Source organism: Cyprinus carpio, chromosome B6, assembly GCF_018340385.1.
Source record: "Cyprinus carpio isolate SPL01 chromosome B6, ASM1834038v1, whole genome shotgun sequence".
Taxonomy (NCBI): Eukaryota; Metazoa; Chordata; class Actinopteri; order Cypriniformes; family Cyprinidae; genus Cyprinus; species Cyprinus carpio.
The window spans coordinates 11,031,991-11,176,169 of NC_056602.1; the positions used below are offsets into that span (position 1 = coordinate 11,031,991).

At 37.2% G+C, this 144,179-nt stretch overlaps 8 protein-coding genes across 19 annotated transcripts in view; 3 read left to right on the top strand and 5 right to left on the bottom strand.

Moving 5' to 3' along the window:
- Positions 1 to 20,691: 20,691 nt before the first annotated feature.
- On the bottom strand, positions 20,692 to 26,466 carry LOC109092013 (U3 small nucleolar RNA-associated protein 6 homolog). Its single transcript, XM_042725696.1, is given in 18 exon segments — positions 20,692 to 20,942; positions 21,042 to 21,114; positions 21,221 to 21,290; positions 21,470 to 21,576; positions 21,852 to 21,932; positions 23,045 to 23,224; positions 23,350 to 23,476; positions 23,962 to 24,120; positions 24,358 to 24,439; positions 24,523 to 24,604; positions 24,688 to 24,765; positions 24,887 to 25,033; positions 25,152 to 25,214; positions 25,332 to 25,379; positions 25,471 to 25,566; positions 25,681 to 25,722; positions 25,896 to 25,965; positions 26,059 to 26,466. Coding segments are annotated over 18 exon segments (1,752 nt in total). The 5' UTR covers positions 26,151 to 26,466; the 3' UTR covers positions 20,692 to 20,787.
- A 158-nt stretch (positions 26,467 to 26,624) lies between these two features.
- LOC109092321 (polycomb protein suz12-B) lies at positions 26,625 to 39,149 on the top strand. 2 transcript variants are annotated; one of them, XM_019106079.2, is made up of 16 exons: positions 26,625 to 27,404; positions 27,822 to 27,868; positions 27,975 to 28,039; positions 28,491 to 28,559; positions 29,208 to 29,257; positions 29,359 to 29,444; positions 29,626 to 29,857; positions 30,465 to 30,573; positions 30,679 to 30,784; positions 31,004 to 31,178; positions 31,346 to 31,434; positions 35,708 to 35,851; positions 36,196 to 36,353; positions 37,200 to 37,398; positions 37,546 to 37,625; positions 37,749 to 39,149. In XM_019106079.2, the coding sequence occupies exons 1-16, from the start codon at positions 27,257 to 27,259 to the stop codon at positions 38,047 to 38,049; spliced, it is 2,058 nt and encodes a 685-aa protein (XP_018961624.1). In that variant the 5' UTR covers positions 26,625 to 27,256; the 3' UTR covers positions 38,050 to 39,149. The 2 variants fall into 2 exon arrangements, with proteins under 2 accessions (XP_018961624.1, XP_042581629.1); XM_042725695.1 differs by lacking the exon at positions 35,708 to 35,851.
- A 424-nt stretch (positions 39,150 to 39,573) lies between these two features.
- On the top strand, positions 39,574 to 49,799 carry atad5b (ATPase family AAA domain containing 5b). Of its 2 annotated transcripts, none has more exons than XM_042725693.1 (14): positions 39,574 to 40,451; positions 41,100 to 41,250; positions 41,668 to 42,061; positions 43,175 to 43,263; positions 43,369 to 43,514; positions 43,632 to 43,785; positions 43,971 to 44,135; positions 44,344 to 44,495; positions 45,325 to 45,418; positions 45,490 to 45,554; positions 45,751 to 45,936; positions 47,415 to 48,208; positions 48,311 to 48,463; positions 48,574 to 49,799. In XM_042725693.1, the coding sequence occupies exons 1-14, from the start codon at positions 39,678 to 39,680 to the stop codon at positions 48,644 to 48,646; spliced, it is 3,390 nt and encodes a 1,129-aa protein (XP_042581627.1). In that variant the 5' UTR covers positions 39,574 to 39,677; the 3' UTR covers positions 48,647 to 49,799. The 2 variants fall into 2 exon arrangements, with proteins under 2 accessions (XP_042581627.1, XP_018961620.1); XM_019106075.2 differs by having other exon boundaries at positions 41,671 to 42,061.
- An 883-nt stretch (positions 49,800 to 50,682) lies between these two features.
- Positions 50,683 to 53,139, bottom strand: LOC109092309 (transcription elongation factor, mitochondrial-like). The gene is made up of 4 exons (XM_042725700.1): positions 52,728 to 53,139; positions 51,883 to 52,352; positions 51,640 to 51,789; positions 50,683 to 51,204 (listed from the first exon to the last, which is right to left on the bottom strand). Exons 1-4 carry the CDS (start codon positions 52,768 to 52,770, stop codon positions 50,779 to 50,781), a joined length of 1,089 nt encoding a protein of 362 aa, XP_042581634.1. The 5' UTR covers positions 52,771 to 53,139; the 3' UTR covers positions 50,683 to 50,778.
- Positions 53,140 to 57,056: 3,917 nt separating this feature from the next.
- rhot1b (ras homolog family member T1) lies at positions 57,057 to 76,843 on the top strand. Of its 3 annotated transcripts, XM_042725699.1 has the most exons (20): positions 57,057 to 57,388; positions 58,230 to 58,288; positions 58,405 to 58,486; positions 58,683 to 58,726; positions 58,828 to 58,881; positions 59,059 to 59,111; positions 61,794 to 61,902; positions 65,766 to 65,867; positions 65,976 to 66,074; positions 68,809 to 68,917; positions 69,314 to 69,434; positions 69,897 to 69,981; positions 70,206 to 70,351; positions 70,480 to 70,580; positions 71,051 to 71,181; positions 72,702 to 72,785; positions 73,029 to 73,151; positions 73,402 to 73,604; positions 74,251 to 74,373; positions 76,112 to 76,843. In XM_042725699.1, the coding sequence occupies exons 1-20, from the start codon at positions 57,352 to 57,354 to the stop codon at positions 76,227 to 76,229; spliced, it is 1,983 nt and encodes a 660-aa protein (XP_042581633.1). In that variant the 5' UTR covers positions 57,057 to 57,351; the 3' UTR covers positions 76,230 to 76,843. The 3 variants fall into 3 exon arrangements, with proteins under 3 accessions (XP_042581633.1, XP_042581631.1, XP_042581632.1); XM_042725697.1 differs by lacking the exon at positions 76,112 to 76,843 and having other exon boundaries at positions 57,058 to 57,388; positions 74,251 to 75,809; XM_042725698.1 differs by lacking the exon at positions 76,112 to 76,843 and having other exon boundaries at positions 57,059 to 57,388; positions 74,309 to 74,386.
- LOC122137657 lies at positions 76,465 to 80,206 on the bottom strand. The gene is made up of 4 exons (XM_042725701.1): positions 80,033 to 80,206; positions 79,390 to 79,743; positions 77,697 to 77,797; positions 76,465 to 77,338 (listed from the first exon to the last, which is right to left on the bottom strand). Exons 1-4 carry the CDS (start codon positions 80,091 to 80,093, stop codon positions 77,162 to 77,164), a joined length of 693 nt encoding a protein of 230 aa, XP_042581635.1. The 5' UTR covers positions 80,094 to 80,206; the 3' UTR covers positions 76,465 to 77,161.
- Positions 80,207 to 83,271: 3,065 nt separating this feature from the next.
- On the bottom strand, positions 83,272 to 89,812 carry LOC109092310 (BUB3-interacting and GLEBS motif-containing protein ZNF207-like). Of its 3 annotated transcripts, XM_042725704.1 has the most exons (12): positions 89,600 to 89,807; positions 89,048 to 89,174; positions 88,825 to 88,963; positions 88,545 to 88,730; positions 88,377 to 88,452; positions 88,240 to 88,292; positions 87,678 to 87,820; positions 87,122 to 87,214; positions 85,543 to 85,755; positions 85,183 to 85,348; positions 84,775 to 84,957; positions 83,272 to 84,552 (listed from the first exon to the last, which is right to left on the bottom strand). In XM_042725704.1, exons 1-11 carry the CDS (start codon positions 89,638 to 89,640, stop codon positions 84,797 to 84,799), a joined length of 1,398 nt encoding a protein of 465 aa, XP_042581638.1. In that variant the 5' UTR covers positions 89,641 to 89,807; the 3' UTR covers positions 83,272 to 84,552; positions 84,775 to 84,796. The 3 variants fall into 3 exon arrangements, with proteins under 3 accessions (XP_042581638.1, XP_042581637.1, XP_042581639.1); XM_042725703.1 differs by having other exon boundaries at positions 83,272 to 84,957; positions 89,600 to 89,812; XM_042725705.1 differs by lacking the exon at positions 87,122 to 87,214 and having other exon boundaries at positions 83,272 to 84,957; positions 89,600 to 89,805.
- Positions 89,813 to 99,245: 9,433 nt separating this feature from the next.
- rhbdl3 (rhomboid, veinlet-like 3 (Drosophila)) overlaps positions 99,246 to 144,179 on the bottom strand; it is a 74,208-nt gene continuing 29,274 nt past the window's right edge. For 4 of the 6 annotated variants that reach the window (XM_042725706.1, XM_042725711.1, XM_042725710.1 and 1 more), the window contains 7 exons: positions 131,103 to 131,285; positions 127,648 to 127,872; positions 125,275 to 125,423; positions 118,806 to 118,918; positions 104,197 to 104,297; positions 102,118 to 102,178; positions 99,246 to 101,179 (listed from right to left, as the gene is read on the bottom strand). In XM_042725706.1, the coding sequence (XP_042581640.1) occupies positions 100,908 to 101,179; positions 102,118 to 102,178; positions 104,197 to 104,297; positions 118,806 to 118,918; positions 125,275 to 125,423; positions 127,648 to 127,872; positions 131,103 to 131,285 (1,104 nt within the window). In that variant the 3' untranslated portion in view covers positions 99,246 to 100,907. Of the gene's footprint in view, positions 101,180 to 102,117; positions 102,179 to 104,196; positions 104,298 to 118,805; positions 118,919 to 125,274; positions 125,424 to 127,647; positions 127,873 to 131,102; positions 131,286 to 133,576; positions 133,706 to 144,179 lie in introns of those variants that run through there. The other 2 variants (XM_042725712.1, XM_042725709.1) reach the window with 2 other exon arrangements.

Below are 144,179 nucleotides of genomic sequence, written 5' to 3' on the forward strand. Positions count from 1 at the left end.
GAGTGGTCCAGGCTTGAGTTTCTGTATCATTTGTCCAGGTGGAGAAAATAGAACCTGTTCCTCCTCTAAATCTGTCTCCTCTGGCTCAGAGCCATGAGAGAGGGGGAGTGAAGGACAGATAAAGAGAGACAGAGAGGCAGCAACATACAAGAGGAAAGAGAGGACTTAAAGACCTAACATGTATACAAACTGATATTCCATAACTATGCCACAAAACTAGATTCAAGACATGTGATGTGTACTGAGAGATGACTTACTGCATAGTCACTTGTAGTTAGTAACTTCTCATTCTACCCTGCCCATCTTGATGGTTGAGTGGCAAACATATTGCTAAAGAAGGAATCATGTGTTCATGTAAAACATTGTTAAAAGTCCAATCATACCAAGCTTTTGCTTAAGAAGGATTATGGGTAAACAGATGTCTCTTACCTTCTCCTGACCCCTGAAAATTTCACCAGTTTGTCTCCTGGTTTAACTAAAAGGGTCTTGGGCAAGAACATTTTGACAGGGCTTTAAAGTATAGTGGTCACTTGAGACTTGAGTGGGGAACGACAGATATGCGCTCCCTCTTTCACCCACATTTCTTAGACATCATTCACAAGACAGACTGTTGCATTGTGCTGGAAATGACACTGTCGAATGAACCTTTGCCTGGGTGAATGTATCAACCAGCTGACATTGGTAGCAGATTCAATACCTTACAATAATAAACCAATTTTAGCCGATATTGAAATGGGAAGTTAAAATGACCTTGATATGAATTTAATATGTAAATACTATAATATGGTTATGCTCAAAATATGGTTATGTTGTTGAATAAGGCATTACTAGTTACTGTATATACATGCTAATAGTCAATAGTGAGAATCTGTCCCTAAACTAAACTTATCTTACCAAATTTACATTTACCATAAATTCTATCCTATTCTATTACTATATTTTTATATATAAATATATTTAATTAGTCCTTGTAAATTTATATCTAATGTAAATATTTTTAATGTATTTAAATACTAAAACTTAACTGGGTATAATATATACTACTTAAAACTACTTAAAATAATACTTAAAACTAAATTATAGCTGTTGTTAATGTTGTTAATGGCACTGTAAGGGTGGGATATTCAGCACTTTATTCATGCTTGTTATTTCACCCCTAAGATTAATTAAACTGAATAAAAAAAATGACTGGTAGGTATTTCCTTCTCCACTTTCTGAAAAGTGACGTACTGTATCAATGTACAATTGTTCCTGTGTGGTTTGAAGTGCCTTTCAGACTAAATATACCTACATTTGCATTTTATGTTTTTATCCAAAGTGAAGAAACGAGGAACATCACAAGCAATTTGTGAAAAATCAGTAAATAAATGGACAATGTTTGAGTATTAAATTTGATAATTATTTGAGAAACTCAGAATGATGCTGAAGAGATGAAATTGCAGTTGTAGAGAAAATCAATTGAGAGCAATGTAATAACTTGAATGCAGTGTGTAACAAACAGAATATTATTAAAGGTTTAAGCAAACAGACCTGATGATATTCTCAGTGTTTGTACTGCTGATGGCAGTATTGTATCAAGTCACAACAACATTTAACCTATACAGAGTGATATGTTAAAATGATTAAGGTTTTTAAGGTGTAACTACATCTGCATTACACAGCTTCTCTCTCATGGGTGCTGGTAGTTTAACGGTTAAGGATTTGGGTATATATGTTGATGTAAAACATAGGTTGTATTTCAATGCCAGGGAGCGTGACTTCTAAAACCAAGAGAACTTTCTCTTGTCTCAAATGTTCATTTGTAAAATTTTTCCCTATAGCAAAATTGTATTATTTTGGATTAAAATATAATGAAATAATATTAACAGGTCAATGTGTGTTTAACTGTTTGGAATAGAGTATCCTAAGCACTGGAAAACAAGACACTGGCAACAGAAAATAGCAGGGAAACCATAGTATAACCCTGCCAACCACTGCCACCATTTTTCCAATAATTCTGCAAAAGTTTCGAGTGTATTTTTAAAGTTTTGGCCACCACTGAATAATGAATAGATAATGTGTTTGTCAATTTCAGACAGTTCTTCAGTCTCAGTTTCATCCATAAGTTTAGTCAGGTCTTAAAATTTAGACTAGCAAATGAGGTCTTTTTAGAAAACTGCCAAACTATTGGCTGCCTCTCCATATCATTGCCAAGTTTATAGGTGTGTTGAGGTAGATCCCATCCTTGCCTGTAGGATCCCGCCACTATGACAAGTTTGAACCGCCGCCTGTGTTTGATGTTGGAGTCTTGTTGGAAGATGATGAGTCATCAAAGCTTGTCTTTGCTCATATCTATTTGCATGCAGACTCCTCTTCTCAAGTTTATATTACTGCTTGAATCCGAGCATGCATTAGTGTAGTTTTATCATTTGTTGAATGCTAAATAACTATTGTAAATAACTTATTCTCAATTTGGTAACACTTTATTTCAAGGTGTCCTTGTTACACGTTGCATGTGCTTACTATTATAATAACAATAAAGTATGCATATTTACATGCAAGTAACCCTAATTCTAACCCTAACCATAGTAAGTACATGTAGTTAATACTTAAATGTATAATTACTTTGTAACAAGGACACCGTAAAGTAAAGAGTACCCATCAATTCACTAAAAACTTCAAATTGAGCTAAAAAAAATTTCTTTTTCTGTTTTTTTTTTTTCACATTGATATTTGTCAGGCCTAGAGCATGTATGCTTTAGATTGTTGTGACTCATAGAATATGCAGTTACCTGTTCACATAGTCCTGTGTGATTTAATGCAAATACCTGCACCCTGCAATTACTGACAAATATATTAAGACATTTTTTTCATTGCAGCTTTACAATTCATCCGCTCAGTGAGGATTTCAAAGAATTTTAGACAGATATTATGTTATGTAAAGCTACTTTAAAACAATGTACAGTGTTAAAAATGGTATACAAAACAATAAATCAGTACATACATAAATAAATATCAACTAACAAAAATGTAAGGTTATGTTACATAGTTTGGATCTGCATCTACATTTCTGCAAATTTCTACTAATTGCCTCTGATCAGTTAAATTTTCTACACACAATATATATATATAGTTTTTCTTCAAACTTTTTTTTTTGGAAATCTGCTTTGCAGATGAGAAACTTGAAAACCACATTATAAAAAAAAAAAAAAAAAAAAAAAAGCAAATTATCTTGAGCACAGCATGGATTACACAAAGAAAAGGCGCTAAAATGAAAACAATTCTTCAATATTGTAACAGTCTGGTACATTTGTGAATGATTTGGAATCTGGAATGCAGTGAGATGTTAGTATGATGTATTTGTTGTTATAGGTGGACAGTTGGCTTACTGTAACTCCACTGGGAGTTCTAGATGTGGGAGTCCTGCGTGGGGAAGAGAATCCAATCGACCAACTCTTTATCTGTAATAGTTTTGGTATGTTTTCCTGACAAGCCTGTGATTCGTTGACCCACTGACGGCTCTGTGATGTGGTGGAGGTCTGGTCTTAATAGGCAGTCTTCTGTTTTTTGTGGTTTTTAAACCCCAGCCAGCATGGCAAGAGACCCCTGCATTGACTCAGATTTGGTTCAGTGCTGGTAAGCGTGATTCGTTTCACGTGAGAGTTAATTTGATCTGCTTTGTGTCACTGTTGAAAGAACTGATCCTAGATCAGTTTTATTTTTCTTTTGTTCTTTTGTTCTTTGATGACTCATGGGGGAGCTGATGTGGTTAAATCATTAGGAATCTGCACACTGTTAAACCTGCCCCAGTTATTTTGGTTTACCCAAGTATGCATTCAACATGGAGGAAACATTTGACTTAGTCATTTGCAGAGTCAGCAGGCTATGTTAGTCTGTAACTTCTCTTATCCAAATGTGACTCCTCATTAGAGCTTGTTATATTATTAGGTCTTAAGAGCTCTTTGTCTCATCTAAGAGTAAGGCACAGGTGTTTTCCGATGTTTGAATAGTCAAGCACTTCTCTGTCAAGCACTCTTTCCCTTTCACTAATAATACATGACCGCACACACAACCCCTGCTCTCTTCTTTCTTCTTTGGCTGCCTCGTTCTCTCTCTCTGTCTCTCTCTCCAAGCAGTCTTCCTCAACCTTCTCTCCTGAATGTTGATTGTCTGACGAGTGTTAAAGAGTTAGTTCACCCAAATTTGAAAATTCTGTCATTAATTACTTACCCTCATGTCGTTTCAAACTCGTAAGACCTTTGTTCATCTTCGGAACACAAATTATGATTTTTTTTCGATGGAATCTGGAGCTGTCTGACCCTGTATAGACAGCAATGCAACTGAAATGTTCCCACGTCCAGAAACGTAGCAAGGAGATCTGAGAATTAATCCATGTGACATCAGTGGTTCATCCGCAATTATAGGAAGCTACAAGAATACTTTTTGTGCGCAAAAGAAAAAAACAAAATAAACAACTTTATTCAACAATTTGTCTCGTCCACATCACCATGGGGCTATTTTGGAGTCACGCTGGAACTGTTTTCTAAGTTGTTATGATTTGGTCTGAACGGAAACAGCGTTTCGGCATGACGCAGTCCCCAGATTCCATCGAAAAAAATCTTAATTTGTGTTCCGAAGATGAACAAAGGTCTTACAGGTTTGAAACGGCATGAGGGTGAGTAATTAATGAATTTTCCTATTTGGGTGAACTAACCCTTTAATGTGTAGGCCCCCAGCAGTGCTGGACTGGTAATCTGGCATTTTTTACGCACTTTTGGGACAGTACAACTTATTTATTTATTTTTTCCCACCAAGGACCAGCCCCTCACAAAGCATTATATAGACAGAGTGATAAGGGATCTTGCTGCCATATGTAAATTACACTTCACCTCTCTTCCACCTTCCTCTCAGTCTCTCAAAATGGACAGACCAAGGTGAAACGGTGGTACTGAAAAGCTCAGGGAAAAGTAGCTTAAAAATCTGTTGGCGGATGCCGCAAAATGTGCCTTGTCGTCGGGAGTTCTGAAATGTACACTGCAGCGTTATCAAAAACAGGCTTGCTCTGCTGTGAGTGATGCAGGCCAAAGCGACAGGCAGGAGGAGGAGAGGAGTTTAATCAGTAAGGAGCTTGATAACAGGGGCTCGCATGAAGGGGAAACGGAGGAATCTAACCTGTCCTAATGCGTGTGCACGCCATTAGGGTAGAAAATAAAGCAATAAGCCCCAAGAAGCCGTGGTTTACAGTGAATTTATAACAGCTAAGGGGCATTGTTCGGCATAATGCGAAGTGGAAAACAACTGAGCAAATAAAGTGTAATGATATAAACAAAAACAGTATTCTTCCACCAAACAATGTAGTTGCTCAAAAACAGTTGTGGTTCCAACAAAGTGTTTGCCGAGCAACACACAGAAGTACACAAAGGTGTATGTTTACAGTGTAATTGGCAACAGCTTCGAACGCGGCTCAACCAATCAGAATCAAGGACCGGAACTAATCAAGGACCGTGGGCCAATTTGAATAAATCTAGATTTAAAAATGACCTGACATTTTATTCTTATCCAAAACAATGAGCTGGGATATTCACACACCATTTTTTATTTTGTGAGTATAACAAAAAATAACAGGGCCAATTTTATTTATCCCAGTCCAGCCCTGGACCCCAGGCATTTGTCATGTATTTCAAAACCATCTGACTGTTGTGCACTGTCTAGCTATTATTAGAGACTGGCAAAAATGGCTGCTCCATGCTTAGCGGAAAAAGTGTGTATCTAACTGGTAGAGAGGAGCTGAATGATCCTCAAGACCCAGACTAGAGTCTTCAGGGAGGATCGTTGCTGAACAGCACAGCAATAGTGGCAATTTCATGGTCTTATGAAACAGATTTTTGTAAGAGTTGTTTTGCAAAGTAGTTCATGACATGCTCTTTGTGTGCATTTCCAGAGTCTGGTCATTTGATAAAAGGGAATCTCATATGAGATTCTTGGTAGCCCTAATGCTTAGTCCTATGCATGGAAATACTCCTTCAAACACCCACAGCCTTGATTTTGTGCTTGTACTAACTTGTTTCATAAACAGCTTATTAAAGCCGGAATATAATTTTCACATAACATTCTGAATGTGTGTGTCCATGTCAGACATGGGAAAATTTATCATATAAAGTTTAATGATATGATGCTCATTTTACTTTGACCTGGGTAAATTAATTTATTACAAAATACATAAAAATACAAATTATGCATATGATGACTTGCACACACCTCTTCTATGATATGATTGTTTTTCATTTCTAAATGAAAATAAATGTTAATATTTAGTTATGCAAAAATGACATGAAGAAAATGTTTTTTTAAATACTTTTGCAAAACAAATATTGTGTGACCAACAAAAAAACAGGAAATTATAATGTAGACCCCGTGTGTGTCAAAGTCAAGAAGTCTCTATAGATAATGTGATGGCAAAGGCTAGGTTAGTTGTAAAATGTTTCTTTAATTTACTTTTTAGTGTAAATAATAATAATATAAAATAATTAAACCATTATAATATAAAAAGTACATTAGACATTATCCCTTTGACCATAACAATAAACCACATTTTTTGCACCCATACGAGAATTGGTGAATTCTGGTAAACAAGTATTAATTATGTTTTAATGTCCCTTGTTTGGGAAAATTAGACTGCAGTATGGCTTTTTGTTTTAAACATTGAGGATGGATAAACTTGGTTGCATGTTTAAACTATGAGGAATTTGAATGATCTTTGTTCATTTTCTTGATTAAGAAAACAGCAGGGAATCCCTCCTCCACACAGAAGTGCTGAGAATGCACCTCTGATGGGTGTGAAATATATTATACAGTATCTAAGTGAAACTGAGGAACCCACAGACATTAACCTGAAGAGGATCATGAGTGGGCTGACTATAGAATGTAGCCTGCTGCAGTTGTTTGACAAGCTCCCTCCCTTCTAATTTATTAGAGTAAACACTTTCATTCTTTTTATTGTGTAAACCATTTATCATTTTTAATTTCCTTTGCAAAAAAGCTTAAGTATACCATTACACAGCTAAAAACAACCTGATCCAGTCTGAATCAAAACAATTCCGGCAGCATTTCGGTAGTCCTGAAATATGTTTTCATGAATCTCAAATAATAAGAAAAAAATTAGCCATAGCAGAACACAAACCACTGTTGGATGTAATTATTTCTATTAGTTTTTTATTGACTGACAACCCAAGTTTGAATATTAGTAGTAGATCTGATCACTGTATTTTTTGAATATTAAAATAACATTTTATATGTATGTTTTTGCTTATAGTGTTTCTATCTGTTCTCTCAAATAAACAGTGAGCACAGTTAGTGCTGTCTGTATTGTCTCACTGTACTCAGTGAAGCACACATACACATAATCATGTGAGTCTGCCGCTGTCAGCCTAGACAGAGAGAATCCGGCAGTCTTCTACTCTTCCCTGTTACTGAAGCAGACTGAGTTCGGGTGGCCCTCCACCTTCTAAAAATATATTAACTTCATTCTTTACAGATTAATCTGAGAGCCCTAAACACACACACATACACACACAGACAGGACTATGGCGTTTTCACAGCCATTAGAATTCATCATCATCTTTGTCTGCTGTGGGGGGAGGGGGGGACTACATTTTTAAGTTCTGAGAACTCAGCACTGTCTCCACTGATTAAACACAGGAGCTGTAAAGATGAAATTGTGTGTCCCATGTCATAACTTAATTCCTTTGTGGTTGAATTAACATTTAAATGCAGCAAGTTCCTGCTCAGCTTTATTGTTGTGTGCAGTTATAGATCAAATATGAGGATGGAAACTACATGAGGAATGAGGATGAGGATGGGAAACTTCTACCTTTACTCAATCACATTCCAAGTCAAAATATCTTTCTACATTCTAGAAAAACATTGGGTTCCTTGTTATCTGGAAGTAAAGAAGTAAATAACATTAAACATTGAAAAACTGAATTTTTCACATAGCTTTGAAATCTCATTTCGCACTTCTGAATATTCAAACATGCTAAGACTCGATCAATCATGAAATAAAACAGCCAGTGGCATTGAGAATCACTGACATCAAACTTGGTGCAATGCATCTTCACGTGGCATATTTGTAATTAATAAAACTGAATTTTGAGAGCATTAGCCCAGGGAAATATTCTCAGCGAATCAAGATGTTTCAGTCTGTTCATTACACAAAGCTATATTATATGCCTCCAGAAGATTTGGAATATAGTGCGTCAACATTTATGGTGCTTTTTTGTCTTTTTAGAATAGTTAAATGCTGCTATACAATAATACAATATCTTTCTTAAAATAGTATTCTTAATGTTACAAATTTAATGCTCGGCCCTAAGGGAGTGTTTTTTTCAAGAATATATATTACTTTTACACTGATATTATCATGCATACACACAAATGCACAAATGCCTGTAAATAGAAACTCATATACAAAATTATTCACACTTCTTTGTGTATAGAAATACATGCACAGATGCACACATACTCAAAGGAAATATGAAATACACTTCAACTTACAACTGTTTTGTAAAACTTCAAACTCATTGTATTATACTTATATTCACAAAAACACGGGGACTCTCCATAGGTGTAATGGTTTTGACACTGTACATTTGACACTGTGTATTTTCTATCCACTTACCCTAACCTTTTTTTTTTTGTTTTGTTTTTTTACATTTTTAAATTTTAGAGCAAAAAAAAATAAAAAAAAATACAAGGTATTACTATACTTGTGGGGACATTACTATACTTACCCATACCATGGACTTTTTTTTAAATAGCCAATTATAAAATACTATAGACTAATCCACAACCTAACCCTAAGAATTTTTTTTTTTTCATTTTAAAAATACAAACAACTAATATTTCATCTTTTCATTAATTAAAAATATTTGCAAATCATGTGTATTTAATGTCTGCATCCACTGAAATACTGGTCACTGTAATGAATTAATTAACTATTATTCTGATTAGTCATAACTCATAACATTGTCAGGCTGAGCTCTAACCTCATAAAAGCTCTGATCTGTGTATAAATAGGCAAATAGAGCATAATGGAAAAAAAAACCTAATAACTCATTAATTCTACTGTTTATTCTAATTGCAAAATTGCATATCAAGTGGATAGTTTACAGAGTGCTTGTACTTTTACAGGAGAAATATTTATCAGGATATGAGTTTAAGTTGTTTTCATTTGAGTTGATTTGTTTACTTGGTCTATACTAATGCTTACACACACTGAAAAGAGAATTACAACTGGGTCAAGCACATGTTGTTATTAAGAAATTATGTTATTTTAGAATATCAGTATTGCTGGTTTAGAATGATTTTGGGAATTTTTACTTCCCTTTTATATGATGGCCAGTGATTTCATGTGAATTTTATGCAACCATTATTTTTTATTATTTTCTGACATGATCAAGTATACATTTTGTATTGTTTTTATGACATGGTTAATTTCTACAGACAGCAAGCATTTTACAGTAAAACTTCAATAACGTAGGAAAAAAATGTTGAAGATATTTAAAGCTGCAATTTATGCTGCTATCCATCAAAGAAAGTAGTGTGCCCAAGTATTTTAAACTGTACAAAAGGCAATAAACACCATTTTATTTTATCTCTGCATTCTCAATAGAAAGGCTTGATTATAAAGGTTTAGTTTGGCAGTTTGTCAGGTACCTGAGGCAATTTCTGAGAATTTAAGGATCTTGTGATATCAAGTGACGTCATTACATCTTCAATTAAATTTTACATTGTTTCACAGAATTTAGTCATAGAACAGTCAGTCATCATAAATAGATCTGACATTGATACTGTTTTTATTAACTTTAACTTTTTTAACTTTATTTACATACAGTGTAAACTGAGTATCTCATTATTATATAAAAGGCCAGAACCACTGGAATATTGTTAATATTAGTCTGAATGAACAGTCCATTCATCCTTGTTTCACTTATCTGATAAGAGATTTAGCCTCAGGCTTCATGTCATGTGTATGTCCTCTTTGGGACAGAAGATGTGTGTAGAACAAACACACGCACAGTGTGTGAGATTGTTAGCTAGTTGAAAGCAATGCTAACAACTGAGTAAACAAATTCAAATTCATATGCAGCCACCATCACACAAGAAAATGTAAAGATGTGAAAATAGTTTCCTTTTGATCGACTCGCGTCACAGACTAAGAATATATTGTAACCTCTGGTTTAATGCTTATGTTCATAGACTGCTCTTGAAACCAGGCCCTAGTTTGTTCATTACTCTTTTTTTTTCAAAGTTACTCCTTTGGGTGTCGTAGTCTTTGGCGCACATATGGGTGTGCTGGAGGAGAGAGTGGGAGAGGCATTACATGTATTTTTTTAAATAAAATTCCTTTGAATTAATGTGTGCCTATGTATGAATATGTGTGCAACTGGTCTAAATAAGTGGGTGAAGGGGTTATGGGTCAAGGATTCTTAGCTTTCAGGAAAACTTCCACTTACCCCACAGGAACAATCAATCCTCACCCACGCTAATCTCAACAAACCTTTATGGTCTTGACTGTGAATTTAAAACAAAGCATAACAGGCCTACTAAAGACCTGCATATAGCAAAAAAATTTGTCTGCAGGTTTGAATAACTGTTTGTATTGCAAATGGTCGTGTTTGACTGGTTCATTTACATCAGTTTCCCCAAGAAATCGCAAAACAGTTTAGTGGAGGTTCGCCTCGGTGGCCATAATTCAGTTCTGTTGACTTTCTGTAGGTTCACTGCATGGGCTTGCCATGGTAAACTCAGTCTTTGCTTCTCAAGTTGGTGATTCTGGCACAGAACACTCACACCTTAGATGGGGGCCCCATCTGTTCTGCACACAGACAGCATATCAAAATATAACGGTTACAGAACGCAGATAACACATACAATGTCAGACAGGTCCCTCCAGAAATTGAATTAGTTCTTCCATGAGTGCTCTCATTTCATATGTCATTTAAATTGTGTGCTTATGTGATAAGATATTATGGTTTTTATGTAAAACCTACTGTATTCAGATCTGTATGATTCTTTGGTATGCAATGTGTCTAATAATGGAATATATATATATATTTTTTTAATATCAGAAATATCAGAAAGTTTAGAGCCTTGTTGATGTTTGGAAATGAGGTACTACAGTGGAATAGTGTTTCATAAATAGACTACTGTTTTAAGTATAAATGTCTCCCTCTAATTGAATTCATGGTATTTTAGAATTAAAAGTAATTTATTCAAACATTTTAAAAAAGTAATGTTAAATAATCTTTCAATATTTTTCTAAAAGCCTGCAATCTTCACTGCTGATTCAATGTTGCCTCTTTCTCTTACAGAACACAAGGCTTATGCAAAGATAGAATTATCATGTATAATTAGTACAAACATTTCCACTTCCATAAATAATTAAATACATGCTATAATATAATTAATTGTTCACAAAAAAAACTTCAATGAGCTAATAAATTACTGCTGTTACTGTATTACAGAGATGCCATGTGGCAACAGTCATATGGTCAACTATTAAATAGCTGTTTATCAAAAATACATCACAAAATCTAAAAGTAGAATAAATATATTTAATAACGCAATTTGAGGAGTGCTTCAGTGTGTGTATTTCCTCTATGGGTAGCGTAGTACGCTTTTTTTAAAACCTTTTGAGGCACTTTTTCTCAGAATAAGGAGAAATCAGAAAAGAAAAATCACATTGTTATACAATATCATTTTAATATTATACAATAACATTATACATATTATTAAAAGACATAAATGTATGAATTGTCTGGATCCAGCTGTCCATTAGGAACATTCATTCTAGCAGCCTCTCCAGGGTACCACTGCAAGCTTCCTGATGAAACCCCTGCCTCCATCAAGTAATTCCTCCACATATCAGCGATATTAAACATAAGTGAATTGCTCTCCTGTGGAATAAGCTTTTCAGGATACAGGTTAAGCCTGATTTCATAATGCAGAAAGCCGTGGCAATTAACCACGAATCACTGTGCATAAACAGCCAAAAACTCTCAAAACCACTCAAGAGGGAAGAAAACAGAACCTGACTTTGTCTTTAAAGTCTTTAACAGCATTTAATGGATAACAGCAATCTAAAAATAAAAAGATGGAAAACATTTGAGCTTTTCATTTGAGTTTTTGTTATGCATATACTCTATACTATAACCCTCATGCTGAACATGAATCATAAATATATAATCATGCCAATTAGAAAAAAATTGTATTTGCCAAGAGCCAAGACTGGGATTTCAGTGAGTTGTTTATTTAACCTTTCCTCCTCCCTTTCATTCAGTCATATTGAGAAACGCTAAGACCTGTCGGTTGCACACATTCATATTAGTTCTTAATGTCCTAAATTGTTTCATGCTGTTTAAATAGAGCTTACTGTTGCATAAATACCAGTGACACTAAATCATGTTTAAAATGAAAGAGAATGCACATATTATTTATATATACAATACCTTCCCACCCTTTCCAAGGATACAACTAGCATTGACCTCTTATTTGCTCTGGAGCTTGTTCAACTATGCATTTTCCAACTTTTATATTGGACGGTGGCTGCAGAAATCAGGTCGGGTAAGTTTAGCCTGGAGGGGACCAAAGGAGTGTTGGGGGAGGGGTGGTTGCTGCTGCCTTTCTACATTTTGTTTGCACATTGCCTCTCGGTTGTTGTATGTGGACCAGCTTTTTTTGGATCCCACACCCACATGACTGTGGAACCCAAGGAGATGTTTGGAGTTGACACTTGTTAATAGGGTGTGTCCTGTTCCAGTGGTGACTCATCAACCTCCCTGAGATTCACCTGTATGCTGAATGTGTGCTTTTACCTTTACAAATGTGAGAACAGAAACGTTTTTTTTTTTTTTTAATCAGGGCTACTTGCATTTTTGCTTGGCAGGTGAGTGCATATTATAAATGTACACTACCAGTAATCACTAAGTTTTTAAACAGTTTTTGAAGGAAGTCTCTTATGCTCAACAAGACTGCATTTATGTGATCAAATATTATTATATATAATATGTGTTTCTGTATGACCATGTGACTCTGAATACTGGAGAAATGGTTTCTGAAAATTCAGGTTTTACATCATATAAATTTAATTTTAAAATAGAAAAAAACTTCTTTTTAAATTGTAGTAATATTTTAAGTATTTTTGGGTCAAATAAATGCAGACTTGGTGAGCATAAGGCACTTCTTTCAAAAATATGAAAAATAAAGACTTATTCCAAACTTTTGACTGGTAGTGCATATATATCTATATATATACACACAATAGACCCTAAACATGTAGAAATGTCTTTGCATTTTGCAACAAAATACAGATCAACCATACTTTTCCGCGTGCAGCATATGGAGGAAACAAGGCTTGTCCAAATCCAATGATTGGGTCACATCCTTCACTAATATCCCACTATCCTGGGCACATTTGTGACAGTTCGGCTAAAATAAATAAATAAATAAAATGGTGTCTGAAAGCTGCGGTATTTGTTAATGCATGTTTCTGACTTTTTCAACTTTTGATTTCATTTGTAGCAAGAAATTAATATTGTGGTAGTCAAGTATTGGCTTACTTCTCACCAAAGCTCTCTCTGTTTTGTTGTAGATCATTGGACCATTATGCTGCATCAGTAGACTGTCCACAATCAGTTTCATTACGCACCTTCACACACAAACACCGCCTATAACGTCATTGCCTGATAGGGCAGAGAGGCAACAAGTCCAGATTTTGGATGCAGCCAATAATAACTCTGACACCAGTTGCTTAATAGTCATGGCAAAAACAGTTTAAATGGTTCAAAAAAAGATTATTAAATTATTAAAAGTAATTTTGTCAATTCACTAATGGCCAAATCATTTTTAGGACCACTGTATGTGTGTTTAGGGGGCCTTGCTCTGGAGTTTATAAAAACATATGCAGTTCTACAATATGTTCTTATCCGAAGATGTTCAAAAGTTTTTTTCCAGCAGCTCTCGAGGATCATTTTGCACTGCAATTTGCTGTCCCTGTGGACGCAGGTTGTTGCTGGAGACAGACAGAGTGGGCAGTCTTCACTTACCTCAGACAGAGTCATGAACAGGCAGGCAGCAGCGAGGAGGAAGAGAAAACCTCGATCCTGTGATAGCCATATGAGATTCCACATGCTCTGATGAGTCATTTCTCCCTCCCTCCCTTCCTCCCTCCCTCCCTCCCTCCCTACATATGAAGCGTATGAGCCTGAGTCATCAGCTAGCTTTCTTTCTCTTGCTTCAACCATGCTGCCTTGTCTCTTTTCTTTCTTACCCACCCTTTACTTCTTTCACTATTTCTGTTTCGGTTATGCTGCCACCACTACCTGTCATTCACATTCTCTCTCTGCCTGTGTGAAACTAATAGCAGGAGAACAATCGGACAGAAATGAAGCAACGGCATTGGTATTCCCCCATTCACATAAAAATTTCCCTAACTGCTTTCCTGGGAGACAACAGATGGCCCTATGCTAAGATGTCAAAATGTGCAGTGAATGCGAGAAGCAGATACATTTGACATAAGAGTTACTGATTTAAATGCGCAACAGCTCTCAAGCACTGGGATCTGGATTTTACTGCATAAGAACATTTTTAGTACCTGAAACATAACCAAATGTAGTAACAAACCTCAGATTCTATAAACACTCTTCACTAAAGGATGATGTCCATAAGGAAAGCCCATTTTGGGGCTAATCACTATATTACAGATCCTGTGGGAGCGGTTGTGTTAGGACTGATTTAAGAGCTGTTAATAGCTGAGCACTGCAAGAGCAATAAGGATTTTTAGGGGCATTATGACTGGGTCAGTATAACACAGCTGCCCCTAAAAGTCCCTCACTTTTCTTGCTGACTTATTCACAGTTTCTTTGTCCGGCATCTGCCTACTGTTCAAGAAATGTTTAAGGTTTATACCATGGCTCTAAAGACTCAAACTAAAGCCCAAAGTAAAGGTCAGTCTTGACTATAATATCCCTCCTCTCCCTGAACAAGGGCCAAGCATAATGTCAGACCCTTATTATTAGAATGCATTAAACTATTTCAAATGACAAACTGTGTTTTTTTAACTAAACACAAAGCAGTTTTCAGTGGTTTACAGCAACTGTCATTTACAAATTACAACACCTCTTGATCATTCAGGCAGATTTTTTACAGTACATAATTTTGTGTGCCCTGCTTGTTACAATCAAATTATGCAAATAAAATATTAATTATAATATTAATAGAAGTCAAAGCAGGTGCTTAATGCAAATTCCTGAGAAACGGTCTGGTAAAACGATAAAACGACTTGCTAATCATGAAAATAAGTAAATATGAAATTAAAAGATTAAGTTTTTGTGAGATTATTGAGTATGGGTATTTTTAAAAGCATGCTTTTAATTCCTATATTAGGTGCTAAGGTAAAATAGCAAATTAGATATTTTATGGTATCTGAATAGGAACGAATCTTGTAACACCTAATGAAATAACTTTTAAATATACAATTCATTATAATTCCATGCTTTGCATGTGCTGCATTGGAACAGGTTAGTTTACAATGATTACAGGCTTTTGCATATGTCAAGATGTGTGACTGCACCAGAACAATATACAAATCCTTTCTGAAACTATTGGCAGGCAGCTTTGAGAACTGCTTAATATGACAAACTGTCTCAGACATGCTTGGTAACTATCCCAGAATTTATACACACACTGACAAAGCTGTCTGTAACCTGCCTCTGCCACTCCCTATACAGTAAAATCTTTAATGAGAACTGAAATACTTTTAATTTCACAGAAACTAATGAAGTTTATATTTTTGCTTCTTGACATCTTTTTGATATCTCGTTGTCCTTGAACTCAGAATCTTACATGCAGGCACTCAAAAACAGACTTTTATTTTGTGTACGAGTCTATAAAAAGAAGTCTTTGTGTTACTCTTTGTGTTACAAAAAGGTGCTGTTCTTGTAAGTTATTTTTAATAAACAAAAAGGCCAATTTGTTTGTATTTTTATATGTTCTATGTTTTGATTGTAAGTATATATCTGACATACCACTTCAATATTCACAAATAGTTCTACTTTAAAAAATAAAAATAACAAAAGTAAAAATATTACATAATACGACATCTAAGTTTTACAATGAAAAAAAAACTACTCATAACTAAATTCTTAACAAAAGTGTATCATATATGTAATTTGAACATTCATAATACATAACGCAAGTTCACAAAATAATTGGCTGATACAAGCCTAAACCAGTAATAATCTTTTGTAACAAATAATCTTTTGTATCAATCATTTTTCTTTTTTCTTTCTTTCTTTCTTTCTTTCTTTCTTTCTTTCTTTTAACTACATAGAACTTTTGGTTAAAGTTAACAGATACTGTAAATACATATGATGACTAAAGATAATTTCAGATTTTTCAGCCTATATGTATTTAATAATATTAGTTTAATTTGGCTATATGTCGTATTATGTAGTACTTAAGAATACATAGCCTACATTACATTTTTTTTTTCATATATCAAATATTTTAAGTTCATAAATAATTCTGCATTTAAATCCTAAATAAAAAGTAAAGGTTTAAGAAAGGTTTTTTTAAGCGTGAAGAACGGAAATTAAACATTTTTATGTTATCAATGATCCCATTATCAAAGAATAGAACAGAATCTTTTAACTATTCTATTCTGTTGTGTTCTGTTTCAGTACTTTATTAATAACAATACTAGAGATAAACTCCACTACACACACACACACACACACACATATTCAGCACAGTCAATTGACAGAGATGGTCACATGGGCCGAAAACTGGGACTTTGTAGGCCAGTTGAATAAAAGGAAAACTCACCTTGCCCGCAAAGACCCAGCCTCTGACACACTCTCAATTGTTGCTGAATTTTGCCTCAGGTTGCGTGATCGTGTGTTAAAAGTGTGTTAGTCTGCGTTAATCTATAACATTTGCAATAGACCATCGGCATATCTCGGAAACGCGATCATCCCAGCGCCTATGACATGAGAAATAAATACACGACGCGTCCAGTGAAGAGCGCTCGAGCCTATCCAAACACCAGGGTCTCACTTTTTACCTGTCATTTTCACCATGTCCACCACCAGCCTTCCTCCTCGGAGCTTCTTTAGAAAGAATGGGCATATCGCCTGAAGAAGAACGGAAAATGTTGCCGTGTAGTGAGAAGTTGCTGCCACTCTTCACACATTATCATCACCCGCCCCCTTATTTGCGCTCAACTCCTCATGAAGACACAGTATATCCACAGGGACCGCTTACAACATTCTCCCTTTGCGCAAAAGTGGACGAAGGGAAAAAGTCAATAATACGCGGTGGAACAGTGAGCCTCTTTAATGCGCAAGCCTTTTGAAATCCTCCATGTATGCTGTTTTAGTCAGAGCGACCCCATGTGCTCGTTATTAATGAATTATCCATCTGGCTGCTGTAGACATATCATATTTGTACATGTTGCGCTGAAGCGCCACCGACTGGTTCCTTTGGCCACATGCGGAATAAATTGTGTCTGGGACCAGAATCAGAAAATCTTACTATGGCGAAGGTTTAGCTTATGAATATTAATTAAGCCAGGCTGACGTTGCTCAGTAACCCTCCAAGAGTGTCCATTCACGAAATAATTTTTAATCTTTGGTTACTCTTCAGTTAAACCGGTTGCTGGTTTGACCTACTGGGTAGACGTCACTCAAACTAATTAATATTCATAAGCCAGTACTTTATCGTAGTAGGATGTGTGCATCCGCGCCCGGGACCTCCCTAAATTCGTCGTCGTTGAGGTGAGGTGAGGTGACTGCATAGCCTGGCTATTTCAAGATCCTCTTTAGAACCGATGATAAATGCACTGAACCTGTCCTTTATGTGCTATCAAAACACATACTGATTTAGTGGCATTTTATAAAAAATAAAGAAATTAATTAAATATATATTATCACTTTTTTGTGCATTTACTTAATATATAATTAGAAAAACCCATCACTATTACATGTCGCCTTTAAAGTCTGTTAAGTGTTTAAATTTAATGTCTGTGTAACACCATTTAAAAATTGTGTTACATTTATTTCTGGTTTTTATAGGCCTCTTTTGAAATCATCCTATCATTAGGCAACAGACTGTAAATGTATGCTTTTTTCTTCAATTATTTGGGATTCCCATTTTAAAAGCTCTCATTGCAGTGTGGAGCGGCCCCCTGTGGTTACACATTAATATATAGCCTACCATTCGTAAACACTGGTATTATTCTACTTTTTCCACGACTGTAGTTGTATAGGTAAATATTACGGGCCTATATAGAACAAGTGAAATAAAAAGAACATAAAATCATTTATACAAAAGCATTTTAAAAGCAAATTTAAATACCAATACTGTATTTGTAAAGATTTTTTTTTCGTGTTCTCTGTTGTTTATGTTTTTCCCAGATTATATTTTAAGAGATTTGTCGTTTTGTTTACAAGATTTAATCAATTGAAATTGCTTCTCAATGGAAGACACGCCCTTTACAATGTCGTCATCGTCGTCATCACGGCAGCCGCTTTGGGCTCGCGGCGGAGGGCAGAGGATTTCTGTCATACGGCCCGGTATATTTACACAAAATACTCAACTGTACGAATGACCATCCACAATTGCATTCGTTATTCAGTTTACATCGGCGATCCTCTGGTGAGTCTCCATCGTTGTTCATCACGCAGGGATGTCAGCTGATGATTGTTTTCATATCTCTGACGCTTCTCTCTCGTCATTCTCTAAATGCTGTTATCTTACTTCTTTCGGAAACTGTCTGGTACTAGCCCGCACATAGTGCATTTTAATCAGCACAGATGATGCTTTTAGCCATAGGGAGATATATGATGGGCCTAGTGAACTGAGCAGTAATGGCCTGTAATTCGGTGCAAAGTTGTTGTACAGCTCCTCATGGCCTTTAAAATTGATGATTGAGTCGGAAGTGGTACAAGCTTTTGAATTGTGATCTGATGTCGCACTGTTGCTGTTGTTGTGTCATGCCATGCTTGTATTACACATGTAAACATGAGGGCTGTGAGTTGTATCTGGGCTCGTCCAGTAAGGTGGGCAGACTTGACTGGTCAATGCAGTAACAAAACACCTAACTAAATACGTTATAATATAAAACAGCATCTCTTTTAGTTTGTATGAAAGCCCTCAAGTTTCCTGTGAGCAATTCTTCATACAAACGCTTGCATTGTTTTGATTATTTTCCATTGTGAATAATAAAGGTATTACTGTAGGCATCACAGGATAGAACCGCACACTTGTTCTGTGTGTTGTGTTCCATAATAGAAACTACATATTGCGTAATTATGCAAATCTGTCATTGTTCCACACCTGTATGACTATTCTCTGTCCCATAGTGGGGGTGGGGTGAGTGAGGGCTCCTGTGAGGAGCAGCCACACACTGAATGGTGTCTCCCACAATGAAGGCGTTGGTGGATGCAGTCTGGGCGGTGTGGAGCATCGGGGCCTCCATCTATGACTACATCCACACCAGTGCCATGGAAGAGCGCATTCACTCATTGGAGAGTGCTATAACCATCCACCAGTGTGTCATTGGCCTGCTCTCTGCTGGACTTGTGGCCCTCTTCACCTACATTGTGCTAAGAAATCACTGACCCAGGATTTCAGCTTTTTTTTTTTTTGTAGGGAAGACTACATCGGTAACATCAGAGGGAATTCTGGAACCTTGTTGATGCCAAGCTTTGTTCAGTTCATTTTAAAGGGATTTTAACATGTCTGACTTTTACCTAATTGATTATTTACTAAACTTTATTAGTTTCTAATTCTGTTAAAACTTCACTACTGTATTATCTGGGTTGATGTGATTCAGAGTAATCTGGTAAACCAAAATAAGTTTATCTCTAAATTAAAAGTAGTTTTATAATGGACTTTTAAGGTCATTGATGGCTACCACAGAGGAAAGATTCAGAGATGCTACCGGTCCACGGTTCTTTACACAAAGCTTGGTGACAGCTGAACAAACACAAAACAACTACTGGATCAGCAGGCTTTTCAGCCTGTTTGCTGCTATCGTCAGTGGAGTCAGCTTGTGTGTCTTGGTTACTTTTAACAAAACATTCAACTTGCCAGTGACTAAGCATAATTTAATTTATTTATTATGTCAACCTATGACAGCACATTATGGTTAATGAGAGGCATCAATGACTTGATTAAATTCTTGATTTTACAAATTGATAGAGAACTTAAAAGTGTCCTTAATCACTAAAGGTATCTGCTGTAGTCAACTTGACAATGTTATCAGTGTATTAACTACTACATGTAAGTGTCAAACTTTTAAGGTGGGTTTTTACTTTGATTTCATGTTAAAGTTCATTAGTTAATGCACCATTGTGTTTTATAGGTTATTTTTTGGTTTTTTTTTGTTTTTTCTATGTTTTTTTTTAATCATTTTCTAATGGGGAAAAAAAAACTATTAAAAATGTTACACCTGTTCTGTCATAACAAAATGAATGTCTAGCTTTAATAATGCAAAAGAAAAGTCAGAGTATTTTGACTTTGAATTTATGCTAGCTACTAAAGCATTTCTCTATTGTACTACGTTTGACTTGAACTTTTGTTTTATTTGGTGTGTTAGTCTAAGTGAGGGTCTCTTAAAATTCAATGTAAAGCATTTTCTTAAAGACAATGTCATAATAAAATGTTTATTACTGAAACAGCAGAAAAGCCGTTTTTTTGGTCCAAATATGAACAATACAGAAAGCACATTAAAGATTCATGCTGGTTTTACATGTGCCCAGTCTGCAGAAGTGCGTACTTCGTGGTAAAGCGCTCAACACTTTCACCCTCCAGCATCTGAACAGCCCTCCAGTGGAGCTTCCCGCAGTTCTCTGGGTTTCCATGCCTTCCCAGCTCTTCCTTGATGCACTCCATCCAGAGATCTAAGACATCAAATTATTGCCAAAATCACTGAAATACACTACTCCAAGTATGAAAGAGAGTTGCCTCTTTAAAGGCTAAAAGCACTGAATCACACTCACCTTCAACTGAGGAACCGAATTCACGAAGTGCTCGCTCATAGTAGTCTCTCAGGTTACTCATCTTTGGTGTCTCCTGAGAGAATAATACAAATCAGTAACACACTGTACGTGTTTATATACATGTCTGCTGCTTACTAAATATTTTAGATACCGGTCACCAGGTGCTACATCACTTTTACCTGCTCTTTTTCAATCTCAATCATCTTCATGAAGAATGTCCTAGTGAAGGGTCTGTGTTCATGTAAGCTGAAACCCAAGAGAAGAGGTTGTTTTTAAATTGCTTGTGCCTTATTTGTAGATATACAGTGGTGCTCAAAAAGTTAAAAACAAACTGAAAATAATGTTTCAGTATGTGTAAAACAATTATTTTAAATAAGAACAGCCTTTCAGGCCCCACAATAGAGCACAGCTTTATTTGATGTGTACCTGTGAATGTTTTTCTAGCCCTTTTGTAACCACCAGTTTTATATGACCATTCAAGGTATTTTTCCTTCATGGTAGATGACACTGCAGGTACTGGAGACAGAAGCCCTTTCTGTAAGTACAGGATCAGAAGCAATTTACATACATTTACATACATCAACAACATTAGAATTCAAATGAAACATTACGTAATCAGGACTATATATATATATATATATATATATATATATATATATATATATATATATATATATATATTATATATATATATATATATATATATATATAAATAAAGGTCAGAAAGATCTGATTGCCTTTATATCAACCATAATCAATTGGTCTTGGATGAGTTTTAGTACAAAATTTTTTTCATAATTCATGTCTCACCTGAAATAAGGTTTCCGTGTCCTCTGGTATCTGTGAGGTCATGCTCCAATCTGCCTGCAGCTGCCATAATGGCAGACTTTCCTGTAGAACATTTTATAGACTGATTATTAAATATATCTTTGGGTTCAAACTCCCTATACCACAGTAAAAATATATTTAGGTTTCAATGAAAAGTGAAAAAAAAATGTATATGTGTATATTTAGATTTTTTTTTTTTTTATTTTCCAAAATCATGTTTTTTCATTGTGCATTCCAATTAATCTCAATCAAACTGCACTTGGGTTATTTTGAGTAGTTAAAAAACAAACAAACAAACCTAGCTAAAAAAATAAATGAATGATTTTTGAAGTTTTTGAAAATAATGTTTTTTTAGTTTTTGCAAATAATCTTCATATACAGAAGCAAATTTGTGACATTTGACTCTTGGAATTCATTTGTTCAATTCAAGTCAATTTCCTTTCAGTGAAGTACAAAAGATGTTCTTTGGGACTTTCTCAAATTGGATCTTCTGGTTTTGCACAACATTTGAACATTTATGCTTTACACTGTGTCAAAGAATTCCTGAAATCCATTTACAATTGTCATGCTGATTCATGAAAATAAGAGCATTTGCACTACTGCTACAAGGATTTGGACCTCATCATATTATATTACATTTCAAATGTAAATGAGTTCCTTCACATTTCTCCCTTAATATCTCTTAATTCCACAAGAAACTGACAGAACCATATTGTTTGGACAAAACAAACACAAAGGTATTAAGGACCGAGAAATGAAACAGGACAATTATGCATATCGGATATATAGCATCATGTTCCCATGTGGTTGGATAACGGCCTCTTTGCCGGGTTATATAACTACAGGTTTCATAATCCTGCACACATGACTATTTCACACTAGCTGGTTTACAAAGAGCATTGAGGATAGAACTGAGCAGAAGCTTAACTATAGTTATATGTAGGAATTCTTGTAGCTCAAGCAGTAGAGCATGGTGCTAGCAACACCAAGGTCAGGAGTTCAATTCCTAGGGAATGCATTAACTGATAAAACTGTATGTCTTTAAAGCAATGCAAGTCCAAATATGTTTTAAAGAAAAGCCTTCAGAAGACATTCATTTTTTCAAGTGGACAAATTAGGGCAAATCTGCTGTTAGAAGATGTCCCACTTAGAGGCAGCTGTGACACAACTGCTACCTTGGGATTCATGTGTTTCAGGGCTTCCTGGAATAGATGTCCCGCCTCTGTGCTCTCCAGATGGACTAATGTCTGGAGGCTGAAGATCCACATCTCCAATGATTGGCTGAAGCGCTGGGTGGCTGTGATGGCGATCTGGGTAGCAGATACTGTATCCCCTGACGACAACAGGACCTGTAGCTGTTTTTTGAGGTGATAGAAAGTGGCCTATATTACTACAGCAGCACCATTTAAATCAAGTGCTGCATAAGGTGTGTAAGGAGGAGATTCTGCAATGAGATTGCAATGTTAACAGTGAACATTACCCAGTTCTTGTAGAATGTCTCTTGCAAAAGCTTGGCATCATGAGCACTCTGTAAGACTCGAAGTAATCGCTCCTTTCTCTGAAAAAGTGAACAGTCAACAGTCAAACAATACATGTCAATCTGACTCAGATTAAAATCACCCAGAAACCAATAAATCAACAAATACCAAAAACACTTTTGTATAAGAAAGCAAAAAGGTTAGTATAAGTATCCGCAGACAGATAATATAACTACTAAGGAAAAAAAACAACAACTGTTTTTTGATTGATAACCTGTCATTTGAACAATAAAATAAAACTATATAAAATAAAACTAATTTAAGATGAGACACAGATTTCAATGGTAACAGGTGAGATCTTTTAGCATTGGCTATTTAGGCTGATGATGTAACCAGTTGTTAAAAACAAGTAATGCTCCATATGCCTTAAATTCGTAGGGGGAATGTCTTTTTTTATTCAGGTTATAAAAGTTGCCACCTTTTTTTTGTAAATATGGTTTAATATAAGAAATCAAACTTCCTAAATACAGTAAGTCCTGCTATGCTTTTCTGATCAAGATTATCACAAACGCTGCAACACCCTCCCACCCCCCAAAAAACAAAAACAGGTTTATCACCTTTTCCTTGAGTTCAATGACGTTTGTTCTTCTCTGCGATCTGTATCTGAAGCTCTTCCTTTCGCAGACTGGGGCTCTGGAGCCCCAGCAGCATCCAGCTCACTCTTAGCCATGAAATCCCACATCATGCAGTCATCCACATACCGACTCTGCAGACTGAACACAAACATGTGTTTCGTGACTTCCTGTAAAAGCATTTCCCCCAATACTGGTTTCAGTGTTAATCTGTTGATTTATAATACAGCATTTTTATTACTGATTATTCAACAAAAATGACAAATCAGTCAATTATGGTGATCATCTAAAAACTAAGAAAAAACCATAAGAAATGTGTCTGCTTAAATTGTCCGATCTCAGAAATGATAAGCAAAAGAGAAAAAAAAAACTCTGTACTCTTGCAGGATGGTGTCCTGTAGCTCCTTTGTGAAGTCAAAGATGGCAGCAATCTGTATCAATGACAAGATGAATTCAGCCCCTGATAAGAAACAACAGATAAATATACAGCACTCAGCAAATACAACCTGTTGAGTTGAATAGTTCTGTGGAAATTTAGCTGACCTTTAATTTTTTGTGCAGCATCTCTGTACAACAGCTCAGCAAGTTTTCCACTCAAGATTTCCGGAGAAAAAGTATATTCCCCCTAAACTGAGAAAACATGTTTTGTTACTTGCTTTTTAATAAGCAAAAATGAGAAAGGACTCAGATCTACACCTTTAACCCTACCACATCTATTTTAGCTTGTTCCAACTCCTGCTGCTGCTTCCTCAGTTTCTCAGAATGCATGAGCTCCATCCGGAAATACTGTGCATGCACACAAATTAATAATAAAACGATTATTACAAACATCAGTGTGGACTGTTTATAATTTAATGTTTCATTAGTTGTTTCAGGCCAACTCAAAGAGATGCCAGCATCTTCTCACCTCCTGAAAGACTTTCTTCTTCTCAGGATGAAAGCGCAAGGCACGGAGGAAGAGATGCCGGGTGCTCTCTGAAGAGTTCCTGTCCTCCATCTCACACTTAGCAGCCATTATCCACAAAGCTGTAAGCATTATGCAATTAATTCATTTCTGGCCATCTGCTTTGAAATGTCTTACACCTTCTAAAGTAAATGAATATGAATGCTATATAGAACAGTAAATCCCTTGGGACAAACCAACTAAAACTAAAATTTCAATAAAAGCTTACCAATTTGTCAGGATGGATAGCTAACATAGATGACAAAATCTTGCTGAGCTGAGACTTTGTGACCTAATTGAAAGATAATAAGAACCGAATTAAATAACTGACAATCATAATAAGACAGCACAGACACTTTACCACAGATCTGCTTGTTTTTAATTAATGTTTAAAAACAAAAACACATACCCATTCCTTATTAAAGGCAACCTGTGAAAGCCAGAGCTGCACATCTTCCTACAGAAAAAGCATTGATTTGAATCAAGTAAAAAACTGAACATCAAATTACAACATCTAAACTAAGATTGTTATTTTTTTCCATGTTGACCAACCTGCCATTTTTTGTAGCCCTTCTGAAAACATGATGTATGCGATGAATGATGGGATACTCAATTTCCTCCCGCTTAAAATCGTAACCAATTCTCTGTACACACAACAGTACAGTTCAGGTTGCATATAGCCTATGTACTTTGACCATAACACAATGCCACGATTTCCTAATATAGCCTACAAATGAATGAACCAAAGCTCTACTCACCGCTCTCCTCTTCTTGATAAGCTCTAGGACGTTTATTTCATACTGATGAAAATCAGAAACAAAAACATCCAATTAAATGTCACATATCAAGTTATTTGGACCTTGCAGCTGATTAGAAAGCTCAATCCCAACCTATCATGTTCCATGTAACCAATATATATACTGATGATTTTTGTGCAAGACAAAAATATAAACAGCTTTTTGTCAATGCAGACCTGTATGTATGTAATGAAATCTGTTCGGTGCAGCTTGTATTCAAGAGCAGTAGATCTTTTCAACATAGACCTGAAACCAAGTCTTAATTGAGGAATCTGTTTGTTTCAGAGTAGAACCACTTGTTTCTATTTGTTGTGTTTGTGTGTGCACTGTGACACTCACTTGACTTCTTTATTGGTAAACAAACCGTCTCTTTCCAACTGTTCAAGCGCTGGTATTCTGTCCTCTATTCGTTGTTGCACAATGTCAGCCATTTCTAAGGGTTGTGAGGTAAATCTTCAGATAAATGTGTAACATACTCATAGTTTTAGTAGAATAACAAAACCTGAGTTGCTTCACATCCCTACACACGGGTGGTGTGGTCGGGAAGTTGTCATGTGCTCTACATCCGGTTGCTCATCAGAAAATATCTCCGATGGGAATTCTGCACTCGATTGATGGATCCTTGATATTTATTGCTATAGTTTAAACCTGTTTGTTTTAGCGAAATATCATAATTTAGAGCATTAACAATTAGACAAGCTTTCCTGAATTGCGAAACTTTGTGGAGTGGCTAGGGGTAACGGTTTTAAACAGTTTTCACTCTATCGTTCGTTTGAAATGTAGACCACACAAATGTAATTTCGGGTACATTTTTTTCATTAGTATTTTTATTTGAAATTATGATTTACAATAGATAAGTGAATAAACGGAGCTCGCAATGTGTGCTATTATTCCCCGCGTTCTCTCTTTTCCCAGAACCAAAACATTCTTGGCGGCAATTTGTCTCCTCTACCAATCTTAATCTCGCGTCTATCAAGGTGAGTCAAGCCAATAGAAAACCTCGACGTCAACAGACGACGTCTCCGATTGGCTGCCACATTGTCATGGGCGGGTTCTCACTGCACTTTCCTCAAGGGCTCGGGCGATACAGTACTACCGATATCCATCACTTGGTAGGATTTTCCCATCCAAAGTAAATGCAATTTCGGTCGCAAATAACAGATATTTAATAAACCAAGACGTTTATTTAATCCGGTACGTGAACGGCTGCCTGTATGGATGGATAACCCGGTGCCGTCTAACTGTGTTTTTGTCGCTGTGAAGGACCGCAAACTAACGTGCTAATTTTCATCTGTTGAGGATCAGTGACCAGACTGAGTACAGACATCAAGAACCTATTCACAACTCATATGATTTATTCATATGAGTCATATTAAAACATGTACTAGTCACAGAGACTGGTGACCACCAATATCTGATGTTTAGGTGATGGTAGAGGGCTGGTTAAAGGAGCGAGGGCAGCTGTCTGTCATTAATGTGCAGATATTTATTTCGCCTGGTGTTGTTTTGGTGTAAAGTTTTGGGTAGTTGTTAGTTTATGATGGCTCCTCAGAAATACTCTGCTCAGGTGATGAACTGTAAAGCCAACGGTGCTGTATACCCCTCCTCTGGCGTGAGCTCCATAAAGAAGCCCAAGATGGAGCAGCTGCAGGCCGACCATGAGCTCTTCCTGCAGGCCTTTGAAAGTGAGTATATCTGACTTAATTTAGCACACCTTAGTAAAACTATTATCTGTATCCTTTGGCCTTTGGGAAAATATATTAACACACTCACATCTGTCACAATTCTTTGTCATGACAAAGTTCTCTGGTCTGCTATTACTGCAGTTAGTTATGTGCAGTTAGTCCTTGGATTTAACTTTGTAATATCTTGTAACGTAGCTGTTTTTTTTTTTTTAACATGATGCTGTTTTTCATTACTATCACTAAATGATAACTCATTTTGCAGACAGTTACTTAAAACTGTCTAGTTTTTTGTACATGAAGGGGTTTAAAAGCAACAGACAAAAGTTGTTTTCACTTTGAAACTTTAAAATAGTATGTTTTTGTTTTGATCGTTTTCTTTTGTTTTGTTAATTTGTTACTTCTGCATTTTCTCTTCAGAGCCTACTCAAATATACAGATTCCTAAGAACAAGGAACCTAATAGCTGTATGTATACCTTTTATAGATGAATGAATAGGCTTAACGCTGAATTTATATTAACGTCAGGTCTGTTTGTACTTGGTTTTAGTTTTTTTTTCTTGCTCTTTCACAGCCAATATTACTTCATAGGACCCTCAACTTTATGTCTCATAGAAACTCACGAACAAATGCCAAAAGGTAGGTCTCCTCTATGTTCTAATAATTATCTTAAAATCTGCTTTTTAGGGCTGTAAAATGATTGATCACATTCAAAGTAAAAGGTTGTTTACATACTATATGTGTGTGTACTGTGTATATTTATTATGTATATACAAATAAATACACGTGTGTGTGTGTGTATATATTAAGGAAAAATGTGATAGATTAATATATAAACATTTTATTTTTATATATAATATAAATTATATACAAGTATAAATTATATACAAGTATAAATATATATACATACAAATATTTTTTTTAATATATACATATGTGTATTTATATATACATAATAAATATACACAGTACACACACATATAGTATGTAAACATAAACTTTTATTTTGAATGTGATTAATTGTTTTGCAGCCCTACTGCTTTGCTTTGCTTACAGCATTTTTATTGAATAAACTGACCTTTTCCTTCAGGAAAACATTTAAAGTTGATGATTTGCTGTCTAATGTGGAGAGAATGAAAGGGGAGCCCGAGTCTCAAAGGTACTGGTCTTCTACAGATGTTTTTCATGCTGTGTTCTTACACAGCTATGAGCCTAAAGGTTGGAATACACTACACAACTGTTAACATCTTAACAATAGGCATCATAGGCTTGCTGACTTTGTGAAAACTGGGCTTTATACATTAAACATACTGAGGATCATGCACAAACAGACTTTCAAGTTGTCCCCGAGTCCTGACACAACAAACTGATGCAGAAACGTGCACCTTGTTGCTAGGAGAGACACAACGAATAAAAGCAATACTGTCATAAAATCGGCTCAAAATATCAACATGTCTGAGATCCTCTGACTGATTCAAGTCATAGTCTAAAGCTCAAAAATCTGTGTCCATTATATATTATGCAACTTTCTGTGCAATCTGTCAACTCCAACTGCCCAAAATTTGCAGAGTGGTTCTGATTTTTGACAACTAGTGTTGACTCTTCCAGTCAGCAGAGTGGGGTAAAAATCTGGCCAAAAGTTGTGTAATCTATTGAATCGCTAGATAGAGATGGTATTGGTCTGCTGTTTTCAGATAGACTGTGTTTCAGAGTGACTGAGTGGTTTTCGTTGGTGTTACAGGAGAATGTGATAGGATCATTTGGTTCCAAATGGTGATTTTTAGTTATGTTTTATTTGTGATTTCAGTTTGACTTCACATCTGCAACTGACATTCACTGGATTTTTTCACAAAAATGGTGAGTCTAAATTTGCCTTAAGTGTACCAATCTGTATGAATTATCATATTAATGTACAACCATCATTTTCGGGTTCTGATATAATTTTGTTCTTTAACCAGATAAGCCATGCCAAAACTCAGAAAATGATCAAAACTCAGTTTCACTCGAGGTGCTACTTGTCAAAGTCTGTCACAAAAAGCGTAAGGTGAGTTTCTCTTTCATGTTATTTTATATGAATGATTTTGGGTTTGGAGGGACTTGTGGGTAAGTAAATGTCCATGTTTGGGTGAGCTATCCCATAAAACATATAAGTGAATAAAATAATTAAAATATGCTGCTGTAAAGATCTCATTCTTTTTGTTATGATGGTCATTTTGCTCCCTTAGGATGTCAGCTGCCCTATAAAGCAAGTGCCTACGGGGAAAAAGCAGGTGCCTTTGAACCCGGATCTCAGCCAAACCAAGTCTGGTGCCTTCCCTTCCCTGCTGGTGTCCAGCAATGAGTTTGAGCCAAGTAACAGTCACATGGTCAAATCCTATTCTCTTCTCTTCAGGGTGTCTCATACAGGCAAAAGAGACCCCAACGGTTTCATCAACTGTGAGACAGATGAGAATATTGGTGAGTGCACAGTGTGTGTGACATCTGTAAAAAACAAAGTGTTGAATGCTGTGTAAAGGCTCTGCAGACTTCTTCCGCATTTGTTTCAAGGCTTTCGTGTGTTAGGTTAAAGAGAGTTCACTCAGAAATGAAAATGGTGTTTTTCAAAACCTGTGTGACTTTCTTCTGTGGAACAGAAAAGAAGATATTTTGGTCCATACAATGAAAGTCAGTGGGGTCCCACTGACTTTGATTTATGAGCACAAAAACGGTTCTTTAAAATATTGTGTTCCACAGAATAAAGAACGTCCTGCAGGTTGGAACAACGTGGGTGATAAAGTGAAGACAGCATTTTAATTTGGGGGTGAACTAGCCCTTTAATATCTATATATCAAGGAGAAAGATGACAGTATCATGTTTTTTCAGAAAATCTGATGGTCAGTGACTGACTGAAATCGAACCTTTTCTGTCGTCTGTCCATGATGATGTGAAGAGCAATTAAAGTCAGCACCCTACATTTTCAAATATAGTCAATACAGTTAATTGAGCACTGCCTTCTGCAGTTATTGTAGCCTCAGCCTCACAGATGCTAGATGGAACAAAACAGTCCTGATGCTTTTATTTGTAGATGTAAAAGAGGAACTCCCATCCAGAAAGAAGAGAAACTCATCCCACAGAGGTGACGGAGAGATCCCAGAAACATTTGTTGCTCAGATGACTGTTTTTGATAAAAATAGGTTAGTACTAGCGTTTTCAAAAGGCTTCATTTTACTTAGAACTGCTAGAAAATTCCCAGTATTTTCTAAACTGCCCAGTAAAGCTGTATAATGATTGTCCTTCAGACGGCTGCAGCTGCTGGATGGAGAGTATGAGGTTTCCATGCAACAGATTGAAGACTGTCCAGTCAGCAAGAAGAGGGCCACATGGGAGACCATACTGGATGGAAAGGTTGGTTTTGTCTGGAGGAATTAAGCTGCTAGTTTTCCCGTTGAGCATTTAAAGTTCTAAACAAAACCAGTTGGGTGTTGCTTGGCAGTCAAATATAGTAATTTTTTTATGAAAAATATCTAGCTTTCAAAAATAAAGCTTTATTTCCCAAATTGTAGTAGTTGTATGATTTCTTTCAGTCACAGTTGTAGATTGCAACTGTTGATTCTTGTATTTTGAAGGTTGCCCCCGTTTGAGACCTTCTCTCAGGGACCCACTTTGCAGTTCACCCTTCGCTGGACAGGTGACTCCAGTGACCCTCCAATGGCCCCTGTGGCCAAACCTCTCTCCACCCGCAGTTCTGACACCAGCACCACAGAGAGCAGACCCAGCACTCTCCGAACTGCACTTGTTGGTAAGGAAGCAAACTAGCATCTGATCTTGTTTAAGTTTGTTATCAGTCATGGCCTGCTTTGTCTGTTTAGTTTTTAAAAGGTTTCTTGTTCAATAATATCTGATCAAAGCTTTTTTGTGATGGACCTGTAAAGGTGAATATAGGTGTTTAACATTTTATTCTCTCAGTGGCGAAGGATTCAGTAAGTACCAGCATGCAGACCAGGAGAGAGCAGTCCCCCTGTGAACCCAGACAAAAACTACGCATCTTTTATCAGGTAGAAATTATGAACTCTTTATTGTAGTACATTTATGTATATTGCACTGTTCAAAGTAGGGTTGGTTTTTTTTTGATTTTTGTCTTTTAGATGATGGGTAGGTTTTGAAATTGATTTGTTTGAGTATTTGGGAGGGGTGTGGCATGTTGGTTATGGAGATGAATGAAAATATCTGAAGATTATTATAAAAAAAATATATATAATGTTATCGTTTTCTTTGCTCGCGTCTACACTGCGTCGCGTCTACACTGGATGCAGCAGCTGTACAGAGATACCCATTTTTAAATGAATTTAGTGGCAGAGCTACTGCAAACGATTTTTCAGTGCTGGAAATCCATTTATCCTTTGTTGAAACTTTTGGGTCATCGTGGAGAGTGCAGGTCATGGTGCTTAGCAATGGCAGACGCCACGAAAGCGCAAGCTCCCGAATGCTTTTGAAAGAAGAAGAAAGCATTTTTTAGCCGCGACATGTGAATGGCCCCAAAAGTCTTTCTACACTGTATGCGACAAAGCGACCTTTGCAAATCTTTTGAACTAGTGTTGCAGCGGATCATAGATGCTCCGTGATCTGTAAGGATCAGACTGCACTGTGCAAAATAACGAATGTGATTTGCGGATTAACCATTAATTTTAACCATCATAGAGTTTAAGTTTATCATTTGCACAAGTTTTGTCTTGGCAGTTTACACACAAACATTTTCTGTGCGCTCAGCCGCTGCCACACACACCGACGCGTGCACTCAGAGAGAGACACCGCGTGAACAGCAAATTGATTCCTTTTTCACATACACACAAAAAGTTATGTTAAAATACCTGTTTTGGCAAGTATTCTAGTAAACACAGTTGGTTATGTCTTAAGTGAACGTAAACAGCTGAGGAGAAAAACTGGATGTGTGTCAGTATTAGGTCCGTGCATTTGGTCTTAAAGAGACAGCAGCAGATAACTAGCTGAAATAAGTTTCTGTCTGCTAATCAAATAACACCACAGCTTTAACAAAGATTAATCTGTATTATTTTACACTTAATTATTAAATTTCTGCACCTGAATGCTACTGTTACTGACTTTAATTTGTAACTGTGTTTTCTTGTATTCATCTATGCTTGAAATTTTGTAATTTTATTAGTTAAGCTAGTAGCTTTTGCTGTGGTATAGAAGTACTTAAAGTAAGCTTTTTCTAATTTAATTTCTTTTGCTGATCAGAGAAATGATCCGATCCGTGACTCAAAATCCATAATATGAACCAAACTGTGAGTTTTGTGATCCGTTGCACCACTAATTTGAACTTTGTGTCAGTATGTCATAAGTAGAACGAGACATCAGTTTACTGTCGGGATGTAGACACGGAGAGAGCCATGCAGATGCACATGAACACCGAATTCTGATGTTTTTTTGTTTTCAAATAGAGCTATTCAAGTCATCTGGTGTTTTCTTTTTTTTTATTTTCATATCACAATATATATAGCAGAAAAACAAAATATCGCAATATGAGTCCTAGCTTCCACCGTGATGTGCTTTCATAACAGCGCACTGAAACATGGGCAAGGAAAATTTACTATAGGCTAGATTTCTATAAAGTTCTCGTTATAATGCTCTTTATGGCAAATTTGTGCTATATTTTCATTTACATTATCAAGCCATATGAGGTAGGCTATGAAAACAATTTAATTTAAGTATGCCCACTGTTGAACAAATATGATGAAAAAAGCACTGCTGCATTATTATAACAAAAAAAATAAACATCTAAAAGCAATATGACCGTCTCAAATATCTCTGTTATTATTTGGCATTGCATTTGAATACATATAAAATATTGGTCACTTTCTAAACAATAAAAGTATAGTGCATCCACTAGTAATTATATATAATTAAATTGGTTTTTACCTATGAAAATATGTTAGAAACGATACATCGTGATACAAACGCCAACTTATATCCGATGCACACTTTTTAAACCGATGCATTGCATTAACTTTTTATACCGATGCACCGAGCTAATCTGTGAATCTTCCCATCCCTAATTTGGACTAGGGCTGTGTATCACCAGCAAAGCCACGATACGATGCGTATCCCGATACAGAGGCCACAATACGAAACGTATCACGATACAGAACTGCACTGAATTTCACCTCAGCAGGATTTAGTAAAACAACACTGCATACTATAGGCTCATGGCTAGCTATAGGCAGAATAGGCAGTTGACCTGCATTATAAAGGGCCTCCATAACTGTACCACAGTACAATATAGATAATGGCATATGTTTAATGTAACATTGGATACTCCTCACTAGGTATAATATTCTGATTGTTTGCATCTTGTTTTTAAGCCCATAAATAATAATGTACTTGTTCTAATAAATTCATATTGTAATGTACTCCTATAAATATGTTGCTGGTAGGTTATCATTGCAGAAATTAAATGCACACTCTACATTTAAAAGACAAAAATTAGCAGAGTTCTAAACTAATGCGCTGTCTTCACTGAATCTCATGCACATATGTCAGTAACTCAAACCGATCACGCTGCGCGCACACATTCAGCAACACAAACTTTTTAGTGTTGCCCTGCAATCTTATAAATAAAATAGCTTAATCGCTCAAGAGCTACATTATCTTTCTTAACAAGGAGCTGGTAATATCATTGTTTCTAAAGCAATTAAAGCCACAGCTTCACTGTTAATAGAAAAACGCACCAAAACGGTGGTAATTCATACATACACAGCCTCTCTCTCTCTCTCTCTCTCTCTCTCTCTCTCTCTCTCTCTCTCTCTCTCTCTCTCTCATAAATGAACACTTGATGAATTACACTTTTCTGAGAATTGAATATCGAAGTGGAGATCGCTGAACTGGAAGTTTACCAGTATTTTCAGAAAGCAAGCACATTTATCCACAGTGTAGAGAGCGCACGCACACGTGGTTGCCAGGTTGACAAAGATAAATAGCACTCGGCTCGGCACAGCTCAGTATGGTACGGCATGGCTCGGCACGGTTTGCATTTCCACTGCAGTTTAGTATCGCTTTAGAGTGGGCGGGATTATTTCACATGTCATTATAGTTGCGCTGCCTCTACTGCCACGACTCCTAAAAAACTTTTTCATTCAGCATCGCCCCATCAAGCTCTCTCTGGTTCCGCTCCTCTGCTATCACCGAGCAGAACGTCTGAACTTCCGCAATAGACAACAAAACTTTTTGGTTGTTAAAAAAAGGTGCGCTCGTTCAAAACAGTTGCGTTTGATCCTTTGCTGGCTGTGCTGATTTAAATCTAGCGGTTCTGTTGTGTTTGTGTCACAAGTTCAGTGACGCAGGTAGTGATGATTCTCTCCGGCCAATCCGTCATCAGCAGAGTTTACATGTCACATTTTGGTAACGGTACGGTTCACTTGGAACCTCAACCGAGGTGGTACTAAGTGAACCGTGCCGTACCATGCAGTCGAAAAGGGCCATTAGTAGATGTTTCCGTTTTGCACAAGTGGGAAGCTCTGTTTCAAGGATTACGTCTCTTTATATCAGACATCCAAGTTGTGTTCCTCCAGATTAACAAGGCCAGATTAAACCTTTGTTGTTGCCTATATATTATGCTCCATTCATTGTTTTGTAGAAACCTCACACTTTTCTACTACATTCTAAAAGGTGTTCTTGTATTCAAATTAAAGGGTTAGTTCACCCAAAAATTTAAATTAGCCCATAAATTACTCACCCTCAAGTCATCCTAGGTGTATATGTCTTTCTTCTTTCAGACGAATCCAGTCGGAGTTATATTAAAAATTGTCTTTGATTTTTCCAGCTGTTTAATGCCACTTAGCGGGTGTTGCAGTACATCAGTCCAAAAGAAGTTAAATAAAAAGCACCCATCCATAAAAAAAAAAAAGTGTCTCGCACATCTCTGGGGGGTGAACTGATTCCATGTACAACAGTGAGCACAAGCTATATTAAATTGATTATTACGTTTTAAATATGGATATTTTTCTTCTTGTTGGGTGAACTAACACTTTAAGCGTGCTCCACTGCTGCACACGTGCCACAATATCAATACAAAGTGCTGCTATAACCAACCAGGAAAAAAAGTTATTTTCCACGATTATTGTTTTTTTCATGATTGATCATCGCTGTCACAGCAGAGTACTTAATCGCTATTGCACATCCCTAGTTCAAAGTGCCTTGTAGAATACTTCATAGAAAACACAATTTACTCTGTAAGTTTACTGGCTAACCGTCTGCAATGTAAAAAAAAATTCAAGAACTTTATGCAACATGCTGGTATTTCTGTTTGTCCAGTTTCTGTACAACAATAATACTCGTCAGCAGACAGAGGCCAGAGACGACTTGCACTGTCCCTGGTGCACGCTCAACTGCCGTAAACTCTACAGCCTGCTGAAACACCTCAAACTCTCCCACAGTAGATTCATCTTTAACTACGTGGTGAGCACAGTAGCACACGTTCATAAATCTCTGCCTGTTTAATTTCAACAGTTGAATAGAATCAATTTATTAGATTAAAAATTCCTTATACAAAGGGCTGGGTGGTATGATGATATATATCATGGCAATGATATAGAGTGTTTATAGATAGATATTTTAATATATCTTGATATGTAAATATATCCAAATGCAGAATTATAATTTATTGATGCATTAGAGTGAAGCAAGATGCATGAATGAGAAAATAAAGCATAAGAAGTGCAGTAAGCTGTGAACAAATAAGAAAGAATTACAAGTGAGTTTGTTATCCTATAACTTATTGTTCTTGAATGCTGTTTTTCCAGCCTCATCCTAAAGGTGCTCGGATAGACGTGTCCATAAATGAGTGCTATGATGGCTCATATGTTGGCAATCCACAGGACATCCATAGCCAGCCTGGCTTTGCCTTTAGCCGCAACGGCCCTGTTAAGAGGACAGCTGTCACCCACATACTTGTTTGTCGGTATGAAACAGGTCTCAGTGTGTTTTGGGAAAAATGCTATTATTGTTGACTACAGTGTAATTTTTATATTTTTGTTTTATGTTTGAACCCAGCATTAAATATAAATTCCCAATTATTAATTTTGCCATTTTTATTATAAATGATATATCCATGCAAAAAAGCATTGTCACAATTTTTATTTATTTTTAATTTAAACCTGTTACAGGCAATAGTGTGTTGTCATCACTGACAACTATTTAAAATCAGCTCAACTGTTTTTTAAATTGAGATTTCCCCAGTTTTGATGTCAAAATATATACAGGGATGTGCATATTGAATAAGCTGCCAGAATTCCCGTAAAGGTTTAAATGTAGAAAAAGTCTGGGTATTGTGCCGAAGTCTGCAAATTGGGTTTTGGGCTGGTTTCACAGACTGGGCTTAGACTAAGCCAGGATTATGCAATAGTTAAAAAAGGACATTTAAGTAATTTTTATAAATGTTCCTTAGGAAAAAACACATTACTGTTGTGCATGTTGAGACAAAACAAAGGCGCTGATATATATTAAGATCAGTCAGTGCAAGTTTCTTTAGGTTGAAACAGCCCAGACTTATATTTTAGTCTAAAACTAGGCTTAAGCCTTGTCTGTGAAACCTGGGGTATGACTTTTACTTGATAAAAAAAAAACACTGCTTATTGTTGGCATATTAAGCATAATCAGTGTATTATTTTGCATCAGTCTCTCAGTGTTCTTTTTACTGACAAAATCATATGTGTGCTGCATGATAAATGCATAATTCTCCTGTTTATATATTGTTGTGATGCAAGAAATGTTAATTGATGTTTCCTAATCCTTCTCTTTATTTCAGGCCAAAGCGATTCAAGCCAAGTCTGTCTGAGTTTTTAGAGTCAGAGGACGGTGAGCCAGAGCAGCAGCGGACTTATGTGAGCGGACATAATCGTCTGTATTTCCACAGTGACAGCTGCATGCCCCTCCGTCCACAGGAGATGGAGGTGGACAGTGAGGATGAGCGGGATCCAGAGTGGCTCAGAGAAAAGACCACCACGGTTAGTCGACTAGTCAAACAAGTACTGTTTTAAACAAGATGATAATTGATATTTACATTTGAATTTAACAGTTTCCACTCTCTTATGTATTATAAGTCTGACTGAAACTATTCAGTTCATGCTTCATGATTAGTATGTTTCATTTAACAAATTGAAGAATTCACAGATGTGAATGAAGGAGAAAAGGAAGTAATGAAGTTGTGGAATCTTCACGTTATGAAGAATGGGTAAAAATGCATTCATATCTTTCTTTTCCTTATGTTAACTGTATTTTTAGAACCTTGATCATAGACTTACAAAAACATCCAGCATTGGTGCTGTTCTTAACTTGCTAACTGTCCTTTCTCCAGATTCATTTCTGACAATCAGATGACTCAGGCGAGCATGCTGTTTGTGGAGAACTGCGGGCCATACATCATCCGCAGGAATCTGTGTCGGAACTTCCTGCTTCACCTGGTCAATCTTCATGACTTCAATCTGGTCACAACAGCAACCATTGACCGGGCCATGGTCCGTATGAAGGAGATAGAGGAGTCACTTCCTGAACTAGAGGAGGGGCAGGACTCCTCCGATGCCACTTGCAATGGTCACGCTGTGTCCTCGGGTGTTTCACTACATGGCAAACGCACCAAAAGTGGAGTGTCAGACTGACAACAGTCGGTTTTACAAGACAAATTATGAACATAATGAACGAGATCTAGTTTAAACTCAAATTTTCCATACTTATCCCATGGAATCATCAATCTCAATCATCAATATCTGTGGCTTAGAACAACTGTTCTATTTCAGATCTGCCCGTATACCCATTTATTATTAAGGAGCCCATTTGAGACTTGAGTGAGTTAGCTGCTGGTATTGCAGACTGACGCAAGTGCTGTTGACTGAATTGATGCAATTTATCAACATTTCCAGAGTAGTTTGTCATACTTATGAACCAGTATCATTTCAGCAGTCATGTTTAGTATAATCTTTAGTTTTTTTGTTTTGTTTTGTTTTTCTGAAAACCCATTATGCGATGAAGTGAGTTACTGTAGAATTGGGTATACGGTTAGTTGACATTTTCTGTATACATTTTATGATTTTGTTTAACCACTGTGCGTTCAGTGATTATTTAGCACGTGGTAGCACTTGTGTTACTACTTATGCAGTGGCTGTAGACTCAGAATTGTTGACATGGACACTAAGTTGATATTCAGGTTTCACAAGTTGGATTTGAAAGCTAAGCAACTTTACATTTACATTTACTTTTTTTTTTTTTTTTTGTAATTACATACAGATACTCTTTTTACCTGTTTTAGATTGGACCAGTCAGCTCCTTTTTTCACATGCGGAGTGTGAAGATCCTTCCATCTTAGAATGGCATCTTCTCTGTGTATATTTTTAATACCAGTTCTCTTGTTAATTAGCAATATATATATATATATACACTCATGAAAGGAGAACTGCCAATGTTTGAGCCACTAGAAGTCCTGGTTTCAAAAATCTTTGTAAACTCACCTAATTATGCCATTTAAAGTGGGGATCCAGAAATGTTTTCAATCCAATGTAGGTGATATCAAACTTTTGTTAATACTGGGTATGTGGTTATATAATAGTTTGTTGCTATTACAAGGTTCAAATGTTGTATATGCCAAAGTATATCAGATACAGCTTCCTTTCTCCTTCGATTTGTTTCCTTTGCAAAATGCACAAGTTTGGTGTACACAAGAAGACTATTTACAAATTAAAGATGTGTAAATGCTTGGTTTAAATGGATTTGAATGAATTGTGTTAAAAATGCCATGGGGGTACATTTTCGAATTTACGTTTCATGAGTAATTGTGATTTCACATGAATTACAAAATATTTTTAGAAAACAACTGTTTACAATGCTAGAGAAACGATTTATTTAATAGCAAATGCTAGGTTTTCTTTATCATCTGTGCATTAAACTTTAAGTGGTTTTCTACCAGTGATCTAAATAAATGTTCTTCTATAAAATATAATAGATCATGGGTTTCTACGGGCGTAACGCGAGAAGCCACGCCCTCGCAACAATCAACGTCATACGTCAGAAGGAATCGGATTGGATGATGTAACTCACGAGCAAGCGCCCGTCTGCTAGGCGCGAGATTTAAACATCTTTATAAATTCAGTGAATTAAAAAGTGCTATAAAGCACAAAACGTGTTCTGTATTCTTCGTCAAAAGCCAGAAAATGCAACCGGGAACAATGGTATTTCAAGATAGCACTGCTGACCGCTATTTGCTGCAGTGTTTATTTTAGAAATGGATTAACTTATGTCTGTCAAAATGGAGACACGATTCTTTCTACCTGAGCACACTAGAATCAAGGACTCTTCCGGAAGTGTCTCCGACAGGACCTTTTATGCGGAGAACCTACTCGAGACGGACAGCAGAAAAACCCAGGTGCATCCAAAACACAACAGACTAAAACGAGCGAAAGCACAAAAAAGATCGGAGAATTTCACTGGCTGCGGAAACAATCCCACCCATGTAACTGAGACCACCGAGTCCAGCTCATTTTGTGATGATATTCTAAATAACCGTGATGGAAAACTACTTCCAGATGCTGCAATACCTAACGTTACTGGCGATAAAGACAATTCAGCTCTTCCTCCTACATCACCAGATCTTCCCACAGAAAGCGTAAGAAAGGAAGGACACCATTCTCAAACAACGCTGCAAAAAGTTTCTCGAATGCAAAACGAGGGATATATGAAACGCAGTAAACTGACATTAAAGATGATGAGGAGCGATGTGAGTTTGCAGTTCGTCCCCATTCCTGCAGAGAGAGAACGTGACTTAAGTGACAAAAGCTTAAAAGGCATTGATCATTTTAGAGCTGATAAAGAGGTGTTGCCCAGCTGTTTACGAATAAACACCAGTGACAATGACCTACTGGATCTGCCAGAGGTTAACATTAACATTGTACAAATCCCGGAGAGCACAAAACATGATACTGGCCAAGCCCTGCCTCTCATCACTCATCCGGCTAACGTTACTCAGCGCATCTGTACAGAACCAGCCAATATCAAACCCCTCAGAGAAATGGTGGGTTTGCTTAAATCTGCTTTGCTGATATTAGAGGCAAGAGTCAACTACTGTATATATATAATTTTCAGTGTAGCTTTTATTATCAGAAAAAGTTTTTAATTTTGAAATCGTTTTAAAAGCAGTTTTAAAGTGACTTTTAAGTGAATGACTTTCATTAAATGTCAGTCACCCATGTTTATCAGATAGATTACATTATTTTGTGTTAGGTCAGCAGTTCTCAACCAGGGCCATCTTACTTCCAAGGGGCTGCAGGATGACTTTAAATCTAACTATTAAATTATTAATGTATTAAAATTCTAAAAACAAACGCTTAATGAAATGTAAAAGGAGATCAAATCATGTTTATTTTTGTTTTCCCTTAATATATATTGTTTTGTTGAGGAAATACCTGTAGAATAGATTAATTGTGGTTAATTAATTTAATATATTAAATCTGAATATTGTGTGGGACAACTGTGGCTTAACATAATTCAGTCATAATTGTTGAGGACCACTGGGGTAGGTGGTAAGGCTCACCTTCTTGACATTTATTTCAAAATAATTAGTGTATGCAAAACAACATAAATATATGATGCATTTATATCGTGGATTATTTTGTGGAGTGCTCATTTGTTTGCTCAGTCTTTTGTCTTGTTCCCCCTTTAGAAATCTGGATGGAGAAATGAATTTGGCAATGAAATGAGCAGTGAGTTGCTGGAAGAGATTCAGATACTCAATATGCAGTTTCCTGTCCACAGGTTCTTCACTCTTCTCATGAGGAAGAGAACTGCACCTAAGGAGGATATTTCTGCTTTGGGTAGGAAAATAAACGTGTTTTTTCAAGAACAAACAACTGTTCTCAGCTTAACCTCTCAATATTTAAAAGAGTAGGTAACAGACATAGCTCTTTATGTTGTATTTAACCTGGGTATAAAAAATCCAAGCCAATAAAATGTGACCAAGTGATGCTAAAAAATCCTATTGAAATAGCTGATTGTTATTCAGGTTAATCAGAATTACTTAAATAATTACTTTTCAGTAAGAGTTGGAGTTCAAACAAAAGGCTGTGCATATAGGTAATTTTTAGGATTTTTGTCTATGTTTGTTACATGCATTTTCCAATATAACATTAAAGGTATAAAAAGATCTGACAAGATTTTACTATAATATACTTAATATATTTTGTGAAAGTATTTTTTCCCATGTTGGACTTCTTAGTCTGCCATTAATTTTCAGGCAGATGAAACTGATGATTCCAAGCATCTTTCAGCTTCTGCCCAGAGAAAGAGAAAACAAGAGTTAGAGGAGCAGACCTGTGACAGGACATACAAACGTCACAGGACAAATAAAGACTGTGTTTCTGCTGATAAGTTGGACTTTGAACAATTTTCAAATGGTTTGGTCCCCTCTCATGCGAAGTACAGAAACAGACTGAGCCGAACAAAACGCAGGCAGCAACAACCTGCATTCTGTGCTGTAGTCACTGAACCAGTGCAGAATGAATCTGTTCATCAGGACCCATGGCCTGGTCATCTACGAAGAGAGGATGTTCTCTGGACAGATAAATATCAGCCTCAACAGTCTAGCGAAGTCATTGGCAACTCTGCATCAGTAGGGCATCTACACAGGTGAAATGTGTCACTGCATTAATGCCAGATGGTTGTTGTATAGCCTGGTAATCGAGGGGATAGTTAACCCATAAACATGTTTATTCTAGACCAGCGGTTCTTGATCCTGGTCCTCGCGACCTCTGCATATTTTGCATGTCTCTCTTGTTTAACACACCTGATTTAGATAACCAGCTCGTTAGAAGAGAGCACCATGAATGAACTGTGTTCCAATTGACATGTTCCCTACATAGTGTTCACTGTTCTCTACTCCCTGCACACGGGAAATCGGCTGAAGTTTACTTCACTTAAAAACACAGATTTGTGCTGCAGCATCTCCACACAGAGACAAAACATACTCCAGAAGTGTGAAGGGTTATTTAACCGTAATCATGAGATTTGCATAGAAGTCACATCTCGCACACTTTAATACCCTTTGAATGGAACATATGTGCTTCTTTTGAACTGGAATCATGGCAGAATATCCCGTGATGTCCACTGTGCAGGGCACTTACAGTCAAATGGAACAAACCCCTGAAGCGGTAAGAGAAACATACAAAATGTGCTGAGAGGGGGGTCGCGAGGACCAGGACTAAGAACCGCTGTTCTAGACATTCTAACATATTCTAAACAGCGGTTCTCAGCAGGGGCCGGGGGGAATTTTATTAAGAACCACTGTTCTAGTAATTATTTATTATTATAATTTGTGTTTTTTAGGTGGTGATCCTTAATCATTACTATGTAAATGCCTTGAAGATTCATGTAAATTCACTTGTTAAAAATAATGTAATTTATTAAGAACATTCAGCTCTCAAAACTTACGGAATTCTTACATTTTGTTCAAATTTCTGCTTTGACACAATCTGTATTGTATAAAGCGCTATATAAAAAAAGGTGACTAGTTACTCATTTTATATGAACACACACACACAAAAAAATATTGTAGACAATAGGGGCCTTAAAGTCAAAAAGCTTGAGAACCACTGTTCTAGAAAAACTTTCTAGAATTATGTCACTTAATAAAATAATCTGTTAAGTATTTTTTACACACAATAATAATGGCCAATTATTAATATACTAGACAATATTGACATACAGAAGTGTATCTCATTTTGTTAATTTCTCCAATGGCAGCTGGTTGAAAGAATGGAAAATAAGAGCAGACACTGAGGAGAGGAGAAGAAGACAAGAAGAAAGGAGGATGAAGATAGAAAACAGTCATGGTAATGAAATTGTCAATATAGAACACGTGCAGTTATTGTAATAATGCAGTATGTCAATCAATTTTTTTCTTTAATTTCTAAAATTCCAAATCTCTTTACCTGTAGAGTCATGGGACTGTGGTGATTTTGAGGGTGATACTGTATCCATAGACCATGAACAGGAGCTGTGTAACACAGTGCTCATGATTGGTCCATCAGGAGTGGGCAAAACGGCTGCTGTGTATGCCTGTGCACAAGAGCTGGGATTCAAGGTCTCAGTCCAATATGTTCTCTTTATATCAATGCTATTACAAATATTACAATAAGCAAAATCCTGACTGTCTGTTAAACCAGCCGTAATTGTGTCTTCCTCTGTTTTTTGGTCTCAGGTGTTTGAGGTGAATAGCTCAATCCTGCGCTGTGGTCGTCTCATACTCTCCCAGCTGACAGAAGCAACTCAGTCTCATCAGGTCGACATTCAGAAAATGAAAACCCTCAAATCTGAAATCATTAATCAAAGCAAAATCAAACTTGATCCACCTTGTGAGTGAACATCTTGGATTATACAATAGGAATTCTTATTTAATTAGTTGCAGTGTTTCGCACAAAATCTCATGGATTCTCATATGCATTAAACATCAGTAAAAATGGATAAAACTATAATTTATTTTGTGTATTGAATCTGAATAATTTTGAAAACATTTACTGTATCTTCTTTTTTTCCATAGCCAAGAAAGGCCATATGAATCACCATCTAAAGAAAACTTTAACTTCTCCTAGCATTTCCCGTCTAAGCACTAAACCACAGCCAGTAAAACTCACTCACTTTTTCAAGTTGAGTAGCAAAAAGTCTGTAGGTAAAACATCTGATGGTCCTGAACATTATATACATGGTAAGTGTACTAGAACTAGTTTTATAAGAACTTCAAAAATGTACTTGAATTAACAATGGGCCTGGTTCACTACAGCATTTAATAGATGTCTCTGCTTTGTCTGGGTATAACGTCTGAAAAAATAATAATTGAGCATGTACTGGATAGTATAAATACGAACAATTGTGATTATTATTTTGATTATTTATAACAAATGTAATTACAACAGCTGGCAAATTGAAACCAGATGGGCTTCAGAGATCAGTGTCTGGTTTTAAAGACAATAGACAACGTGATCAAGAATCAACATGTCCTTCTAAAGATCCTACTTCACTTGGACAGAGCCGAACAGTCCCAATGTCACTTATACTATTTGAGGAGGTAAGAGTGATAATAGGGAAGCTGAACGGATTACATAACACTTCATTATTTGTATATTTGCTGTGTTAAAAGAAAAAGCATAACATTGCATGTTATAAAAGCATCAGAATTAATGAATAAATTAATTGTCTATTAGTATAAATAACTGGTTTTGCTGATTTAAACTCCTTTTTACTTGTTGACACAAGTTTTTAAATGTGCTGCTAATGTTAAAGGGAAAGTTCACCCAAAAATGAAAATTCTGTCATTAATTACTCACCCTCATGTCGTTTTAAACCTGTAAGACCTTTGTTTATCTTCGGAACACAAATTAAGATATTTCTGATGGAATCTGAGAGCTCTCTGACCCTCCTATATACAGCAAGGATATATCCACGATCAAGGTCCAGAAACATAGCAAGGACATTGGTAAAATAATCCATGTGACATCAGGGGTTCAGCTGTAATTTTACGAAGCTACGAGAATACTTTTTGTGCTCAAAAGAAAAAAACAACTTTATTTAACAATTCGTCTCCTCTTCATCACTCTTATGCAATTTTGGAGAATATCCACTGAACGCAAACAGCGTATGCTGTTCTGTGTCAGCTGCGGCAGTTGTGTCATATGGATTATTTTTCCGATCTCCTTGCTACATTTCTGGACCTTAATCGTGGTAGTACCTTTGCTGTCTATGGGAGGGTCAGAGAGCTCTCGGATGCATCACAAATATCTTCATTTGTGTTCTGAAGATGAACGGAGGTCTTACGGGTTTGGAACGACATTAGGGTGAGTAATTAATGACAGTGTTTTCATTTTTGTGTGAACTAACCCTTTAAATGTGTCCCCCAGGTTGATGTCATTTTCCCTGAAGATGTTGGATTTCTTGCAGCTATTAAGACTTTCATGAGCACAACCAAAAGACCAATAATTCTGACAACCAATGGTGAGCAATGCTTTACTGCATAAAATGCACTCAGGCATTTATTTGTTTGTTAAAATGTTTCTTCTTCATAGACCCATCATTTAGTAGAAGACTTAAGGGGCATTTTGATGAAATCCATTTACAAACTCCTTCACTGGTGAGAAAAAACAATATTTGAAAGCAGATATTATTGTACACCTTTTTATGCCACATACATGGAAAACTACTGTGCACCTTTTTATGCCACTATTGGTATGCATTTGTTTAAATTAGCTGTAATCTGTTGGCATTGTTATATCAGATAATTGCATAATTATTTGAAGTAATAATATTATGTATCATTTTAAACTTAGGAAACCATCAGGAGCTATCTGCAGTGTTTGTGTGTGGTGGAAAACATGAGGACAAATCCAGAGGACGTGGCTTTTTTGCTGTGTCAGAATAAGGGGGATATCAGACAGAGTATTCTCCAGCTTCAGCTCTGGGTCTGTAGTGGTGGAGGGAGCACAGAACTGCAAATCCTCAAGAACATACTCAAAGTGAGCCAGACTAATATTTATTTACTACTTTAGGTTTTCTGCACATGAAATTATAGAGATGCAAACAGTTGTCAGTCTCCAGAAGTTTTTCGTTTTGCATAATCGTGTGTTAGATCAATGTTGCGTAGTTACTGTACGTGTTGCTGCTCTCTTAAATCTTATTAGCAATATAGAATATTTGATTAAAACATCTTGTGCCCATATGTATCCTCAAAGTTTAGTTTTTTTTTTGCTAGTACAGTAACACTGCACTGTAATACAGTATATGTACTATGATACACTGAAATGTAAGTCTTGGTGTATTATTATTGCATTATCAGTTTTTAAAAATATTTACCTACAAATTAAACTGTGGTTGGTCACTTCACCTGTCCTCTATCTCAGACGTGTGACTTTCTTTCACAAAGATTTTTAGAAATATAATCCATCTCTGTAATGTCACACTGTAGTGTCACATCTCGCATGAGCTTTACAATGCGGTTACATTTACATCAAGCAAATTTGACCCTCTAATAAAAGCATATAGACCAATTGGCTGGAAGCAATGGTTTATAGTAATATATATATATATATATATATATATATATATATATATATACACAAGAAATTTTATATTTACTTGTATTATTTTTCTAAAAATCTGGTTGTGTTTATTTGAAGAAAGAAAGTCATATGTGGGATGAAATGAGGGTGAGTAAATTGAGAAAACGGACACTACGTCCATGTTTTTATACAGTCTATGGTGTCATTACGGGACCTTTACGGGTTGTGTGTGAACCATAGACTGTATAAAAACATGGACGTAGTGTCTGTGACGTCACCCATAGATTCCTAAAGAGCGTTTTTGAAGTGCAAAATGGGCGGAGCCGGCTGTCACCATCTTGGCAGTGAGTCACCATTTGTCACTCCCGGATAATTGAAAATGGGCAAAAATGTGGGAGCTGGTTGCTGAAGCCACGCCCACCAAGCTCGACAGCAGTGTCAGCAGCGGCAATCCACCTGTCACTCAAGTGGCCACACCCTTATTTATGCAGAACTTTAAAGCTTAATATAATTTAAACGGATTAGTTATTAAAAAAATTCACCCCCCTCACAGTTGTCACGAAGGGCAAAATTAGCTATATAGACCAAAATAATTTTTTTTTCTGTAAATTTGAGCATTTTAACATGGGGGGTCTATGGGATTGACTCCCTTTTGGAGCCAGCCTCCAGTGGCCAGTCGATGAATTGTAGTTTTAGTCACTTCCGTGTTGGTTTCAAGAGAGGGAGCGGGAGGTTGCCGCTTGGTGTGAACGCACGCACATATTCCAGGAAATCACTGGCAGTGTGAAAGGGGCAAAATCTAGTGACCCGGGAACAATTGCCAAGACGCATTACGCGTGTATTTGCCGGAATCGCAGTGTGAAAAGGGCTAGTAAACCACTTGCACTGATTCATAAACTGAAATTGATGCATGTAATCTGTTTAAAATTACACAGTGTGAATCCTGGACTGAGCTGGAAAACAGCAGGTGTCTGGAGATCCTGGCAGAGAAAATGGGAGCAGGTCTACTGTACTCTAACATCGAAAGTCTCTTTTCTCCACATTTCTCATCTCAATCTTCATATCAGCAACAATCAATAAATCTCAAGACGAAAGGAGAAAAGCCAATAAAAGGCTTGATGTTACAGACCTCCACAAATGTACACGAGGTTAGACCAGACAGGCTCTCTACATGCAGAAGAAAAAAACATTTGTCATCTTGTGAGCCAAAAACTTTTTCTTACCCACATCTCAAACTTTTCTCTTTGGATGCATCTTATAATTCTTCAGCCCCTTCAAAACAAACAAAATATTTGACTTCCGAAACAGATGTCCATGGACAAGATGAATCACTTGTGCTGGTTTTTCAGCACATGGTGTGCATTTCAAAGTTTTTTGAAAACATGTCTTTTCTGGATGCTTATTTACAAAGACCATCTCTCAGAGGAACTGGACTTTGTAAGTCGGAACCTCTTAGTTGGATGGGTGCCTCATTGAAGGACGGCTTATTGGACTTACCAAGAGAGGAGCAGATCGGACAATGTTTTGAGAATTCATCCCAGATATTGGCCATTGTGGAAGGTTTGAGTTTCCATCAGTGTCGGACTGAACTTTCTAGGATCTGGACGGAAACCACAAGACTGAGGAAGGAGCTGTCTTCAGAGAAATGGGAACAAATGATTTGTGCCCTGTCTCTGCCATCTGACAAAAAACCCCTCAGAATGTGTCACTGCAAATTCTGTGAACCTAGGTGTGTATTTTAAATTAAAATATTAATTAAGCTTTAACTTCATCAGTGTGTATATTATGCGTACTCTAATTTTTTGTTGTATCTGATTCTGACTTTTTATAGTGGTGTCCAGAAGCGCAATGAGATTGTATCCAATCTGATCTCCAGCAAAAAGTTCTATTGTCATAGTAATAAACATGTTCTTTTCATGGACTACCTGCCCACTATGCGCTCAATCTGCAGAGCTGAGAAAGTTAAAGAACAGTGCTCCTTAAGGTATTTTAAAAGGAAACTTCTAATGCTTAATATAAAATGTATATACAGTAATTCTTTAATTTGATATTTGTTCAATTTATGTTTTTTTTTTTTTCATCTCTCACATTCAGACATTCCCACTACCTCTCAAGCCTTCACCTGCCCAGAAGCTTGCTGGAATTCATGGCCTTGGATTTCCCTTGATGTGTGATTGACATACTGCTATAGAAAATCCTCCATGACTTCTAAACTGTTCACTGTATTGTGACATGAGTGTGACTTGTGTGTGTAGATTGTAGAGTCACAGAAATATATTTGTATAATAGATCATTTATTCTTGGAAAATAAAGAAATATATTTTTCTAATTAACTAGGAATTACCTCAAACGGGCATAATGATGTTCTCGTTGAGCATTTCAGTACCACTCATACTATCTATATACAGGGGGCACCAAAAAGACACTTAAGTTTCATTTAAAAATGTCTGAACTTCACTGTATTAGATACAAAATGTCAATCTAAGTGTCATCTGTGAAAAAATAAGGAGCTTTTCTTAGAATTTAATTTAGTTTCCTTAAACCACATATTCAATTGTTTTTAACCAACTGTAAGTTCTCCTTAATGGGATAGTTCACCCAAGTGATACTTGCAAAATGTATACTACACTTATATACAGCTTAGAGAATATAAACAATGAAAAGATAACCTACACAAATAATATTTACCCCTATAATAATCGGTGTTCACATTATTTTGTCCTAACAGTACACATTTTGGATGTGTGTCATCTGACACAACCATTTCAGGTCTTGAAGTCTCTACTAACAAGTTGATGCGTTGAATCAGGAGTGTTTTATTAGGGAGACATACAACATGTGCAGAGTTGGGGGTATCCAGGTCCAGGAAAAACTAATTAGTTGATAAGAGAAGTGCAGCAAGGACCAAGAGTTAAATATTGTATGAAGTTCAAAAAGTAGTTACGGGAGGAACCTAATCATCCAGTCCCGGCGATCATCATTACAAGCTTATATAAGCAGCACTCACTGCACCTTCCCAGCGTCTGTTCTTCCAGCATCCCGCCAACACCCCATCTCCTCTATTTCTGTTATTCTCCCTCTAGTTAGTACCGCAATGGGGGGATTTGAACTCTGAGCTCAAGCCGAGCCTCCATTGAGGACAGCAAGCCAAGTTTGTTTACCGCTAACCATCAGGACTGGATGGGCAGGCGAACTCGTGAAATAAAATTGAGTGTGGCAGGGATAGTTCCCCCAAAAGAAAGTTGTCATCATTTAATGACCCTTAAATGGTTACTCCACCCCAAAATGAAAATTCTGTCATTAATCACTTACCCCCGTGTCGTTTCTGTCATTCAAAAGCTTCGTTCATCTTCAGAACATAATTTAAGATATTTTGGATGAAAACCGGGAGGCTTGAGACTGTCCCATAGACTGCCAAATAAAATACACCATCAAGGTCCAGAAAAGTATGAAAAGCATAGTCAGAATAGTCCATCTGCCATCAGTGATTCAACTGTAACGTTATGAAGTGAAGAGAATACTTTTTGTACACAAAGAAAACTGTATCAGCCGTGCTACAAGGATACATTTTTTACGTGTATCTGGTTTGAAAGAAAACAGTGAATCAGCACAGTGTGGCTGACACAGATTTGCCAAATTGGCGCTACGCTGATTTGGAGAGACACATATTTTTCATCCAAAATATCTTAAATTGTGTTCCAAACACGAACAAAGCTTTTACGGGTTTGGAATGACATGGGGGTAAGTGATTAATGACAAAAATTTCATTTTGGGGTGGAGTATCCCTTTAAGTGGTTTTGGAATGTTATGGGTTTATTTCTTCTGTTGCAAAAATTTTTTTTTGGGGTGTGGTATCCATTCAGTTGCCGGTAGCCACTGATTTCCAGGGTATGGAGGCTACCAGCAACTATTTGCTTACCCATATTCCTCAAGATAATATTCTTTTGTGTTCAACAGAACAAAGAACGAAGCTCATACAGAAACAATATAAGGGTGAGTAAATGACGACAGAATTTTCATTTTGGGGTTAACTGTCCCTCTTTAACATTGCCGTAATACAGTCTTACTGTAGATTTTATTTAACCTTTACATTTTTAAAGTTTCTCCTCAACACAGACTAGGTTCTAGTTTAACACGTCTGTCAAGGTCCAGAAAAGTATGAATTTTTACACAGTGTGTAAAAATAAGAGAAATAAAAAAGTTTTTGTTTTGTGTAAAGCACTGCACAAAATTCTACTCAGTGGAAGGGAGAAGGAGCTCCAATGTCCAACAAATGAGAAATAGCCATTCAGTAGCGATTCACTCCCGCAGGAGTTCGAAAAACGCTATAGCTTGCAGGAGAGCGTCGCATAGCTCTTCCCCTCTGTTCCTACTGCTCATCTGAAAGGAGTTTCTGTGCTTTAACACCAAATCATGAGGAAAAAGAACACGTGGATCTTGCTTTATCACAGACTCCGTCATCATCTTCTTCACTGTCTCAGCTCCACTTGTCCGACAATCTCCCACTATTAAGTTGAAATGGCGGCCGACAGCTGTGCGCATCATGTTAAGGACCTTTGGGGGGCTTCCTGGTTCCCTCGCTGGAGTGAGTAAAGCAAATAGCATGGCCTCTACTGTTCGGAGATGGACCAAGACTGGATAAAGAGAAGTATTCTGGGGAGAGATGCCTGGCTTCTCCACCAAAAAAAAGTCAGCAGGAGGAAAGCTTGAAATAACCGCGGAGATCTAGGGTTGACAAAGAATATACATTATAAATATCATTACTGGTTACTCCAGTGCAAATTCACTATCAAATAAGATGCTCTATACAGAAGGTAAACAAGTCTTCAAAATATCTTCTATTGTGTTCTGCAGAATAAAGAAATGGATACAGATTTTACAGTGAACAATTCATCTATGCATGCGTTTAATTTTTAAACAGTTTTGGCCAGTTTTTCTTTACAATAATCCTTTTGACTCAGATCTATGTCACAGTAGTAAAGGAAAGGATCTGTCGCTACTTCTGTTACATTGCTCTTTAAGTTCTTCAAACCACAAGGGTTGCTGGTTTGCTTTCTTAAAAGGATATACAAATATTGTAATATGAATATAAACCTCAATACTGCTAAGTCTCAAAAAAATAAAAAAAAGTATGTCAAAAGGCACAATTTATTAACTCACATCTTCCAAATAATCGGATGCCATGTATGTTCCTTTCATAAAACTCTTGCACTCTGCTTGCTGCCAGTCTAAGACAGTTCTTGCACGATCCATGTGTGTCCATGCAATTTTATTAGTACCACAAACAATGGACACTATAGAGCTTGCATCCTGCAAAAAAAAATCAAAAATAAAACACAGCACAGAACAACATCTCACTCACAAAAGCTATAAAATGTAGTGGTTTAAACAGATTTGCCTCACCTCCAACAGAGCTCGGTCAACCTCAGGTCTTATAAATTTTGCCAGATGGACTTTTCCCTTTTTCCTCTCTTTCTTGTCAGCTGGATTAAGGATAGAGTTAAAGACTATGACAGCACTCTTGTGTTTCAGTAAGGGCACATTCATGACACTCTCCAGACTGTGGAATGGTCCGTGTGTGGTTCTGTGTTTGACAATGTTAACAGCTTTCCGTCCTCGTAGCAGTTTGACCTGTTCCAGTTCTGACTCTGTAGCTGTGTTGAGGCGCTGGAGTATGACAGCACGCTGCTCTGCGGTATAACACAAGTCCAAGGCTTTGTCCTTTTCTTGGCATAATTCAGAGGAAACTGATGCATTCAAGGTGTCAAGTCCACAGATCATGATTCTGCTCCTTCTGCAATAGGTGCACTGCAAAAATCTGAGCTCATATTTAGGCAAGTACCTCGGGGGGCGACAGAACAGACTGTAATGCCCTGTAATGATGATTTAGTCAGAAAATAATCAAACAAACATGCATACACATTATTAGACAAACCACAATCAAATTTCAGCTATAAAGCAGCTCCACAAAATACAAGTGTCATTATTCAGCTTAGTTAAATCTTAGACTTTTAAGTCCCAACTAAGAAACATTATTCAACAAACAAACTCTAATAAACATAAACAATAAATAAATACACAGATTCAATTAAAAAACTTACACATAATTAAATTAGTTCAACTGATAATACAACATCGAAAAAGATCTGTGATGTTTCAAGATTCCTTAAGATTGACACCGCAAGGGTTAGTTCTAATTTAATTTAATACCAAATATCTTTACAACAAGTGTTGTTATTTTTTATTACCTTTAAGGAAGATGGAGGACAGGAGGCGCTTTCCGATCTGCATGTTTGATCGGCACAGCTCTGTGTTTTCCTTACATATGACAGTGACCCATGCATTACCCTCAGAAGTCCTACGTAAAGGGCTGGCTCGTGTGGAAACACGGCTTGTGTGACTTTGGTTCCGAATACTTTATTTGAAAATAAAGCGACTCAGTTTCGATTCCGAGAACATCTTGGCATGCAGTAGCTATTATATGAGGATATTGTTAAGTTCGTGGCGAATAACCTTAAATGTTCGATATGTATGGAGATTTTCACAAAGCCGGTTACACTAGTTTGTGGGCATAACTATTGTCAGAAGTGCATTAAAACATGTTGGGCAAAGAGCAGCTTTAGACTAGCCTAAGCTGGCCAGCCTGGGATACCGTTTTTACCCAGCTAAGACCAGGGCCTGTTGCATGAACTGTTACATAAACTTCTTTTTAATTCAGTTATGCAAAAGGTAGAGTGGTCTTATTTGTATTGAAAAAGTAAGACTGATTACCCCTTGGCAACTGCTGGTGAAACTAGTTCTCAAGTCTTAACATGGTAGCTTTTTATGTAACTGGCCCCAGAAAACCATCTTAAGACTGATTTTCAGTAGGGAACTATTTGATTTTAAATCTAAATTAATTGATTTAAAATGAAAATAAAATAAAAAGTTATTTGTATTGTTTATATGTTAAAAACACACTTATGCGTTTTTACACTGGGCAGATACATATTTGGGGCCTGTTTCATAAAACAAGTTTACCAAATAAGCCAGGCTTATTTCAGTTAGCCTGACTTATTTTGAACCAAATCAACTGACAATAAGTCTTATTTGGTAAACTTGTTTTATAAAACAGGCCCCTGGAGTGCTAACCTTGAGCTTTTGCTAGCTTTCTAACTTTTAGTGTGACTGCTTGCTCTTTAGGATAGTTTAATGAAACGTCTGGATTGGTTACAAGCTGAGATCAAAAAGACGGAAGATACACTTTCAGCTGAGCTAAATTCAAATCAGGCCTTTGAGGTAATAAGTTTAATGCTTAATACTTTTAAATTTGCATGCAGTATATGACAAAAAAAGTATCTTAAACTGGTCATATGATGCTGCTAAAAAGAACATTATTTTGTGTATTTGGTGTAATGAAATGTGTTTATGCGGTTTAAGGTAAAAAAAAAAAAACATTATTTTCCACATATTGTACATTATTGTTTCTCCTCTATGCCCTGCCTTTCTGAAACGCATTGATTTTTACAAAGCTCATTGGTCTGAAAAGCGAGGTGTGCGATGATTGGCCAGCTATCCAGTGCGTTGTGATTGGCTGAATACCTCAAGTGTGTGACGGAAATGTTACGCCCCTCATCATACTGTGATGCCATTTCCCGGCACGACCAGAAAAAAACAATAAAACCCATTACTAACGAAGCATTTGTGATCGGAGAAATGACAAACAACAAACGCTGAATCATAAGTGGGAAATTCTTTGAATATAAAAAAAGTACTTACAGTCTGAGTCAGAACAGCCGGCAGATCAGGAAACAGTCCTCCATAAAATGTGTTCCACACATCTGAATATTTGGGTTGAACTGTTCTGGAACTTAATCACTGATTTCTAGTCATGTCCTCTTTTGGAAGACCAAACAAAGTAGTATCGCTTTCACAATGAAACACACAGTGTCTTCACAACATGGCGGCAGCAGCAACAACAATACTACAGCGAGAATAAAGGTTACACCTTTCTTTGCGTGAACATTTGGGCGGCGTTATGCAAATCTTCCCTCATCGTGACGTAGGCATGTGGGGATATGTTAGAATGAGTTTTATTTTTTTGGTTTACACTTTACTTTTATAAAGAATATCTCTTTGAATTTGAGACTTTAGTCTTTGCAACTTTACAGATCTTCTTTATGCACCAAGAGCTTGTAACACTCCAAAGAGAAAGGAAAAATTTAAATCACATCATATGACCCATTTAAGAAATAATGAGTGAATTTTGAATCACACTCAGGACGGGTTAGAAATTCACAGTTCCTGGATTGTTTAGATGGATGTTTCCAGTTCATCTTTAGACAGTGATGCTTCAAGTTGTTATGCTGGGAGAAGTTTTAGTCTGACATCAGGGGATCACCAGGAATGACCTTCTCAGTCTGAAGAGGTACAACACCTTTGGTATCTGATGATATACTGTAGCTGACATATAACAAAACCATATGACTCGGAGCAAGACCCATGAAAAGTTGTGTTTGTATGTATGTGTACAGTTTTCTGTGTCGGAAAACGGCACATAACATAAGCCATGACCTATTTACAACCCACAAAGTATGATCTGCATCTGTTCAAATGCACTTTACTGCTCTCACCTTCCTTTATTGAAAGCTTTACTGATTTTTACATATATCTCAATTCTTTTGTAGTCTCTTTAAGCTGTTTTAAAGCTATTGTTGTTGGACCTCCCAAACAGTTTTAAAAACGTAAAAGTTTGTCTAAAGCACTCTCTGATTCTGGCTTATGCACTGTGACATTGCTAAATGATTGACATGCACCTCAATTGTCCTTTGATCTGCTAAACAAAGAATGGGACATTTATATGGGCAAAAACTATAAATGATTGGTTTTTATGCTTATTGTGGGGCCACTAATTTATCCAATTTATGAAAATATTAATCTGCATTTCCATTTCTATTCAGCAACGACACATTAAAAATGACAGTAAATACCTTTATAATGTTTCAAAAGATTTAAAATAAATGCTGTTCAAAAATATTAAACAGCACTACTGTTTTTTTTTTTATCATTGATAAAAATTTGAAATATAACTCAGCACCCAATCAGCATTTTAGAATGATTTTTGAAAGATCATGAAGTCTGAACACTGAAGTCTGGAGTAATGATTGAAAAACAAATCAGTTTCACATAAATTAAATTGTTTTAAAATGTAATGAAAATTTTGATCAACAAAATATGGCCTTGCTTAGCACAAGAGACTTTCAAAAAATATTTAGAAAATCCTACACCCCAAACTGTTAAACATTATTGCAAACATTTTGAGGATTCGTTATAAATTATATGTCAAGTCACCTTTATTTATATAGCACTTTATACAATACACATTATTTTAAAGCATAAGTTTGCACAGATGGGAAGTGAATGAGACCCAATAATGTTCTGGCAAGATGTCTATATGAGAGGTTTGCGAACCAAAGTGTTTTCATCAAATCACCCCAGCAAGTTTACAAACCCGATTCCAAAACAGTTGGGACACTGTACAAATTGTGAGTTAAAAAGGAATGGAATAATTTACAAATCTCATAAACTTATATTTTATTCACAATAGAATATAGGTTACATATCAAATGTTGAAAGTGAGACATTTTGAAATGTCATGCCAAATATTGGCTCATTTTGGATTTCATGAGAGCTGCACATTCCAAAAAAGTTGGGACAGGTAGCAATAAGAGGCCGAAAAATTTAATTGTACATATAAGGAACAGCTGGAGGACCAATTTGCAACTTATTAGGTCAACTGGCAACATGATTGGGTATAAAAAGAGCCTCTCAGAGTGGCAGTGTCTCTCAGAAGTCAAGATGGGCAGAGGATCACCAATTCCCCCAATGCTGCGGCGAAAAATAGTGGAGCAATATCAGAAAGGAGTTTCTCATAGAAAAATTGCAAAGGGTTTGAAGTTATGATCATCTATAGTGCATAATATCATCCGAAGATTCAGAGAATCTGGAACAATCTCTGTGTGTAAGGGTCAAGGCCGGAAAACCATACTGGATGCTCATGATCTTCGGGCCCTTAGATGGCACTGCATCACATACAGAAAAGCTACTGTAATGGGAATCACAACATGGGCTCAGGAATACTTCCAGAAAACATTGTCGTGAACACAATCCACCGTGTCATTCGCCGTCGCCGGCTAAAACTCTATTTTTTTTTTCCCATGTATTCTATATAAAGGTCTCGTTTGGCTTTCTGTTATTTAACCATTTAGTCACACAACCATAATTATTCTATAGAATTAATAATGTCCCTTTTTTGCTATCCTCATTATTTCTACAGTTTTGGATTGTGATACTGCTAATATTGTTGGATCCTTTATGATGTTTTCTTCATTGTATTTTGGGCGCTTTAGATAAAAGTTATAAATTAATATAAATGTACTGCTGATTGCTGTAATATACTGTCATTTTAATGGTTAAGAAAATAGATGTAATGTTATGATGTATGATATGTAAATGGTGATTTTCAGCTTGCAACTTCATACTAATATAAAACCGATGAATTGTGCGTTTTCTTTTGAATTTTGCGTAGTTTGTCCCTCAATGAGAACCGTAGGCATGGTGGAGGTCAGAGGGAGGCGTGTGTGCAACACATCTACATCAGTTAACAGCCGCTGAGTGACTCCATCTCTTTAGACTCCATCAGTACCAATAGATGCAGATGCTTATATTATCTAGAGAACGTCGTATCCCATGATTTTACAGAAAATATTTAAATCAATTTGATTGGTCATGATGTCAAGCTTACTTAGTGTCGGGGTTGATGTGCGTTGTTGTGGACGTGTGTAAAATCCTGAAGATTATAACAGGGTCATTCTGACTTCACAATTGGGAAATATGCGAAAAGACGTGAGGATTCTGTTGGTTGGAGAACGTAAGTGTCTTATTGATTACATGGTTTCAGTGATTCACTGTTACGAAACGACCATAACCTTAAAATGAATTAAACATTTACACTCTTCTACTGAAATACTGAGCTTATATACGATACAAATTGCATTGTAACATTAAATAAAATCGCTATCATGTCTGATGACAAGATTTCCGTGTTACTGCAATTTGAGATTGTCATAACCTGCGCCTTCTTGTAATGACAGCGCATTGAGGGATAGTGGATCTCCTACAGTATCTACAGTAGTCAACGTTTTTGGCCATCTTTCCTTGCGTGTTTCAAGTCATCCGACTGTAGGGGTTCAGTTTGAGCTTAAATGAGTGTGTATTGCCCGATAACACTGTCTAGGTAGTGTGCTCACTTTAGAGAATGTTAAGCAGGCAGCTCAGTAGCTATCTTTTGGGAATGCTGCCTTAGAAGCAAGTTCATTAGCTTTACAGAATGTTGTCTAGGCAGGCAGCATTTGCTAAATACAGTGAGAAGTTCTGTTGTGGTGCATAAGAGGTTCATCTGTGACTATTTTTTAAAAAAATTTTATTATTTTTTTTTTTATTGCAAAGGGGTTGGTAAATATTACAGTTTGCCAAACTCAAATGTATTTGCATATCTAAGCTCTGCAAAGACATAAAACATATTTCTGTGTTTTATGACCATAAGAGGGCTACGTATAGCTGCACTCTAGACCTGGTAGCCTATAACATATTATAAAAGCTCTTCACCACTGAAATATAAATTTAAAATTGTTTGTGAAATGTTAAAGAATTCAAGGTTGTTCAGATTGATGTGTGAAGGAATCTGTTAATGATCTTATTTGTGTAAACAGCCAATGTGGGGAAGACGTCTCTGATCATGACACTTGTCAGTGAGGAGTTCCCAGCAGTGGTATGCATTATTATTAATAATATTACAGTCTCTTTAATAATTATTATTCTCACTGACTTTATTATTTGCAACAGTGCGTCTGTCTGTTTTCAAAATGGATGTTTTTGTTATAATAGGTTCCTTACAGAGCTGAGGAGATCACTATACCAGCAGATGTCACACCAGAGAGAGTCCCCACTCATATAGTGGACTACTCGGGTATTAAACAAGAAATTAAATTATAGTGGTTTTCTATTATAGTTTGATGATGTACGACACTTATATTTAAAAATATTTGCCTTTTTTAAAAAAATTTTTTTTTTTACTCAGAATGCACAAAAAAAGTCTTATTAACATGATTTATTAGAGAGGACTTAAGTGTTTTTTTTTTTTTTTTTTTTTTTAATGTACACAGAAGCTGAACAGACAGATGAACAACTGTACCAAGAGATATCAAAAGTAAGATTGATACACAAAACTTAACACACACACACACACACACACATACATGTATGATATTTTGATTTCCTCAGAGAAATTATATTTGCATTCCTTTTTAGGCCAATGTTATATGTATAGTCTACTCAGTGAACAACAAGAAGTCTATTGAGAAGGTGAGAGAACTTTATCATACAAACTAGTCTTCATGAAGTAAGTCAGAATAACGTAATAATTTATGAATAATTTATAGTTATAATTATGGTTATAGTTACTGTCCTTCCTTGGTGTGAATAGGACTTAAAACATATTTATATAGCTTTCAGATTTAATAAATCATGTCATTGTTGCAGGTGACAAGTCATTGGATTCCTTTGATAAATGAGAGAACAGACAAAGACAGCAGGTAGGTAGATACAGGTGTATAATGCATTAGTTCTCTGTGTGTCTTTCTCACAAATACACAATTACATGCTCTTCTTTAAAGGTAGATTTAATTTTAAGGGGGGGGGGGGGTGTATCATATATCATATCATGCTTACCAATTTTTTTTCTTTTTGTTTTTTGCTATAGGCAAAATTTATTATGAAAACATACTGTACCTTTCAGAAGCTGAAACATGATTTGTCCAACTAGATCAATTATTGAAATCGGGCATATTTACATGTCACTAATTCCTCTTGGGTGATGAGGAGTATTTGCCATGAATAATGAACCTTTCCAAACATTCATCTGTGGAATTACAAACATTTTTATATCTCTCGGATATGATAGTTAAATTTGTTTTTTAATGAATTCCAATCATACATACATGGAGTGCCTCCTCATACACAGTTGGCAATAATCTTCAGTCAGGAATTGCAGCTATGTGAAGTATATGTACAGGAATGCTGTGGGATCTTCTGGACTCCCTTTTCAAATTTGGCTCCAGTATATTGCATAAATCACTGATTCTTAAGTGGGACAAAACTGGGTGCAAAATTAAAAAAATAAAACCTTGTACACAAACTGAAACCACCTTTATGTATCTTCTATGTACTAAGCTACTGAATCTCCCAACCTTTCTCTTTCCAACCGCTCAAAATGAGCTTTTTTAAATTTATTTATTTATTTTTAACTTGGACTGTGTAATATAATTTCAGCTTTATCTTTAACAGCAATCAAGATGTTTTTTAACATTTCAAAACACATTCTCATGCTAGCAGACAGATTACACTTTCACATGTGACCAACAATTCAACAAAAAATATAACATATCATAATGAAATACTATCAAAATATTCAACTGACGGAGGTGACAGAGTTGACACATCGGACGGTGGTGAACTTGTAGTCGTTTGAATGATCAGATACATTGAATCAACCAGTTACTGAATTAAAACAAACACAACAAACAGTGAGTCTGTTATTGTTTGTAAAGCTTTTATTCAAGAGTCACATTTAAGTATTTTGATATATTATTGGAACACAAAATTTTACGGTGGTGACATCTGACGGTTTTGACCGATTTCTTTCACAAAACAAATGGAGTTCATATAGTAGACATTTTGTTTTTGTTTTTCTGTTGATGCTAGATGCTAATGGAACCTGCTTCAGGAGAATAAAATGATCTTAATATTTCAAATAATTTCCTCAGAAATTGGAAGATGGTGTTGACATATCATGGTTGTGACACAGGAAATATTGACATTAGGATTTAAAATATTCTAAAACCATAAAACCTACCAGAGCCTGTCTGACACTGATACTCTGCAGAGGTGAATGTGGCAAAGGGGGTCTGTTAGAGTGACAGCTGTCCCTGACATACTCAGATTTTATTACAGTTTAATATGTCTGACGGTGTTGACAAAAAATGGCGACACAATTTTGAAACCTTATGAAACATGCATGTGTCACTGAAACCCTAACCTTGCTTTTGCTTTTGATAAAACAAGCGCTTTTCCATCATTAAAAAAACCCCAAAAAACACATTTTTATCCATTTCATAGCATATGAATAATTGAACCCTTCTCTGTGGACACACTGTTTAAGAAGTAGTGAGAAGACAATAAGTGTCATAGATTTCACATAATAATGATAAAATTAAATTGAAGGGGATAATTGTGTAAAATACATTCTATTCTTAATCCCCCATAACATTTACAATTGAAAATATTTTTATTTTTAAACCAAAAGCAGTTAGAATTGCTGGATGTGTTTTGTCCCATGTGTCAAGAATCACTGAAATACAAAAGAAACTAAGTGGCCATGAGCAGATAATATTCAATGAAAGTTTGCAGACAAGTACTACTGGTGCTCAGAATATGCTAATCTATAATAAAAAGGAAATGCAGCTGTGTTCAATCATTTTTGTTTATCAAGAAATTGATTTTCATATTGAACTAGTTGATTAATTAATTAATAGATTTGTATATTATTATATTGAATAGTGTCATCAAGATGCAGTTATCAGATTGCATAAAGTTCAGAAGTTTAACCCTTCATTTATGTGGTCAATTTTTAATAGTTCCAGCTAACATAAAAATATGAAAAAGAATCTGAAAATTTATGTTAGAACTGTTTTGTGAATTCTTTATACAAAAGCTCATATTTCACAAATGAGGTCCAAAGTTTGTTAAACTTTGTGTGACTGTTGGCTATTTAACATCCAAAAAACAAAAAATCTATATTATTCTTTTGCACAGCCTCTTGTACTTTATTGCCTAAAGTCACAATGAAATGGAAATAGGGATAGATCTTTTCTTCCATTTTGTGCCATATATCCAAGTGTAACAGAATTAGTTCTATGCATTGGTTGTTGATTGGATTTTGAGATGCACTCATAAATAGGTCCAGATGAAGGTGAGCTTATTTTTTTAATTGAAACATATCCATGGAATAATCATTCACAATAAGATCTTTTACATATCTATCAAGATCTAAAATATAGTGTAGTGTATATAGTGTATTCATTTCATGCCAAACTTACACAATTGCCTTACAATTCCAAGATTAAGAGTTAACAGCAGTCAGTATGTTAATTCCCTGGTATGCTAAAAATAGCCAGAAGCTATTTGTGTTCACCTTTTACTGTGTGTGTTTGTTTAAGGGTTCCTCTGATCCTTGTGGGGAATAAATCTGATCTGGTTGAGCACAGCAGTATGGAGACTGTCCTTCCCATCATGAACAAATACACAGAGATAGAGACCTGTGTGGAGGTATGCCATACCTTGCATATATATATATATATATATATATATATATATATATATATATATATATATATATATATATATATATATATATATATATATATATATATATATATATATATATATTTGCGTACTGAGCAGCTGAATGTCTCTTAATCCCTAACCTTTAACTGTCATATAGGTCATGTGATGTCTGTGTGTAGATTCTAATACAGTTAATTAACTCAAAACCTTTGCAATCAAAGAAAGAGGCTGCCAATCCTAACAATCTCCATCAATTTATACACCTCTTTGAAATGTGAAGTGCAGTGTCAATTGCAAGACAATGTCAATGATACATAAGAACATTATTTATGATAGTTAAAAAGTAGGTATTTAAAGAAACATGATGAGGTTTCTGAAGATCTTTATTAAAAAGTTTATTGTGACAAAGTACATCTAGCACTTTGGGTTCAGCAGAGTCAGAAGGATCCTAGAACATCCAAAACTCAAACCTTGGCACAGTCATAAGCTATGATTCCATCACCCTGTTTTTATGCGCATTTTGAAGTTTCGCCTCAGAAACGAGTGATGGAAATGGCAAATTTCTCATAAATTTCGCAAAAAAGTTTTATCAGTCACTTGAGTTGGTTTTTGGTTGGTTTTTGGGGTAATGTGAATAATGGGAGATGGAAATGCATTTGCCGAGTAAATTCCTCCAATGTGCATCAAAAAAGTAATGTGACTTTGCGCTATGGCACGGCAAAACCTAACTAACCAGCAGACCGATGTTGTTCCACAGCATCTTAAATGTTGTTATGGTCATTTTGAAATGCCCAAGCAAAGTCCATCATCAAAGTATTTCTGTATAATTGTCTCCAAGAACTGTTACACGACTGTGCTCCCAAACAGCAGGAATCCACCTCAGAAAGCAGTGACTGCATTTATATACAGTGGGTACGGAAAGTATTCAGACTCCCTTAAATTTTTCACTCTTTGTTATATTGCAGCTTTTTTTCCTCATTAATGTACACACAGCACCCCATATTGACAGAAAAACACAGAACTGTTGACATTTTTGCAGATTTATTAAAAAAGAAAAACTGAAATATCACATGGTCATAAGTATTCAGACCCTTTGCTGTGACACTCATATATTTAACTCAGGTGCTGTCCATTTCTTCTGATCATCCTTGAGATGGTTCTACACCTTCATTTGAGTCTAGCTGTGTTTGATTATACTGATTGGGCTTGATTAGGAAAGCCACACACCTGTCTATATAAGACCTTACAGCTCACAGTGCATGTCAGAGCAAATGAGAATCATGAGGTCAAAGGAACTGCCTGAAGAGCTCAGAGAGCTCAGAGACAGAATTGTGGCAAGGCTTTGTGAGAGAGGTAAAGAAGAACACAAAGATCACTGTGGATGAGCTCCAGAGATGCAGTCGGGAGATGGGAGAAAGTTGTAGAAAGTCAACCATCACTGCAGCCCTCCACCAGTCGGGCCTTTATGCCAGAGTGGCCCAACGGAAGCCTCTCCTCAGTGCAAGACACATGAAAAAACACCTGAAGGACTCCAAGATGGTGAGAAATAAGATTCTCTGGTCTGATGAGACCAAGATAGAACTTTTTGGCCTTAATTCTAAGCGGTATGTGTGGAGAAAACCAGGCACTGCTCATCACCTGTCCAATACATTCCCAACAGTGAAGCATGGTGGTGGCAGCATCATGCTGTGGGGGTGTTTTTTTCAGCTGCAGGGACAGGACGACTGGTTGCAATCGAGGGAAAGATGAATGCGGCCAAGTACAGGGATATCCTGGATGAAAAACTCCTCCAGAGTGCTCAGGACCTCAGACTGGGCGAAGGTTCACCTTCCAACAAGGCAATGACCCTAAGCACACAGCTAAAATAACGAAAGAGTGGCTTCACAACAACTCCGTGACTGTTCTTGAATGGCCCAGACAGAGCCCTGACTTAAACCCAATTGAGCATCTCTGGAGAGACCTGAAAATGGCTGTCCACCAACGTTTACCATCCAACCTGACAAAACTGGAGAGGACCTGCAAGGAGGAATAGCAGAGGATCCCCAAATCCAGGTGTGAAAAACTTGTTGCATCTTTCCCAAAAAGACTCATGGCTGTATTAGATCAAAAGGGTGCTTCTACTAAATACTGAGCAAAGGGTCTGAATACTTAGGACCATGTGGTATTTCAGTTTTTTTTTTTTAATAAATCTGCAAAAATGTCAACAATTCTGTGTTTTTCTGTCAATATGGGGTGCTGTGTGTACATTAATGAGGAAAAAAAAAAAGAACTTAAATGATTTTAGCAAATGGCTGCAATATAACAAAGAGTGAAAATTTAAGGGGGTCTGAATACTTTCCGTACCCACTGTAGGCACAAGCAATTCAGTATATATGAAAATTATTATATTCAGTGGCTTTTCATACTTTTCTTAGTGATATATATATATATATATATATATATATATATATATATATATATATATATATATATATATATATATATAGTATATATGAAAATTATTATATTCAGTGGCTTTTCATACTTTTCTTAGTGTTGGACCGCTTCTCTTCTCCATCTACATGACGTCATTAGGATCTGTCATTCAGAAGCATGGCTTTTCCTATCACTGCTACGCTGATGACACTCAACTCTACTTCTCATTCCAACCAGATGACCCGACGTTAGTTGCTCGCATTTCAGCCTGTCTGAGTGACATTTCTAGCTGGATGAATGACCATCACCTTCAGCTCAATCTTACTAAGACTGAACTGCTGGTGGTTCCAGCTAACCCATCGTTTCATCACAACTTCTCTATACAGCTGGGTTCGTCAACCATAACTCCTTCCAGGACAGCCAGAAACCTAGGAGTTGTGATGGATCATCAGTTAAGCTTCACAGACCATATTGCTACAACGACCCGCTCCTGTAGATTTGCTCTTATTCAACATTAGGAAGATTAGACCCTTCCTGTCAGAGCAATCCACCCCAACTTCTTGTCCAAGCTCTTGTTCTCTCCAGACTGGACTATTGCAATGCTCTTCTGGCGGGCCTTCCTGCATGTACTGTCAAGCCTCTGCAACTGATCCAGAATGCAGCAGCGAGGGTTGTCTTCAATGAGCCAAAAAAACAGCCCATGTTACTCCTCTCCTCATCAGGTTACACTGGCTACCAGTAGCCGCTCGCATCAAATTCAAGGTACTGATGCTTGCCTACAAAACGACCACTGGCACGGCGCCAACTTACCTAAACTCACTAGTTCAATCTTATGCACCCTCCAGAAGTTTGCGCTCTGCAAGTGAACGACGCCTTGTGTTGCCATCCCAAAGAGGTTCAAAATCACTCTCACGGACTTTTTCCTGGACTGCTCCCAGCTGGTGGAATGACCTCCCGATCTCAATTCGAACAGCTGAGTCTTTACTCATTTTCAAAAAACATCTAAAGACTCATCTTTTTCGCCTGCACTTAACCAACTAATACTAGTACTTACCTTTTTTCTTTCTCTATCATATTCCCAAAAAAAAAAAAAAAAAAAAAAAAAAAAAAACCCCTGGCTACGTGTTCTGTACTACACTAACTGAGACTTGTCATAGCACTTGTATACCGTTGTTGTTCTCGTTGATCTGATTGTTTCTACTGTTATTTTTTGTGATTTTTTTTTTATAATTTGTTCTGCTAAATGATTAAATGTAAATGTTAAATGTAGTATACCGTTGTTGTTCTCGTTGATCTGATTGTTTCTAGTTTTACCAGGAAGTGACAATTTTGTTCTCTTTTTCTCAAAGTTAAATTCTCAACTTTGAATGGAAACTCGGCTACAGTTTACTACCCCTAATGTAAATGTAGTGTTTTACCTCTTTCTATAGTGTTCAGCAAAGAATCTGAAGAATATTTCGGAGTTATTTTACTATGCACAGAAGGCTGTCCTTCACCCTACAGGGCCTCTCTACTGTCCAGAGAAGAAAGAGGTCTGCACATATATGACTACATTTTAATGATTTATGTTAACAGATAGTACTTGTTTTGTACTGATGTATTGTGTTCTGAAGTTTAACTGTATTTTATTTGTTTTACAGATGAGGTCTGCCTGTGTTCGGGCATTGACACGTATCTTTAAGGTGTCAGATTTGGACAACGATGGCATTCTCAATGATCATGAGCTTACCTTTTTTCAGGTGAGATTTCTGCTGAGTAGAGTATATTTTTCATTATAAAGTGCATTATTTGTGGACATCCACTTCAAATTAATAGGGTTATATCATAATTAGGGGTGTGTGATATAGACAAAAATGATATCTCAATATTTTCTTGGATTTTGTTGATAATGCTAATTAGAAATATTTTGCTGAATGTGTTTTTTTGCACAATTTGCATAAATAAGTTTTTTTTTTTTTTTATGATTAAAAAAAAAATTGCTAATGGCCAGTAGGTGGTGGCAAATCATTGTCTTCATGAGTTGAGTCATTCAGATTATTTATTAAAACGTCTTTATTTGAATCATTCATTAAACTGATTTGTTTGCAGATTCATTGAGTAAAAAATCACTGTTGTGTGCTGCTCTAAGACGCAAAACAGTAGTCTACAGTTCTTGTGGTTTGATTTGGAAATTTTTCTTGACATGAAGCAAAAACAGATCATATTGCCAATATTGTGTAAAAATGTAACTCAAAAAGTTAATTTATTGTTTATTAAACTGTTTTTATAAAATCAATGTCATTCAACATCATGATGATATTGGGAGGGGGAAACAAACACTCTTGCTTGTGTGTTATTGTTTAACTATATAATTTGATGTAAAACAAAATGGCCTTGTATATCTTAAATTTCTGGGGCATTCTAATGGGATTTAAATAGCTTCCATTAAACAGTGAAACTGCACTCTTGCACATCATTTAATCGTTAATTACAATATTAATATAGATGAAAATATCGCACACCACTAATCATGATATTCTAGAGAATTGTTTGTTTCCAACTGCTGCAACAGTTCAGGGAGTGTCCTTTCTGCTCCAGCCTTACTTTTGTGTTGTGTGCAAAGTGAGGTCCATAATAAAATGGGAGGAACTTACCTGGCCTGCACAAAGGCAAGAACTGAACAATGACAACTTTAAAAAGAATTGAAACCAAGCCAGGTCCCATCGCAAACATCAGTGCCTGACTATATTGATGTTCTTGTGTCTGAATGGGAGAGAAAAAAATCCTTGCAGCCATATTGTAACCATAGACTGTATAAAAACATGGATGTAGTGTCCGTGACTTCACCCCTAGGTTTCTGAAGAGTGGTTTCGAAGCTCAAAGTGGGCGGAGCGGGCCGTCGCCATCTTGGCAGCGCATCACCACGCGTCACTCCCGGATAATTGAAAATGGGCAAAGAGGCGGGAGCTGGTTGCTGAAATCACACCTACCTAGCTCGATGGTGGTGACAGCAGCAGCAATCCACCTGTCACTCAAGTGGCCATGCCCTTAATGATGCAGAATTTAAAGGCTTAATATAATTTAAACGTATGAGTTAAAAAAAAAAATTCACCCCCCTCAGAGTTGTCATGAAGTGCAAAATTAGCTATATAGACCAAAACCACTTTTTTGTACCAGGCTGTCAACACATTTTTTTTTCTGCTTTAAAGTTGTGCATTTTAACATGGGGAGTCTATGGGACTGATTCTCTTTTGGAGCCAGCCTCTAGTGGCCAGTCAATGAATTGCAGTTTTAGTCACTTCCGTGTTGGTTTTAGGAGAGAGACGAAGGTTGCTACGTGATTTGTAATATATAATAAAAAGTCTTCCCAGGTAAGTGGAGACTGTTAGGCGATAAACCCCCTATAAATGCCAGTGATTTTGAAATAATTGCTCAATGATTATTCTTGGACCATGCAATTGTATTTGTGGTCTTCTTTGTCCCCTAAGGACATGTTTCTATTTATTCTATCTTTAAAAAACATTTGTAAGTCCAAACCAATGGTTAGTTTAACACAAAATTAAAATTCTGCCATCATTTACTCACTCTCATGTCATTCTCATAAAAATTCTCATAGAAAAGTGTTGTTGATGTTCGAAACACAAATGAAGGTATTTTAATAAAACTTGAGAGATATCTGTCCCTCTATTGGAAGTCCATTCCATTAAAAAGTTAAAGGTGCTGTATGTAAGTTTTTGACTCTACTAAAGCATAAAAATATAATAATATGTTTGCAGATATTTAAGAAACATGCTAAGTTAACACTTGTTTATCTGAAAAACAGTGCTACAGTCAGTTATTATCCTTTGAAAATGTGTGTTCTGGGCCGGAATGACGGTCTCTGTTTTGGTTGGATCTCGGCACCCCGGGTTACCAGTTGGCGGAAAACACAGCCTATTTCATTTCATTCATCATCAAGTGCCCTCGTTGTTGTTGGTGTCGTCAATCTGGCAACCTGCGTATGCGCCAAGTCCGAGGAGGAGGGGCCGGGTGAAAAATCCTCTCCAATATTTTGAATTTGGACTGCAGTACCTAGTTCAACCACTCGGTGTCAATCCTACATACATACTTCTGAAGAGACATTGTTGCTTTAACATGATGTTGCTTTAATATTGTAGAAATGGACTTGGTCGCTTTAACAAAATGAATTGATTCAGTTAAGGTTTTTATTCACATAAACAATGATCAGCACACATACATAGAGCACATCAAATGCACTCACTATACACACAAGAAGTTTTGGTTGAAGATCAAAGAAAGTCTTAGGGGTTTTGAACGACTTGAGGGTGGCAACTGTGGCTAACAGAATTTTCCTTTTTAGGTCAACTTTCCCTGTAAATTCATTCATAAGGTTATGGTTTGACTTTAAGCGAGATTTCAAGTTCAAATTGTTTTCCTTAAGGTTTGGGTAAGGTATTTGTGTATTTAATATGACTGTCTGATTCTTATTTGTAGAGAACTTGTTTCAACACCCCACTAGCCCCACAGGCCCTTGAGGATGTAAAAAATGTTGTGAGAAAAAACCTGACAGATGGAGTGCGTGACAACGGGCTCACTCTCAAAGGTGAGGCTGCATTTGTGAAGTTTAACATTTGCAGGTCTTGAGCACTTGTTCTCAGTCCAGGTCGTTCCCAAGAACTGCAAATTTTGAATGTCTTCCCTAATTAAGACACCTTATTTCTATCATCAATTCATTAATAAAGGCTCCACGACCTGAACTGGGTGAAAAAAAGAGCAGTGCTTGGGTACTGCAGGACCATGTTTTACAGACTTAACCTTTGAGGCAATGGTTCCACTGACAGTCAGTTATCCTTGTTGCCTAAGGGCAGGGAAATGACCCAGACTGTGAAAAAGTTTTGAATTTTAGTGGCAGCCTTGTGTTTGCTTAGCAATTCTGTTCAGAAAGGAATATGCTGAACTTCTTGATTTAATCAATCAACATGGTAATTTTTTTAAACAGGTTTCCTCTTCCTACATACTCTCTTCATCCAAAGAGGAAGGCATGAGACAACGTGGGCTGTACTGCGGAGGTTTGGATACGATGACGATCTTGAGCTGCATCAGGACTACCTGTTTCCTCTGTGAGAACAACTGCTTCCAATCACTCAATCTTTTAACCATTCATATTTATTATGAAGATAAGTTCTATTGATTTAGCTTTTCTGGAGAGACCTCAGTATATGTACTTTTGGTTAAAATATGATGTAGTTTTGCATTTCTCAGTGAATGTAATAGAATTTCTCTTGAAATACAGATTTTTTTTTTAGTTTTTACTTAGTCTTAGTTTTAATATTTTTTTTGTTCACTGTCCAGTACAGCAAACTTGATATATATGTGTATGTAATGTAGATATGTATATATATGTGTGTGTGATAGTTTCCTAAGAGTAATTAAGAACAGTGTTGAACTCTTTAAGCCCCTTTCTTAATCTGCTTTGATCGCTCCCTATTTGAGACTTTGTAGAAATCCCAATTTAATCCAACTATGCTAATCTGCTAATCTTGCAGTTATCGACATCTGACTCGATGTTTATGTTCCTACAGGTTAAAAATACCACCAGACTGCACCACAGAGCTCAATCACAATGCTTACCTGTTCCTACAGAGTGTTTTTGACAAATATGATAAGGTAAAAGTGTTTTAACTGCCTCAGAAACGACTGACGTGACTGACAAATGTTTATCAGAATCCAATAAGACAGACAAGAAAGAAACCCATTTTATTAAAAGGTTTAGAGAAAAATGTCGGTCACAAAAGTGGTAATAGATTAAATTCTAAGAGGCTTTAATTGTTGTTTTCAGGATGTTTCGTTTTTATCTTGTTTTTACTAAAGCATGTTTGTATCTGCTTTAGGACAGAGACTATGCATTGTCCCCTGAAGAGCTTATGGATCTATTTGATGTTTTCCCCTATGTCCCCTGGGGATTGGATGTGAACAGTACAGTTTGCACTAATGACCAGGGCTGGATCACATACCAAGGCTATCTCTCTCAGTGGACGTGTGTATTAAACATGCCATGTGTCTCAGTTCAAGTATTATAGTTATCCTTGATGAACGATGATGCATTACTGTCTGGATGGTTTTGGAATGATTCATGAGTTTATCAGTTATCAATGTTTTTTGCAGGTTAACGACTTACCTGGATGTACAGCGATGTCTTGAATATCTTGGTTACCTTGGTTACTCTATCATTGCTGAGCAGGAATCTCAGGCCTCTGCCATAGCAGGTAAGTTGAAAGACATATGTTTGCTATATAACAAACCTAATTATATATAATTATATAGTTATATACATTTATAATTACTACTTCTGAGTAGTTTTTGGATATTAGAACATGCAAAAATTCTATCTGGGGCATTTTTAAGACTTGATTTTTCATATTGTTAACTCACCACTTAGCCTATACACTTCACACTACAAAACTGTTTGATTTTCTTTCCTTTTGTCTATTTCTTCTGCGATCCACATTAGAAACAAAATGGGTGTTTGAAGTGACATGAAATGGAGTAAAAAAAATGACAGAATTTTAATCTGGGTCATTGAGCCCTCTTGTGGTTGTAAGAGTGACTACAGATGCAGATTGCAGGAGTCACATCTCATTGACATAATGTATTTGGTTAATTTGCATTTTATTTATAGTTCTTAAAGTGCAGTATGACACCTGTGGTCCTCACTGAATGTGTTTGCACATGCTAGTGACCCGTGACAAGAAGCACGACCTTCAGAAGAAACAGACGCAACGGAATGTATTTCGCTGTCATGTGTTTGGAATAACTGGAAGTGGCAAAACTGGTTTCCTGCAGGGCTTCCTCGGCAGAAACCTTGTGGTCAGTTGCAACAAGAAAACCACTCTAAGTGAAAACCATATCCCACACAGGCCTATTAACTTAATAGTGATATTTTTTGTTTTGTCTTTGGAATGAAATAAGCAGTTTAGTTAACAATTTTCAATAAATTTCAATTTTTTTCAAATTTGCTAATGTATTAGGGTTTATGATAAACAGTTTCTACAGGATTTATTAATATAGGTTACTGTTATTTTGTAAATGTACGACTGTTTATTATTAATTCATGTTTTTTCATAGTTTATTAATGTTAAATTATACAACTTTGAAATGTTAAAAATGCATTAGGTAAGGGTCCATCATTATTTAATGATACTTAAAGCTGCAGTCCATAACTTTTTTTGGTTAAAAATGACCTGAAATCAATATTTGAGCAAGTACATAACCAGCCAGTGTTCAAAACTATCGCCTTTAGCCCGATTCACAACGGTTATCTTATAATAATGTTTTTCGTAATTTGAGTGGTACAGGTATAAAGTCATTACTTCACGTCTGTAAACAAAGAAGTTATCCTGGCTACTAAGCTATCGCATGTGAGGATCCTGCAGGCGGCAGATCGTTTATAGCATTTCCTCACAGCAGCTACAATAATTAATTTTATCATTTTGATGGCGGATTGTAATCCAGAAAGGATTATGTGTTTATGAAACACATGTGAATGAAATGAAATTATATTCCAGTTTCAAATGTGCATTTGATTACAAATAGCCTGAAGATTACTCAAGACAACCAGTTCGAAGGGAGCATTTTTGGGTTAAAAAATTTCTTAATATGAAATTCGAATGGTATGACAGTTAGAGATTAGACTGTACAGAAACTGAAATCACACGCTGATATACACAATACACATAGTCATAGTCACGCAATGCTGATGTTGTTAACATTAAGAATTTGAGAATTTAAAAAGTTTAACAATAATAATAATAATTTGCACGGTTCGATGTGATATGAACTAACTGATCATTACCATTGGTAGTGCGATTTATTGTAATGCAATGCATATTTAATGCTCAGTTGGTCAGAACAAACGTGGCAGACTTGTTACTTACGTGTTCAGATGACAATATCTGGTGAAAATTCTTATTTGGGTCATATATTCCAAGACATAGGCTAGAATCTGTGATTGCGAAGTACAGTAAAGACCCACACCAGTGTGGTGACTGACTGCCAGTCTGTGCACACATTCACCTCAAAACATTAGATTTTCAGCATTTAGGTTTTTAAACAGAGATGGCGACAAAGAGGCAAAACTTACGGACTGCAGCTTTAGGTATTAACAAATGTAAAGTATTGCAGAAGCATTATTATAATCCCTTGCGCAGTTTTAAATTTCATCAGAGGTGTTGACACCCAACAACATAATTTCAAAACCAAGGCATTTTACAATCTGTGGTATTTCTGATATCATTTGCATTCCATTCATCAAAAAAAATTAGAAACATTTATTTCAGATGTGGCATTGTCATGATTAATTTTTTTTATTTACTGTCTGTTCTTCGCAGCGTCAGAGGGCCATAAAAGAAGAACACAAATCATATTATGCAATCAGCACTGCACATGTGTACGGACAGGAGAAGTACTTGTTGGTAAATAGTTATTTGGCTTACAGGAACTTACACTTTAGGGTTTTTTTTTCAGTCTGTTTAACTATAGTAATACTATACACTTTTTTTGTGGAGAAGCATTCCTCAAATCAATTGCTCTTACATCATGCATTTAAGCCATATAAAGATTTGAGAGATTTGACCAGTGTTTATCATGATAGTTTCCTGAAAAAAAGATGCTGAATCTTTGAAACTTTGTTCTACGTTTGTTTGTTTTTCCTTCAGCTCCATGAAATCTTTCCAGATTTTGATTTCCTGTCTGAGACTGAGCTTTCATGTGACATTGTGTGTCTGATCTATGATGTGAGCAACCCTTGTTCTTTTGAGTACTGTGCACAAATCTTCAAGGTTTGCTTTTACACTTTTACCTTACCTTTTTTGCTTTACAAGAAAGAGCAAAGCCAATACTGTGTCTAATTATTAAATACAGAGGAATTAAACTGCTATACATTTACACATGACACATTCCTTTATAACTGTAATTTACTTTTAGGCTATACATGCCATATTCTACATGATATCTTATGATATTTACTGTTTTCTATTTATATAATACTGATGTATATGTTCTAAATGCATCTTTTACTTTATTTACCAGCAATACTTCATGGATAGTAAGACTCCATGTATGTTGATTGCTGCAAAGTCAGACCTGCCAGAAACAAAGCAGCAATACTGTATGACTCCACTGGAATTCTGTCGCAAGCACAAGATGCCGCCGCCTCAGTCCTACACCTGTAACACAGCTGTGGCTCCCAGCAAAGACATCTTCATCAAGCTCACCACCATGGCTGTGTATCCGTAAGTGATCTCTCATTTTCCACAATTTTTGTGGGTACTTTAACACAGGACCGGAATTCTATATAATTCTTCTTACAGGTCCCTTTGTTTATCAGTTGTCACAAATGATTCATTTTGAATTTTTTTTTGAGTTTTAATTGACTACTCTTGTTTATCTCTCAGGGGTTATTTCCAGATACAGATAACAATAAAAACAATACATTCTTAGGTGGTTGACTCAGAATTACCGATTTCCCTAAAAAGAGAAAGCTTCTCCACACTGTCTGGCTGCAGAGTGTCTTATGAGTCAGATGACGGTTTTCTGTTCTTCAACTGCAGTCTCATCATGAAATCACGCTGTGTACAGTACATATGCATTTATATTCAGTACAGTTTGGGAAATCTCCAAGCGTGTGATATAAATTATATTTTCCCCAGTTTTTCCCCTCAGTGTAAGACAACAAGAGAGACAATGTAGACAGGAAATACTAGAGAATGTTACGCTTGTTTGAAAGAACATTCAAATTAACAATGTGCATTTAATTCTTTCACTTCTTTATTTCAAGACTTTCCTCTGTCTGTTAACTCAGAATCACACTGTTTTATATCCTGTTTCTTAGTGACTCATTTCTGCTGTTTGCCTGTATCTTTCTGTGTGTGTTGGCAGCCATGCGCGTCTGCGCTGCATGTGTACCTGTAACAGGTGTACCTTCTGTCTGTGTCAGAACTTCCTGAACTCTGAGCTCGTGCAGACGGTTCGGACCAAACTCTACACTGTCATCTTTAGCAGGTTCTCAGGATGGCTTTATCTTGGTTCATCACCTTTCCTCTGCACTTATCTCTCTTGCTTTTATCGTAATTCATCCTCTTTTTTTTTCTCTCTATTTAATTATTCTCATTCTGATTCACATTAATTTGGCAGTTTGGCAAAGTGCACCTGGCTTAACATGCTAATAAACACTTGACCATATCGACTACATGAAAACACATAAGTAGACAGGCCTAGGCAATAGAGTTGTTGCAGTTAAGATGTTCTGTGGACTTTTTTAGCTTATTTCAGTGTTGGGCTTTTGGATACCTTTTCAGTTCAGTCCAGATTAGTTATATAACACTTCTCACAAACATGTAGATCCAAAGGAGCTTAACAAAGAGTAGTGCAGTGCCACACAAATCCCTGCAGTGAACAAGTCAAATGACAAGGAAGAAACTCCCTAAGATATTTAGGTAGATAAGAAAAATCCTTCGATGGAACCAAGAATGTAGGGACTTTATGGCTGGGGAAGCCCACTTTCTTGTGCCTTATACAAACATGTATTTGTAGTTGATGATATTGACTATATTGTTTAATTATACATAATGACTACGCTGCCTTCTAATAAAATAACAATTCATAGAATGTGAAACAAGTTATGGCTGGTCTTGAGACTGTCATGGCAAATGGGCGGCAGGTATGGATTTGGGGTTTAGATTTAAGCACAATCCTGCACATTCTTCATGCTTTTAAAATTCATGTCTAAATTCATGTCATTCTCATCTGACTTGCAACTTGCGACATGCAGCAGTTCAGTCTTTCATTCTCTTACAAGTTGCAACACAGTTGATCTAGTTAAGACCATTTTCCTCTTTATTTCCTCTTCTTAAAGTTTCTTTGTTCTCCATCTGCTGTTGCTACTTCCTGACAGAGACATTTTTCATATATCTTCATCCTTCAGCTTCGATTGAGTTTTGTAATGTTTTAGTTTTGAACATTCATATCATTTTCTTCATTCCCTTTAAATAACACATTGTATATCCAGCATTTATCCTCCTGTTCATTTGAATTCTTCGTTTTTTGTTTTTCTTTACGGGCATTGTTGTCCACTAAATGTGTGATTAGTTTTATTTGAATGTTCACTACAGAAGTTAAACTATTGATTTATCTTATTTATCTGAAACACTCACCCTCATGTCGTCCCAAACCTGTACAAGTCTATTTCTTAAGTTGAACAAAAAAAAGATATTATGAAGAATGCTGGTAATCAAACAGTTGTTGGCCCCCATTCGCTTCCATAGTAGGTACACTCTTAAAAATAAAGGTGCTTCAGAAGGTTCTTCAAGCGATGCCATAGAGGAACCATTGTTGGTTCCACAACGAACCATTCAGTCAAAGGTTCTTTAAAGAACCATCTCTTTTATACCTTTTTTTGTAATCTAAAGAACCTTTTCACCACAAAGAACCTTTTGTGAAACAGAAACTCTTGTTAAACCTTGTTAAAGGTTCTTTATGGAACCATTTAGACAAAAAGGTTCTTCTGTGGCATTGTGAAGCACCTTTATTTTTAAGAGTGTAAAAAAACTTTCTTTTGTGTTCAACATAAGAAAGAAAGTTAAACAGGTTTGGAACGACATGAGGGTGAGTAAATTATGACAGAATTTTCTTTTTGGAGGTGATCTATTCCTTTAAGCTACAAAAGCTGTATAGTTAATCGAAATGGGTGTTAGTTTATTGTGACGGGATTTTATGTAATTATTTATTTTTCATTTCTGAGGCATTTTATGTATGGTGAACTGAAGAGCTCTACATTTTGGCTCAGAGCGAGTGTTGGAGCCACAGTTTGTGCCATGCTTGGCTTTGCAATGTACAGAGCCCTCCTTAGACCTCGATGAGCAGACCCAAAAACTTACTTCCTTCATTTCCTGTCTACCCTAGTTATTTCCCATGTACAGGGAAATCCAGTAGAAATATTTAGTTTTTAAAAAAGAAAGCATAAAGTAACATAGCTGTTATATTTCTATTTCTGTTTAATTATTACTGTAGTATGTACATTCCCAGGTCTTGGGACTCTATTGAGACAGAAAACTAGAACGTTTTTCTTTAAATATGATGCAAGCAAACTGTAAATATGTAAATGAGAGAAAATATTTATTTGTTACAAAGTGAATAAAAACATATAACATTCATATTTAAAGCCAACAAATACAACACTTTGCTCTCACTTTTGTCTCAAAATGTCTGATGGACTGTCTGCAGTCCAAAATCAACCAAGTGTGAGAGAAGACAGGAAGTCACATCTTCTGCTTGTGTAAATGCGAAGCTGTGCAAACAATCTTGTATGTTATTTGCATGCTTTAATTTTTGACAAATGTCAACAGAACAATGATGTGAAAGTCTTGTCAGTTTCCGCCTTTACCAGCATTTCAATAAACAGGTCCTTCAACAATGTATTTTTGTGAAATCACAAAACTTATTTTTTTAATGCAGAGAATGTGCAGACAGTGGGGAAAAACACTGTTGCCAGTATATCACAAAATACTTCATCTATCTTTTATCAGAACTTTTTTTGTGCTACAGAAAAAATCAGATCATTTCTCTATCAAAAATGATGTAAGCTGACATTCTGTATTTGTAGCATTAAAATTATGTCTTGAAGTACCATTAACATGAAGGTATAGAGATGAAAGATGGAAAGACAAAATTTTATGCAAACAAACAACTTTTAAATCTGATGATTCCGAAAGGTTGTGTGGGTGAGCTGGAGCATCATGATGAACATCAGCACTTCAGTAGAGTCCCTTCCCAGTCAACACATTTTGTTAAATCAATTGACATAAAGGTTTTGGTTGCTGAACAAATGGGCCACAGTGCTGTTTGCTTCCTCCAGTTTTGCAATATCAGTATGACAGCTTGTGGCTTTTCCTTTGGTGGGCCGCACCCTGGCCATCTCCTCATAAACAGGAACTATAGGCTGTGGCTTTCTACGGTTAAGCGCTTTACACTGTATGTGAGAGGAAACAGGTAGAAGGGAGGGTTTAACCGAAACTCTGAATGTGTAGTGGGGAGAGACAGCTTCTTTAAACCACATATTAGATAACAAATCTCTGTCACATAAGATTTAAATTCCAAATGATTGAGAAAAGTATTCCAATTCCTTTGTTAAAAGAAAAAAAAAAAATAATGATATTATTACTATGGCCCAATTGTTATGCATTACTACTTCTTTCAGTTAAAAGCAGTCTTCATTGACTAATTTAGAAGTATATTGTATTTCCATCTTGCCTAAAGAACAACTCAGTAAAACATGGCACAGGTTATCTCACTCTCCCCAAATATGAAACTTTAATTAAAATACTTACACAGTAAGCGATAGCGAGAGTGAAAACCAGAACACCCAGCAGACATGCAGCTCCAGAGATCACATACAGCAACAGCAGGTAACTTGAACAATTACAATGAGCTGCAACAGTCACAACAAAAACACAAAAAATGCTTAATGATATCATTTGTTGTATTTCCACACTTTATATGGTTATTTACATTTTACATATAAACATTTTGTGGTTGCTGCTTTTGAGACATTTCTTTGCTTGAGTGTATCAGCTATTCTTTCACTCATAGTACTTTGTTACATAAACTGGGGTACTAAATTGCAGGTATCTAATATCTTGATTTAATGGCTTGCAACATGTTTCCATACAGTTGACAGAAAAATTCAGATACTACAAGCTAATGTAGTGAAAAGTAACAGTAATCAGTCTGTTCTTGTTGAGGTAAGGTATAATAAAAGCACATTGCAGGACTAGCCAATCAATATCAAATAATTTATTGTCCTACAGTTCTTTCCAAAAAACAGCATGCCACACTGCATGAAAATCATACACTAAGTTAAATATTTTCAGTTAAATAAAATAAAATGCATCTGTATGATTTTGCTTTTTTTTAAAGGGGTCATGATGTGATTTCAAGCTTTCCTTTCTCTTTGGAGTTTAGAAGCTGTTTGTGAATAGATCCCTAAAGTTGCAAAGACTAAAGTCTCAAACCCAAAGAGATATTCTTTATAAAAGTTAAGACTTGTCCACGCCCTCCTAAAACACCTTGTTTAAACCCCCACCCCCCCCCACCCATATCTATGTCACAATGTGGGTAGATTTGCGTAATACTGCCCAAATGTTCACGCAAATAAAGAAAGGCATAACTTTTATACTTTCTGTTGCTGCCTGCACCATGTCGTGGAGATGCTGTATCATAGTGAAAGCGAAAATACTTTGTTTGGCCTTCCAAAAGAGAACACAACTAGAAATCAGTGGTTAAGCTGTATTTTGTCGTGGAGATGCTTTTTTGTAGTGCATTTTATGGAGGACTGTTTCCCGATCCTGGGAGAGAAGACTACAGTGCCGGCTGTCCTGACTGTAAGTACATTTTCATATTTAAAGGATTTGCCACTGATGATTCAAACACGAGTTTTAAGCAGTGTAGAGTAGCGCTTGTTTGTCGTTTCTCTGATCACAAATGCAGACATGGTTTTATGTTTACGCGGCGCAATGCAACGCAACGCCTAAAAGGACAAAATAAGTCATTATAATAAGTAATTATGTCCCCACTGGATGCAACAAATGGCTCATTTGTAATGGGTTTTATTGTTTTTGTCGTCGCGCCGGTGTTCTGACCGAGACACGCATCACAGTATGGTAAGGGGCGTAACATTTCCGTCACATGCTTGAGGCATTCGGCCAATCACAAAGCACTGGATAGCTGGCCAATTAGAGCACACCTCACTTTTCAGACCGATGAGCTAGGTAAAAGAATGACGCGTTTCAGAAAGGTGGGGCATAGAGGTGAAACAATGTACAGTATGTGGAAAATAATATAAACATATTTCATTACACCACATACACAAAATAATGTTCTTTTTAGAAACATCATATGACCCTTTTAAAGATAATGGTAGATTGAATGCAAGATTAATCTATTTGGGGCTATTCACAGTGTTTGAAAGGGAATTTTACCATAGACCTCATATTTGAAGTGATATCAGTAAAGGTCACCTACAGAAGTCTTCAATGTAGATGAAGAACTCCATCTTGCCAGGAACATTCTTATCATATGGAAGAGCATCATAGTGGAATTCACAGTGGTACACATCTGTGTCCTGTCCTTGCAGGTTTGAGATTGTCAGATTAACTCTGTGGTTGTCCAGCTCATCATGTACAGTGATGCGATCCTTGTCCTCAGATTTATTGATAAATGGTTGGAATCCTTTAGAAAGATACATCACTTGTCTGGACTGCAGCAACCTGCGTTTCAGCGAAAAGGCAAATGGGTTTTCTTCTTTTTTTGCAGATTCACAGGAAATGTCAATGGATGAATTTCTTACTCTGTGGATATAAACAATACCCCCGTATGCTGAGGTGAAATGACTTAAAGTTAGTCACATTTGATAGAGGAATCACATGCATTGCAAAATACATTCAAGTTACACACAGTTTCCTAACACAACTGCTCTAGACTGCTAAAATAAAATCCAGCATTAAGTCAAATGCAAAAATGTAATATGTAAGTGTTCTGTAAATTTCTGCATGTAAACTTTAGTTTCACTGCTGGTAATTTTTTTAAATTACCACAATTTAGTCAGTCTTTTATAATCTTCAAAAAACTACAACAAAAGTTAAAATTGAATAAAGTATTAACTTACCAGTTACAGAAGGGGTGATAAGAAACAAGAGTACAACATGAGCATACTTAAAACCTAACATTATTAAAAAGTAAAAAAAATAACATAAAAAAAAAATAGTGACTGGTTAGAAAGCCAGATAGCCTCTGAGCATAACGAAATCATGCCATGTGAGAATTTTAAGCAGTGTTTTGACTCCACCTTGAAGCTTGAAGAGGAAAAGGAAACCAGTTTCATCATTGTGAAAACATACAGATTTTTGGTTACAGAGTCACACTTTAGTTTGGGAACCAATTCCTATTATTAACTAACTATAACTACCACTTTTGCCTCAAAAAACTCCTAATTACTGCTCATTAACAGTTCCTAAGGTAGTTGTTAAGTTTAGGTATGGGGTAGGATTAAGGGATGTAGAATTTTGTCATGCAGACAGGCATTATGTGCTTTATAAGTACTAATAAACAACCAACACATTGGTTGTTTATTAGTACTTATCAATTCTGATTATCTATTTACATCATGAGACATGTACATGCTGTTACACATCTGAGAGGGTAGTCCGTGCTACTATGTAATTGTAAACAGTGCTTGAGGTGAAAAAAAAAAAGTCAATTCACCTTTATTTATATAGCGCTTTTAACAATACAGATTGTCAATGCAACTGCACAGCATTAATTAGGAAAATAGTGTGTCAATAATGCAAAATGACAATAGTAAACAATCATTTTTTCAGTTAAAGGCAGTTCATCATTGAATTCAGTTCATCATCCAGCTCAGTTCAGTTTAAACAATATCTGTGCAATCAAGTCAACGTTATTGCTGGAAATGAAGTGTCCCCAACTAAGCAAGCCAGAGGCGACAGCGGCAAGGAACCAAAACTCCACTGGTGACAGAATGGAGAAAAAACCTTGAAAGAAACCAGGCTCAGTCGGGGGGTCAGTTCTCCTCTGACCAGACTAAAACCAGAAGTTCAGTTCCAGGCTGCAGCAAAGTCACATTGTGCAGAGGACTCAGCTGGTTCCTGTGGTCTTGTCCCGATGGCCATCTGAGGCATGACTTTCAGGGCTGTAGAGGTCCTCTCTAGGCACTGATCCACCATCTGGTCTGGATACGTACTTGATCCGGGTGACTGCAGTGACCATCTGATCTGGATACAGACTGGATCTGGTGGCTACAGTGACCTTGGAATAAGCGAGAAACAGACTAATATTAGCATAGATGCCATTCTTCAAACGATGTAGCAAGTACATCAGGTGTTATAGGAAGTTTTGCCAGTAAGGAAACCAGTTTCATCATTTTGAAAACATACAGATTTTTGGTTACAGAGTCACACTTGTGTTAGTGTGTGATGTGTAAACCAGGTTAAAGAGATGGGTCTTTAATCTAGATTTAAACTGAAAGAGTGTGTCTGTCTCCGTAGGTTATTCCAGAGTTTGGGTGCTAAATAGGAAAAGGATCTGCTGCCCGCAGTTGATTTTGATATTCTAGGTATTATCAAATTGCCAGAGTTTTGAGAACGCAGCGGACGTGGAGGACTATAATGTAATAGGAGCTCATTCAAATACTGGGGTGCTAAACCATTCAGGGCTTTATAAGTAATTAGCAAGATTTTAAAATCTATACAATGTTTAATAGGTAGGGCTAATATGGTCATACTTCCTAGTTCTAGTAAGAACTCTAGCTGCTGCATTTTGGACCAGCTGGAGTTTGTTTATTAAGTGTGCAGAACATCCACCTAAAAAGCATTACAATAATCTAACCTTGATGTCATAAATGCATGGATTAACATTTCTGCATTTGACATTGAGAGCATAGGTCGTAAATGCTAGAAACGTGGCTTTCTAAGGAAAGATTGCTATTAAATAGCACACCTAGGTTCCTAACTGATGACGAAGAATTGACAGAGCAGCCATTGAGTCTTAGACAGTGTTCTAGGTTATTGCATGCAGAGTTTTTAGGTCCTATATAATTAACACCTCTGTTTTACTCATCATACTCATCATCCAGTTCTCTCTCCAGACCCCAGACCTTGATTTCCAAATGAAATGCAAAATTTACTTTTATCTGAAAAGAGGACTTTGTTTCTGAGACATGTACATGTACTGTTTCAGAAGTGGCTTGGTAGCCCTTTTCCTGAAGACGTCTGAGCATGGTGACTCTTGATGCACTGACTCCAGTTTCAGTCCACTCCTTGTGAAGCTCTCCCAACTGTTTAAATCGGCTTTGCTTGACAGTATTCTCAAGCTTGCGATCATCCCTGTTGCTTGTGCACCTTTCCCTACACAATTTCTTCCTTCCAGTCAACTTGGCATTTAATATGCTTTGATACAGCACTCTGTGAACAGCCACCCCTTTCAGTAATGACCTTCTGTGACTTACCCTCTTTGTGGAGGGTGTCAATGATTGTCTGCTGGACCATTGCCAAGTCAACAGTCTTCAGCATTATTGTGGTTTCAAAGAACAAGAGATACCCAGAATTTATACTGTAGGGATGATCATTTAATGAAACTCAAATGTAAAAATTCTAATATTTTAGAATCATCAAAATTAAAACAAACAAAAAATATTTTGAAATGTTTTGCTTTACATGTAATTAATCTAGAATATATGAAAGTTTTTTTGATGAGCACCTATAATGTATCTTTTCAAGGTCAGCAAAATATAAATTGAAAATTTTTAATAATTGCAATGGCAAAGCAAATAGGGATTATTTTTGTTAGATCACAAAAGACCACAAAAGAGTATGGGAAGAAACATGCCCTAAATTTGGTTATTAAATTTATTAAAATGAAATATATATATTTGGCAAGAAAGGCAAACTCCAGCATATCATGGAATAATATTAACAACAACAAAAAGCTCACAGAAAATAAAGCATACATTGACTACAATGTAATCAGTTATCATTCTTTAGTTTTCTTTGTTTTTGATTACAGCAGCTATTCTCGTTAGCACTCACTCACTTTTGACCACCAACTGGAAATCGGAAAGAACAAAGTTCTAACCAGTCTGCTGTTGATAATTTTTAAATTCATGAGCGTGGGAGATTGAAAAAAAATATCATATTGATTACCTGTTGAGAAGATTTTACACTTTCAAAGACATCTTTCAACTTTGGATTAGAAGCGTAATTGTGGTCTCATAAGACAAAGCTTGGGAGATATCTTGCTATTTTTACTTCTGGAATGTGTAGAAAACTACTTGAACTTAAACTAGTACTGTATATTGCATATGAAAATCAAAACAATGAAACAGTCAAATTAGAATACAGATGTTTATTTCACATTTGTAACATCACAGCAAAAACAAAAACTTTTGTTATAAATCCTTACAGTACTTTTCGGCACTGAATTTTCATGTTCTGACTTAGCAATAAATATAGAACTTTCTCCTTCCAAATAACACCTAATTGGGAAGAAAAGATGAAAACCTATGGTGTGAAATCAAGTAACACATCTGTAATTTTGACAATCGTTAATACCATGGTTATGGTGTGTTGGAATAGGGTTAAAACTAAACTCTGTAAGACAGTAGCTCTTCAAGTGCAGGGCTGGCAAACCCCTGATTTAAGTGCATTAAAAGTCTGACAGATGTGAACACGTTAAATGGCGTGACTGTCTGGCAAACACTTGACTGGTTAAATATCTTTAGAGTTCATTTTTCCTGCTTTTCCCCAAACGCTAAAATGGTTTCTGGTAAATTCATTACATGAGAAAAAGAAAAGAACATGGGTGAAATACAAAAACATGCAAAAAAATCAGATCCTTTACAATGTAACTCGCACAGTGGCTCTTACCTGCAGACCAGGAAATGCTTCCAAGCCATTGTACCAATTTAATACTGGTAACTGAGAAATATCAATCAAGCATATCACAGATAAATGTGTGGTGCATTTAAAATCCAACTTCTGGAAAGATTATTCATGCAACTAGGTTATAAACAAAAATGTGTAATTTAACAGTTAAAAATATTAAGGAGTGATTACGTCTTTTTTTTTTTTTTTTTAAACTATAAATGACTTTTAATGGTGTTAACACTGAATACCTTTATGAACATTCCAGAACAAACTTGTTATTGACAGAGCGAGTGTATCTGTAATGTCATTATGGCTTTATCAAGAAAACCAACCTGCCTGAAGTCTTCACTGTTCAGGAAACACACTCACACAAAAACAAAATCAAGAAGAAAAAAAAAATCTAATTAAGTATGTTTATTACAATACATACAGCAAAAAAAAAATAAAAAAAATACAGAGAGACACATTAAGCCTTGTGCTATTTAAACCCTGAATAAATGGATGCAAATAGTAAAAAAAACAAAAACAAAAAAACAACAACATCATGACAACAGTGATCTGAAGCCCTCACCAAGCTGATGTTGGGGACGTAAAGTCCAACAGCACAGTATGGTGCTGTGAGGGCTTCACTACTAAGATAAAAGCAGAAATCTTACTGGGAACTTGCCTTGAGTATGGAGATACTGTTAGGCCAGCGGCTTCAATATATTATGAACCTTTGTCTAATATACTGTACTTGTACAACCTGAATGAAACACAATAGGAAGAAAAGCAATACATGTATCAACTGTAACATTGATACTGCTGTTATCTTCTTTGTCTTTATTTAAGGGCTGAATCCAAAACTCTTGTGTGATATTATATATCTCAAATGTCCAGTATGCAGTTTTTCTTCAGCAGTGGGTTTAGAGCTCATTGGTTTGGCTACATTAAAAGCACAAGATGAGAAAAGGTTTAACCTCCAAACCTAGTGGGACGACAGCGCTGTTTCAGTATCGGCTACCTGGAGACATTACAGGTGGCCTTATGCCCATGGGAGGCCCAGGTGGGCCAGTTTGGTAAGGGGGCACCATTGGGGCACTCTGTCCATAAGGAGGCATGCCACCACCCATATAACCAGGCATGCCCTGTGGAGGACCACCATACTGACCTGAAAGCAAAAATACATATAGTGACTAAACACCTAACCAGTTAAGGCCTACCATACTTGATTTAAAATTCCCTTATTTTAATGTCAACATGTGATTATGGCATTAAGTGATGATTATGGATGTAACAATTTATAAACTCATGATGAAAAAAAAATAATAATAAATAGGTCTAATTTAAATTTAAACTTGAACAGAAATTATAATATCTAAAGATACAATCTTACCATGTATGGGATGCCTCATTCCAGGCTGCTGAGGAGGTATAACCTGCTGGGCAGGTATCATTCCTCCCACTGCTCCACTAGGGGGAGCCGAGGCAGCAGCTGCTGCAGTCTGCCCAGGCCGAGGGATTAGCCTCTGGTACCTAGGCAGCTGAGCACGTCTCTCTTCCTGAATTGGGGCCAAGACAATGACAATGAAATCAGACACGTGCAGTAACAAGAACACACTTTGGACTGCATGTATTCTCACAACATCAGCTAACTCTTTCATTTGTGCTTCAGCAATATTTCATAATACCAGTTAATGCATTCACAATTACTTACTGTCAAAAAAAGTAGTTAAAGCAAAACTCAAACACTCACCAGCGAGATATCCTCATCAGGGTGCATCAACTTACTGGTAGCACTCAAGGTGGTGAGGGTGGCTGGCTTACTTGTGACTGTGGCAGGGGGCTTGGCCACAGTGCTGGAGGAGGCAGCAACAGAGGGAGCGGAGGAAGGCTGGGTGTAGGCTGGGAATGTCACCTTAGGAGAATCAGAGGTGGTTGATGACGGTCCTGATACCGTCTGCTGCGCCTAAAATGAAAGCAATATTTTCAAAACATGTTCACAATTAAGGCAAAGGTCCTCCCCCATCACAGTGCACACTGCCAAATCATCATCATTTACATTACCTCAAAATTCCAACCAGTGTTGCCAGATGTAAGATAATAGTATTTGTACGATAAATTTGACCTCTGTACGATGTAAGATCAATAATGAAAAACATCCCATAACATACGATAATTTCAGAATTTTGTGACACTTCAAACTATGGTGTTTGTAATCGTAAGGCTTATTATACTCACTGATTGTGCAAACCTCAGAGTGTGTTAAGAATGCGGGAGGGTGCCCTGCTTTCAAGTCAGTGAGCTCCAGGGCTGCACAATTAATCAAAATTAAAATCGCAAAGCTGATCAATCACGATTGTCATGCGCATCTTTCAGTGAAGCACGGTTCTGTGATCCGTGCTAGTTACATGAGGGCTAAACGCTGGGTGAAAAACTGAAGCTGGTGCTAGACGTCACAGTAGAGAAAAAAAGAATCGCTACTTCCGTTTCAAGCTGACTTTAAATGTGGTATTTTCCACGTGCTTTCAGATGGAGCAGCATTTACTACGGAGACATAGTTCACTGACAAGCTACGCAAACAGCTTTCATAATCGCACGATTAAAACACGATTATGAACACGATTTTGCGTAGCTTGTCAGTGAACTACGGCTCTGTGTAGTAAATGCTGCTCCATCTGAAAGCACGTGCAGGAGATTTACTACTAATCATAGAACCGGCTTTACAGACAAGATATGCATGACAATCACATTCGATTAATCATGCAGCCCTAATGAGCACTATGTTGTGGTCCATAAGCGCATCTAATCTGTACCGCAAAAGGACCCCGGCCCTCAACATCTGGCAACACACAGGCTTCCAATGACAGTGACTCAGAGGTGGAGTTTGGATATTTCCACTAATTTCCACCTACTTATCTATTGTGGTAACCTGCAGGTCATGTCAAAAAGTTGTTGGTAGAAAAATAACTGCATTCTGTACATTTGACTTGTGTACGATAATTTTCTTCCAAATACGATAATTTTGAGTTTCTGGTACGATGCCTGGACGTTTCCAATCTGGCAACACTGAGTCCTAAGAGGGTATTATAGGTAGTACAAAAACTCTGACAATTTTTTTTTTAAATAAGACAATTACAAATAATGTATATTTAACATGCCCAATGCAAAAAGCATATGCATGCATGAAGAAACAAATCAAAACACCAACCAACTAAATATCTGCCTAAATATCAACACAGCTCTATATGCATGAGCATATCTACTAAATGACAGAGACAAGCATGTCTGCATGTTGTGTTGATGTAAAGAGAAGCACACAAACTAGTGCGTACTTGGGCAGAGCTAGGGAACAGAGGCTTAGAGGAGGCAGACTGTGTCTCTGCACTTGCAGGGGCTGCGCTGGAGCTCGCAACACCAGTCCCCATCTGAAGCATAGAGAGAAAGGACAACAGTAACAGTTTCCTTTGACTCCCTGAGAAAACTGAACCTTGAATTTATTCAGTTAGTCTCTTTAGTGGCAAGATCTGTTTTTACAGAAAGAGAAGATACAGACCCTGTACCATACATTCTCACAAAAACTGCACCTTTGGACGTAGAACAGCTTGTCACTAGGGCAGCACCCTCAAACTGACCACTTTTTAGTGGAAGATAAGGTATAATGTTATCTCTATAAGGGTACTCCTCCAATTAACCTTAAACAAATTCTTATTTTACTATGACACTAGCTATTGTCCTTTACTGGCACTGTATTTGTCAAAAAGAAAAAAAAAACTTGCCTAATATAATGACTACTGCCAATGCCTTTTTTGATGATCTCTTAAGTTTATTTATTCACAAACAGTGGCTACACACTCAACCAGCAAATAAGTCTGGTTCTATATTCAGTACCTGCACAGCGCTGGGGAAGAGAGGTTTGGATGCAGCAGACTGTGTAGCGGGTACAGCTGGTCTGCTGGCCATTCCAGGAGCAGTGACAGGGGCTGCAGGTGCCATAGGAGGCATGCCAGGTCTGGCAACAAGAGGTGGCATTCCTAAAAACAAGAAAATGATCAACTACCACAACCGGTTGACTAGCATTTTTTTTCTTCTCAAGCTAAAGTAAAAAATTACTATAATCAATAACAATGCCAATATGCTTACACATAAATAACTACTCATGCACCAAAATTTTGACAAACAAAAATATTCACTTGAAACATCAAAATGAATGATTGGCCACAATAGTTCTGCAGGGCTAAAAATAATTGACCAAAACTGTTAATCAAATAAAGCAGTTTAATTTACCTGAGAATAAGACAACTTGAACAGCACAAAGAGTTTAAATACCCTATTACCAACATAAAAACTTAAGCTGATTAAGCTGATTTCGATAAATTATTTTCAGTGTAACAATAAACAATGACTGTTAATTATTAATATGAACTTGGCTTTAAGTAATTTAAACAGTGACCTGGTGGCATGCCGGGCATCATCGGAGGCATCATTCCTCTCATTGGCATCATGCTATGCAAAACAGAACCAAAGATAAATCACTGGACCATATAATGTATCAGCTTATAACTTCTGTAACTGAAAATAAAGACCTACCCAGGTGGCATGCCTGGCATTACTGGTGGCATCCCAGGAATCATTGGTGGGATGCCAGTCAACATAGGTGGCATGCCTTTAGGAAGCAATATGAAGTATTAATGGGGCAAACTTTTGTTTGAGAGGTATTTAAAGTACTTAGGCCATTTAAACTATTGGCATACATACCTGCATAACCAGCAGGTGGCATGCCTTGGGCATGAGGACCAGGATGCATGCCCGCCTGGGTCATTGGGGGCATGTAGGCAGCCTGAGGCTGAGCAGCAGGCTGCTGAAATGAAGGTCCAGCTTCATCATCATCATCGTCGTCGTCCTCATCAGAATCATCCTGGTTCTGCTTCTTCTTCTGACTCTCTGCTCAGATAACAAAACAAGTTTATATTTCTGTCACAAATTATTCTATAAATATTTTTTACACAAATTAGTGTGCCTAAGCACAAGACCATACCTTGTGACTTTTGTTCAAGTACTCTTCTCCGATCTTGCATGTCTTTTTCTGGAATACCCTCCATGCCATAGATTTCCAGTTCTATGTCTGTTCTTCCTGGTATAGCATTAGGAACCGAGTCTATTGTTTCTTTGTGCACCTTTAAAATACAGATTAAATAGCTCAACAACCTTACCAAACATCAAAGCAAATGTATCAGTAAACACATCGCCACTGTCCATACCTGCATGCAGTGTATGGCTAATCCAGGTCCGGTGTAAAGCTTCTTGTGACATATATGACATTTGAAATGTTTGGCTTTTTGGTGCTGAATGAGAATCTTTTCATCATCGAAATCTCTGTTGCAATACCTGAAAATCTGATTAAGGATCACGCTGAGGGAGAGGAGAGAACGTTATGAAGAGAAAAAAATATGTAAAGAGTTTGAGATCGAACTGCATTGTGTAAAGAATAAATAAATGCGCTGATAATAATGAGATAAGCATCTGACTGCGGTTATAGATGATTATAACAGCCCATAAAGCGCATATGATGCCCAACACGCTGTCTAAAGCGACGAGGAGACACAGCTAGTGTCAAAAATACGCCCTTAATCCTAATTAAGAAGATTCACTAAATGGCATTAAGAAAAGTAAATGCACGAATATGAAATATACAGGTTTCTGTTTTTCTTCTGATATGTAATAAATATGACTGCAGTGTGAAACTGACAGCATGAGCTCAAATTGACGATCACGCTGCTGTAACAGGCCGCATTGGTAAATGAAAAGGATACCAGCACCAGGGCTTCAATTGCTTCTTCTTCTTTCGTCCCATTTTAATAATAACTCGTTATTGTCTTCTAAGCCAACAGGGGGAAAGGGATTCAAACCGTCCCCAAACGCAGCTTTTTGATCGCAGTTCGGAACACACAAAAAAATGGCGCGGCTCCTCCGCTACTGTCTCTCACCCACAATGCAGCGGGATATGACGCAAACACGCAACATCCTCCGTCCGTCCATTCGCGCGCTCCTGATGACGTTGAGACATAACCCCTCCCATTTTGGAACTTGCGGCACAACCCAGAGCCATCCATCCAGTGTTGCCAGATTGGGTAGGGCGGGTTTGAGTTTGATTGTGCGGGTGGATAGAATTTCGGCTGGTTTGGTATCAGTTTGGCGGTTTTCAAACATATAAATTGTATTAGGCTGATTGGTTAACATACAAGGCCAAGTGTGCATATTCTGCATCCAATCGGTCCTCACGACATTACTAAACACGACTGGTGCTGATGTTGACAGCTGCACTGATAGCCAATCATATGGATCGGACGTGATGATTCATGAGTGAGGTGTTTTTTATTTATTTATTATAAATAAATAAATGAATAAATAAAGAAATATTTTTTTAGCACGATAACTGTATAAGTGATCATTCATAATGCCTAAATATAAGTTACATGATAAAGTTTGGAGAGTGTTTTAACTCTAAAACATGAATAACACCTGTGTTAGAGATGACACGAAGGCTCTAATTTAACTGCAACTCCGAAATCAGAGCGCAGTTAAATTATTTTTATCAAAATATATTTATATCTGTACGATCCTGTCTTTTATCTTTTAAACGGTCCATATTGGTATATCCTTGAAAGCTGCTGGAATTGATAGTTTTGACTGTGCAAAGTTCTGTATCATGTTCAATATGAACTTCACGAAAGATTTCCTCTAGTTCTGTGTGAAATTATAGAGCGACACGAAGGTAAGAGCATCATTGTTGTTGTTATTTAATTATTTATTTTATTATTGTCGTATTATCATACAGTAGGCTATGCATCAATGAATGACACCGTTTTGACTGTCATGGTGTGTGCGAACGAATGTGAAATACGTTGCTTATTCCGATCACTTACATTGGGCACTTTTTTTTTTATTAAATTTTGTTGACATTGAAAATTATGGGTTTTTTTTTACATGGGTATATTGGATAATTTCTTGATTGCCGTTTTGAGTCTGCTTGCATATTTTAATCATATTTGGTCATTCTCTTTAATGTATTTGCCCCGATTTGATCCATGTGAAATGTATCTAGCGTTATATTTATATTATTTTGTCGTCGTTATTTTGATTTAATAAGGTGTGGGGCTTCATTAACGTGTACACCTACCCTTACAGTATTAAAAATACATTGTTGGTAGCATAATCTGATAGGTAGCATTATTTGTTAGAACACCTGGCACAACATATATGTTCAAATTCATATATAGGCATTCAGAAGGTTTGTAAAGCGCCATGAATTTGTGTGTGTATTTAGTTTACTACTAGGCCTACAGTAATGCCATGATCAATTGGAATGTTTGTCATCATTGAGATGTAAAGCCTCAGCATAATATAACTGTTAAGAGAAAACATGAATATACACCTTTTGTTACAGAGTTGCAAAATAACTTTCTGTTCTTATGTGCCTTTCTTTTAAATGGACAGTATACCTACAGTAAAATTATGCTTCAGATTAAGGTTTTTGTCAGGGTCAAAGCATCAAATTAGATATCTATAACTGAGTATTTGCATAAAATCCTTAAAAGCAAAACAACACTTTCATTTCCACATTTGTTATTCAGTAGTTTTGCATAACAGAGGTCTTTTGTTCTTTGACACTTGATTGTTTAGCCATCTTTTGTCTTAGTGCAGAAGTTGACAAGAGCACCTTAGGGTTTATAGAAGTTTCAGAGTGCTTTTATCATTTCTCAGTTTATAGTTGTTTGTTTCTTGAAAGGTTTCAGTCTATTTTCACAAATTTGGCACAAATCTAGTCTTTTGCCTTCACATCTGATGCAATTCACATCTCGACCGCTTGAGGGCAACAAACATAGCAGCGCCCCCCATGCAAATTGTGAAGGCTGAGAATTTAGTGCAGATGTGGATTTTTAACTGTGAGGTTGACCAGCTGTTCAGTGTGATAAAGTGTGAGGTAAGACTCCTCATCCAGTTGATGCTTTTGAAATGGCATTGTACATCAGTGGTACGTTAGTTTTATCATCTCCAAAGATATTAAAAGGGTCATATGATGCAATTTAAAATTTTCCTTTCTCTTTGGAGTGTTACAAGTTCTTGGTGCATAAAGAAGATCTGTAAATTTGCAAAGACTAAAGTCTCAAACCCAAAGAGATATTCTTTATAAAAGTTAAGTGTCAACCACTCCTACCTAAAATGGTTTGTTCTAACACGCCCCCACATGTCTACTTAAAGATGTGGGAAGATTTGCATTACACCGCCGAAACGTTCACGCAAAGAAAGAAGGGGAGATGCTGTGTGTTTCGTTGTAAAAGCAAAACGACTATGTTTGGCCTTCCAAAAGAGGACACAACTAGAAATCAGTGGTTCAAATCTGTTCTGGAACAGTTCAACCCAAATATTCAGATGTGTGCAGTGCATTTTGCGGAGGTTGAGGACTGTTTCCTGTGAGAGTAGCCTACAATGCCAGTGTCTGTTTCTATAAAGTAGGGCAGTTCCAACTTTGCTAGGACAATCTGGCGCTTCTGACTCGTAATCTGTAAGTACGTTTTGTTTATATATTTAAATAATTTGCCACTGACGATTCAAATGCGAGTTTTGAGCAGTGTAGAGTAGAGCTTGTTGTTTGTCGTTTTTCCGATCACAAATGCAGACATGGTTTTATGTTTACCCAGCGCAATACGCAATGCAACGCGTAAAACCACAGTATAAGTCATTATAATCAGTAATTATGTCCCCACTGGATGCAGCAAATGCCTCGTTTCTAATGGGTTTTATTGTTTTTGTCTTGTTGCGCCGGGACACACGGCATCACAATATGGTAAGGGGCATAACATTTCCGTCACATGCTTGAGGTATTCGGCCAATCACACTGGATAGCTGGCCAATCAGCGTACACTTTGCTTTCAGAACGATAAGCTTTGTAAAAATCAACGCTTTTCAGAAAGGTGAACATAGAGGAGCAACAATAATGTACATTATGTGGAAAATAATGTTTTTTGAACCTTAAACCGCATAAACACATTGCATTAGACCAAATACACAAAATAATGTTCTTTTTAGCAACTTCATATGACCCCTTTAATTTTCTTCTAGTTAATTCTGTCCTTTCTTGCAAAGTTTATTTTTTAATTTTGGTTTAGAGGCTCATGGCTAGCAGTATGGATCAGAGTCAGAAGAGGCTAACACGGCATTGGTTCATCCTATATTTCTTAATATTTTAAATAAAATAATGTAAATACAATTTTAAAATATTAACTAACAACATTTAAATTCAATAAACTACTATAGTGGTCGTTGGCAAACGTTGGACCGACATTGAGTGGCTATCAGCTCAGTTTGTGTGGCGTGTTTTGCACTGTTTATGCTAGGTGGACCCCATCAGGGGCTTTTTGGCCCCCTTTTGAATGACAAATAGGCTACTGTCACCTTTCAAAATGGATCCTCTCAGGCAGTCACAGAACTACAAGCTAGACGTTGGCTTTGTTGCTAATGTTTTGATGGGGACGTGGTGTGTCAGGCATTTACTGTAATGTAGCAGCCATTTATATTTCTTCAATATTGCAGCAGCTACTCAACTTGTCCCTTTTTATGGAAGATGTTTTATTAGTACTTTATAGATAGACGTGCATGCCCTATGTATCATTGCCAATGGGACACTGAAAGTTCTAGCTAGCCCTGCAGGATGTTTCACAGACAAGCTAAAAAAAAAAATGAAGATGAGTGGTCCTTCCCCATCTATGGTCCCTTTCTATCTGCATGAGTTAAAGGAAATAATTGAATCCTTCCCCTGTTAAATGGAAATCAGGACTGGTCTCTTCTCATATGTCTTTAGAATAGGCACTGTCCTATTTATTCTTTTGTATATTCCAGAGTCAAGCATTCATTTATACCAGTGGGATTTAAGGAAGGTTAGAGCCTAGAATTATTTACAACAGATGCTGGAGGCCCAGTCTGGAGGCAGCACAGACTGAGGTGAAAAAAAGTCTTGCTGTGCCAAATATTGTTTCAGACATTAACTCAACTTATCCACGAGAGAAGCTCTGTTATTCAAGTCCTCTTGCCAAATGAACTGGACTGGATTGGAAACAGGGGATGCCAGGGGAAGCTTTGTTAGAACTACATTCTGAGCTAGGAGAAACATTCTCTTTGCATTTGCTTGATCTCATCAGACAAAAACTTTGCTTTCTCTTAGGTTGCAGTAAGAGAAATTCTTTGTGATACCTCCAGATGGCTTGAATCATTTGGCTCATGTAAAGATGATCCTTTAATGAGTAATAAGGATTTAACTGAATCACAATGTAATCTTGGCTCCATCAAGAAGACCTTACAGTCCTTAATGACTGTTTAGGTTCCACATAGTTCTCTTTAGACTCCATTCCAGCAGCCTTTCTAGCTTGAAAGACCATGTGGAAATTTGGGGAGGTTAAGAGGTTAGGGTAGGATAATGTTATCCATTAAAACACATTCAGGATTCATCCTTCTTTGCATATGTGACATTTACTCAGATCCACAAACATCCATAACCTGTTTGTTGATGTTGAAAATATTGAAAATACTGGAAAGAAGTAGAAAGAAATAGCTAACCAGCAAGATAACTTGCTTGTCTGATCCAACCCCCAAAAGCTACTATAAGCCAGAAATTACATTTATGCATTTAGCAGATGCTTTTATCCAAAGCGACTTACAGTGCATTCAGGCTAACATTTTTTTTTTTTACCTAACGTGTTCCCTGGGAAATGAACCCACAACCTTTTGTGCTGCTAATGCAGTGCTCTACCGCTGAGCCACAGGAACACTGGACATGGTAAAAATGGAATCAGTGGTCTTCCATCTCCACCCAAACTGCTGCTTCTGGTCTTCCATCTCCACCCAAACTGTTTCTTTTTATCTGTTTTTTTTAGTAATTTTTTGGAAGGTTATGTTTTGATGACCTAATTTTGTGTTCCTATTGTGTTTTTTTTGATGGGACTGGCTATCCTTGTTGAAAAAAAAAAAAAAAAAAAAAAAAAAAAAACACAGCATATGCTGGTTAGATATGTTTTGAAGCGTGTCAGCTGGTTTGAGCTGGTTTAAGCTGGTCCCTAGTTGGCCATGAGCTGGTCCTATTTGCTTAGGACCAGCTTAAACCAGCTCAAACCAGCCATCATGCTTCAAAATATACCTAACCAGAATATGCTGGTTTTTTTTTTTTTTCAATAGGGATGTCAGGGGAGAGAGTTCTCTTTCCCAACTGTTGCAGCTTGTAAAATATAAAGTGAAAGAGTGTAAATGAACAGTGTAAAGTACAGTGTAAATGCTTATCAATTTGCCCCATTTTGGTTTTACAGTATTTGTGTTAAGCTTCTAGAAAAATTATGTTCAGGATACTGACACACCAGTTTGTCTGAATAATTTATTTTGGTTTACTTTCACATAAACATTTACTTCTTTCACAGGTAATTCCTAAGGTTTTCATACTTGTGGCCAAAAGTATCAAAGAGTCCTGTTCTGTCTGTCATTAGTCCCACATGTTAGATCGAGTCTCCAGGTCTGATGGGCTCAGATGGCATATCCATTTTGTCTGGTATCCAAACAACTAGTCAGCAGGGTTGTTGATACCCCAAACCAGTCTTGTCTGGTACCCAAAACCAGTGTTTTTTTTCTGGTACCCAAAACTGTATTAACAGTCTTCAAGCCAAGAGTTGACTGATTAATTTTTTTTTTTGTTTGCCTAAACTGTCGAAGTAATGATGATTAAAAAAAAGGTTATTGAATAATTTTAGTTGTGTATATTTCAATGCTTGGACCTTGTCTGACCAGCACAAATCCAACAAGTAGTGTGATACAAACTGCTTCACAACAGCATCCTATAAACCTTGAATTTACCATAAACATTTCATCTTATCTCTTACTCATATAGACAAAACAGTTCATGAAACTACACAATCAGGAGATGAAACAACAATGAAATTGCATAAGCAAGGAAAATAATAAGAAATGTAAAACATTACTATTATTAAAAGCATCAATGATTAAATCAGTGGTCAAATAATAAAAACGATATAAATGATACAAATGATAAATGATAAAAATAACCAAATGATAAATTATATAAATGGCTAATGATTATAAATTATGATGTGAATATATGAACGAATGATTTGAAATTGATTTGAAAAGCAAAAATACAACACAAATGTATGATTGCTCTTTTGATGTATTACACAGTTTGCGTTTGAGAGTCCTTAGATCCTCCACACGGGTTTTTAGCAAATGTTTAGAAGCTGCTTTTTCCTGTTTTGAAACAAGACATTGCCCTACAAGGATTATACATAATAATATACTCCTCTTCATGAGAATAAGTGAACAAAGTTTCCTACTTGATGTTAAATCTTCTCAGGAATTTTAATATACAGTTCAGCTCCCACAGCACACAGAATATTTAGGTTTCAACATAGACTCCCTCTCCTATCGCGTCACAGAATGGCATCTTTTACAGAATATCTTAATTGCTTTCAGTTTTGGAAACTTCTCTCATACAAACTTTGCCTCCATCTGCTAGGACTCAAAGTTACAAGAATTGATGTGGTGTACAAACATCTGAGTACTTTATTCCTCTGAGCACTGTATGAATCATGCCTTTGGCTTTTGTCCAAATTACAAAGCTACCAGTTGTTCATAATATGCCTCTTTGAAAAGAGTTGATTAAATGAAACAGACTCGCACTCCATGATTTCTCATACAGTCAGAGATGGATTGGACATGCAGTAACACGAAAGTGTCACAAGAGCAATGGAGTCATTCGATTATATAGTCAGTGTGACAGTGTGTCATGGTTTACTGCAGTTCTAAACCCTTCTATGAAATGGGCTTTAAAGAACATCTTGTGAAAACTAGTGAGGAGAAAATAAAATTGTTTTGCTCACATGGTTATTCAACTTTTTATGCCTTTGAACAACCTCTAACTTGGCTAGGAAATTTGACAATGCAAGATGGTAATGACATCTGCACACCTCCTAGGGACACTGTGAATATTCAAATAGTTACACCATATATTAGAAAAGAGTATATTTATCAAACCTTTGCAAATGCCCTTTAAACTCCTCGCAGCCTTATGATTATTCATAACTTATGATTATACATAACTTACTATTTTATCATGGACTTGAAACTCGATCTTGAACACCAAATTTCTCCATCGTGTAAAAGCACCACAGATGTTTAACTATGCTTGTTTGGCATATTTTGCCTTGCTCTTCTGTAACCAAATGTGAATTTCTTTTGACATTTAACACAGTAACCATGGTCCCACACCAGCTAAACACCCTCTGGCTCTGCCTGCTGCAGTAGCCCGCCCCGAAACTCTCACGGTTGAGCTGGAAGGAGCGAACTGCTCTAAATGTTTTTAGCTTGGAGGCTCAATGTTTACAATTTTTAGGGTGAGATAAACTCATTAATGGCATAGGAGTCAATGAACAATAAACTGGGTTAAGAGAATGCATTTGAAATCTTACAAACTTCATCTTTAAGGAGCAGCATGACAAAGAAGTGACTCCCAGTGTTAGCCTTAATGAGCACGAATGCTGCAGAATTTGACACAGGAATCTGAGCATATAGAGAGATAGGCTTGATTTCAATATTTAATGTTAGACTAACTAACATTACTAACATTATTATGATGACGGTACAGTTCACTCAAACTAAGAACATTAAAGTTGGTGCCTGAGCCAGGATGCCTTTCTGTCTGGGGCTTGCATGTTCTCCCTTGCATTGATGTGGGTTTCTTCCATTTGCTTTGGTGTCCCCCAAAATCTAAAGACAAACATGACAGGTGTGAATAGAACACAAAATTGACCATAGATGTGAATATGAATTTGTGTGTTGGCCCTGAAATTGAATTTCGTATTGTTACCATATATGGTGAATAACTGTAAATGGATTAACATTGTGTAATATGTAATTGTACTGTAAAATACTGAAAGATTTATGAGCTTTCGAGGTAAAAACTATGAATTTACACAATTTATGTTAAAAAAGGGAAGAAAAGAGTCCCATTTTGTTTGTAAAACTAGAAAAATGTTACAGTATTACCCTGATGCTGTCACATCCTGTTATACATCCACTAGTTAGAATTACAACTTTAATTGATCACAAAAGCATAGATTCATGTGATGTGTGGGATTCAAACCAGAGAGTATTAATATCAGGCAAACATGTTCTACCTCTGGCTGACAGTCATTGGATTTTTATATTGGTGTATGTAAAGAGATTGAATGTTTGATTTTATACATTTTTTTATAAACCACTTGGTTCATTTCCTAAATATCAAAATACGGCCTCACTTAATGTTCTCAGTGCTCAGTTACCAATGTAAATGGTTCTGTATCAAGAGTCATTTATTAACTTTTGACCAATGGTTTTAAAGGGATACTCCACCCCAAAATGAAAATTTTGTCATGAATCACTTACCCCCATGTCGTTCCAAACCCGTAAAAGCTTCGTTCATCTTCAGAACACAATTTAAGATTTTTTGGATGAAAACTGGGAGGCTTGTGACTGTCCCATAGACTGCCAAGTAAATAACAGTGTCAAGGTCCATAAAAGGCATGAAAGTTGTCGTCAGAATACTCCATCTGCCATCAGACATGCAATCTGGGTTATATGAAGCGACTGGAACACTTTTTGTAAGCGAAGAAAAAAAAAAAAACTTTATTTAGCAATTCCTTTGTCAACAGTCTCCTCTGTGTCTCTCCATATCACCGTATGCTCTTCTGTATCATCTGCACCACAAGGATGCACTGTTTCTACGTGTATTTAGCTTTGATTTGAAAGAAAATAGCACATCCTTGTGCCACAGATGATACAGAAGAGCATACGGGGATATCATTTTGGGGTGGAGTATCCCTTTAAGATTATCAGACCCATAGTTGGCTAAAATAATAAAGAAATTTAAGCAGATTTATCACAAGTCTCAGGGTTCATACACACTATAACGGAACCACTGTCTCGATTCAATGAAAGTACAGAAAATGCAATTTCCAATCACAGACTTTTAATGCACTCTATATTTACATATCAAATCTACAAAATAGGTGCATGTTAAAATATGCCTGGTGAACTCATTATTTCCAGTGCCATAGCCCTTTACACACAATCCCAGGTTACTTACATCTCAGCATTACATTTTGATACAGTACAATCATCACAATGCAAAACAAAAAGTATACTGGCACTTCAAAAGTAGCTTAAATACACTGTTAAAGCAGATCCAGTTGTAGAAAGTATAAACAGAGTATAAACTGGGACTGAAGTACTGGATTCAATAATTTTCAGTTGTCAAGTTGAGGATTTTATTTAGAGTTTCCTCTTTTCCTGTTAGTTTGAGAATCAGTGGCAACACACACACACACACACACAGTGACAAAAGTGCTGGGACTGAAATACTGGAACACACACACACACACACACACACACACACACACACACACACACACACACACACTACAGACAGAAGATACTCAAGAGTACACACAAAAGCTGTACCAGGATCAGTTTTGCTGTAAAGAATGACTGTGCAGAGAACTGAGAGGAGCTAACCAGTTACTAGAGGCACAGACAGCAACCTGTCCAAAATTACAGCACCAACAAAAATAAACTTCATAACACAGACCACTTACAATATTTGAGGTACAGTAGATGTCACACAATCACAATTCATTCAAAAACTACTGCAATACATATTATATATTCAACAGCAGAACAGATCAATTTAGTTATCTGTAACATGTATAGTAGTAAATTACTTGTTTGTTTTTTGTTATTATTCAGTTGATCAATGATTTGAAATTGAGTTCTAATTACTCCATGGTCGTGCTGTCCATTCCCCTAACACATGATTTAAATATACAAACAAATATGATTCAATAAATCTAATCAAGTGTGCAATTTGTGGTACTGCAAGTCACATTTCTTGATAGCAACAAAAAAAATGAACAGTGTTGATCTGTCAGAGGAGTTTCAATTACTAAACGAATACCAGTGTCTCAGTGTGAATGCTCCACTGACTAGTAAATCGACAGAATGAATATTCAGATAATTCAATGTAGCTGAGAAAAAGGGAGAAAAAATTTATTAATTTGACTTCCTTTGGCATAAATTAGGTAACAATTTCAAGTTATTTAGCTTTCAGTATTATTTTAGTATGTCATGAAGGCTGTGCTTAAATCCACAGGTTACAGACTTTCAAACCCACAAATGAAAGTCCAAACTCCAATCAGAATGATTTTATATTGTCATTAATTATCAAGTTAATTACTAACCATTTATATATAAGGGAGAAATCTCCTGTTGTATGGGAACATGACTATCAGAAATAAAATATAATAGAATCCATTATTAATTAGATTAATATTAATTTACATTTTAAAAAATGGGAAATCCTGTCGCACACCGCCACTGAGAATGGTAAGGGAAACTGACCTTTTAACATTGAAACATTTATCAGAAAATAACACAGATAGAGAGATTAATCTAGCTGTTTCCTTGCTACTTCGGTTACTCTTAAATATCTTTCAAAAAAAGGTCCTTCACACACAATGAGCTGTAACAGTGCTCTCACACTACCTCATGTACTTATATTTAGATGTTAACAAAAATATAGAACATTTACTAAAATGTCCCCATCAAATACTGATATTTCTCTTTGCTCATGCAACCTCGGATTCTGTGCTTTAAAGGAATATATTCATTCCTTCAACAACCGAAAATGATTTTACCTGGCACCTTGAATAGCCAGCAGCAGCTACTAAACCCAAGTTTTATTTTGAAATGAATACTTGTGCTATCGCTGATAGCCCTCGATGGCTGGCACAAAGTATGTAGCTTTAAAAAGCATCAACCTTTGAGCTTCTCCTGCAAATTTACATTCACCATTGCTGAAAAATCGGAATCTGCTGTTTTAGCTGCTTTGATGACTTGGCATGGTTTAGGCACTAACACAAACTGCAAAATTGCAGGAGGACTGCAGTAAGGTACTTAGCATTTGTTTCTCATTCATGACCTTTACAACTGTTAAATGATGTTGCCTGTCATTTCGCATACACACTCTGGGCTTCATGGAGGTGGGGGTAACTTGACGTCCAAGAGACTGTAAGCAAAAATGTTCCAGAAGATTCCACAGAGGATAAAGAGTGTGTAGACACTGAAGAAGATCCAGAACAAGGACTGTTCCTGCAAACGCTGTTCATAGTTCTGAAGAACCACAACACCAAGGGTGAGGCCCACTGCCACACCCCCCAGATGGGCCACAAAGCTGGGATTAGGGCATGGTGGGAAGGCTGGGGGATAGAATCGAAGCCAGACGGCACGACCAAACTCCACACTCACTGAAGATACAGAAAGCAATGTGAAGGTTTACATATATTACACATTTCATTTAAAAAGACAGCCAATCTTAAATGCAGAAAACTAAGTCATTTTTTATGTTTTGCTTTTGTTTATATTTTTATGTTTATATTTTTTTACTGACAGTGGATGCAAAAGTTATCTGCGTCATTGTAGAAACTTTTGCAGGTATTTGGTAACTATAATTGTTTATAGGTAAAGATAAAGTGAGTAGCATTCAGCTCATCATCTTATCTTGTGAACCAACTTATGTTGTGTGCAAATCAGTTGAGGGAAAAAAACATTATTAATGGCCTTTCATTGATTAGAACAATTCTGTACATATCCTCCTAGTTTCGGAAGAACTGGCCTATTATCATGAGTATGTTCTATATTAGTTTTGTTCTAGTGTTCATGTTGTTCCAATATTCCAAAGGCTTCTTTTTGAACTTCACACCTGTTCCCTGTTCCAATGATTATTCCCTCTGTGTATTAAAGCCCTCATTTCTTTCTGTTCATTGTTGTCTGTGATTTTGTGCAGTTTGTGGTGTTCATTCTCCTGGCTAAGTAAAGTATCTATAATTTATTCTGTGTTGTGCATGTGCACTACAACCCCTGACAACTATATTAAAATTCAGTTTTAATAGATTCTAAAAATAAAATTAATTATATATAATTATAATTGCAATATAAAATACATTTTTGACATTTACAACATCATATCTGTTATTTTTGAAAGATTAAGAAAATGAGAATGCACAAATAAATGAAAAATTAAAAAACAAAAAGAAATCTCTAAAATCAGCTGGTAACCAATATGGTATAGATATATTGTCAATCCCCTAGAATATCATGATCATTCAATATTTCAAACACAGACTAATAGTCTCACAAATTAAAGACTATTTTAGCATGAATAACATAAAAACAGATTACATACTGCACACCAGAGCCATTGCCATGCGAAAGAGTTTGAACTGACACTTCATTCCTGACCAGTTCTGTGAGGGAGAGAAACATCAAATTAGGAGAAATTACAGGAAAATTTATAGTTAAGAGAGAAAACACTTCAATATTCAACTTTGTTCTTATACTCTTCAGGTGTTGTTCCAGGGAATTGGTTTTGGAACCACATTTTATCAAGGTTGCTTCAGACTGAGATGCATATTTGTTCTGCCATTTTCAGTGATCCTATGACTATCACAGCTGGCAAAGGGAGCAGCATTAGCACCTGTGATTCATCAGCTAATTCAAGGTTAGTCTTGCAGTTTTGCATGTATTATACATAATAAATCAGATTTGATTTGACCTAATGAGAGTTCAGTTTTTGTTGTAGACAGCCTATGTGTAATCTGAGTCCATACCATGTACCAGTGCTGACACTAAAAGTTCTATCTGAAATGCTGAGCAAGTACAGGAGGGTTCATGATCTGACTTGAGAGACTGTGGACAGTCCCGGTGTTAATATTTAATGACTCTGTCCAGGTCATTATGCAGTACAAAACACCGCCATTCATTTAGAGAGAAGGTCAAAGCTTCGGGCAATAGCATGTATGTCGTTGATTGGTCAATGACAGAGGAGGAGGAGCTACAAAATAGACAATTATTGTATTGTATTATTATATCAAATGTATGTAGGTTATACAATGTACTGTAAGTTGATTCTGTATTGACTGAGACAAAAAACTAAAATATGTTTCTGGGGAAACTTAGTCATGGGTTCTGAGCATGTTATTTGATACTACTGAAGAAAACAACAACAAGAAGTGAACAACTATAAAAAGAATAAAGTCTTAATACAGAGATCAAAACAAACACAACCTGTGTGTTTACATGCACGTTCTTAAGCAGATTATGCTTAATAAGTGGAAAACGAACATGGTCATGTAAACGTGGTAACCTGTTTTCTTTTATCGGAGTCAGGTCATAAACGGCATTAGCATAAACTGGTTGACACAGGTGGTTTTTGCCTCTTACCCTGATTTTGCACGGCATGTAAACACAATAAAACGCTTTCTGTCGGCTTATTAAAGTGCGCATGTGTGATACGTGACAGGAACACATCATTAGTGCAGATTTAAGTGCATCTAGACAGAGCAAATGTTTTGCAGTAAAGAAGGAAATATAGGCCTATAAATGCTGCATTTTTAACTCCATGAGAGGATAATATACTGTATGAGCTGTAAGTTTCCCTAAGACATGTTGAAAGCTTTATTTAACATCACAACTGACAATGTATGGAATACAGTCAGATACACAAATGATTGTATTTTGAAGTCACTACAGGGAAATAACCTGGTTTGTTAATTAAATCAGGTAAATGCAGCTTACTTGCAATGTCAGGGGGCAGTTTCATAAAACAAGTTTACCAAATAAGCCAGCTTTATTTCAGTCAGTCTGACTTCTTGTCACTTGATTTGGTTCAAAATAAGTCAGACTAACTGAAAAAAGCCTGGCTTATTTAGTAAATTTGTTTTATGAAACAGGCCCCTGGTTACTGATGTGCATGTAAATGGGGAAAGCTGGTTATTTTAATAAGCAGATATTTGTGAGTTATCAGTTTACTGGTGTGCATGTAAACATGCTCAATATCATATGCATGAATAAAAGGCGAACCTTACAATCTTTCAGTTATCTGATAATCTGTATCTGAAATAAAGGTGGAAAAAGATGAATCACGCACATACACAACAGAGAGGGTTAACTGCTTGATTTTGAGCCATTTTTAGTGACAAGAGACATCAGGCTGAACTTCACACTCATCATTTATCCTGACAGTCTGAGTCAAGGGCATCCTGATATTTTTCAAAAGAGATTTTAAACAGGAGCTGAATTAAGATTGAAGTCTATATACTACACATACAGTACCACTTAGTGTCACCACTGTGATTAATGGCTTATTTGATATCTCTTAGCATTATCAAAAACTGATGCTGAACAATATTCATTTTCTAGAGCAAAACATTTTCACAACTGCTCAAACTGCCATAATAAGAAAACATAGACATTTTTTGATTACCATGACAACGTTGGCGAGGTGGGCGGAGACCAGAGCGTAGACTCCGCCTGATGAACCGACCACAGGTGCTGTCATGTCTGTCACTGACACTGCCAATGAACCTGCAGGAAGGCAATGAAGACAAACATCACCATGACACAAACTTATGTTCAGGCATCACCAATATTTTCTTATAAACTGGAGTCAGTATCATATGAAACAAAACCACTGTTAACCACTGACCAAATAACATTTGAACTAATGATGGCAAATGAGATTGAAAAATTGGCAAATGGAAAGAGTATCAGTGAACAATGACTTAAAAGCTATCGTAAGTTCATGAGACATTCTGTCCAAGATCTCCTTTTGTGTTTCCCAGAAGAAAGAAAATAATGGGGCTGGAATGGCTACGAAAAATACAAAATTGTATTAAAATTTTAACTATTCTTTAATGTGGGTGTTTTAATAAAATCCAAACGAACTGAAACATGACACTTGGGACTTTATGATAGCTTCCTGCTGATTCTCATGACATATCTGCAAGATTATCAAAATCCAGTTAAAGAATTAATTTAAAAATATGTACAGTATTGTACAATATATGTACTCACTTAATATTTACATAGAATATATTAAGAAAAATATTTATTTATTTTTTTATTATGTACAATTATTAAATAAAAAAATGCAGGTTGCACAATGCACCATATGTATATTTTGTGGGATAATGCAAGGTAAACACACACACACACACACACGCAAAAACAAGAAAGTTCTGTATCTGGTGAAACCCATTTTGATCATGCTATTTGGATACTACTAAAGAAAACAGCAATATCAAGTGAACAAGTGTAAAAAGTGTAACGTCTTTATGTGGAGATGAAAACAAACACAAAACCTCTAATTACTATATCAAGTTTCTCTATGCAGAGAATGGCAGTGCCTTGTAAAGATGTAATTATGTACATCCACATTCACACAGGGAATACACACATTGTGATCAGACCTGCACACCACTGTTGATGAATTTGAAATAGTAGAGGGATTAGACTTAGTGACACCTCATGGGTTATTTCATCTTTAACTGGCCTTTTCATGTTTCTGTATCTGCAATGCATACTGTATATCGCTACAACCTTTCAAAGTTCTAATAGGATATCCATGTGCTAATGAAGGAATTTAAATGTGCAGAAGGACCATCAGATATTAAAAATATAATTCACTAAAAAAGAAAATGTACCAACTATTTACAAACCCGATTCCAAAAAAGTTGGGACACTGTACAAATTGTGAGTAAAAAAGGAATGGAATAATTTACAAATCTCATAAACTTATATTTTATTCACAATAGAATATAGATTACATATCAAATGTTGAAAGTGAGACATTTTGAAATGTCATGCCAAATATTGGCTCATTTTGGATTTCATGAGAGCTACGACAGGTAGCAATAAGAGGCCGGAAAAGTTAAATGTACATATAAGGAACAGCTGGAGGACCAATTTGCAACTTATTAGGTCAACTGGCAACATGATTGGGTATAAAAAGAGCCTCTCAGAGTGGCAGTGTCTTTTAGAAGTCAAGATGGGCAGAGGATCAACAATTCCCCCAATTCTGCGGCGAAAAATAGTGGAGCAATATCAGAAAGGAGTTTCTCAGAGAAAAATTGCAAAGAGTTTGAAGTTATCATCATCTACAGTGTATAATATTATCCAAAGATTTAGAAAATCTGGAACAATCTCTGTGTGTAAAGGTCAAGGCCGGAAAACCATACTGGATGCCCGTGATCTTCGGCCCTTAGACGGCACTGCATCACATACAGGAATGCTACTGTAATGGAAATCACAACATGGGCTCAGGAATACTTCCAGAAAACATTGTCGGTGAACATAATCCACCGTGCCATTCGCCGTTGCCGGCTAAAACTCTATAGGTCAAAAAAGAAGCCATATCTAAACATGATCCAGAAGCTCAGGTGTTTTCTCTGGGCCAAGGCTCATTTAAAATGGACTGTGGCAAAGTGGAAAACTGTTCTGTGGTCAGACGAATTAAAATTTGAAGTTCTTTTTGGGACGCCATGTCATCCGGACTAAAGAGGACAAGGACAACCCAAGTTGTTATCAGCGCTCAGTTCAGAAGCCTGCATGTCTGATGGTATGGGGTTGCATGAGTGCGTGTGGCATAGGGCAGCTTACACATCTGGAATGGCACCATCAATGCTGAAAGGTATATCCAAGTTCTAGAACAACATATGCTCCCATCCAGACGTCGTCTCTTTCAGGGAAGACCTTGCATTTTCCAACATGACAATGCCAGACCACATACTGCATCGATTACATCATCATGGCTGTGTAGAAGAAGGATCCGGGTACTGAAATGGCCGGCCTGCAGTCCAGATCTTTCAATTATAGAATAATTTTTGTGTATAATAAAGAGGAAGATGCGACAAAGAAGACCTAAGACAGTTGAGCAACTAGAAGCCTGTATTAGACAAGAATGGGACAACATTCCTATTCCTAAACTTGAGCAACTTCTCCTCAGTCCCCAGACTGTTATAAAAAGAAGAGGGGATGCCACACAGTGGTAAACATGGCCTTGTCCCAACTTTTTTGAGATGTGTTGATGCCATGAAATTTAAAATCAACTTATTTTTCCCTTAAAATGATACTTTTTTTTCCGTTTAAACATTTGATATGTCATCTATGTTGTATTCTGAATAAAATATTGAAATTTGAAGCTTCCACATCATTGCAGTCTGTTTTTATTCACAATTTGTACAGTGTCCCAGCTTTTTTGGAATCAGGTTTGTATGATTGGGGAGAAACAAATGTAATCTAATGTAATAATGTAGGAATGTAAATATATAATAACCATAAATCTAAATATTCATGGGTCATGCTCCCCACATGGTTTTACTTAATAAACACACTTTTGTTGTGGAATTATTTTATTTTAGGCTTCAAAGCTGTATATATATATAGATATTGCGCTCTTTACACTCAGTTAGCTTGGTTCAGTCTTTTCTCTTTGTAAAAGCGGGAGGTTTAAATACACTTCGTCCTTTCATTTATCAAGCTTTTCCTCTCAAACTCCACTCAGTTTAGGGCAAAAGATCAGACCAGGAAAGTCCTCTGGCTATGTACTGTAATTCTCAAAGGTTTTTGACAAAGTATTGCAGTAAATAAAATTGTTAAACTTGCATAACCAAACTGGTTTATATATGCTGTAAGCTCTACAAACAGTCCAAAATATTCCAAAAATGTATGACTAATTTCCCAGTTCTGGGTCTGGGCTGCAGTAAAGTGAGGGCTGGGGTTAAACTGCCCCCTCATGACATCTGCTGCTGATTCTCCAGGAGTACACACACACACACACACACACACACACACACACACACACACACACACACACACTGATATTAGCTGCTAATGTCATCAGGGAGAATGAAATGACATTTCCACTTCAAATCAAAGCCCACGGCTGATGAAAAATGCAGTTGACCTTCCCCCCTCCTTTCTTATCTCCTTTGCTCTGCATCATTCTCATTTTCACTCCTCATGCCTCTTCATCTCTATTTTCTTGCATTCTCCATTTTGTTTGTGTTTTTACCTCTCTGTTTCTCTCAGCAGGGGTTGCAGACTGTTGTGTGAGGTTTTTTAATGTTGGAAAAGCTCAGAGTGTTTGTAGTGTTTAAGCAGCTTTCCATTTGTTAATCTTCACAAGTCTGAAAGCACATGGCTGGACATGGAAATAATTATATAATCATTATGTTATACCAACATGTTTGCTTCCTTCCGTTGACTCATTTGAATAATTTCCAGGATTTTGACTTGATTTTATGAGTTTTTAGAATTTCAGCTTCATTTGTTTCACAAGTAAATGACATAAAATTATAGCGGATGGATTACCACATCAAATCCAAATTGACATTTCACCAATGACAATGTATAAAATTTATATAATTGATGACTATTGAAATATACATTTTTTTAATGATAGGGTTAAATATGTGTAGAAAAAGTTTGCACTAAATCTAATGCCCAAAACTGATGAATTAACAGCAATTTGTAGAAGGGCAAATTAATAGAACAATAGAGATAAATGTGACCTCAATAAACTAGTCTGGTTAAGTCATAACTGTCATGTTGATCAAAAGAGCTGCCTGAACCCTTGAATGAAGGCTGTTGAGTATAAGGATTCTGGAAAGGGATGAAGGGTATTTCTGTATTCTATTGAAGATGTGTCCTTCCTAGACCAGTCCTTCTGATGCTTCAAGACTAGAGTGCTTCTAAGCATCAAACGCTAGAATGAGATGGTCTAGTAAGTGTGCATGGCCATATATGTTTCTGCCTCCCTGGTTACAGAACGAAAATAATATTAAGATTATAATTTGAAGAACACTTTATTTATCTTAACTTACTGTATTAATGCGGTACAGGTAATGATAACGGTCTGTGGTCTCCCAGTGCTTTACTAACGCATAGTTTAGCATTATGTGATTCATTTACAACACAAAAGAAAACATTGCGTTCATCTCAAAAAACATATTTCTTACATATGATAATGAAATTGAACAAGATCAGTCTTGATTTATTTTCAGCAAATAATTTTTTCATGAATTAGAATCTATGCAAAGGATTGTCAGCGATTGAAGGACTTGAAGGATGCACCAGATGCATCCTTCAAAACAGGCTAAATAAAGGACATGAAATGCAGACTGTCTTCTAAGGATACTTCAAACTGAGACATCCTTTGATAAAGCTTGATGACGTGGCAGCCTAGATATGCAGCCCAAAATGGATGTGCTCTTCCATTTGAGAAGCACCCTTGTAGCCACTTCTAACTTCTTTAAATCCTCTATTCCATTGTATCTGAAATAACCTACAAATGGAGAAGGTTTCAGACCACTGGTAATCTGTCCAGGCTGGACCACTTCACCAAACTCACCTCAAGAGCAGAGCACAAGATGCTTCAGAAAGTCTCAAAGAACCCTAGGATGATATCAGGGGATCTACTCTATGATGCAGTGTGGATAAGCAGAAGAAGATAAACGCCTGCTTCTTCATCACTGCCCGTTTAGTTCTGCCCAAGATTTGCGCATGTAGTGTTTACAAGAGAGGCAAATGTGCAGGTTTATGCAGAAACCAAACAATAATGATGGCTCCGAAGACAATAAGATGCTGTTCAGTGCAAAGTTGTGAAAAAAAAATAGTCTTTGCATTGACTTCCTTCTGATCCCAATATTAGGGAAGAGTGGATGAACTTTATTTTTAATGAAGTTCCAGACCGCGTCAGTAAGAAATTTTGTTCACTTCATTTTACCCCGGATTCGTTTACAAACAAGGTACAATTCAGACGGGGGATTTTCAGAAAGATTGAAACTAAAAGACGATGATGTGTCAACTATATTAGAGCCGACAGTTATGTTGCAACACACAAGTTTGAGTAACTGTTTTTATTACGTGATCACTATTGATTTTTCTGTTAAACAGATCTTTTGATATGAGTATTTATGCGGTTTTAACCTAAATCACAGCAGTGTCCATCTGTGAAGGACGTAGGCTGTCAAACATACACAACTGTTACCCAATCATAGCACTGGGCATTTACTTCCGAGTCTACAATCCTCCATGCCTATTCAAACAGAGCAATCTGATGAGGGGAATTTGATCTGATGTAAAATTCTTGATAACATTCTAAGTGGATCTCTACGGAGCCCCGCACATGGCATGCAGGAAAAAATAGTAGGCTAAATCGTGCGCACGATTTACTATTACATTCACTCGATTTATAAATTGTGCACACGATTTACTAATTCGTTCCCTCAATTTGCTAAATCATGCACACGATTTATAAATCGAGAGAACGAAATAGTAAATTGTGCGCACGATTTAGCAAATCGAGGGAACGAATTAGCAAATTGAGTGAACGAAATAGTAATCATGTGCACGTTTTAGTACACTGAGGGAATGAATTAGTAAATCGTGTGCACAATTAATCTATTTTTTCTTGCATGTCATGTGCGGGGCTCCGTAGATCTCAGAGAACAGTAAAAAAAAAAAAAAAAAAAAACGGTTCCTGTAACGCCACGCCAGCAGAGGGAGCTCTCACCTGAGTATTGACTGTTCACCGCTCCCTCTGCTTCTACAGTCATTTCCTGTTTGGGACTATTTAACATGAGTCAGCATGTTACTTCACTGCGAAGTATTGCCCGTTTACCTGCCTTACCGAGCGTTTTCCTTGTGATTATTCTGACTGCCTGTTTGTTTACGTTTCTGCCTGTTTCCTCGTTCACGTCTCTTGGATTGCCCCATTGGATTTACTGCATGATTGGACTGATGTTTGTGTTTGACCTGTTTGCCTGCCTACTCATCTCTGCCTATTGGATTACCCCTGTGCATGTTGAAAGATTGGACTGCCATTACGGTACTGACACTTTGCCTGGTTTCACGACTCTGATTGTAAGATCTTCCCTTAATAAACTCCTGCAAATGGATTCTCATACTGCCTCAGCCTCGTCGTTACAGACCCTAAGCATGAAGTCATCCTAGGATTCCCATAGCTGTCCGTTCACGACCCCGTCCTGTCCTGGCATCAGGGTGAGTTGACCAAGTTGTCAGCCTTTTGTGAAAGTCACTGTTTCTCGTCAGTTCCCCAGCCTTGCTATATCACTAGTATTTAAAGTCCCACGAGTACCAAAACTGTCAATATTCCCCCGTTATGATGACCTAGCAGAGGTCTTTAGCAAAACTAAGGCAACACAACTACCACCTCATCGTCCCTGGGACTGTAGTATTGATTTACTCCCCAATGCCTTGCCTCCCAAGAGTCGTGTTTACCCATTGTCTCGAACCGAATCCCAAGCCATGGAGGATTATGTTGAGGAAGCCCTGAGTTCCGGACTCATCCGACCTTCCACTTCTCCAGCTGCAGCAGGGTTCTTCTTTGTGGAAAAAAAGGACGGAGGACTCAGGGCCTGTATTGATTATCGAGGATTAAACAATGTCAAAATAAAATTCCGCTACCCTTTGCCATTGGTTCCTTCAGCTCTGGAACAACTCTGTGAAGCAAGGATATACACCAAACTAGACCTACGAAGTGCATACAACCTCATTCGAATCAAAGAGGGTGACGAATGGAAGACTGCCTTCCTCACCAATAGAGGGCACTATGAGTATCAGGTCATGCCGTATGGACTTGCCAACGCACCCGCTGTTTTCCAGTCCTTCATAAATTAAATCTTCCGTGACTTGCTGAACCAGTACGTAATTGCCTACATTGATGACATTCTCATCTACTCCAAGTCTGAAGCAGAACACGTTAACCATGTCAAGACCGTACTCACTCGGCTCCTGAAGAATCACCTGTACGTCAAGGCAGAGAAATGTGAGTTTCACGTCAAGCAGACAACGTTCCTGGGTTATCACATTTGTCGTCAGGGTTTCTGGATGGGGTCATCCAAGGTCAAGGCAGTAACGGAATGGCCCCAACCTTCCACCGTCAAGGAACTTCAGAGATTCCTGGGATTTGCTAAACTTTTACAGAAGGTTCATTAGAAACTACAGCATGGTTGCATCACCACTGACATCACTCCTCAAGGGAAAACCTTCCAAACTCAGGTGGAGTGAGGAGGCCACTCAAGCGTTCAACATCTTAAAAGTTAAGTTTACCACGGCTCCTATCCTCAAGCACCCTGACCCTAACTTACCCTTCATTGTGGAAGTAGATGTCTTGGACTCAGGAATTGGAGCCGTGCTCTCCCAGCGCCATGGTCAACCGGGTAAACTGTATCCTTGTGCATTCTTTTTCAGGAAGATAACGGCAGCTGAGCAAAACTATGATGTGGGGAATAAGGAACTCCTGTCAATGAAAGCAGCGACAGAGCAATGGAGGCACTGGCTCGAGGGAGCAGTCCACCCGTTCCAGGTGATTACCGATCACAAAAACCTGGAGTACATCAAAAAAAGTGCAAAACGACTCAACCCACGCCAAGCTCGATGGTCCCTCTTCTTCACACGCTTCCAATTCACAGTGACTTATTGCCCAGGAAGTAAGAACAGTAAGGCAGATGCTCTGTCCAGGCAGTATGATCTTCTCATGGACAACAATACCCCAGAATACATTCTTCCTCCATCTGTAATCATTGCCCCAATTACTTGGGATATCATGGAGGAGATCCAACGGGAACAGATCCAAGATCCAGCTCCTACCAACTGTCCCCCCAACCTCCATTACGTTCCACAAGGTCTGCGTCCCAGGGTCATTCAGTGGGTCCACACCTCAGTCAGCTCTGGCCACCCAGGTCTCTCCCGCACTCTACACCTATTATGTAACTCGTTCTGGTGGCCTTCAATGTCCAAGGACGTCACTAATTACGTCAAAGCCTGTCAGGTTTGTGCTCAATCCAAGAACCCCAAGGAATTACCCCCCGGACTCCTGCAACCTCTGCCCATTCCACAACGTCCCTGGTCTCACCTCTCAATAGACTTTGTTACAGACTTACCGCTGTCCCATGGTTTCACGACAATCCTAGTTATCATAGACCGGTTCTCCAAGTCCTGCCGGTTGTTCCCCTTGAAAGGACTCCCCACAGCCATGGAGACTGCACAGGCTATGTTCCACCACGTGTTCAGGAACTATGGAATCCCGGAGGATATTGTCAGTGACAGAGGCACCCAGTTCACATCCCAAGTATGGAGAGCATTCTGCAAACAGCTGGATATCAACGTCAGTCTCACCTCTGGTTATCATCCACAAGCCAATGGTCAGGTGGAAAGATTAAATCAGGAACTAGGCAGATACTTACGGTCCTATTGCAGCAGAGAGCAGCATCGATGGTCAGAATTCCTCCCATGGGCAGAGTATGCACAGAACTCATTGACTCATTCGTCAACAGGTCTGACCCCTTTCCAGTGCGTCCTCGGATACCAACCCCCTATGTTCCCGTGGTCTGGCGAACCATCATCAGTCCCCGCTGTGGATGACTGGATTCATCGTAGCGAGAGGGTGTGGGGCAGTGCTCACGTCCGCCTCCAATGAGCTGTAAGAGTACAGGAACTCCAGGCTAACAAGCGACGTCAGCCACACCCTCCCTACCAACCAGGACAACAGGTCTGGCTCTCTACACGGGATCTCAAGTTGCGGCTACCAAGCAGGAAGCTCAGCCCAAGGTATGTTGGCCCTTTAAAATTCTATGAAGAATCAATGAAGTCACGTACCAATTAGAGCTTCCTGCTAATTACCGTATCTCTCCCTCCTTCCATGTCTCGCTGCTGAAACCGGTCCACCCGGATGCTGACCCCAATCATGAGGCTCAAGACATTGATGACATTGAAGACATTGATGGAGCGCCGGCCTACAAAGTCAAGGAGTTACTGGACTCTAGAAGGAGAGGGGGTCAGCTCCAATATTTGGTGGACTGGGAGGGCTATGGACCTGAGGAGAGGTCATGGGTAGCCACCAGTGACATTCTGGATCCGTCTCTCACGGAGGACTTCCATCGAGCCAGACCCGATCGACCAGTGCCACGACCACGGGGACGTCCACGCCGAGTGCCAGGAGGCACTCATAGGGAGGGGGATTCTGTAACGCCACGCCAGCTGAGGGAGCTCTCACCTGAGTATTGACTGTAGAAGCAGAGGGAGCGGTGAACAGTCAATACTCAGGTGAGAGCTCCCTCTGCTGGCGTGGCATTACAGAATCCCCCTCCCTCAGAGGGAGCTCTCACCTGAGTATTGACTGTTCACCGCTCCCTCTGCTTCTACAGTCATTTCCTGTTTGGGACTATTTACCATGAGTCAGCATGTTACTTCACTGTGAAGTATTGCCAGTTTACCTGCCTTACCGAGCGTTTTATGTTTTTGTTTTTTTAATTTATAATTTGCTTTTTTTTAAAGCGACTTACAAATGAGAACAGTAGAAACAATCAGATCAACGAGAAAACAACAACGGTATACAAGTGCTATGACAAGTCTCAGTTAGTCTAGTACAGAACATGTAGCCAGGGTTTTTTTTTTTTTTTTTTTTTTTTTTTTTTGCCGTATGATAGAAGAGAAAAAGAAAAAAAAGGTAAGTACTAATATTAGTTAGTTAAGTGCTGGCGAAAAAGATGAGTCTTTAGATGTTTTTTTTTTTATGAGTAAAGACTCAGCTGTTCGAATTGAGATCGGAAGGTCATTCCACCAGCTGGGAGCCGTCCAGGAAAAAGTCCGTGAGAGTGATTTTGAACCTCTTTGGGATGGCAACACAAGGCGTCGTTCACTTGCAGAGCGCAAACTTCTGGAGTGTGCATAAGATTGAACTAGTGAGTTTAGGTAAGTTGGCGCCGTGCCAGTGGTCGTTTTGTAGGCAAGCATCAGTACCTTGAATTTGATGCGAGCGGCTACTGGTAGCCAGTGTAACCTGATGAGGAGAGGAGTAACATGGGCTGTTTTCGGCTCATTGAAGACAACCCTCGCTGCTGCATTCTGGATCAGTTGCAGAGGCTTGATAGTACATGCAGGAAGGCCCGCCAGGAGAGCATTGCAATAGTCAAGTCTGGAGAGAACAAGAGCTTGGACAAGAAGTTGGGTGGATTGCTCTGACAGGAAGGGTCTAATCTTCCTAATGTTGAATAAGGCAAATCTACAGGACCGGGTCGTTGTAGCAATATGGTCTGTGAAGCTTAACTGATGATCCATCACAACTGCTAGGTTTCTGGCTGTCCTGGAAGGAGTTATAGTTGACGAACCCAGCTGTATAGAGAAGTTGTGATGAAACGATGGGTTAGCTGGAACCACCAGCAGTTCAGTCTTAGTAAGGTTGAGCTGAAGGTGATGGTCATTCATCCAGCTAGAAATGTCACTCAGACAGGCTGAAATGCGAGCAACTACCGTCGGGTCATCTGGTTGGAATGAGAAGTAGAGTTGAGTGTGATCAGCATAGCAGTGATAGGAAAAGCCATGCTTCTGAATGACAGATCCTAATGACGTCATGTAGATGGAGAAGAGAAGCGGTCCAAGTACTGAGCCTTGAGGAACCCCAGTAGCAAGTTGTTGTGACTTAGAAACTTCACCCCTCCAAGACACCATGAAGGATCTATCAGACAGGTAGGAGTTAAGCCACTGGAGTGCAGTTCCAGAGATGCCCATCTTTCTGAGGGTGGACAGGAGAATCTGGTGATTAACAGTGTCAAAAGCAGCAGACAGGTCCAGCAAAATGAGTACTGAGGATTTTGAAGCTGCTCTTGCCAGTCGCAGGGCTTCAGTAACCGAGAGCAGGGCAGTCTCAGTTGAGTGGCCACTTTTGAAGCCAGATTGGTTGCGGTCCAGGAGGTTGTTCTGTACAAGAAACATAGAGAGCTGGTTGAACACAGCTCGTTCGAGTGTCTTTGCAATGAATGGAAGAAGGGATACCGGTCTGTAGTTTTCTAGAAGTGCTGGATTTAGAGATGGTTTCTTCAGCAGTGGGCTTACCCGAGCCTGCTTAAATGCTGAGGGAAATGTTCCAGAGTGAAGAGAGGAGTTGATAATGTGAGTAAGTGAAGGTATGACTGAAGAAGAAATCGCTTGAAGGAGGTGAGTGGGGATCGGATCCAGTGGGCAAGTAGTAGGATGACTGGAGAGGATAAGTTTGGAAACGTCCGTCTCTGAGAGTGGAGAGAAGGAGGAGAACGAGTGAGCTTTAGTCGTTGTGAAGTTATCCTCAGTCTGCAGTGTGGAGAATTGGTCACTGATGTTTCTTGTCTTATTTGTGAAGAAAACTGCAAAGTCATCAGCTGTAAGAGTCGATTGAGGAGGAGGTGGAGGCGGATTAAGAAGAGAAGAGAAGGTTTTGAAGAGTGTCCGAGCGTCACAACAGTTGTTAATCTTGTCGTGGTAGTATGATGTTTTAGCAGTGAAGACGTTTGCAGAGAAGGAAGAGAGGAGAGACTGATACACACTGAGGTCGGTAGAGTTTCTTGATTTAAGCCATTTCCTCTCTGCAGCCCTGAGTTTAGAGCGATGTTCACGGAGTACATCGGACAGCCAAGGGGCAGATGGGGTGGTGCGTGCTGGTCTAGACGACAGTGGGCAAAAGTTGTCCAAGCAAGAGGTCAGAGTGGAACAAAAAGTGTCCGTAGCACTGTTCGTGTCCAGAGCTGAAAACTGTGAGAGTGAAGGAAGTGAGGATGCAACCACAGAGGATAGGCGAGATGGAGAGAGTGAGCGTAGGTTCCGTCGAAAGGTGACCCGCGTTGGAGCGTGTGCCGCTTCAGGAGTAAGTGCTAGATTAGCAGTAATGAGGAAGTGGTCTGAGGTGTGCAGTGGAGTAACTAAAGTGTTGTCCACTGAGCAACAGCGCGTGTAGATGAGGTCCAGTTGGTTGCCCGATTTGTGAGTCGCTGTAGTAGAGAGTCGCTTAAGATCAAATGAGGCGAGCAGAGTGTTGAAGTCAGCAGCCTGGGGTTTATCTAGGTGGATGTTGAAGTCACCAAGCAGTACCAGAGGAGTACCATCTTCAGGATAATTTGATAGTAGCACGTCCAACTCCTCCAAGAAGTTTCCCAATTGACCTGGGGGACGATAAATGACCACAAAGTGGATTTTAACAGGGTGGGTTATAGTAACAGCATGTGATTCAAATGAACCGTGACCTGTAGGTGGTGGTTGAAGATCAAATTTCCAATCTTTCGATATAAGGAGGCCAGTACCTCCACCCCTCCCAGTCGTACGAGGGGTGTGGGAACAAGTGAAATGAGTGGAGAGGGCTGCGGGAGATTTTCCTTGTGATTATTCTGACTGCCTGTTTGTTTACGATTCTGCCTTTTTCCTCGTTCACGTCTCTTGGATTGCCCCATTGGATTTACTGCATGATTGGACTGATGTTTGTGTTTGACCTGTTTGCCTGCCTACTCGTCTCTGCCTATTGGATTACCCCTGTGCATGTTGAAAGTTCTGAGTGATTTTACTGTTGTTTGTGTTTGCCTGGTTTCACGACTCTGATTGTAAGATCTTCCCTTAATAAACTCCTGCAAATGGATTCTCATACTGCCTCAGCCTCGTCGTTACAGTTCCTGACTCCTTTAATTTGTGCTCAGTCAATCTTACAAGTCGAAGTGACAAATCCGTGTTGGCTGAACAAGTCCTACATCCAAGAAACTGTTGATTTTGTGAATTTGCTCCAGAACAATCAAACAACCATTTCAAAAAGGGAGCACAAATCTGCATGTGAGGTCAGCAAGGAAGAAGCCTCTGCTTTCAAAAAAGAACAGCAAGACAAAATGGATGTTTGTAATCCAACACAAGTATAACAGGAAATCAGGACAGACAAGTCAGAGATGGAGTTTTTTGGCCACAGCAGCAAATGTCATGCTTAGCAAAAACACTTTTGAAAATGCATTCTGAAAAATTTCAGTTCTAAGTTGAAAGAGCAAGAAATTTATCCATGCTCCCATGTCCTTTTTACATACAATTTTAAAGTTCCTAATTTTGTTTTGGAGGTTTAAATGCATTCAAGGTCCAAGAACACTTACATTTTCTCATAATATACAATGCAGCATTAGCTCTTTCTCTGAAATGGCTTGTTTAAGGATCCGGTCTCTCTAAACAAGTCCTTTCCAAGTACCTATTCTGCTCTGACTAGTCAGATGGCCCCGTGTGTTTTGATTGATCTACTGCTAACAGTGCATGTCGGAAATTAAACTCCCTTTACCATATCTGAATGCCAGCTCAGCAGGCTTTCTCAGCTGTTGTATACACATTGATATAAACAGTGTCAAAATCTTGCTCCACACTGTATCACAACTCAAAGTAGTAAGAATAACAGACAGTCTCCATTAATCAACACAATTTTAGTTAATAGTGGGCCCACAGTAATAATTTATAATTTATGAAAAATAATAAAAATAATTTGAGTTAGCAAAAGGTTACAGCTGTGCACTGGGTGTACACATATAAAACAAACTACATGTTTTGTATACTCGGTAGAAAATATGTACATAAATGATTAATCATATATACAGTTTGTGACCCAGCGGAGCAAATAAAATGGGTATTGCTTTATCTTTAGTGAATAAGCAAAAAGATTGCAAATCCCATGTTGAACTCAGCAAGATTTGAGAAGTAAAATGACAGGGACACAACAAAAGGTTGAAGTTATTCTGCTGTGGTGTCACTTTAAAAATTAATTGTAATCACTGACTATTCACATACTCATCCTTTGGGAGTACATGCAAAGTGATTTTTACTTTCGCAGTGCAGAGAACAGCATCTTCTAGATAAGACGACAACAATGACAAACCAAACTCTTCCAGGCCACAGCTACAGTTTTTGAGGGTGGGTCAAAGTACACATTGTTCACAGGCAGCCAAAGAAGACTATAGGTAGGAATTATGCAAATTTGTAACCTATCTTGTTTATGCAGGAAGTAAGGTTTGGAATTACTGATGACATGTTTCAGACAGTTCAGTATTGGTGATTTCTTCTGGGAGACAATTACTCCAATTGTTGTGCACTTTGCTCTTTGAAATGTTGCAGACCTTTTACATTCACAAACAGCTATATTACATACTATATGAAAGGCATTATCTGAAAGAGCATAACAGGGGCACTTGAAGGAGATTGCACTAAAACAAACAGAAAACCTAAAAATATATGCTGAGTTTGACTCACCTGCCAGTACGCCACACACATACACCAGGCCAATTCTCAAAGCTCCATGGACCATCTCTAATGGCACACCCACCAAAAGTTGCATGGCCATATTTAGACCCAGGTGTTCAATTCTGAAACATATAAGTCAGCATTATAGCACAATTACAGATGTTCCTGAGAAAGGGATTAATATTTTGCCCCAGATTAGATTAGATTAGCGTGTCTGTACATGTAGTTATTTTAAGAAGTTGCTAGATTTTACAATTTGGTGCACACCCATAAAAACCTTCTGTTTACCATATTTGATGTGCTGTATGTATCTATGTATGTGTACTCATTAATTTTATACGTGTATAAAAGCCTCAATTAAATCTGTTTATCATATAAAGTATTCATATCTTTTCAGAAGTCTTGGATTAAATCGCTTTATTCATTTGGATTACTTTCACAATATCTTCATGCACTTTTTGAAGGTTGCATGGACTTTTTCCTTGAATATTCTCTAATTGATCACAGATCAAAAGAGCAAAAATTAATATGATTACTGTACCATCACCTGCTCTTATCAACCTCCAGATGCCTGTGGTGAACTCAAGAATATCTGGTTACTTTAACTGACGCTATTAAGTTTAATTAACAGACAACAGTTTTTCATTTTTGTTTCTTTACAAGTTCTTCTTTCAATAAACCTTAATTTATGGAAGAACTGAAAATGCTGTTGCTGTGATCTAACATAAATTTTTCAAATACATGTACTTGTCAGAAAAGAGTAATGTGTCAGAGATGAGGCCTGTAGTAGGTGTGTTCTTACACAAGTTACCTGATTCTGGCATGAGTCATTTCCCAAATCCACCCCTATTCCAACTTTGTTTAGTCCAGCTTTTTTCTAAAGCCCTGTTCACTTCACCAACTGCTCTAATTTGTGACTTTCAGTTCTGCACATGGAAAACTGTTAAACTCAAAGTCCTTCGCATCTACAACAGCATAGTGACATATCTGGGTGACCGAAAACACTTAACTACAGTTAATGTTCCTCATGTCACATACTTGGCTCTCCTCAACATTGCCAAACAGATCCGATAGAAGCCCAGTGGGGCAAAATCTGGACCCAGATCTAAAATAATAAGAAGCAGGTCAAGGTCAGAATAATTATCCTCATAGAACAAGAACCTGAAATTCACTAAGCTTCAGATAACTGGGGCATATAACTTACAGGTGCATCTCAATAAATTAGAATGTTGTGGAAAAGTTCATTTATTTCAGTAATTCAACTTAAATTGTGAAACTCGTGTATTAAATAAATTCAGTGCACACAGACTGAAGTAGTTTAAGTCTTTGGTTCTTTTAATTGTGATGATTTTGGCTCACATTTAACAAAAACCCACCAATTCACTATTAGAACAAATTAGAATACTTCATAAGTACCAATAATAAAAACAAAAACACATTTTTAGTGAATTGTTGGCCTTCTGGAAAGTATGTTAATTTACTGTACATGTACTCAATACTTGGTAGAGGCTTCTTTTGCTTTAATTACTGCCTCAATTCGGCGTGGCATGGAGGTGATCAGTTTGTGGCACTGCTGAGGCGGTATGGAAGCCCAGGTTTCTTTGACAATTCTCTATGGGGTTCAGGTGTGGTGACTTTGCTGCCCAGTCAAGCACACCAACACCATAGTTATTTAACCAACTTTTGGTGCTTTTGGCAGTGTGGGCAGGTGCCAAATCCTGCTGGAAAATGAAATCGGCATCTTCAAAAAGCTGGTCAGCAGAAGGAAGCATGAAGTGCTCCAAAATTTCTTGGTAAACGGGTGCAGTGACTTTCAAAAAACACAATGGACCAACACCAGCAGATGACATTGCACCCCAAATCATCACAAACTGTGGAAACTTAACACTGGACCTTTTCCTTCCACTCAACTATCTGTCAACATGCTTGGATACAGCACTCTGTGAACAGCCAGCTTCTTTGTTAAAGAATGTTTGTGGCTTACCCTCCTTGTGAAGGGTGTCAATGATTGTCTTCTGGACAATCAGCAGTCAGATCAGCAGTGTTCCTCATGATTGTGTAGCCTTGTGAACCAAACTGAGAGACCATTTTGAAGGCTCAGGAAACCTTTGCAGGTGTTTTGAGTTGATTAGCTGATTGGCATGTCACCATATTCTAATTTCCTGAGATAGTGAATTGGTGGGTTTTTATTAAATGTGAGCCAAAATCATCACAATTAAAATAACCAAAGACTTAAACTACTTCAGTCTGTGTGCATTGAATTTATTTAATACACGAGTTTCACAATTTGAGTTGAATTACTGAAATAAATGAACTTTTCCACTACATTCTAATTTATTGAGATGCACCTGTAAGTCATGGTGTAAGATGATCATACAGAGCTAAAAGAAAGAATCACTGACAAACAGCTTATTCTGGATGCTGATGAAGACATCAGCCTGACAGACAAAAGAAACAAAGAAATGAAACTGAAGAGCCTTTAATAAAATATCTGAACTGAACGTGAACATCTCTGAATATATTACCCAATCTTCAGTACAAGCACAGACCATCTTTCACAAAAAAAGACAGTTCATGTCCCCAGAAACAGCATATAAAAGTAACTCAATTACTTATCAGGACAATCTGCATGAATGATCTTGAATTATGAATGGCTAGGGGTCTGATCTGAAACTGATCTCTGCTTCAACAAAACTCAGTTTCCAGAATAAAAGATAATTAAATCACTGCCATGAAAAGATTGAAATATGAGGGAAAATTTTATCTGATAAAACAAGAACACATTTCACACATTTTTCATGAAAACAGTATGTATACATACAATCACATACAAATGATACTGTATGTACATACTGTACTGTACTTTAATAAAGACATGTGACAAATAATTCTACTGTGGCTTTGTTCAGAACTATTTTTGTTAGCTGAGAAAGTAAGTGGCAACACTGTGTCTTTGTCAGGGTTATGTTTGGTTTGTGTTCTAGTTTTCATTGTTTTCAGCTGGCCTGTTCCCCTGTGACCTAGCTTCCTGATGTCATTTTGTCCACCTGTGTCTTGTTAATTTACTCGTTAGTCCTTCGTTTGGTTTAGTATTTATAGCCCTGCCTTTCCTCAGTTTGTTTGTCCTGTCTCTGTCATTGAAAGTGGTTGTTTTCTCTATTTCTCCCACATGGATTTATTAAAGACTCTGTTTGTTTGATATCTGCCTCCTTTGTACTCCTTTGAGCTCCTTTACCCTGGCAACCCATGACAGAAGACAGGACCATAAGATGACTGAACTGAGCAACGTTAACTAGGCTGAGGATTTGGAAAGATTCCATGATTAATGTGTGCTTCCGGATGGGACTAAAATATGATAATTTGTTTCGATTCTTGACTCCTGACGAATGCTGCAGACCTGTAGCGGATTTTATAAACTACGTTCTAGATTTAAATGGTTCCAAGTTCCTAGTTGATGTGGAGGATCATCACCCTTTTCCCATCTGGAAGTATGTGGATGCTCCAGCTCACCATAAGCATGCTTCTTCCACATACAGTTCCAATGAGCCCGCTGCCTCCATTCCGCCCACACTTCCCCAAATTCTCCTAAGCTCCTCCCTAGTCCTCAGCCAAGGATCATCAGCTGATCAGTTCTCAAGCCCGCCGGTCGCTCGGAAACAGAGTCCACCATCCTCGGCTCACGCAAGCCCACCGGCCGCTGCCCTCTCAAGCTTGCCGGCCGCTTCACTTTCTCAAACCTCAGCCCAAAGCTCCAGCATGCCTCTCAGCACTCATGAACATGGCACTACCCCTAGAGTTCTAGGCTCCTATCCTCATCCTAGAATCTGCTCCAGAAAGCTTTCCTTCATCTCCGTCTTTGCTGGTCCGGTCCAGCTCTCCATCGTCTCCTGAGTCTCCTTCGTCTCCGCTGGTCCTGTCCAGCTCTCCAACGTCACCTTCGTCTCCACTGGTCCCATCCAGCTCTCCATCGTCTCCTTCACCTCTGGTCCCATCCAGCCCTCCTTCGTCTCCTGAGTCCCCCGAGTTAGCCAGCCCAACTCATCCAGAACTACCCCACCCCCAAGAGCACGCACCTCCAGAGCACCCTCCAGTGCCTGCTCCTCCAGGATCCCACCAGGCAATCGAAAGACCTAGTTTTCCCAAAGAAAATGTGGGGGTGGGGGGTGCATTTATCCGTGGACATAGTGGCCGAGTCGAGGGACCTGGACAAGGCCACGAAGGCACCTCAATGACCTCCTGAACTATCCGCTCCGGCAATGGCCTCCAGTCTGCCTGCTCTGCCATGATCCCCTGAACTGCCTGATCCGCCATGGCTTCCTAGTCTGCCTACTCTGCCATGGCCTCCTGAACTGCCGGCTCCATCATGGCCCCCCTGAACTCTCTGATCTGCCCTGGAGGCTCTCCTTGTCTCTGCCCAGTTCCAGTCCTGCACCAGCCTCCAGGGCACCCGCCCCCCCTTTCCCAATGGTACTGTTACGGCACGGGATGCGCCTTCTGTGGGTGGGAAGTAATGTCAGGGTTATGATTGGTTTGTGTTCTAGTCTTCAGCATTTTCAGTTGGCCTGTTCCCCTGTGACCTAGTTTCCTGATGTAATTTTGTTCACCTGTGTCTTGTTAATTTACTCGTTTGGTTTAGTATTTATAGCCCTGCCTTTCCTCAGTTTTTTTGTCCTGTCTCCGTCATTGAAAGTGGTTTTCTCCATTTCTCCCACGTGGATATATTAAAGACTCTGTTTGTTTGATATCTGCCTCCTTCGTACTTCTTTGAGCTCCCTTCCCCTCGCAACCTGTGACAGTCTTGGTGTTAACTTCTTGTTTATTGAATTGATCGTAATCATATTACCACATGAGATCAGAGCAACAACACTCTTGCTTTGCTCCTCCAGTAAACACAAATTCGCTCATTCGCTAAAAAAAGATATAAATATAAATTTGTGAAGGAAAGAACATTTTAAAAGTTTAAAGATTTGATCCAGTGTATAGTTTAAATATTGAAATACTTTTTTTTTTTTAATAGCATTAGCATGTTGTGGAATAAAAATTGTCCCAGCAATCTTTTGTGTGCTGAGATATATTAAAAGAATCTCAAAACTCTCAAGGACAGGATAATACCAAAAACAACACACGTACATTAAGTACCAGTTTTCTTCTGCCATTGACCTTTAAAATGGCCTTTAGCCATCAGATTACAAGCAGAATCATGTGAAGGGGATTTAGAAGGGCAAAATAAAAAGGTTAGTGGAGAATGCAAATAGAACATTCTGTTGCTGTTCCAAACAAAATGATGCTTGATACAACTGCTGATCATCTGAGATCATGTGGATGATATCATGTGGTGTTTAATGCTACAATTCTATGACACCATCTCAGAATGAGTCATGTCCTACCCACTGCTAGTAATGAAACCAAGTTAGAGAGTGACTTTTGAAAAGCCTGTGTCTGTGTGTTCTCCTATTGGGATTCTGTTGGTGCAGCAGACAGAGCAGATCACTAGCTTGGGTTAATGGGGAGATTACTCTGTAGATGAGTGTAATATAAAACATTAAACCCCATAGCTCACAGCACATCAGGGACATCACAGGGGCTCAAGCCCTCTATCAACCTGGGACACAGGCCTTCAGCCCTTCATGTCAGAAAAAAGCTTTTTGAAATGTGGTTTAATAGCATTTTTTTTGTGCCTGAAAATGTTGCATTGAGGGTGTAAGCATTTTAAAATGCCAGAAAAGAAACAGCTAATCAAAGCAGTATCTAAAAATGGCATGAATTAGCAGCAGTGAGCCACATTTTGAGGCTGCAATACTCTTGGATGATTTGAGATACAAATACATATTTAAATTACAACAGGGAAAAGGGGAATGTATTTGTTAAGTACCATGAATGCCTGATATGCACCTGAGAAAGGTTTTTATTCCTGCGTAATTACAGCTCTCTGTATTCAGATTTGTTAATTGTTGCATTGAGCTGTCAACAATTTTTATGTAATGACAACTAAACTGTAACACACCAGCGGTTTATCTCATATCACTTAGAGATCTCTCTCTTTTCATGCCAAGTTTTAGAGTATCTCAAAAGCATGAACTAGAAAATATAGTAAGTAGTTTGAGTTTAGTTTGAGCAAATTCTGCTTTTTTTTCAGTTTCAATAAGGTGAATTGTTTTAGGTGGTGTTTATGGTAACTTACAGTAAACTACATGCAACAACTACCATGCTCTGGACAGGTTTAACTGTGGGTAAGAGATCAAAAGAGATCTCATGATTACTGTATGTTAGCTAGCTAGTAAAAAAAGTAACTTGGAATTCAATTCAAGTCTTGTATAGAAATTAATATTTTAATATTGCTGCCAGGATGATTATAATGGACTATTTTTCTTCAAAGGAAGTTTAAGCAAATAAATATTTTATGTTCATGCATTAATATAATTATTTTAACATACAGTATGAGTTATTTTTGTAATAACATAACTAGTGTGTAACTCACCCTGCGTGCATGAAGATGTAGCTAAGGTAGCGCCAGGCCTGAGCTCTGAGCTGTGGGTGGTATGGCAATGGGCCCTTCAGGAAGTATGGTGATGACACCTGGAGAACCCAGCGGTTAAGTTGGAATCCGTAATACATAAAGACAACAACCTGAGGAGAATGTGGAAAGTAAGATCCTGTTACTAATGTGACACTTGTGCTGTCCTTCAAAACATAGCATTTTAAGGGCACCCTTTACACAATGTATTTGATCAAAAATACAGCAAAAACTAACACTGTGAACTATTACAATTTAAATCAATTTAAAAACGTTTTTTAAAACCTTCTACTACTTTAATATGCTATCAAGTTGTAATTCTGTGTCACATGATTCTCCAAGAATCATTCCAATTTGCTGTTTTGTATATTATGTATTAAAGTGGTCATATGATGCGATTTTAATTGTTCCTTTCTCTTTGGAGTGTTAAAAGCTCTTGGTGCAAAAAGAAGATCTGTGATCTTGCGAAGACTAAAGTCTCAAATCTAAAGAGATATTCTTTATAAAAGTTAAGAGTCAGCCACAACCACCTAAAACGGCTGGTTCTAACACGCCCCCACATATCTATGTCACTATGTGTTTTGATTTTTTTATTTGCTATCAAGTTGTAATTCTGTGTCACATGATTCTCCAAGACTCACAGACCTTTTCCTGGACTCTGCCCGGCTGGTGGAATGACCTCCCAATCTCAATTCGAACATCCGAGTTTTTACTCATTTTCAAAAAACATCTAAAGACTCATCTTTTTCGCCAGCACTTGACCAACTAATACTAGCAATTACCTTTTCTTGTCTATCCTAAAAAATGAAACTGAATCGTTCTATTTAACTGGATCTTCTTAGTGAACCGGTCAAACCAGTTCACCAAATCGAACTGAATCGTTTGAAACAGTTCGCGTCTTCAGTACGCACTAATCCACAAATTACTTAAATTATTTGGTTTATAAACGCGCCTGACACTCCCTCTGATGCGAAATAAACCAATATCCCGAGTTATTCAGTTAGTCCTAACAGTACATTGACTAAACTGATAAAAGAGAACCGATGATGGAATGTGCACGAGCAGTGCAGCTGGACTGAGTCTCGTACTGCTGGGAGACAGCATCACAGTATGTTAAGGGGCATAACATTTCCATCACACACTTGAGGCATTCAGCTAATCACAGCAAACTGAATAGCTGGCCAATCAGAGCACACCTCGCTTTTCAGACCGATGAGCTTTGTAAAAATCAATGCATTTCAGAAAGGTGGGGCATAGAGGAGAAACAATCATGTACATTATATGGAAAATAATGTGTTTTTTGAAACTTAAACCGCATAAACACATTGCATTACACCAAATACACAAAATAATGTTCTTTTTAGCAACGTCATAAGACCCCTTTAAAGCAATTAGCACAGTGGAGATGGCAAGAAAAAAATTCAATATTAATAAACATTTCATTTACTACTAATTAATAAAAAATAATTATTGTAATTAAACATTTATTATTTTACCCAACGTTTGTATTTTACCACTGTCACCTCACACCAAGGCCCCCGGTTTAGGTCTTGGTTGAGCTGGAAGGCCTTTTAATTTAGAGCTTGCATGCTCTCCTGTGTATTTCTCTCTGGGTACTTCCACAGTTTTCCCCACAATCTGCACCTTCAACAGCTGTACATGTAGGCAGTGAGGCAACTTACTAGAATCTGTTGAGCTTTGATTCATATTATCTCCTACTGAAAAGTGGGGCCTAGTATAAACATTTACATATCACTTGCATTTCTGCTAGAACTGGAGGAAGACTTTCAATTTAATGACTCTCAAATTCATTATTTGTTCATTCATTTTAAAGGAGAGTTCAAGCACAGGCATCTGACTATAGTGTGCTATCTAGTGAATAATCTATTTAGAACAGCAGTAATGGACCCACTTTATACAGTATTACATGTTTTAAACTACATGTACTAACATGTAAATCAATCATTTGACACAGTCTCTTGGTTGTGTTTTTACATTGTTTTACATATGTACTTAATTTCTGGGTTCACATGTATAATTACAGTAACAACCCATATCGCTTAAAAAACCTTTAAACCAAACCTGTCTCTAACCTTACCCTTATCCCACCTCAATAGCGAAAGTGCTTTACAATCCAACATGAACACAATAAGTACACTACACTATTTTTTAACATACGTACCCTACATTGTAGGTAAAGTCACCTACTATAAAGTGGAAACATATCTGCTGTTATGTTTTGAGGTAAGAAAAACAACTAATTTTTAGTTTTATAGAATCAGCAGAATTTTCTTTCTTTTTCTTTTAATAATCTTCAATAGTAAAGTTTATTTTTACCTCTGCTATAGTGATGGCCAGCATAAGCCATGGTGGTGGACAGTAGGTGTAACTGTCAAAGTACCACTTGCGGTCCACCTCTCTTGGCAAAGTCTCATAGGCAACATGACGCACAAGTCTCCGAGACAGACCCAAACCCACTTCCTCTCTCAGAGCGGAATTCCTGAGCTGCCGACTCCCCTGCAGGATCGCTCGACGGAAACTGTTTGAGCGCTTGTTGCTCATCTGAAAAAAAAAAAAAAAAAAAGATACAAACTGAGCTGTCACATTTATCAGCACTTTTCTTGTAAATATGCAAATAATCATGTAACAGTAATAAAGTCAATCATGTTTTTGTAATACAGGCAGGCAACAAACTGTGAGAGTATTTACTGTATTCCTTAATAATATTTATGGATTTTTTTTTCTCATTCAGAATCTGTGACTACACTAATTCACCACCTGTTTTTTTTGTGGAAATATCCCTGATGTTATTGGTCTATGAGCTGTCTTTCTGTCTTTGACAATGCATCCTATCACACATCCCATGCCGCCCGCCACCCCCGCCCCTTCTCTGCCACAGACAGAATGCCACTGTTGTCACTTAGCAACCAATTAAAGATTCCACACTCATCTCCAAGTCTCAAAGCAGCTGTGTAACAAACATCGTGTGTAAGTTATTGCATGTGTGTGTGTGTTTGTGTGTATGAGACAATGCTGTTCAAACAAGCTTTTCACTGCTGAGGCAAAATCCCCTCCTCAAAAACCTGGAATGTTCTTTTATCCCATGCCAGGCTCCTGATCAGGAATACAGGTCATACATTATGTAAGTTGTGGAAGAGGCCCTGAGTTGGAAAGCCCCTAAAGATGTTGCCTATGCCATCACATTGGGACCAAATTAAATTGAAGTTTAAAACATGACTAAGCTGACCTACAAAGCTTGTATTTTAACAATTCACATGGTAAAGCTATAAAAAACTCTTTACTCTGTTAAATACAGTAAAGAAGCCAACTTTGTGAAAAACTAAAGCCAGAAAATAATGAACGCAGCCCCCATATGGATAACAGCTCACCTAAAATGATATTCTGTAGAATGTATGTACACACAATGAATGCATGTACACACAACCACGTGCAAGCTGTTTCAACTTGTTACATTTGCTGGATATAGATATATACATGGACACACAAAACACACACTGGCCACTGGATATATATTATAATTGAAAAATTAAGGATCAGAGTTTTTTTTTTTAAATAATACTTTCATTCAGCTAGGATTAATCAACCTGATCAAAGGTGACAGTCAAGTCTTTCAGCTTAAAATCTGTTCTTTTGAAATTTTCAGTTCATCAACGAAAAAATGCATCATGGTTTCCTCAAAAAATTTAAGCAGCACTATCGTTTTCACCTGTGATAATAAGAAATGTTACTTGAGCACCAAATGTGCACCAAATGGTCAGCAGAAATAGAATGAAAAAGGGTGTTGATAATGCAAAAGTACAATAGTAAACAGTCCGTTTTTTTCAGTTAAAGTCAGTTCATCATCGATTCAGTGATGTCATCATCTAGCTCAGTTCAGTTTCATATATACTATATAATAATGAATAATTAGCAGGTATTTACATGATACTCTAATATACTTTAAAGGGATACTCCACCCCAAAATGAAATTTTTGTCATTAATCATTTAATGTTACCCCATGTCGTTCCAAACCCCCTAAAAGCTTTGTTCATCTTCGGAACACTATTTAAGATATTTTTGATGATATTTTTACAATAATGGACATTATCAATTAATGAACATTTATCAATTTAAGTTAATATTAATTTATTCACATGCTGTTGTTCATTAATAATTAATGTTGTAATACACTGACTATTGTTAATGTATAAATCTGGAAATGTTAAAAATGCATAGTGCAAACATTAACCAATAACATTAATAAACACTGAATGCTGTAATTTTTTTGTTTGTTATTTTTTTATTCATGATGCCCAATCTTTCATCCAAAATATCTTAAATTGTGTTCCGAAGATGAACGAAGCTTTTACGGGTTTGGAACGAAATGGGGGTAAGTGATTAATGACAAAATTTTAATTTTGGGGTGGAGTATCCCTTTAAAAGAATACCACGGATTGTCTAAAAAAGCACAAAGATACATTTGGTAACAATTTACAATAATGGACATTATCAATTAATGAACATTTATCAATTTAAGTTAATATTAATTTATCAATATGCTGTTGTTCATTAATAATTAATGTTGTAATACACTGACTATTGTTAATGTATAAATCTGGAAATGTTAAAAATGCATAGTGCAAACATTAACCAATAACATTAATAAACACTGAATGCTGTCATTTTTTTGTTTGTTATTTTTTTATTCATGATGCCCAATCTATATTCTTAACAATAACCAAAAGAAAAGTGTGACCAGACTTTTTTGTTAGTCAATACTTGATTAACTGACTGAAGATGGAAACATAACCATATATTTATCATGATGTGAATGAAAATGTTTTTGACTTGTGCTGCTTACCTCAACCTCACAAACAACCACTATTCATTTCCTTCTACTGTTACACATCAGCTTTCTTCAGCTTTCTTCAGATCTCACATTAACAGTAACAGTCTGTGTGCCTTAACTCTTTATACACACACCTGATACTTACTTTACACATTCTCCACAAAAACAAACAGACATTAAGTGCTCCCTGGGATACACTTTTCTGTGGCATAATGATTTGTTGAAGTTTTTGTGTTGGCTGTTTCCATGGAAACCACACTAGGAAAAGTTAAACAATATGGTATTTAGAGAGTACACACACAAATCATGTTCTCTACTGTTGGAGCACCATGATACAGCCAGCTGAAAGACTGTAAGGCTGAAACATGGCTAATAATTCTAAAACACGGCTATTAATGCACGTATATAGGGTTTTCCATCACTCCCAGTCTCCCTCTTGCATCACCTTTCTACTTTTTTTTCTCATCCCTTAAAATAAAAATTTAATCCACCACTAGTTATTACAATCTGTCTTTCCCCTGCATCTCTGTTCTTACATTGTTATAGTGGACAATGAATGAGAGCTGTACAAGAACAAAAGAAGTGTAGAGACCCCAATTGCATGCTCCTCATTCCTCTCTGTCCCACTTTCACATGACCTGCTACAGCCAATCAAAACACAGAATCTGATTCAAAGTTTCACTGCATTGCTTTATATCACTATAGCTCTATTCTCCAGCCACTGTGGTGAACAATGAGACTCTTTGAGGAGTTGCTGCATGTGCGAAAGAAAGACTGAGAGAGAATGAAAAAGAGACAGGGAAAAGGGCAGTAGAGGGTGTCAGACTGAGGATGGGTGGCATTCAGATATTCCCACAGATTTGAAGGCATTCCCATGCAAGTGGAATGGAACATTCCATGTTTTGGCTTTTAGTCCAGGGTCAGAAGTTCTACAAACCTCACCTCAAGTTCATCTTCAGAACTCACCAGGTTAACAAAATCCTGGTAGCAGATCTTTCCATCAGCATTTCCGTCAGCCAGAGCAAGAAGAACCTCCAGCTTGTGGGGGTCCAGCTCTGATCCATGAGCCGCAAGCAGGTCTCGGAAACGCTCAGTACTGATGAAGCCTGAATTCTCTGGATCATACTAAACATATCACACAGGAGAAACAGGAAATTAGAATTATTTTCACATTCTGATTCTAAAACATTTCCATAACACTCACTGCTGAACATTATAAGAACAGTTAAAATAATTCAAAACAAATTTTGTCTGCCATCTTTGAACTCATAACATGGCGATCTTCATTACTGAGCAATATATCCATCGTTCCATCCTTACTTGATTTCATCTATTAAATAAGTTAGAAAATAAATATTAGGGATTACGAAATTAGCTGTATGTTAAGTGTCAAAAATACTGTACCACGAAATGCATGATATATAATGTTTTTCATAAAACTGTAGAAATCATTTTAAATATTAATGTTGTTTAATATGAACTTAAAAATACATAAACATGATGTTCAATGTAGAAGGTGGACCTGATGCTTTCATTTACACAGAACAAAAGCAGCATCTGAACCGCCTCTGATACTAGGGCATTATAACCGTTTCATTCAGTTCTCTGTGATCTCTAACAACTGAACAGAACTTTCAGAGTTGATAGGAACTGAGCCACAGCACAAATGTCACACACAAAGTTTCTGGCAAAGACCTGTTTATCCAGAAATGCTAGAGAAAGTCAGATGGGGTGTTAACAGAAGTAGAGTCATTTGCATTCTTTCTGTGGCAAAATGTAATTATCAATTATTTATCTTTGAAGCTCAACAAGTAAAATACCACCCACAATCAGTTCATAAGGCCAGTGACAAAATATATTAATGCATATCAGATTATGTCCATAAAGTGTGAAAAGTTGTTTTATTACATACGTATGTACTGTATGTGAGTTTATTGAGGCAAAAGTCATAGTTAATAGTGACATTTGGTCCCCCAAACTAAAGTCTGACCATTGGGGCTTACAAACATAAAAAAATGGGTTTAGATAATCAGAAAGATAAGGATGGTTTAATGACATAATGTCAATAACATGATCTGTGTCTGATATTGTGTTTAGTGTCACTGAGTCATAGTTTAAAGATCTCATCCTGTTTTAGTAATTGGTGTCAATGTGTCAGCCCTTCAGGCTTTCAAACATTCATTCACAGTTAAGGTCATAAGCCACACACACCCACACAACTCTGTATAGCTATCTTTGTGAGGACATACATTGACACAATGCAATCTCTAGCTCCTTACCCTAAACCTACCCATCAGAACTAAGTGCCTCACTCAAACCCTTACCCTAAACCTAACCTTTACCCAATTATAACCTGACCCCTAAAACCAGGTCTTGACCCTCAAACAGGCTTTTAAAGTGCTCTCAGAAAGTAAGGACAAAATGTCCTCACTTTACAAAACTGTCCTCACTATGATGGTCTAAAACTCAAACCGGCCCTCACAAAGATAGCTGTACACACACACACACACACACACACACACACACACACACACACACCGCGCGCGCGCATACACACACACACACACACACACACACACACACACACACACACACACACATCACGAACCTCTTCTGAACTAGAGAATTTGCATATAAATATAGCTCAAGATTAATACACAGTTTGCTAAACATTATTAAAGCTATGACCAATCGATCAATCTACACATACAGATACTGTGTCAGATGGATCTGCATAAACCAAGAGAAAAAAATTATCTCACTGAATGGAAACTTTGATGCTTTAAATGTAAGCTGACCTGTCATGTTAATACAAAACATGGTGCAATAGGTGATGCTACAAAAAATGTATTTTAAACAAGATTTGAAGGCAAATGTACTTACATGTACAACCCTAATCAACCACTCATACTGTACTTTACCAAATATTACACTGATTTTACCACAGGTGGGGCATGTGTTTCTAGTAATCCTGAAGACCTTGAGTAGCTGATTCAGGGGTGTTTAGTTAAGGCTCTAGGACATTCTTCAGGGCAGTGGCCATCCAAGAACCGGACACCCCTGATATAGAATGTGGGGTCACAGGTGTGCATTTAATGTCAATGGCTTCAAACATGGCACATCCATTCAGAATGTATAGACTATCTGTTTAGTTGCACTTTATTGTACAGTATGTGCACTTACAGTGTATTTAACTAGGAAAGTACTGGGTAATATACGATAACTACATGGTTGGAGTTAGGTTCAGGGTTAGTACCTAGTTATTTTCCAGTTATTGTAATTAATGTACTGGCGGAACAGGATTGTAAAATAATATGCCACTAGAGATTACTAGGGATGATATGAGAGAGAAAAAAACATTTCCACTATTATTCAGACATTAAAAAACACAACAGTCTCTCTAAAGTTTAACCCACCTTATCTTGGATGAACTCTGCTAACTTCTGCGTGCTGTTAATTTTATCCCCACAAGTTTTCATGGTATGATCTGTTCCTGTCCCACACGGTCCCCATAGAGGGAGAGAGTGAGAAGCTGGAGACAGAGACTAATCTCTACCCATTGGGGATTTACAGTTCAGTGCAGACCCCCACCCCCAGAACACACGCAAACAAACACCCACCACAAACTCCACCCTCATCCCCTTAGCCTACATTCTTAGTACCCGATCACAAACAGACTCACACACACACACACACACACACACACACACACACACACACACACACACACACACACACATACTGCTGTGAACAAGAAAACACATACATTCTTGGTGCCATACCTACATAAACAAATTTTAATAAACTGACTAACAGACAGATTTAAGAGAATCCAGCTTCAACAATGAAGTTTTTATGGCCTAGTTTATTCTTCCACCTTACTGTACCAAATTATACATCACACACAAACAATCTCTCTCTGCTGAACCTGCACATGCACAAATATAACCAATGAATCTCACAAAATGACTCAGCTAAATGTAAGCATGCTAAGTCCTTTCCTAAAATGTAATTTTATTCTATTATTTTGATGTGTTTGTGAAGTTGATAGTGCTTTTATGAAACCCTGTCGTACATTAAATGTATTATATTTAGACACCAACCACTGCAGCCCTGATAATTAAATACCACATTAATCCTGCTTAAAGATAGTCCTGTGGCTGATCTTTCATTACAGAGCTAAGAAAAGGGGTGGTGTGTGTTTGTGAGACCCCTAGTATTCCAGGCTTCATTTTCATACAGCCGCATATTAAACAGTCTTCTTTACACAGGAGAGAATAGAGTTCACCAACTGCCACAATCTCTCTCTCTCTCTCTCTCTCTGTGTGTGTGTGTGTGTGTGTTTGGAAGGGGAGGGACAAAAAGATTAATACATCTCCAAATGATAGTAACAATTGTTGAATTATTTGATTCATATGGAAACCACTTCCACCCCTGAGTAAAATTATAATAAAAGAATAATTGTGAGATAAACTAAGAAAATAATAATAATAAAAAAAAATAATAACAATACACACACACACACACACACACACACACACACACACACACACACACACACACACACACATATATGAAGTTGGAAAATCCAATAAATAAATTCACATTTACAAAGAAAAAAACTTGCAATGACGAAATACTGTACAAAATCACATTGCATGATTTAAAAACACATTGTGAGATATAACATCATAACTGGGATTAGATACAGACATTAGATATTAGATATAAACTAATTTATTCTTTCTTTCTTTCTTTTACTCTGAGGCAGATATATGATCAATACATTTGACTAGTAATATACATTCAGCAAATTTATATATTTTTTATATTTAAAAATGTCTAATAATCTAAAATATAAAATTTCATTGTTCCTTCCTTACACATAAACAGGTGTACACACATCCACAAAAAATGCTGCATTACTGCAAACGTTCTTCTACCACTAACACATGTAATTTCACACCCCACTAAGTCTAACCTAGAGCACCTCTGCATCACCAGACATCTCCATTTTAACTTAGCACTGTGGGCTATTATTATTTCCTACAAATATACAAAAAATCTTGTAAAACTTCTTGGTAAAATAGATGTTTATAGACAAAACTCCAGCAAGTCAGGACTATTACAGATAATCACAAAGGATTGTTAATAAAGATAATCAGTTAGCTAATGGAAGTTCAAGGCTGAGTAAAAGACCTGATCCATGTCTTATGTACAAACGAATAACAGGAGAAACGTTGTGGTGTGTGTCTCAAATGCTCTTTAAATGCAGCTGAATAACATTCAGCATATACCTAATGCTGTAACCAAACTCATACATGTCCATGTGGAAAAAGTGTCATTCAAAGAGGATTAGCATAATTATCTACTCATGAATAGGAAACACAAACAACAGGATTGAAACATATTAAAAAAACCATATATATATATATATATATATATATATATATATACACACACACACACACACACACACACACACACATACTGTACTATATAATAAGGCTATATTTTCACCATGAATCTCCAAATTAGTGCTGAGCTGAATGAACTTTAAAGACACTATTTTAAATTTCTTAGATTTTAAATATTTGTTTAATGGCATTTTTATCATGCCATGTATTATTACAGAGAATAAAGATTAGTAAATCAAATAGTCATATCCTTAACATATTTCCTAGTTTTCTGTAGTGTACATATGAATCAGTTGGCCCTTCTGTCACTTATAGTAGTGGGGTCTATAAGAAAGATTGCTGGCATCCACATGACCCATCCAAGGCTGTCAGAGCGCAGAACAAACACTCTCTATCATGAGAGTGAGGAAATCTGCTTTGAAGAAAAGGGAAAAACTCCATCATCAAAATGCGTGAATATGTTTGAAAATGTTTTTAAACACAAAACTTTGGAGCTCATTTATCCAGATATAACTCATAAAAAATTAATACTGAATACAAATACTGCATTCATAAGTAAGTTTTATTTATTTGATTCCAAAGGGAGAACTATTTTAAAATGGAGTACCAAAACAAAATGGAAAGCTTAGATTCAGAAACACACTACACACACACGCTGGAACACTGGCTGTCCCTCTTCAGCTCAATGTCCTTACAGACCGCTGTTACAAGACCTTCTGTTCTCTCATTAGTGGCTAGACCAGAGGCTGATATATCTACAAATAATGACATGAAACAATAGCAGCAGGGTCACAAATGCCATCAGGTGTTAGTTACAGCCTCCATACAGCATTTAGATAAAGAACCGACCTGACAAACATGGATTAAAAGCTGCTAATTAAAAACAACTGCTCAGAGGGGTCTCAAAGTCAACATTCACAAAACCGTTAAGAGCACAAACACTGTGCCCAGATTACTGTATGATGTCATTCACAGCAGCTATTAAAAGAAATGTGAAAACAGAACACTATCCAGGGAGTGTGAACACAAGCTCATTTTCACTGCTTGGGAGCACAGTAATTTCATGGCTGGTGCTTTCAGTACTGAAGACGCTATTCAAAATTACAAAGCAACAGTGTGTGGAAACAAGTCAAGAATGTACAGACAATCGTAATTAGCACTTCAAACAAAGGGTGTCATCAAACATTATGCATAGACAAAATGAACCACTTTTGTCTGGGTGTTCAGTACCATTGAGTATTTTCATGGCCTCCAGGGCTTTGCATATGTTAGCTACTGCTCAGCTGCTTTAGAAGACTGCTGTATAAATTGCCCCGACTCTCAGACTGTGAACCAACAAAAGCTGCACTGCATGGGGTGTACAAAACCACCCAGGCACATTGGAAAAATGTGTCTGTGGTATCATTTCTGCAAAATGATATTACGTTGCTTCTTGACCCTTTCAAATTGAAATGTTCAGTGAGTGGTACTAGAAGTGGGCTCAGTTCTTCCTTAAACAGATGAGCATGAATGTGGCGATGTTTTATTATAATGGTTGTTGTACATATTGCAGCAGTTTGGAAATGAAATGTCAGGTGAGTGGTGCTAAGGTTAATGCTCATTTGAAAAATAAATCTTTTTTGAAAATAACATACCACCTACACTAAACCCTACCCTAAACCTATCTGATATAACGTGACATAAAAAACACACTTTTATTGTTATTTTATTGTGACTTATGTTTCTCTCTCTCTCTATCGCTCTCTCTCGCTCTCTCTCTCTCACACACACACACACACACACACACACACACACGTGTGTAATCAAATAAAATTAATTAATAACAAAACATTGGATCGCATGGAGTTTTATGTGGCAGTAGTAGGCTATGCTTCAAAGTCAGAAAAAATGAGAAGGTTATTTGTTAATTTCCTCCGCGAAAATATCCATACAGTTAGAGTAAACATTAACACACACAGGCTTCATTGAATACTCCTTGCATTTGTTGATTTCATCTTATGTGTGGATTATTTGGTTTTATTTGGTGTGAATCTCTGGTTTTAACAGCTCTGATAAGTAATAAACAATGTGATATAGAGCCAGCAATTGTTAACTTTATTTTCATCAAAACATTATTTACCACATTTGTATCTGCGAGGTGTCCGTTACACATGTTCCCTGTGTGTAAATGTCAGTATTTATGAGTCTAATGTCTGACTATTTGACTCGTATTTTACACTCGTGTGTTACACTGTGTGTTTCTGTTCACAAACTGAATTCTTCATTACGCGCATCATCACACAGAGAAAAAGAATCTAAAAAACAAACACCAAGTAGAGGCTTAGTTTAATGCTTCATAATGCGTATATATATATTACTATTATTATTACAGTATTACTTTTAGTATTATATTTTATTATACAATAGCAATATCGTTCTGTCATAATTTATCCAAGTTAACCAGTTGTTTTTTTTTCCAATGGGTTGTTGTGAAGGTCTTTCAGTTTTACTTTCCATTTCATTGTGTATTTGAAGATAGTTTTTCTTTAAATGAAACAGTGTAAAGCTGGTGAAAAGTGACTGTCAGAGCACCTCAGGGGATGAAGTTCATGTGTTCATGTCATATATATTGAGACGCAGATGCTGAAAACAGTGGCCGTCATGTGTGTTTGAGTTTGTGTATCAGACAAAACTGTGCCATTCACAGAGACAAACAAAACATGCAGACTTATTAGAAACTTGCACTGACTGGTTGCTTTTGCCTTTATTTCTGCTGTATGATAGACTGTTAGATTAATCCACATTGAGTAAAAATGTCCAGATCTTTTTTTCATTATATTGATATGATATTGTTTATCGCCCAGCCCTACTGGGAAAGTTCATTAAATAGGTCATAAATTGAGAAATCAAATTTTCCTTGATGTTTTGACATGTAAGAGGTCACTGTACAATAAAAAATATCCTGTGAATTTCAGAGCTCAAAACTTCCTCGTTAGTCCAAAAACGGCCTTTATTATAACCAAGATCTGAAAATGAATTGTTTCAGATTTCATCACATTATGGCATTGATCTGATTCTGCAGATCTACTTCTACATCTTTGGCCCCACCCACTGGAGCATTAGTAAGATGAGAAGGAAAGAAGAGCAATACGGGATAACTGGACTAAAAATAACATTACCTTCCAAAGGATCCTAATCCTTGGAAAATGATTATTTATTTTTCAGTACATTTCACTGTGGCAAAACAGATTTTGCAAGATATGGACCTGACAGTAATACCACAACATATAAGTAACTGTGTTCTAATGCCTAATCTTAAATTATATACAGAAAGCGATAAAATAACTCTCCCTTTATAATCCTTGGAGCTATCAATCACACTGTGTAAGTTTATATTCAGAATTGAACTTTTAAACCCACATCTCAACAACCGCCTGGTTGTGTAGGTTCGCACTTTATCAGAAAATCAGACCTTTCTTGTCAGAATGTGCAGCACAGCTCCTCATCCAAACTTTTCTAATTCCAAGGCCAGACTACTACACTTCTCTACAGGTGGGCCTTCCAGGCACTGCGACTAAACCTCTGCAGATGATCCAGAATTCAGCAGCACATCTGGTCTTCACTCAGTGAAAGAGAACATACGTCTTACCACTCCTGATCTCACTCCACTGTCTCCCAGTTGTGGCCAGAATCAAATTGAAGGTCTTAACACTGGATACTAGGACTGCCACTGGAACAGCTTCTACCTACCTGAATACATTACTACAAGTGTATGCTCCTTTCTGCCAGATAAGATCTCTGAATGAGTGATGCCAAAAAATCACTTGCCAAAACCTTAACCCTCTCTGTTCCTCTCTGGTGGAATGAACTTCCAACCTACACCTAAACTGCTTAGACCAAATCTTTCAAGAAACAGCTGAACAAACAATTTTCTTTAAGCACCTAACCATGTTTGCGAACATCCAGAGAATGGCCCAGTGATTTAGAGAAGGATTTAAATGTGACAGAATGCACAGATAATTTTGAACAGCTCTAAGTGCTTAAGGACTGTTTTGGGAAGCTGGTGCAGTTGCTCCAGTTAGTTATTTCCAACAGGGCCAATCTACATTCATCACTGCAAACAATATGCGATGGACACACACCCCAGCTGGACCTGCTTTCTCACAAGGATTTTTATTTTTTTCTCCATAAGTATCTTTTGGAGATTCTCATTCTTTGCCACAGTGGATTTTGGTTTGCTTACAACAGCTTACAGACACATATTCATTTTAGTGTCACTGCAAATTGCAAATAAAACATTATTACAGTCATTTTATGTAAACAGTGTGCATTGTATATAGTTCTATATAAATGACTTCATTTGACTTAACCAGCTAAAAAACAATCTGAGTCAAATAGTTGGCTTGTTTTGTGTGAGTTAAAGAGACACAATCTGTACTTTTGGAACAAAAAAAGATATTTTGAAGAATGTTGGTAACCAGATTGTTTTGGTGACCTTTGGCTTCTATTGTATGGACTAAAAAACTAAATATTTTTGAAAATGTGTTTTATGGTCAACAGATTTTTTTTTTTTTTTTTAAGTGATCTAGTTTTACAAGAGCATGGGGGAACAAATTAATGATGACATTTTTCATTTCTAGGTGAACTAGGCTATTCCTTTAAGAATCAGCCATCTTTGTTTACCTTGCTGCAATTTCGTGTAGACAGAAAACAACAACAACAACAGAAAATCTCACACAACCTTCAGAGGTTCTTAGTTTGAGGATATTCTGTTTTTGTGTCTAGTATCCCTATGGTGTAATTGGCATAAACCATTTGAAATAGCCAAAATATCAAAGTTGGACACAGTCTAGGTGGAAATGAGTCTACTTCAGCTGGAATTTCTTCCCACCAAAACAAAAAGGCAGACAGCTTATCAAGGCAGTTCCGTCTCAGCTCACTGCCTAAAATTAAAGACAACCTGTACAGCCTGTCATGTTCTGGATATTTTCCCACACACCAGCACTGACAGGAACTAGAGTACATGTTTGAAAGTTTACATCAAAGCCTATTACAACAGAAAAACGTTTTTTTGTGCATGTTACTCACAATAATACTTGGAATACAAGTAAGGGATAATGTATATCATAAAATAGGACCTGCATGCAAAGAAAGAAAAGTATTGTATATGTAATGTTGCTTTCAGTTGATATGAAATGCATTAAACTAGCACAGCTGTGTATGAAATCCCTTGCCTGGGTCTACATTTAAATATGCATAGTCAAAAATATGTACCACATTTACAATGCTTTGTCTTTTTCTCCTAAGATTGTAAAACAAGACCATTCAATCCATTTCAGATGGTGCTCTGAGTAAACAAGATCCATCAATGAAGCCACACTGAACTGATGGATTAACGGTCAGGGCCACTGGGCATTTGTCTGCAGGCCATACTTCACACCATTAATTGCCCAGACACCATTTCTCACATCTGGACTAAAGGTCACGTCTAGCTCAGATTGGCCCTAATCATGCATTTAATCTCTCAGAGGCTAAATTTTGCAGAAATGTAAAACTAAAAATACTATGACAATTTATTATTCTGTGTATATTTATCTATATACACATGCTCAATTTAGCCTTAATCTCTCTGAAAACATGTTAAAAGTTTGAAAACAGTCCTAATATATCCCATTTTTCCTTCAGGCCACAAGGAGTTAGTGAATGAGACCTAGTAACTTTGTTGTTAGACTAAATTTAAATTTGTTTGACCAAATTATTATGTCTTTACTATGTGTTTAACAACAACAATAACAATATGGATTTCCAATATAGAATTACAAATTAACTGTGAAACTAATTGATTGAGCAGTGCTGTATACTGGCATTCAAAACATTGTTTGACATTCTCTGCATAGTCTGCAGAGACAGCTCAGACATGAGCCCCATATTTGGGCCAATTTCACGGGATTGTACCCGCTCTCCATCTTACTCGCCCCTCTCAGTGAAACTGAATTGTAACCTAATGGAAAAAATGTTTTCCAAGCAGATCTCTGTGCTTTACTTCACTGCTCTATCTGTATCTGCACCATAGAAACTGGTTAAGCATGGCACCCTATTACAAAAAACAACAACCTAGAAGCCAAAATGGAGCAGGAATGGTAATAGCACCAAACAGTACAGGTCAGGGTAATGCAATCACAAAATAAAACGTGCCCGTCATCATTTACTCACTCTCATGTCATCACAAAGCTGTATGAATTATTATTTTTTTCTTGTGGAAGACAAAGATATTTTAAAGAATGTTGGTAACCAAAAATTTTGAAACGATAAAGGTTTAGTTTCACCCAAAAATGAAAATTATGTCAATAATTACTCACCCTCATGTTTTTTCGAAACCCATAAGACCTTCGTTCATCTTCGGAACACAAATTACGATATTTTTAATGAAATCCGAGAACTTTCTGAACCTGCATAGACAGCAAAGATTCAACAATTTCTTCTCTTCCAGGACAGTCCTCCGGCATTATCTACACATGTGCGTGGTGCTGCTGACATAGAACATCTATACGCTTCACCTTGTTCACAAGCAGAAATCGTTGAATAAATTTGTTATTTTTATTTTCTTTGTGCACAAAAAGTATTCTCGTAGCTTAATAAAATTACGGTTGAACCACTGATGTCACATGGACCATTTTAATCACTTTTTTTGTGTCTTAATCGTGGTAGGACCCTTGCAACTCTCAGATTTCATCAAAAATATCTTAATCTGTGTTCCGAAGATGAAGGAAGGTCTTATGGGTTTGGATCGACATAAGGGATAAGTAATTATTCATAGAATTTTAATTTCTGGGTGAACTATCCCATTAACTTCAATTGTATAGGAAAACTATTAAGACAGTTATAACAAAGTTATGAAATTTTGATTAAAGAATACAAAGGCCTATTAAAAATGCATGGATTAATTATTCACAAGAAGACAAATAACATGCATTATCTTTATTTATCAGATTTATAATTCCTCTACATTTTTATTTTTAACATATAATTTTGGGGGAAGTCGTGGCCTAATGGTTAGAGAGTTTAACTCCTAACCTTAATGTTGTGGGTTTGAGTCTCGGGCCGGCAATACCACGACTGAGGTGCCCTTGAGCAAGGCACTGAACCCCCAACTCCTCCCCGGGTGCCGCAGCATAAATGGCTGCCCACTGCTCCGGGTGTGTGTTCACAGTGTGTGTGTGTGTGTGTGTGTTCACTGCTGTGTGTGAGCACTTTGGATGGGTTAAATGCAGAGCACGAATTCTGAGTATGGGTCACCATACTTGGCTGTATGTCACGTCACTTTCACTTTAACTTTATTATATTTACACACAGACCAGATGACCAGAGACAACATTACAACAATATAACAATACAGCAATACATTATATGCAGGGGTGCACATAAGTGGTCCGCAGGTCCTCAAGCGCACCCAAAATAAGAAATGCGCTGTGTAAATTAGTTCAGAGCCCGCATTTGCGTACCGACCTGGTTGACAGCTGTTAATGGACAATTACCATTTTAGATCCACAAACTGTACTGTATAAGATCTCTATTAAAACTGAAAGCATAAGATCTTTAACTAAATGCTAAATGTAAATCTAGGCTACACGCTAACATTTTCAAAGCACAATGCAAAACTGTAACTTTTGTGTGAGGACGAAACCAAGTCTCCAGGCTGAAAAAATTATGTGCACCCCTGATTATGTGTCAGTAACTGGTGAGAAAACTTTATAGCACAGGTATTAAAAGTACTACAATACCAGGATGGAAGATCAGGTTGTTGATGTTTGCCTGCCATTCTCGCTCTGTCTGCATAGTGTATGCGAATGCACTGATGACATATCCTGTCTGTGCAAACAGGGTGCACAGAGGTATGCAAATACATATGTTAACAGGCAGGTAGGAAAGTCAATGAAAATGCTCGGAATGAACATTTTGATTGGACGAACATTTCTTTGTCCTATGCCTTCCACAGAAATTATAAATACATATAAATACATTTAGACCACTTTGATTGCTATCGGGATGTGAAGAGACTTTCAACCAGCATAACAAACAATGTTTCTAAAGACAATCACCTATCGCACCTTTAATGGTGGCGTCAGCTGCGTAGCTGCTGCTTGACCATCAGGTTCTACACACACAAACACACATACATATTTTATGCTATGGCACATTATCACTTCTCCCACTGTCGAAGCCACAACACACTTGTTACTGATTTTATTTCTCTTACCCTTAGGTTTTGGATTTAAATTTGTTTATTGTTTTTCCTCAACAGCAAACTTCACACATCAAAGCTAAGCAATGTTGGAATTTTACACATATACAATACACACATGATATGCTTAGAAGAAAAATAACTTCTTGAAAAATTAAGACATATCAAATTAAGCCTTCAGGTGACATCAGCTGACACAAAGAATGTCCTTTTGTTGAAGACGTCTGACCCTGGTGTCACTGTGAAACCCTTTAGAAAGAACTACTAGCTCATCAAGTGATACTTGTTTATATGCTCCATCTTCTACCTAGAGTAAAGACTGAAGGAATAGTTCAGTCAACACATGAAAATGTTGTTTACTCACCATTGTATAGTTCCAAA

What these genes read in the sequence shown, in the direction of transcription:
- LOC109092310 (XM_042725703.1), bottom strand. Translation starts at nt 89,640, where the DNA reads ATGGGACGAAAGAAGAAGAAGCAATTGAAGCCCTGGTGCTG. An exon ending in GATGCCCGGCATGCCACCAG is followed by an intron (nt 87,821 to 88,239) that starts GTCACTGTTTAA and finishes TCTTGTTTTTAG; the next exon opens with GAATGCCACCTCTTGTTGCC. An exon ending in CTGATGAGGATATCTCGCTG is followed by an intron (nt 85,349 to 85,542) that starts GTGAGTGTTTGA and finishes GCCCCAATTCAG; the next exon opens with GAAGAGAGACGTGCTCAGCT.
- atad5b (XM_042725693.1), top strand. Translation starts at nt 39,678, where the DNA reads ATGTCTGTCAAAATGGAGACACGATTCTTTCTACCTGAGCACACTAGA. An exon ending in CACAAGAGCTGGGATTCAAG is followed by an intron (nt 43,515 to 43,631) that starts GTCTCAGTCCAA and finishes TTTTGGTCTCAG; the next exon opens with GTGTTTGAGGTGAATAGCTC. An exon ending in AATCAAACTTGATCCACCTT is followed by an intron (nt 43,786 to 43,970) that starts GTGAGTGAACAT and finishes TTTTTTCCATAG; the next exon opens with CCAAGAAAGGCCATATGAAT.
- rhot1b (XM_042725697.1), top strand. Translation starts at nt 57,352, where the DNA reads ATGCGAAAAGACGTGAGGATTCTGTTGGTTGGAGAAC. An exon ending in TCATATAGTGGACTACTCGG is followed by an intron (nt 58,487 to 58,682) that starts GTATTAAACAAG and finishes TAATGTACACAG; the next exon opens with AAGCTGAACAGACAGATGAA. An exon ending in TTTTTGACAAATATGATAAG is followed by an intron (nt 69,982 to 70,205) that starts GTAAAAGTGTTT and finishes TATCTGCTTTAG; the next exon opens with GACAGAGACTATGCATTGTC.
- LOC109092309 (XM_042725700.1), bottom strand. Translation starts at nt 52,770, where the DNA reads ATGCAGATCGGAAAGCGCCTCCTGTCCTCCATCTTCCTTAAAG. An exon ending in GTCCTCCATCTTCCTTAAAG is followed by an intron (nt 52,353 to 52,727) that starts GTAATAAAAAAT and finishes TCATCATTACAG; the next exon opens with GGCATTACAGTCTGTTCTGT. An exon ending in TTGACCGAGCTCTGTTGGAG is followed by an intron (nt 51,790 to 51,882) that starts GTGAGGCAAATC and finishes TTTTTTTTGCAG; the next exon opens with GATGCAAGCTCTATAGTGTC.
- LOC122137657 (XM_042725701.1), bottom strand. Translation starts at nt 80,093, where the DNA reads ATGTTAGGTTTTAAGTATGCTCATGTTGTACTCTTGTTTCTTATCACC. An exon ending in TATCACCCCTTCTGTAACTG is followed by an intron (nt 79,744 to 80,032) that starts GTAAGTTAATAC and finishes ATTTCACCTCAG; the next exon opens with CATACGGGGGTATTGTTTAT. An exon ending in CATCTACATTGAAGACTTCT is followed by an intron (nt 77,798 to 79,389) that starts GTAGGTGACCTT and finishes TGACTGTTGCAG; the next exon opens with CTCATTGTAATTGTTCAAGT.
- LOC109092321 (XM_019106079.2), top strand. Translation starts at nt 27,257, where the DNA reads ATGATGGCTCCTCAGAAATACTCTGCTCAGGTGATGAACTGTAAAGCC. An exon ending in ACTGTTTTTGATAAAAATAG is followed by an intron (nt 30,574 to 30,678) that starts GTTAGTACTAGC and finishes ATTGTCCTTCAG; the next exon opens with ACGGCTGCAGCTGCTGGATG. An exon ending in TCTCCGAACTGCACTTGTTG is followed by an intron (nt 31,179 to 31,345) that starts GTAAGGAAGCAA and finishes TTATTCTCTCAG; the next exon opens with TGGCGAAGGATTCAGTAAGT.